At 35.8% G+C, this 144,179-nt stretch overlaps 2 protein-coding genes and 2 long non-coding RNA genes across 7 annotated transcripts; 2 read left to right on the top strand and 2 right to left on the bottom strand.

The window, feature by feature from the left end:
* Nucleotides 1-1,483: 1,483 nt before the first annotated feature.
* LOC126820612 (transposable element Tcb1 transposase) lies at nt 1,484-27,711 on the bottom strand. Of its 3 annotated transcripts, none has more exons than XM_050548692.2 (2): nt 27,588-27,673; nt 1,484-6,012 (listed from the first exon to the last, which is right to left on the bottom strand). In XM_050548692.2, the coding sequence occupies exon 2, from the start codon at nt 6,010-6,012 to the stop codon at nt 5,023-5,025; it is 990 nt and encodes a 329-aa protein (XP_050404649.2). In that variant the 5' UTR covers nt 27,588-27,673; the 3' UTR covers nt 1,484-5,022. The 3 variants fall into 3 exon arrangements, with proteins under 3 accessions (XP_050404649.2, XP_050404648.2, XP_050404647.2); XM_050548691.2 differs by lacking the exon at nt 27,588-27,673 and adding an exon at nt 8,487-8,645; XM_050548690.2 differs by lacking the exon at nt 1,484-6,012 and adding an exon at nt 15,774-19,959 and having other exon boundaries at nt 27,588-27,711.
* Nucleotides 27,712-29,570: 1,859 nt separating this feature from the next.
* Nucleotides 29,571-35,595, top strand: LOC130012810 (uncharacterized). Its single transcript, XR_008788037.1, has 4 exons — nt 29,571-30,742; nt 33,410-33,541; nt 34,059-34,134; nt 34,579-35,595. It is a non-coding gene; the product is annotated as an uncharacterized LOC130012810 (long non-coding RNA).
* Nucleotides 35,596-46,713: 11,118 nt separating this feature from the next.
* LOC130012827 (uncharacterized) lies at nt 46,714-49,071 on the top strand. The gene is made up of 3 exons (XR_008788061.1): nt 46,714-46,776; nt 47,476-47,551; nt 47,996-49,071. It is a non-coding gene; the product is annotated as an uncharacterized LOC130012827 (long non-coding RNA).
* Nucleotides 49,072-57,456: 8,385 nt separating this feature from the next.
* On the bottom strand, nt 57,457-143,608 carry LOC126820603 (TBC1 domain family member 5). Of its 2 annotated transcripts, none has more exons than XM_056100791.1 (21): nt 143,481-143,608; nt 115,071-115,151; nt 103,738-103,874; nt 100,667-100,772; nt 99,946-100,054; nt 99,176-99,265; nt 97,791-97,865; nt 97,391-97,458; nt 93,106-93,208; nt 91,014-91,102; nt 89,452-89,472; nt 85,635-85,685; nt 85,156-85,231; nt 83,321-83,490; nt 82,122-82,264; nt 79,587-79,693; nt 78,955-79,027; nt 71,656-71,918; nt 70,285-70,387; nt 68,644-68,723; nt 57,457-66,488 (listed from the first exon to the last, which is right to left on the bottom strand). In XM_056100791.1, exons 3-21 carry the CDS (start codon nt 103,865-103,867, stop codon nt 66,054-66,056), a joined length of 2,292 nt encoding a protein of 763 aa, XP_055956766.1. In that variant the 5' UTR covers nt 103,868-103,874; nt 115,071-115,151; nt 143,481-143,608; the 3' UTR covers nt 57,457-66,053. The 2 variants fall into 2 exon arrangements, with proteins under 2 accessions (XP_055956766.1, XP_055956765.1); XM_056100790.1 differs by lacking the exon at nt 89,452-89,472 and adding an exon at nt 74,774-74,941.
* Between the last annotated feature and the right edge of the window lie 571 nt (nt 143,609-144,179).

Below are 144,179 nucleotides of genomic sequence, written 5' to 3'. Positions count from 1 at the left end.
GGCCCCGTGTACATGTGCACATTGGCGTGCACGTAAAAGATCCCTTGGCAAGTGGAATTCGACAGTGCCGCTGGCCGGGCAAAATTTCTCTCATAGCGCACTGCATGGCGTATACCCGTCTCCATTGGCCCATTCGGAGCAGAACAGTAGGACGTTAAACCCCATTTCATTTCATTTCTTTCGTGAACTATATAAAATTATGTACATGTACTAAGTTTTCATCAAATGACGTTATTTCATAATGATTAATCTACCTCTTTCATGTGATTAACTGCCTTCAACAATCGGAGTACTAAGGATGTAAAATTAAAATTAAAAAAAAAACCATACAGGATTTACACCGTTTCCCCGACAGAGAGCTCATTCATTAACCGCAGAAGTCAAGGTCGTCGACATAATTATTTAAACGGGAAAACACACATTACATCCTTAGATAATGAGGTTAAAGGAGCTAAATCGCTAACATTTGGGACCTAGAAATTGACAAAAGTGGGTCGCAACGCATATAATACTGTAATATGAATGTATATAAACTGATTTACATTCAATGGTTCCCGTTTTTACTCCAATTTCAAATCAGTTATGTTCGGCGAAATAAGCCAGCAGTCTCAAGCGAGTGCAAATTTCTAGCGTCTTGTTATTCCAGTCTACATACGCCGTTTGATTTGGTGCAATGTGTCTAGCCTCGTCCCTCGAGTCTCTTGATACAACTGGTGCTGAAGCGCATTATGGTACACGATTCGTGTACCAATGGTAAAATGTTTATTTTGTCTTAAATATTGGATATCAAAAGCCCATCTTTTTCCGATAAGATCACAACATGAATGTTGATTTAATTTGACAAATAAATCGTGTTTTCAATGTTGAAGATTTTGGATGATATTGAGTTAGAGACTTAGCTACTTTAAATGTCGCATATCAACATCCCACTCACAGGGATTAAAATAAAACATTGTTTTGACTATATGAAGTATCTACACTAGAGGTTAATGTGTGGGTGTGTGAGAGAGAGAGAGAGAGAGAGAGAGAGAGAGATTGGGTTTAACGTCCACTCGACACAAACTAGGTCATTTCGGGACTAACATGTGGTTCAGTTTTATTTCAATAATCGCCTGCGCGTAGGGGTCTTTAGCAGTGAGAGGAAACCGGAGGACCCGGAGAAAACTTACGAGGTTAGGCAGGCGACACTACTCCTTGTCACGTACAACCGGGGATTCAAAACCACGCCAATTCACTTAATGACAGACCGTATGATACAGCGCGCACGTGCTAACCATTCGGCCATTCAAACCCCCAGAGAGAGAGAGAGAGATGGAACGATTTATGAGTTTGGTACAGGAGGGGGGGGGGGGCATTTAGGGACTAACATATGGTTCAATTTCATTTCAATACTTTTGAAAGCACTCTATTATTCAAATTCGACTAATCGTAATTAAACGCGCTATCCCGTCCTGGAAAATCTTGATAACCAAATTCTTCTCCGTTATCAATGGCTATCATTTATTTAGCATAACGTTCAATATTTACAAAGCATATATATAACATACATATACATAAATAACAAAAACATATATAAATAGCAGATATCGTATGGATATAAAATAATACTTTCTGGAAAATCTTCATAACCAAATTCTTCTCCGTTACCAATATAAATAAAATGGCTAATGTTTATTTAGCATAACGTTCAATATTTACAAAGCATATAACATACATATACATAAATAAAAAATATATATATATAGCAGATATCTTATACATATACGATAATAACATACATATATAAAAATAGATATAAATAGCAGATATCTTATACATATACGATAATCCGTTCGACTCTGTCTAGAAAATATCATGAACGGCTTAGATATAGCACTTGAATGCTGGGCCTTTTTTGGGGGCCCAGGACCCTAAATCAAAAATTTGCCCTTGTTAAAGATACATTATGGGAGATTAGATAAAGAGCTGGCAGTTCTCACTATAATAGTTAAAAATTAGATAATGTAAAGAGAATTTGCTGAAAATTTCTGTCAAATTGATCCACTATGAACCGATATGTTAGCGATTGAATTTTCGACCTAGCCTCGATCATCATTACTAAAATCGGTAGGAAAACAAATACTCTCCATTATCCATTTCATGATTTAATTATGATAATGGAAGTCGAACAGCAAATCGAAACCTAATACAATAAACATCACAGCCTGGCGATGCCCTCGGGAGTTGATTATGGTCTTGATAAGTTAATTAATGTCTAATTAATGATTAAGATAACATTTCAGGCCTAAAGAAAGACCTGCAATAGGCAGATTTAGCTCTTGCATAATGTATGTTTAATGCTTTGTAACAATTGGTTATTTAAAATCAAATAATATAAAACATAATAAAGTATATATTTTGTAAAATGCTAAAGAAATGCCTGTTGTCATTTGGTAGAACAGTTTTAGCGTTTTCAATCGTTCGATGATTTAGAAGTGTGCGCAAATGTGAGTCCGGATGACAAGGGCCAAGTTTAACGCAGCACATGAGATCAAAAAAGGGGCTATACTATATACCGGAAAACACAGGAAAAACACCATGTTATACTGAATACCGGAAAACACCGGAAAAACATTAAATACCAGAAAACACTCTTAATAGGTAACTCGGAGCCTGGTTCTCTAGAAAACACCGGAAAAACCTAACCCTAACCCTAACCCTAACTTCCCGCAAACAGAGAACCAGACTCTGGGTTACCTATTTATGATGTTTTCAGTATTTAGTGTGTTTCCGGTATTTAGTGTTTTCCGGTGTTTTCCGGTATTCGGTATAACATGGTGTTTTCCGGTAGTTTTCCGGTGTTTTCCGGTATATAGTTCTGCACACAGAGAACTATCTACTTTACTTTGAGAATAGATCTCGGCCCAAAACGGCCACCATATCCAACAATTAGTTTACTGTTTTGTATTACGGTTCTGTTATTACACAAAAAGCCTAATTAAACATTTTCAGTTTTATTAAATGAAATCAGAATATATACTTATCAAAATCCTCGAAATATACTTAGTGTTTTCAACTAAAATCGTTAATTTAGGACTTAAAATGTCATTCTACTATGACGGGCGGATGCGGTCACAATGGGCCATTTATATGACTTACTAATTCCATTTATATGACTTACTAATTCCATTTATAAAGCTTTATAATTAATTACTTACTTAGGCACGTGCGAACGCTGAAACCCCTCGAAGCGTGTGACTGAATTGAATATTATTTTCATAGCTTGATAAATGATTTATAAAGTCTTGTAAATAATATGGTAGCTATATAAATCTATTTTCTAAGTCTTATAAATGAATTATCTAACGAACTAAATATTCGGGAAAGTTCGTACATCTGCCCGGAAATTCCCGAGGATGCTTCGGCCAGCCAATCACAGGTCGTCTTACTGAATGGCAAGCCCCTCCCACTCCCGTCCGCGGTTTTCGAGTTGTGTGCGTCGGTGTCATAGGGCCTACATCATTTTATTCGTGCATTTTTTCCTTTAATGGAATTCGGACGCACTAATCTTCCTGCAGAAGATGACCATGGTCAGGATGAGGGTATGTTGTCTTCAAGGGCTTGGGCCCACGCGTGCCGCACAACATCCGACACGATATTTCGGCAAACTCGCAAGAAATTGTGAAAAGAACTACCCCGGTCGGTGGGTGGAGGGGGAGCGGTGACCTTAGCAAAGTAAATTGACGCTAGGATAACTAAAACATGCATAAAACTTATTCTCGTCATTTTATGTTTACAATAGCCGCCATGAAAGGTAAAACACCGCTATATGTAACGAGGGATTTGATTGGCCAATTGGCCGACTCAACGAAGGAGTACGGAGATTGCCGATTATTTGCTAAGTTATATAAATGGATTTATAAGACTTGATAAATAATTACGTAGTTTCATAATCATTTATCAAACTATGAAAATAATATTCAATTCAGTCACCCATTTCGATGGGTTTCAGCGTCCACACGTGCCTAAGTAAGTAATTAATTATAAAGCTTTATAAATGGAATTAGTAAGTCATATAAATGGAATTAGTAAGTCATATAAATGGAATTAGTAAGTCATATAAATGGCCCATTGTGACCGCATCCGCCCGTCATAGTATGTCTACTAGCTTAGTGTCTGTTCTCAAGCGGAGCTAGTTGTAAACAGATACCGTAAGTTTAGATTTTAATCGTAGCGCGAACCGTTATAGTGGGAACGTAGCATTATGAAATCAAACTGAAATGGGGATAAATGTTTTAGGTTTTACTCCGACTCGTCTAATGAAGACTGGCATACTCCATACGATGTGCTACAAGGGAAAGTCTGCGCTACCACCTACTCCTATATAGAATTCCAAATGCCAAGGGATCTTTTACGTGCACACCGATGTGTACACGGGATTTCGGTTTTTCGTCCATCCTAACGACCTATAGGCTGTAACGTGCCAGGCCCTATACTTTTCGTTGAAATATTTTCGTGCGCATCTTTTATCCGACTGAACACAAGCCGGGTGATTAAATATAGTTTGTTTTCTTATGTAAATGTTGAATTACCAATTTGTTTATTTTAGCGTAAATCAAGTCGTGAAAATTAGACATTGCCCGTTTATACAAATTCAAATGGCGATTGAGCCACGGTGGCTAAGTTAGTAAGACGCCGGCTCGCTAGCCTGGACGTCGCATGTTCGATCCCTGAATTAGCCGAGAAGGTTCATCAGGATTGTCCAGACGTGGTTTCCACTTGTCGGAGGGCCTGACAAGGACAGCTGTCTAGTGGTTCGAATGGTACGAAAAATCGAAGCCTCGTGTATAGATGGGCGTGCACGTAAAATATCCCTTGGCAGTTGGAATTTGATAAGAGTATGGCGTATACCCGTTTTCATTATCCCAGTATAGGAGTGGACAGTGCAGGAGTAGAACGTTAAACCTCATTTCATATCATTTCATTTCAACTGACGACCAGCAGCTGTAAGTATCGTTTATAATAAGTATTGTATAACTATAACTAGAGGAACGTAATAACAAGCAGAGATGTGATAAGAAAGGGTTGGAGGTTGAATAAACTATCAGCGCTTGATCCCCCGTTGTCACCTACATTCGCGCTATTGTCGGTATCTCTTTTCCCTTCCAGGTCGGTAACTGACGGGCATGCTTGTTTCTGACCCGGACAGCTTGAGATTTCTAGAGCAACAGATACCAGGCCTCTGTTTTTATATTTCTGTGGAGCATTGCAAACATTTCCATCATCGTTGCCATATCTCCTAGGGTTTTCAATGACGGCATGGACAAACCAGGATAATTTACAGTCACACGTTAGACGATTACTGTAATAATTAACGTCGCTTCCGTTTAATTTCTTTAAAATGTCGAGGCTATTACACTGAAGTTCGCCAACCGTATTATCGTAAAACGTTATCTTTTTTATATTTAGAAATTTATAAAATGTGTTATTTTGGATTAAGTCTAGACTTGAGGAATATATCGTAAACAAATTTAAACGATAGAAATTCGCGAAAGCTTGAGTTTTTATACTGTCGATTTTCACATCATAAATTGCAAATCTTCCTAAATCCCTGATGCGATTGAAAGCGTATGGTTCGATGGTTGTGATATTCGTGCTGTAAATCGAAAGCACCGACAGGTTTCGAATGTCCGTAAAGGCATTTGTCTCTATGGTGCCGATTGTGGAGGAATAGAGGTTGATTCCCTTGATGTTCTCGATATTCTTAAAGGCGCCGTATTTTATTTTCCTAATTTTCATATTGTATAAGTTTATTCTATTACGATTCTTCAGATCTGCGAATGTGTTCTCTGGGATTTCATCTGTTTCCACGTCGTGAATAGAGATATCTATTGTTTGTTGTTGAAATTGGGACATCCTTGGTAGCTTTCCATAACAATCCGCTGTGGCATCTCGACAAGTACAACCAGATGGACATGCTTGACACCAAACACTGGCCAACAATAAAACGCCTATGATGTGATACAGTATCATCTGAAATTAAAAACATGAATTAGAATTCAATACTGGTCAATTCCAATCAATATTGGTGTTATCGTGCTCTGAAGCTATAGAATCCTAATATCCGATATTTAAGACACGATCAACATTTTATAATCAGTACACGAGTCGTGTAGTGTACCAAAGTAATTAGTAATGGCTGATCCACATAAGACAAAATAATAATAAATAAAAACGAAATGAAATGAAATGAAATGGGGTTTAACGTCCTACTGTTCTGCTCCGAACTGGGCTAATGAAGACGGGCAATCAGCATACAGTGTGCTATGAGGGAAATTTTACCCGGACAGCGGCACTACGGCCTACTCTTATATCGAATTCCATCTGTCAAGGGATCTTTTACGTGCACGCCAATGTGTACACGGGACCTCGTTTTTTCTGCCCCATCCGAATGACTAGACAGCTGTCCTTGTCAGGCCCCCCGTCCTGCATCACTGACCGGGAGGGGGGGGGGGCGCATAAATAAAAACGTGTAGAATGAACTTAGACGGCGTAAAAGACTGTCGTTCAAATTTGACTGTTCACGTATTTCAGCGAACATAATTGATTAGTATTTGCAATACTTCTTTTAAAGGTAGGTTGCCAGGCAACAAAACATACGCCCACAGCAGCTAAATCGTCCGAGCGGTCGTCAAGGGTTGTCGCATATTTATTCCTTTGTAGGTAATCGGGGGCCTTTACAAGACAGTTACATACAGATCAGATTATAAATTTTGTCGTTTGAGGGTTTACAAGGTTCTACAAACTGAAACAAGGGTCTCAACTCTGGAAGTAATCTACAGAAATTGTTGAAATTTGACAGGCTTTTTCGTTTTACTAATTTAAATAATGCATATAAATTTCAAACAGATCACATGATCACTTTTGTCATTCAAACGTTCACAATCGCCATAACTCTAGAAATTATTGACGGAAATTGCTGAAATTCAATAGACAAATTTAAATGATGCATATAAATTTCATGCATATCGGATGATAGCTATCATCAATCGAGCATTAACAAGGTTCAACAAAGTGAAACAAGGGCCATAACTCTAGACGTAATAAACGGAAATTGCAGAAATTCAATGGACTTCTTTGTTCCAGTAAACTAAATAATGCATATAAATTTCAGAAAGATCGGATGATAACTTTTGACGTTAGAGCGTTCACAAGGATCAATAAAGTGAAACAAGGGCCATAACTCTAGACGTAATAAACGGGAATTGCTGAAATTCAATTGGCTTCTTCGCTTCAGCAATCTAAATAATGCATATACATTTCAGAAAGATCGGATGATAACTTTTGACGTGAGAGCGTTCACAAGGATCAATAAAGTGAAACAAGGGCCATAACTCTATACGTAATAAACGGAAATTGCCGAAATTCAATAGGCTTCTTCGTTTCAGTAATCTAAATAATGCATATAAATTTCAGAAAGATCGGATAACTTTTGACGTGAGAGCGTTCACAAGGATCAATAAAGTGAAACAATGGTCATAACTCTAGACGTAATAAATGGAAATTGCCGAAATTCAATAGGCTTCTTCGTTTCAGTAATCTAAATAATGCATATAAATTTCAGAAAGATCGGATGATAACTTTTGGCGTTAGAGCGTTCACAAGGTTCAATAAAGTGAAACAAGGGCCATAACTCTAGACGTAATAAACGGAAATTGCTGAAATTCAATAGACTTCTTCGTTTCACTAATTTAAATAATGCATGTAAATTTCAGAAAGATCAGATGATAACTTTTGGAATTAGAGCGTTCACAAGGTTCAATAAAGTGAAACAAGGGCCATAACTCTAGACATAATAAACAGAAATTGTTTAAATTCAATAGGCTTCTTCGATTCACTAACTTAAATATTGCATATAAATTTCACAAAGAGCATTAGAGCGTTCACGAGGTTCAACAAAGAGAACGCATATGTCAAGTAAAACGGTATGGTAAAAACAAGCGATTGATACGAGATTTGCGTTTTGGTAAAATGGATTCATTGTACTAAATACAGACTGGTTTTCAAAAGCTGACAAGGGATCAGCCGCGGGTGTAAGGGGTGGGGGTGATGGGGTGAGGTTGATCGGAGAACAGCTATATAGGCAATACGATTAATTGTGAGGTGGGATTGTTGATGCAGCTCTAGATTTGGACCCCCCCCCCCCCGCTATATCCACTAAGTGTAGGATAAAGCACGAGAGTGAGGTTATGCTGGGGAAAGAAAGACTGAAGAAAATAACCTACCCTGGAAGAATAACCCGGTATAGGTTTGAAGAAAAACTTTCAGAAGAATAACCCCAAATTTCCGTATATATCCAAAGCCGCCCCCGAATTTCAGACCGCAAGTTATTCCGGGCATAGAATATACCCCAAAGATCAAAGAGATTTACCGTTACAGGTTGATAATACAAGAGAGTGTAACCAATAATCATGTAACCATCGCCCTACTGTTCTAGAACAACTTACCGTGTGTGTTTGTTTCAGGATCATGAATTATATAGGATATATGCAGCTATGACTACGTAGTTACAATTACTCTGTGTTCACTGGTACACTTGAAGACAAGTCTCTCTGTTGAATAGTTTATACATAGAGACACATATATAACTAAATATTGTGCGCTTATCGCTGACTGTTCTATTTATAGATCACACGCAGACACGCATAAATTGCCTCCTTCTGACTATTGGCTAAGATATAAAAACCGGTAATGTGTCATGATCTTTCCGGTCATACTCATACATTTCTAAGGAGTGAGGACGCTGTCGGTAATATATCTTCTCTCAAAATCTGTGTATAGAAACCAGGATGTAATTTTGTTGACTAAATTCATAATAACCCAAGTAATTTAAAGATGCATTACTTAGTCCCGAAATGACCTAGTTTGTGTCGAGTGTAAGTTAATCTCTCTCTCTCCCTCTCTTCTATTTGTCTATTTTGAAGTGCCAAATATTAACATGAAAAGAATGAAATGAAATGGGGTTTAACGTCCTACTGTTCTGCTCCTATACTGGGCTAATGAAGACGGCCATACGCCATACAGTGTGCTATGAGGGAAATTTTGCCCGGGCAGCGGCATTATCGCCTACTCTTATTTCGAATTCCAACTGCCAAGGGATCTTTTACGTGCATTCCAATGTATACGCGGGACCTCGGTTTTTCGTATCATCCTAAGGACTAGACAGCTGTCCTTGCCAGGCCCTCCGTCCTGCATCACTGACAAGGGGGAACCACGCCGGAAAATCTGGATGAACTTTCTCGGCCAATGCAGGGATCGAACTCTCGACCTCCAGGCTAGCGAGCCAGCGTCTTACCCACTTAGCCATGTTATCCTCATAAAAAGAATGGAAAAGCATGTAATTTTGCTAACTTTATAATCACCCCAGGAATTTAAAGATACATTACTCAAGAGCCTAATTTACCTATTGCAGGTCTTTCTTTAGGCCTTAAATGTTATATTAATTAGACATTTACCAACATGATGATTATAGCCTAATGCGTCCCCATGGAGATCTGTCCTCGCTGCATCGCCGGATTATATATAAAGAGTGTAGGTTCCTATAGAATTTTGTGGGATTATAGAATACTCATTGCTAATTCATGATATTTTGTCCAAATTTTTTACAAATCGCATTACTTATTACACGAATACGTCACGATTCGAAAGGACCTTTTTTGTAAACCAAGGAAGATGATGAAAAAATACCGATTGTAACAAACTTAGCGTCAAATTGAAGCTTAAATCCCACAGAACATTTCTATGGAACAAATTGTGGTTATATGAAATAGATTTTATTTCAGACCAGTTCAAATAACGACCTATGAATTTTTTTTTTTTTTTTTTTTTTTTGATTTTCTGGAATTTTGGCATTATTATTGGCACCATGAAAAAATACTCCCGTAATTTTATCAAGGATTATCTTAGCTATGCATGCCAGAAATTATTTAATTCGGATCAGGCAAGACAGAGAACTATTTAGATTTATGACGAAAATTGATCATTTTTAAGCTGATTTCAAAATTTAATATCTTCAAAACCACAAAAGATATGTGTCCAAACTATGACTTGAATCGCAGCTTCCGATGTTTATCAAAGATCATACCAAATTTATGTGGAGCAGAGTTTGAAAAATAATATAGAATTAATTGCGAAGTTACCATAAGTTAGACATGACAACGCCCTTAATAATAACACTTATAACTTAAATAACTTAAATAAATTGAACAATTAAAACAAAGGCCTATTGTGCTTCTACGCAAACAATTACGCCCATGGCATTGTTTGTATTATTTATCGCTGGTTGTCAAGAATATTATACATGAGAGAGAGAGAGAAATGGGATTTAACGTCCACTCGACACAAACTAGGTCATTTCGGGACTAACATATGGTTTAATTTTATTTCATAATTCGCTTGCGCGTAGGGGTCTTTAGCAGTGGGAGGAAACCGGAGGACCCGGAGAAAACCCACGAGGTTGGACAGGCAACCCTACTCCTTGTCACGTACAACCGGGGATTCGAAATCACGCCAGTTGACTCAATGACAGGCCTTATGATAGGCCTACAGCGCGCGCACGTGCTAACCGTTCGGCCATCCAATATTATACAAAGGTAAACGACTATGTCATTTAGTCCCGTGTTTAACGCAGCATTTTAATAATTTTTATAATTTTCTTTTAATTCGACCGTAACGGATCGAGATAAATAGATTCGACCATTTTACAGAAGGACCGAGATGCAGCTAATGCAAACGGGGCCCCGGGGTTGGATAGCCGAATGGTTTGCACATGCGCGCTGTATGATAAGGCGTGGTTTCGATTCACCGGTTGTACGTGGCAAGGAATAGGATTACCTGTCAAACCTCGTGGGTTTTCTCCCGGACCCCGGTTTCCTCCCACTGCTAAAGACCCCTATACGTGAACCACGTGTTAGCCCCGAAATGACGTAGTTTGTGTCGAGTGGACGTTAAACCCTATTTCTCTCTATCGATATCAAACGAAATGAAATGGGCTTTAACGTACTACTGTTCTGCACCTATACTGGGCTAATGAACCGGTAGTGGCACTACAGCATACTCTTATATCGCATTCCAACTGTATAGACGGGGCCTCGATTTTTGGTCCCATCCGAACGACTAGACAGCTGTCCTTGTCAGCCCCCCCCCCCCACCGTCCTGCATATTCCTCAGCGGTAAATTCCGTAGGTCGCGAAGTCTCATGTCACTATTGGAGCCACGGTTGCTACGTTGGTATTTAAGGCGCTGGCTCGCTAGCCTGAAAGTCGCGTGTTCGAACCCTGCATTGGTCGAGAAAGTTCATAGGGATTTTCCGACGTGGTTTCCCCCTTGTAAGTAGTGCAGGACTGAGGGCCTGACAAGAACAGCTGTCTAGTCGTTCGGATGGGACGAAAAACCGAGGACCTGTGTATACCATGGCGTGCACGTAAAATAAGATCCCTTGGCAGTTGGAATTCGATATTAGAGTAGTCTATAGTGCCGCTGCCTGGGCAAAATTTCCCTCATAGCGCACTGAATGGTGTATGCCTGTCTTCTTTATAATATAATAATTATAATATTCAACTATTTCGTCTACTACTTTCGATTTGTTTACGTAGGTGCTTTAAATGTAGTTGTCTCCCTTGAATATATTCACGTCTCCGGGTCAACTTAGATTACTTATGGCAGGACCCCCACAAGGTACCACAGACAATGGACAATTAGAACAACCATTTATTAATTAACACTATTGTTTTTGATAGAAACTAAATGTAAATACATATCAAGATCTACAAACGATTCTCTAAATCTACTTACAACTAGGGCGGGTTGGATGGCCGAATGGTTAGCACGTGCGCGCTGTATCATAAGGTTTGTCATTGAATCAGCTGGTGTGGAATCGATTCCTCGGCTGTACGTGACAAGGAGTAGGGTCGCCTGTCCTCCGGTTGTCTCCCACTGCTGAAAGACCCATACCCGAGACCTAGTTTGTGTCAAGTGGACGTCAAACCCCATCTTTGTCTATTTCTCTCTCTCTCTCTCTCTCTCTCTCTCTCTATCTCACTCTAGAGAGTTTAACGTCCACTCGACACAAACTAGGTCATTTCGGGACTAACATATGGTTTAGTTTTATTTCAATAATTCGCTTGCGCGTATGGGTCTTTAGCAGTGGGAGAAAACCGGAGGACCCGGGAGGTTGGACAGGCGATTCGAAACCACGCCAGTTGACTCAATGACAGGCCTTACGATACAGCACACACGTGCTAATCGACCATCCAACCCCCCAAGAGGGAAAAGACTCATCCTTTCATTCAATATCTTTTGATTGTTAAGTTTCATCAGAATGGGACAATAATTATAGCCCTTCTGGGGGGCCTACGAAATTCATACACATTTCACATTTTGCGTAAAATAGCTGTAGATTGTAAGGTCTGATGCGTACCGAAGTCGAACAGTCCAAAAGCTTTTGACACATTTGGGACCTAGAAATTGACAAAAGTGGGTCGCAACGCATATAATACTGTAGTATGAATGTATATAAACTGATTTACATTCAATGGTTTCCGTTTTTACTCCAATTTCAAATCAGTTATATTCGGCGAAATAAGCCAGCAGTATCAAGCGAGTGCAAATTTCTAGCGTCTGGTTATTCCAGTCTACATACGCCGTTTGATTTGGTGTAATGTGTCTAGCCTCGTCCCTCGAGTCTCTTCATACAACTGGGGCTGAAGCGCATTATGGTACACGATTCGTGTAGCAATGGTAAAATATTTATTTTGTCTTAAATATTGGATATCAAAAGCCCATCTTTTCCGGTAAGATCACAACATGAATGTTGATTTAATTTGACAAATAATCCGTGTTTTCAATGTTGAAGATTTTGGATGATATTGAGTTAGAGACTCAGCTACTTTAACACACAGGACCGACAAAATTCATATATATTTCACATTTTGCGTAAAAAGCAGTGGCTATAGCTCTAGACTGGAGGATCTGATACATACCAAAGTCGAACTCATCCAAGAACTTTTGATCCTTAACATATACATTATGTAGTTTACGGTTCATGAATCGGACAAAAGTTGTCGCCTATGTATGGTCCACAAACTTCATTCATATTTCACATTTTGCGTAAAGGCACGGGACTAATGCGCACCAAAATTGGACTCACTCAAGAAGTGATATTCGTTTTAAGTTTCATCTTAATTGGATAAAAATTGTGACCTCTATGATGGTCCACAACCTGGGCATTACATGTTTTTATACTATTTACGTAAAGGGGAGCGGCCATTTGACTGAAAGTTTCGGTCGGATTTTCACGAATTTCGGACTCAATCATAGTTATTATGTAACGGCGATGTTCTTGAACGGTTTTGAAAATAAGATAAAATGGTGACCTCTAGAGGATCCACAAGCTAAACACGAGATATTTCGTCCTATCAGGGTTCATAATCCAGAAAGTTACGGTCCAATATTAAAAGGAACCCTGACCTTTGGAATATATCAAATTGTATGAAAATTCGAACCTCTGGGGGGTCCACAACCTGGGTATTACATGCTTTTAAGGGTAGTGGCCGTTTTGTCGGGGAAGTTCTGTCGGATTTTCACGACATTTGCACTCGACCGTAATTATGGTGTAACGGTGATATATTTGAACGTTTTTTACAATCAAATAAAAACTGGGAAATCTAGACCGTCCATAAACTAAAAATGTATATATAGGAAGTGACGGTCCAATATGCGCCAATACCGAAAAAACCCATGATTGTTCGGTTATAAACATACATTGTCAGATTCATCAAAATCGTATAACAACCTTGGTATTGTTATGCATATATATGTCAAGATCAGCATCGCAGGAATCCACCATCGACTGTGTTTTCTTGGTAAGGGCTTTAGAATAAAGAAACAAAATTTAACTTCATTGCTGAGTAATTTTATTAGCCGGAAATCGCTCGGAAAGCGTCTCTGACGATGTAGAACCCACGGAGCTTCCAGGGCCTAAGCGATGCTTAGTCCCTTACCTAAAGTTTTAGGATGGTAGCCCCCCCCCCTCCCCCAATCAAAAATTGCTTCCACCGGCCCCGCTTCTGTACTCTACGTAACATAATGGTTGATTTTGAGTGACATCCTACATAATCTACCAGCAGCCCCATTCTGTTTCGCGGTTTATAACATATTTTGTGTAACATAGGTGGGGAATCTTCCTTTGTTCTTTTCGTTGAAAAGCAGATTGTTTTCCCTCTAGTAGATTGGGTGGAGCTTAACCGTGCAATAACTAGACATGTTCAATGTTATTGCACACTTTTGCTGGTTTACACTGGTTTAAGTAGAAATCATATAGAGAAGTGGGGTGGGTTTTCTGTGCAATAACAACAAGCATGTTGAGCAGTTGTCAATTTATAGCACGCTTCATTCGTTAACAGGTTTAACTCCCCCCCCCCTCCGGCCTTCGGTCTCTGGTTAAACCTGTTAACTCATGAAAGCCGTGCTATAAATATAACTTAAATTGATAATCTGCTACCTCTGTAACCCATCTCAATTTTCCAGACGTCAAAATATATGTCAGTGGATTGTTGTCACTATACACCCATATTCCTGAAGCAATGGCCCAAGAAATCCCTCTCTGGCTATCGCTGGATTGGCTTCTGAGGGAGTGTGTATATTCTTCCCGTTCAATCAAATCTATCCCAAGTACAACAACATGACAGTCCTTCGTTTAATCTGGGATCTTCCCCAAAACTTTGGACAGTGATTTAAGGTATTAAAAACGGTGAAAGTATTGTTCGTCTCCAAACAGTATTGTTTACATTGTATCCGTGTTGATAGATTCGTTTGTCACGCAATTAGTTTTTCTGCAATATTCTGCTATGCACTGGTTAATTGGGTATAATAAAATCGTTAAGTGAACATATTTGGAGCTATGTTTAAATCGTAATAAAATTGTTACGTTAGCTATTGGTTGTTAATCGGACTATTGACCAGTCATAATTTGGAACAGAAATTTGTTTCCTTTACAGCAGTGTTAAGTGGGATTAGCTGTTAAGTGGGAAATACTGCGAGGAGTATGCTATACACCTTGAATTCTATTCGCGTAATATAAACAGTCTGGAAATCTATCAGGCCCCGAATTCACAAAGCATTCTCAGACTTAAGTTGAGAATTTACTCAACTTTCAATCACTGTTTATGAGAAATATCTTTGATGCAGAAACACAGTTTCTTATGGGTGTATCTGATACATTCAAACAACAAAATTATTATAAAGGGCTATATTTTAGTTAAAATAAGGTGAACAAGTTTTAGTAAATTCTCAACTTAAGTCTGAGAATGCTTGGTGAATTCGGGGCCAGTAATTGCCTACTTGGGCGCGAGTAATTCTAGTTTCTAGTTTCATATCGTTAATTGTCTGCGACTATCAGATTTAGAATTACTACCAGGATGTTAAATGAAAATAAACCAATACAGGATTTACACCCTACCCCAAATAGAGACATATTCATGAATTGCTGAACCCAAAGTCGTTAGATAACCCACTTACAGGGATTAAAGTAAAACATTGAGAGAGAAAGAAAGAGAGAGAGAGACCAAAATATGGAACAATTGACGAATTTGCTACATGAGAAAGTGGGAGAGAGCTTGCAGATATTTAGGGACTAACATATGGTTCAATTGCAATTCATTTGTACACAGGGGTCTTTAGCAGGGGCGGAGTACCCGGAGAAAACCCACGAGATCCTTCTCCGTTACCAATATAAATAAAGTGGCTAATGTTTATTTAGCATAACGTTTAATATTTACAAAGCCTATATATAACATACATATACATAAATAATAAAAAAAATATATATACTATTCAAAAAAAGTAGGGGATATTTGATTTTTAAGTGTTATTAAAGTCACCTAATGAAACTGACGAAGAAACAAATGACAAAATGAAATGAAGTTCACATTCATCGATTTATTCCAAATGATCGTTAGACTAAGTAAGGCACAGACTGACCATTATAAGGGTAAAATGATACCCGGGGTCAAACAGCAAAGTTACCACAGCATCACAACCAAGTCAGTAACGGGTAAATCCTCCTCTGTTTGCCAAACAAGCATTGATCCGACGTGGCATACTCCTAATGAGACATCTAAGGTCATTTTGGTCCAGATTGTCCCATTCCTGTTGCAACGCAGCAGCAAGTTCTTGGACATTGGCAGGACGTTGTTGACGTTGACGTAACCTCTGTCCAAGCATGTCCCAGACATGCGCGATGGGGGAGAGGTTGGGACTCAGTGCTGGCCAAGGTAATGTGGTGATGTTCTGTTGTTGGAGGTAACCTGTAACGATCCTGGCCCTGTGACATCTTGCGTTGTCATCCTGGAAGATGAAACGGCGGCCATGACGTCGTGCGAACGGCACAACATGGACTGCCAAGATGTTGTCCCGGTAGTACTGGCCTGTAACACGCCCTGCAACAACATGTAGAGCCGTTCTTCCAGCAACAGTGATGCCTCCCCACACCATAACAGAACCACCCCCAAATCGATCATGTCTGATGACGTTAACGTCTTGGAAGCGCTCGTTTCGACGACGCCACACCCTCCTACGTCTGTCCAAAAAATCAACAGTGAACCTTGACTCATCTGAAAACATCACATTGCTCCAGCGTCGATTATCCCAGTGTTGACGATCCCTACACCAACGACGTCTTGCCTGAATGTGATGATCTCTCAAACAAGGGATCACGCGAGGACGTCGGGCGCGAAGGTGACCCCTATGCAGTCGATTCCGAATCGTCTGGCCACTCACTCTCACACCAGTGTCTGTTTGAAGACGAGCGCTGATCTGATTTGCTGTGATGACACGATTTCTCAAGGCCAAGGTACGGATAAATCGATCCTGGGCTTGAGTTGTCGCCCTTGGTCGACCTGAGCGTGGTCTGTCCTGTACAGATTGTGTATCACGGTATCTGGACCATAGCCTGATTATGACAGACTGAGACACATTCATCGTCCGCGCCACAACCGCCTGTGTTGTGCCGATCTGGAGCATGCTAAGGGCACGTAACCTTTCATTTTGGGTAAGCCGACGCATATCAAAATTTGTTTTCTGGTCACTAAAACAATTAAACTGATGTTTCCACCCTGGAATTCAATGCCACAATGACTGTAACATTCAAAGTCAGAGTCGTGCAAATCTTGGGTTGGACCCCCATGATGATCCCAAGCATCACCTGCATTCCATGCGGTAGCTATTGGTGCGTTTGGGCGTCACATGTAACTGGAAATGTTTCTTCTGTTAGGTTCTATAGTGACTTTTTTCTTAGTCATTTGCATATTTTAGTATTATGCCCCCAAAATCAAATATCCCCTACTTTTTTTGAATAGTATATATAGCAGATATCTTAAACATATACGATAATAACATACATATATATAAATAGCAGATATAGATATACGACAATGCGTTCAACTCTGTCTAGACAAAAAACATGAACGGCTGAGATATAGCACCTGAAAGCTAGACTGTTTTGTGGGCCCAGGGCCTAAATCAACATTTTTTCCCCCTTTAATTTTTTTGGAATGTAAGGGGACGCAATGGCGCCCTTTGAATTATGGGTTTAGTCTATAATTATAATCAGAATGCTCAAGCGGTGTCAACCATTTACTAGGGTTCAGATTAGCTACGAGAACGTAGCTAAAAACATTGAGGTATACGTCTGATGTGCTTGTGGGTGCCTTTAGTTTTATCACCTGACAAACTTTGTTAAAAATAAGTTAATTTTATACTATTTGAACTTATGACACATACGCAGCCCAATCTACTGAAACAACTTTCATTTATCAGCAAATATTGACAATAAAGTAAATCAAGCGTTGTTTTTATCAAAATTGATACGGGCATAAATAATTACGGTGTATTACTCATGGGCAACTCGGATCAATCTCAGATATGCTATTAACCCCCCCCCCCACACACACACACACACACACCCCACCACCACACAAACACACACCACGAGATCATGTTCCGTACGCAAATTTAGTGATGGCCACGCCCATGCCTCTCAGAGCTGTTCGGGCCATTCTACTCGATGCGCTGCTACTCGATACGTTCCCTCATTGATGTCATGAAATATCCCAGCTGTACACAATAAACCATTTCCTTTATAAGAAGGATGTTCTTGCATATACCACTTCAGTTATTTAATTACGGAAGATTGCGTTTTTGTATCTGGTCATCATACGAGGGTGTGGGATGTAATCCGTTACAAACTACAATATTGTTAATATTAAATTGAATCTCTAATGCTAGGTTTCCACTATCACGATACGCGCTACGATTGAGATCGTGGTTTTAATCGTGGAGTAATCTTTGTGATCCTACCATATATTGCATTCGGAAAACCTCGACAGATTCTACGCATCTATGACGAATTCCGCAATATTGGAACAATTTAAAGGTCCCAGATGAAAAATGGCTGCGCCCATGGAGATTTCTGTGGAGAGTGTATTATATCAACAAACGTCAAGTTTGGCATTGGGTTTGGGGAATTACCAGGGAATTATATCAAACCAGCAGCCTTGAGACAATATCTCTGCTCGTTTAGTTATATACACTCGACAAAAGACGCCATTTTGGGACTTTTTTTGTAAAAGCGGCACGTTTTCCTGTTAAAGTAAACCGAACGTAGCAGATCGTGAACTCAATAGGGTGAACCTTATCGCAACGCGTCGCACGACAGGGGGAACCTGGCATAAATGAAATATTAGTCCAAAATGTTTCAATACCATTCAGTATTTACAAATATATTATTCTGAATTCAAAATTTGTCAACATTTGGGATCGATTGGAGACGATACACAGGATATAGTCAAAACTGACAATCTATGATATTCGCAGAATTACCAATTAAGAAAAAAAAAATATCGCCCATTTATACAAATTCAACTGGCGATCAGCGGCTGTAGGTATCCTTTATAATATGTATAACTAGAGGATCGTAATAACAAGCAGAGATATCATAAGATTATGTTGGAGCTTGAATAAACTATCAGCACTTGATTCCACATCTCTCTTCTCTACCAGGTCGGTAACTGACGGACATGTTTGTTTCTGCCCCGGACAGCTTAAGATTTCTGGAGCAATAGATAGTAGTTCTCTGTCTTTATATTTCTGTGGAGCATTGCAAACATTTCCAACATCTTCGAGGTAACTCGCGAAGTTTTTCGTGACGACTTTGGCAAACCAGGTTAATTTGCAGTCACAAGTTAGACGATTACTGTAATACTGAACGTGACTTTCTTTTAATTTCTTCAAAATGTCCAGGGTGTTGCATTGAATTTCGCCAACCGTATTATTGTAAAACGTTATCCTTTTTATATTTAGAAATTTATAAAATGTGTTATTTTGAATTATGTTTAGGGTTGATTCAAATATCGTAAACAAATTTAAACGAGAGAAATAAGCGAAAGCTTGAGTTTTTATACTGTCGATTTTCACATCTTAAATTGCAAATCTTCCTAAATCCCTGATGCGATTGAAAGCGTATGGTTCGATGGTTGTGATATTCGTGCTGTAAATCGAAAGCACCGACAGGTTTCGAATGTCCGTAAAGGCATTTGTCTCTATGGTGCCGATTGTGGAGGAATAGAGGTTGATTCCCTTGATGTTCTCGATATTCTTAAAGGCGCCGTATTTTATTTTCCTAATTTTCATATTGTATAAGTTTATTCTTTTACGATTCTTCAGATCTGCGAATGTGTTCTCTGGGATTTCATCTGTTTCCACGTCGTGAATAGAGATATCTATTGTTTGTTGTTGAAATTGGGACATCCTTGGTAGCTTTCCATAACAATCCGCTGTGGTATTTCGACAAGTACAACCAGATGGACATGTTTGACACCAAACACTGGCCAACAATAAAACGCCTATGATGTGATACAGTATCATCTGAAATTAAAAACATGAATTAGAATTCAATACTGGTCAATTCCAATCAATATTGATGGTGTTGTCTTGCCGTGAAGCTATAGAATCCTAATATCCGATATTTAAGACACGATCAACATTTTATAATCAGTACACGAGTCGTGTAGTGTACCAAAGTAATTAGTAATGGCTGATCCACATAAGACAAAATAATAATAAATAAAAACGAAATTAAATGAAATGGGGTTTAACGTCCCACTTTTCCGCTTCGAACTGGGCTAATGAAGACGGGCAAACGCCATGCAGTTTGCTATGGGGGAAATTTTGCCCGGACAGTAGCACTACGGGCTACTCTTATTATACTCTTATATCGAATTCCATTTGTCAATAAAGACAGATAGGTTGCCAGGCAACGAAACATATGTCCACAGCAGCTAAGTCGTCCGTGCTGTCAAAAAGAGCTGTCGCATATTTTTCTTTTGTTTCTAATGAAACATTTAGAATATAAATTTATTTATAATAAAGACAAAGGTGGGTTCCCAGGCAACGAAACATATGTCTACATCAGCTAAGTCGTCCGGACAGTCAACAAGAGTGGTCGCATATTTTTCTATTGTCGGTAATGAAACATTTATAATACACTAAAATCTGATTAAGAGTAACAACTCATTAAGTAATTGTCAGAAAATATATAGGCTTCTTCGTCTCATGGCCTTAAACACTGTGTATAAATTTAAAGTCCACAAATTATTTCAAAGTGATCAAGAGTCATAACTCTGGCATTAATTATCGGAAATCGTTGAAAACCAAGACTTCTCCGTCTCATGACCTTAAACGCTACATGTTTATAAATTTAAAGTCAATCGGATATTTACTTTAGCCACTAGAGCGTCCACAAGCAGTTGTGGATCCCGGACCGACGGACGGGGCGACGACAATATTATGACATTTCAATGTGGGTGTATAAAAACACGATATCGAACACAATTAATATTTTAATTAAAGTAGCTAAGTTTCGTTGAGGGATCTCGCCCTTTCGTTAAAATAGTACTTCTGTTCCATATTAAGTTTTTGTGTTTATTACGTGCGTCAATTGCTAAATGCCGATCAAAGACGAAATTTATTTATGATTTATTTAGGGTGGCGTAACTGACTAAATTAATGGCCTGGTACTTTTACCCCCATGCAGGATGTCACTAACATTACAGCTGCAGGTCATGAACACATAATGGAATAAGAAAGTTAAATATTTCTAAACTAATTAAAATAGTTCGACCCTTGTTGCGATTAATATTTTTATCAATTGCCTATAATGCAGGACATACACAGAATTCTCTATCACTTTATCTACGAACGGCAGCATTTCTCAGGACATTTAAAGGAGCCAAGCTTCTAACATTCGAAATTAAAAATTAAAAAACACGAATTGGTCTATTTTAATCAAGATTGATTGTGTTATCTTGTCGTGAAAATATACTAATATCCAATATTTAAGACAGAATGGCCATTTTTTAATCAGTGCGTAAGTCGTGTATTATGTAGTTTCAGGCGCCATTAGTAATGAACACAGAAAAACGTATCCGAAAAGAAGTTATTAGTAATGGCTGATTCACAAACGACAAAATAATAGTTTAAAAAAAAGAGTGTAGAATGTACTAAGCAGGCGTAACAGACTGTCGTTGAATTTGGACTGTTCATGTATTTCAGCGAACATAATTTATTAGTAAATAGAATAATTCTGTTAAAAATTGAATACAGATCACTTTATATACAGTCATATCATATATTTTCCTTTCCACCCATTTTCGTCAATTTTAAAGTGGCAAAGAATAGAGCCATACGCCCTTTTAACTCAAAACCTATGAAACATTCATATTTGGAAACTATTTACTGGAACCTTTGTCAGCGCCTTCAGCTTTATAAGAACAGAACCGGTACACTGAAAAAACCCTTGTGTTGGATCTCAACACAAGAACTTGTGTTAAAAATATTTAACACATGTTTGTGTTGTATTGCATTGCAATGACACAAGTTTGTGTTTTTTTTCAATGTCTTAACACAAACTTGTGTACATTTATAAAATCTTATGTGTTTTTTTTCCATATGATTAATTACGTCGACATTTAAGATAACATTTATTATGTTCCTTTATCACTAGCCTATATGTAAAGCCACTCTTCCTGAATTTGAATGTCGAGTAATTCACTTGATTTATTTTTTAATATTTCTAATTATCTAAAAGGATATATTAATTATTACAAACATTAAGTAGAAATCGCAATGTTTGTATCGTGCGATGCATTTAATATCTCTTTTAAAACAACGTATTTTATAACAGTATACTGATATAAGAGATCAAAGTTTTAGTCAATTATTATCTAAATATAAACTATTTATTTAATTAGATATAATAAAAGATTATTCTGATTCTACTCTTTGTTTATTTTCACATCTTGTCTCAGACAATATACAGAGACAGGTTATTACAATGTCTGCATTTGGAAGTGTCTGATTGATATCGCCCCAATAAACTTGACACATCAAAGACAATAACAATTGTGTTATATCTACGTTTTAAAAAAATGTTTGAATGGGCGTGGAAATAGTCGAGTTAATCTTTTTATTTAATTTAATTGGTTCATTAATCGAAATTGGAAATTTATTCTTACCTGTAAATGACCAATTAAAATGAATTACTCTTAAAACAAAGAAAGAAATATTTATTGAAGTAATTTTGCGGTATTAACCCTGTGGTACTGCAAATGTTAACTGTATTATTAAGCATTAGTATCGAAAAAAGTGATATTGTTGTGAAAAAAGTTTGTCAGAAAATAAGAATATCAGGTTTGTGATTTTGGTATTTTTTAATACAATGTATTTATAACGCAAATTTTTCGTTTCGGTTAAAACAAAATATACGTCCATTTTAATTGGCCGAAGGATGTGTGACTAATAGAAATATGGCGGGCGGACAAACTGACCAAACAGTATATTTCGAGGTATTTGAAGTAAGCTAATTTAATATTATATCATAACTGCATGTGCATAATTGTGTTTCTGTTTGATTAAATATTCAAAAAATCATTCTTAGGATACAACCTCGACACCAGTCCGCCCTGAATTGCAATGTTTGTTTTGTGTTCTGGGCGCCATTTTGAATATAATACAATCCAGCGATAGTGTAGTCTAATTCTTTTAAACGGGAATCCGAATTTGTTAATTTTCTGCAATATCACTTCGGTGGAAGTGGACGTTAAATAAAGCTATTTCACGTACAAAGACCTACAATAAAATCCAGGTGAATTGGGAAAAATATTCATGTATTTTCTTGATGAAGAGTAGCTATTTCAATTTGTAAATGCCCAGTCATCTTAGACAAATAATAATTCCAACTTCAAATCAGTTGTATTTATTCAAATCATACCATGAAGAATTGTATTTTTCCACTTGCATAATAATAAAAACTTGACTTTTATTATTTTATTTCTTCAGGCCAAGAGCACGGAAAATTGGTAATTGCCTTGTATCACTGCTAACTATAAATCACAGGGAGCCTTGGGCAGAAATGATAATATGGTTCTCAGATATGTTACTGTGTACAGACTGAACAGAAAATATTTATACACTTGCTATTACAGTACTGGCCAAATTAATAGCAATTTTTTCTAAAAACGTTGCAGAAGTAACTCACTAAAATTGAAGTATGAATAAAATCATACACCGTGAGTATATTGAACTGAATATTCTTACGCATAACCATAGGCGTACGGGGAAATTTTTGACTGGGGGGCGGTGGTGGTTGGTGCCCCAAAAATGTAGTTAGGTTCTTAATATGTTACATAATAATAATAAATTCGCTGTTAAATTGGACACATTCAAGAACTTTCAGCCGTAAAAAAGGGCACTGTTGAAAATTAGGGGGGGGGGCCCATCGCGCCCCCCATTGAATCCGCCTCTGATTAAACATATTTAACTTGCATTCGCTTTTAAAGGAGCTAAATCGCTAATATTTGGGAACTAGAAATTGTCACAAATGGGTCGCACTAACCTTGATGTTGACAAATACGTAAGACGATATGAACATCAAGGTGATATATGCATATATGCAGCATAGATAATTAAAACTTCTATTCAAGTTAAACCAACTGTATCTATTTATGTCTTACGTCGAGCTGAATACATTTTATGATTTATTGTCATTAAAACATCTATTGGTGGTTAACAGTGTGTGACTAAAAACTAAAATTGGATCTTATTATTGCCAATGATATAATGTACCTTGAATTTTTTATCACGAAGTCTATCGCATCCAGATATTTAAAGCGCGTTTACAATATATTCATTTTTTTGTATCGTAAAATTCATCTTCATTTGACGAACTACACCCAAACTATAGTCAGTGTAAACACGGTTTGGAGACTATATCTGAACTAAAGGGTACATCGAACTACAGTGTACATCATGCTTAAGAGACACTATCTAATATCCAACAGGAAAAATGACGATTAATTTAATATCCGCCAATTGGTGTTGCTGCTATTTTGTATTTTCAAAATTTATCTTCAAATTCAGAGACATCGAAAACCATATAAAGGACATTGCAAAAGTCATATCTTACGTATGTTAAGAGATGCCCTTTTAGTCTACCAAATTTATGTTTTTTTGTTAAATTGCCTTATACATGTATTACCAAATTCGGTAGCCCTTTTAAAAGAAATGCCCGGCACCACGTGGAAAATACATTTCTTTAATTGATGTTTGTCAAATTCGATTTCCGCACATTTCGCGTACATAACCACGATATAATGGTCGAACATTACGTACATCAGATAAACTATTTTTAAAGCCCAAAACTGTTCAACTAGTCTCTTTTAGTTATCAAGCACCTGTTTTATGGGATAATCTACCATTTAGTTTAAGATGTTGTACATCTCTTTATTCTTTTAAAAAACAACTTAAATCACATTTATTTAATGAGGCTTTTAACTGACTCTGTATACAATTGTTAACATGTCCATAATCTTGTTGTTTATTTATGATTACATTGTCACTTTGTAGAGTGCCCCTGAACATGTTTTATGAAAGGGCGCGCTATAAATATGCTGTAATAATAATAATAATAATAATATTACCAAATTTGGTGGCCATTATGAAAGAAACGCCCGGCACCATATAACAAATACTTCTTTTTTTTAATTTGACGTTTGTCAAATTCGATTTTTCGGCACATTTCACTTTCATAACCACTCTGTGTTTGAGGAATTTAAAAAGAAATCATTTATAATCCAACGAGTAAATAGTAAAACACACTGATTACGAGATATCATTCTCAGAAAATTCCCCGATTTTGGGTATGATTTTGTTTGATATATTTATCACTGAACCAAACTGCATTGGTTTCTTTTGCATTTTTTTTTAGGGTAAAACGTTATATTATCCCTCAACGTCTAATACTGCAAGAAAAAAACAAATTTTGGTATGTAAACCTGTATGAAGCCATGACGTCATAGCTTTTATGGCGTCATAATTGGGACCCAAAATGGCGCCTGGAAATGAGTTGTCGTAACTTTCCCACAGTCTACTCACTCATGTGCTCATCGTTGTATACCAACTAACGTTGAAAAAATCAATTTACGTCGATTTTGGAACATTTTAAAAGCCGTAGTTCGATTCGGCGCCCAAGAAAAGATATAAATATACACCAAAAACATGGCAATCAATCAAGTTGAAGCGTTTTGGCGTAAAACATCTGTTTAAGCGAGATGACGTGTTTTTGGCGTACATGAGTAAGCAATAATGCTACGTGACTAAAATACCCCCCCCCCCCGCCTTTTGCATTCGCATGTAGTCATACATATGAGTCTCAAAATAATATAATATATTGTTAAATTATGCTCTTTTCAACTCCCCCGCCCCCTAAATAACTCTATACCCATGACTGGTGTACCAAATTAAATCCACATCAAAACCCCATTTGTCGATAAGTGTATTTATAATAATCACTTGAACATCCTTGGAGAATTATATCTATTTAGTGAATATTAATACCAAAGAAAGAAAACAACTCTAAATTCTGAATATAAAGTCATCAAATTCTTTTACAGATCTTATTGTGGAAACCCAAAAGTTATATTGCCTTTTTAATCACATTTTTGTTTTTAATGTCAAATACCAAACCATCTCTAATATTGTTTCATTATATAGAATGCAGTGTAATCCTAAACACTAAAGATTTGGCCTGAAAACTTGAAATAATATAGAGGGATCATCAATAATTAATAGTAACATTCGATAATTATAAAAATGTATTATTGTAGGATGAAATCAACCTTTATTTTTAAACATTTAGTGAACATTTCGAATGTTAATGCCTCTTTTATATAAAATGGTTTTATTAATTAATCAATTTTTGTTTTACAAATTTTTAATTTTCTCCATTTTGTTTGATTTTTATGCTATATTTATTTTATCTATCTATAATTATTTGCCTGTGCTTTATCTATTAGTTCCCATTTATATACTGTAGAAAATTTTGAATTCCTAATCTGTTAAAGGGACTATTTTTTCTTAAAAGTATTTCAATTTAGTGCATTATTAATGTCTTTAGTGCTTGGTTTGGTTGATATTAATTTTAGATATATTTAAAATGTATGTTTTGGGACCATGGGGTAGGGATATTGTGAACATATATATTATATTCTCAGTTCTTTTTAAGGTTAATTGTAAAAAAAAAATAAATAGCTTTTTTTGAGGGGTGGGGGGATATTGTTACTATTGAACACAATTTTATTAGTATTGAAATTAACTTTGTTCATTAATATTCCAAATGTCTCGGTGCTTTATTTTTCAATTTAAATAGCTACTTTTTATTTAATAATTGGGAATGGGGGGTGGGGGTATTTTTTCATTGTATAACACAATTTTATTAGTATTGGAATTAACTTTGTTTATTAACCTTCGAGATGTCTGTATTGGTATTAATTAGGCATTAATTTATTTTTTCATATCATTTATTGAATAAATAATAATTTAACAAACAAAATTATTATGTCATTTATCAATAATTACAGTTTAAACAGAACGAATGGAAGGGGTTGCATTCGAAAGGTTGCTATACTGGATATAAATTGGTAAAATACAACACAAGTTTTTGTTATACACAAGTTTGTACGAAACCACACGAGTTTCAGAAATTTCAACACAAGTTTCAGAAATTTCAACACAAACAAGTTTCAGAAATTTCAACACAAATAATGTGTAGATTTTCACACAAGTTTTGTGTTGTTTCAACATTTAACACAAGTTTTGTGCTGTTTCAACATTTAACACAAGTTTTGTGTTGTTTCAACATTTAACACAAGTTTTGTGTTGTTTCAACATTTAACACAAGATTGTGTTGTTAAATAGAGACACCTAACTTGTGTTGAAAATAACACAAGTTTGTGTTGTTTCAACACAAGTTTTTTTTCAGTGTATTAATATATTATTAATATAAAGGAATTAAGTTCCTTCAAATAACGAACTGGATGAAACACTCGATAATTATGTTTTGGTCAAATATACTTATGGTATTTAATACAGAATAATTCACAAAAGCTTACAAGACTATAATCATATAAACATCAGCCTACTGTTCTAGAACAACTTACCGTGTATGTGTTTGTTTCAGGATCATGAAATGAATACGATATGTAGCTGTAACTATCGGCACACTTGAAGAGAGTCTCTGTGTTGAATAATTTATGCATATAGACCTAAATATTTATTGTGCGCTTATTTATAGATCTATTTATAGATCACGTGTTGATATGCATAAATTGCCTCCTGACTATTGGCTGAGATATAGAAACCGGTACTGTGTCATGATCTTTTCAGTAATTCTACGGTAGCACGATTTACCCAAATCTACGCAAATCCACCATTATTTCAATTCATATAATAATAAATTATATTTATATTTGATAATATACTGTTCTTTTTGCCAAATTGCATGGCAATTGACAATTTTGCCCCGTTTCCACACATTTTACGACCAAACAAAACAATCAGCACAAAAGATATGGTGGGGTGGGGTACGGTTGGCCGAATGGTTAGCGTGTGTGCGTTGTATCATAATGATGTCACTGAGTCAACTGTCGTGCTTTCGATTCTCCAATTGTATGTGACAAGGGATAAGGTTGCAGGTCCAACCTCATGGGGTTTCTCTGTGTCCTCTCGTTTCCCTCCACTGCCACTGCTAAAGATCCCTGTGCGCAAGCAAATTATTGAAATAAAGTTGAACCATGTGTTAGTCCCGAAATGGCCTAGTTTGTGTCGAGTGGACAAATATATTTATGAAAGTAAGTTGAAATTTATTAATTTTGTAATCGTTGAGCGTCATTTGGCGATCGAGTACAGTAACAGACAACAAAACCTTATAATATGGAAATAATCTGATTAAAACACAGACCCTATTTCGTTTCGTTTTTATAGTTTAAAATTTCATTTTACTCGTCTTTACTACTCTAGGATCTGGAAAAGTTGTTATCATTGACGTGGTCTGGATGATGTGAGCTATAAGCTCATGAAACGGCCTGTAACGGTGATCTTTAGGCGTGTTTTGCACGGAACTGTGGGTAATCCACTAGTAACATCAATGCTGATTGGTTAATCAAATGTCTGAGGAAATAGGGTCAAAAGCCGCTCGTATGACCTCTGACGCGACCTATCCCTACTGCCAGTCAGATCTTCATGTAGTGTAAGCCATCGAAAGTATAAAAAAAACGAAACGAAACGAAACGAAAACAAACGATTTTGTACGAAAAATCGCGTTTTTAGCTTGTGGTTCGAATATATCACCGTTACAGCATAATTATGGTTGATTTCGCATTTCCTGAAAAACGGACCGAATTGCCCGAACTCCTCTAAAAGCATGTAATACTCAGGTTAGATCTAAATTTTAAGGCCACTTGCAGATTTCGCCAAGGTCACGAGATGTAAGCAGGGCTAGCACCAACCCTTACCCAAGATCTAGTCCTTACCCTAACCCACAATCTTCGGCAACAATCACGTGCCCTAACCCTGCTTACATCTCGTGGCCTTGACGAAATCTGCCGGTGGCTTCAATATTTAGACTTGGCTGTAATACCCAGGTTGTAGACCATCCAGCGGTTCGAATTTTTTTTTATCCAATTTTGATGAAACTTAAAATATATATTTATATCCGAAAGATCTGGGTTCCGTTCGATATTGTGACCCCCTGATTGTACGAAATATCACTTTGTATCTTATTTTCAAAACTGATCAAATATACACTGAAAAAACACTTGTGTTGGATCTCAACACAAGTACTTGTGTTAAAACTAATCTACACAAGTTATGTGTTGTTTTGCATTGCATTAACACAAACTTGTGTCGATTTATAAAATCTTGTGTGTTTTTTCATATCATTAACACAAGTAATGTGTACCTTCCACGATTTGTTTTCTTTTTAAGAAAAAAACTCCATACAAAGTCTTAATTCGGGAGTCGTCAAGTTTTAAGAAAAGTAATAAAGGGCTTAATTCACATCTCGAAAATCACATACTGTTCTTCACTGGAAGGGAGTGAGTACCAATTAATCAGACAATTGCCAGACAGAATTGAATGTTAATTGGTGTTAAGTTGTCTGTATAGTTAAAATGTCTGTCTTTTTTTATTGACCCAATAAACTGATAGACCAAATGAATATATAGTGTACATGTGATTTTCAGCACCCTGGTGTTTTCGAAAATTGATTCAATGTGCAATGAACAAAAAAAATGAGTAAAACTCTTAATAATGTAATTGGTTGATGTAATCGAAATTGGACAGTATTGGTTAACTGAAAAGTAACCAATCAAATTTAATTGATCATCCACGTGTATCTCATAATCGACTTATTGATATAATGGTTCTCCAAGTTATCTATACTTTTTGTCTGCGCTATCACTTCGGTGGAAGCGGACGTAAAATACAACTAACTAAGAAGAAGTATCTATACTTTAGTCATTGCGACAAATTCTTTCTTTGATATTATATCAGCGACATTCAGTTAGATGTAGTGACGTTAGCATCAACAGAGTGCTTTAGCCGTGATATTTTTTTAAAAAAAAATTATAATGGTCACATAGAATACCAGACCGCAGGTTTGTAAATTTTTACAAAAAATAAAACCGTGTATTTAATTTAGCATGTATATATTGCTTCTATGTATATAATAATTCGTTTCGTTTAAAACAGTCAGATTTAGAACCACTGCCACTGACTGCACCGGAATTCTATTTATATAATGGCGCCACAAAGAAATTTTTTTTGATGTGTTCTAAAAGTGTTCCGCTAATTCAGCAATCTAATGAATCTGTCTTAATTTTTCTGAAATCGTGCTTAATTATTATTAGCTAATCGGCGCTACACCGTTGTTCAAATACTTATAATTGCAAGAAACCCCCGACTAGGACCAGCAGGTAAGAATCTGTCTTGATTTTATAGTAATGCCCGGTTGCAATTATTGGCCGCCATCTTTGATTTTTATAGACGTTCGGGCCAAAAAAAAGGAGAAATGTATATCCAGACATGGACTATAGCTAGATACTAACTTTTGTGTTAGTTGTTTATTTGAAATGTAATCTTAATATTTCTGTAAAAGAAAAAAACAACAACAAACAAATCAGCCTTTTTTTTTACATCAATGTCATCAATGTGTAGGCCTAATAATTAGACTTTCAATGATTCAGAAGTTTCTCTACAGTTTCGTTATTTTTTTTCCAGTCATTGATGTTAGCATGTACTACACAAAGAAAAACAGGTAACAGAATTTCATTTCCTTTTAATATATTTTTTAAATAATGGCCAATAATTGTTATTGTATGTAACAGGAAAAGTATTTATCTCTGTAGAGAGAGGGCGAGTAAATGGGGTTTAAAATTCACTAAATTCACTTGACACAAACTATGCCATTCATTTCCTTGTATTAAATTGGTCGAATCAAGTAGGCCCATGCTTTATGTCCTAGAATCAAGTAGGACGGGTAGTCTTCTTCCGTTTCCGCCCTTTTCCTGAACACTTTCTCATTCTATTGCCATCTGTGTATATGTGTTATATTAATTCTGCATAAACCTAGAGTTGTTGTTAGTGTTTGTCGGATAGATCCTTTATACTTACTGGCGCTAGGTAATTTTGAGGCTAATATTGTTCAATTTTATTTGAATGATTTGCTTGCGCGTACCGTAGGAGTGTATTAGAAACAGTGTTCGCGCAGGTTCGAGAACGGCTGAAGAACATGAAAACACTTTCATGAGTCTCGAACATGAGAGAACGGTATCCATGGTAACAAGATGAATTAAATTTATACAATCTGTTACGATAACTTGTTTGGTATTGACTTCGCTATTAAGCATACTTTTGATAAATTATGACTCCGTTTTACTCCTTTTCAATTCTTTGGATGACGATTACATCACCTTTTGATACGCCCACATGGAAATGTGGTCGCATATTGTCATCGCCCTCGTCCGTAGGTTTGTCCGTCATCTACAGACCTGATTATTTTGAAATTGATATGTTGTTTATTTTAATGAGATGAATCCTATTTAATTTCAATAATTTCCGTTAGTTTCTTCTGGTGTTATGGCCCGTGTTTCACTTTGTGAAATTCATTTGCATCTTTTAAACTAGTAAAACGAAGACGTCTATTAAATTTCTGCGATTTCCGTGAATTATGTCTAGAGTTGTGGCCCTTGTTTCACTTTTTCGAACCTTGTGAACGCGCGAACAACAAAATTATCATCCGATTTGTATGCATTATTTAAATTAGTAAAACACAAAACCAAAAAATCTGTCAAATTTCAACAATTAAGGCCCTTGTTTCAGTTTGTAGAACCTTTGTAAACCCACAAACGACAAAAATTATAATCTTTTCTTGTAAATGCCCACATTATCTACAAAAGAATGAATATGCGACAATCCCTGTTGACTGAGCAAACGATTAAACTGCTGTGGGCATATGTTTCGTTGCCTGGCAACCTAACTTATTTGATGTTATACTGGCCACATACTACATCCAATTTTCGAACGGTATTAAACTTTTAAATTAATAAATGCACCCATGATGCTGTTTTCTCAGCAGTTATCGATGCGTCGACCATGTTTGTTCTCCCTCACACCAGCTATGAGGTAGTGTGGGATTTGAGAACGGGAACGTGTTCGTGAACGCATTCCAGACTGCTCAAGTCCGACAAGAACCCATTCTCCGTCCGTTCTCTGCACCGGAACACTGTTTCGAATACACCCTAGGGGTATTTAGCAAAGGGAGGAAACCGGAGGACCCGGAGAAAACCCACAAGGCTGGACAGGCGACCCTATTCCTAGTCACATTCAAGTGGGGAATCACATAATAATGGCCTATTTCAAATAAGATATTTGCATATAAAGAAAGTAGGCCTACAGCCTCTTTCAAATGTGATATTTGCATATAAAGAAAGTACAAACTTAAATCATCAGTGCTGGATAAACTAGCCAAAGGATTCGGCTGAATCAATTGGCGCTAAACTTCACCTAGTTTATCCACTGATATACGCCCGAATCAAACATGTTTAATATATTTGGTCGAATTGTATTTGAGTGGTGTGTCCGGCTGTCCGCTTCGCCGAAGCATTCGTCTGATTTTAGAATTCATTAGCCAATCACCACTCATTTATATCGAGTGGGTATCACAAACTAGCAGTCGAACTGTGACACGGGTGCTACAGCCAACAAATTCCAACTACCATACTATCGGCTTAAATGCACGCCAATTGGACCTCAGGTTTTGTGTTCCATTTAAACGACTAGAAATGAAATGGGGTTTAACGTCCTACTATTTTGCTCCGAACTGGGCTAATGAAGACAGGCATACACCACACAGTGTGCTATGAGGGAAATTTTGCCCGGACAGCGGCACTGCGGTGTATCGAATTCCAACTGTCAAGGGATCTTTTACGTGGACGCCAACGTGTACACGGGACCTCGTTTTTTCGTATCATCCGAATGACTAGACAACTGTCCTTGTCAGGCCCTCCATCCTGCATCACTGACAAGGGGGAACCACGCCGGAAAATCTGGGTGAACTTTCTCGGCCAATGCAGGGATCGAACACCCGACCTCCAGGCTAGCGAGCCAGCGTCTTACCCACTTAGCCACCATGACGACTAGACAGGGAATCCATGCTGAAAAATCCAAATGAGCTTTCTCGGTCAACACTGGGAGCAAACCTGCAACCTCCCGGGTAGCAAGCCAGTGCCTTACACACTAAGCCACATGGCTCTCTTCTAATTACTGTGACAGTCCAGTCACATGACAAACAAGGGTTATTAAAACAGATTTTCACGGCTTCGGTAAGATCTTCGGGATTCAAATGGTTTTAGATATCACACAGTTTGTATATGGTAAGGTATCTTAAACAGTTAATTACATGTCACATATTTATATTTTTCAGTTTCCATATTAGATGCCATAGCAAATCAAAGATCATATAATAAAATAAGTCAAAAAACCCAAATATGGGAAAAAAAGAGCTGAAGAAATGGTGATTTGAGCACCTATGATTTCTCATAGTTGTTTTTTGAGGGTGAGTGTTCAATTCTAATAGAAAAGATTGTTGTTGTGGTATTTTAGAATCTCACCATAATGTGTTTGGCACAATATAGCCCGGTTGGAGCTGATGTGACATAAACCTTGATTTCATTTTAATATTTTGAAATTTAAAATTCAGTTTAGTATAGTAAAACTGTGAAGTACATGTATGTGCACAGACAGAATCTCACTTATGTCCAGATACATGTAGATATGACTATCTCATCTGTGGGGACCTACGGTGACCAAGTGGGTTAGACACTGGTTCGCATATTTTAAGGTCGCGGGTTTGCAGTAAGACAATGCAGAACGGAGGGCCTTACAAAGACAGCTGAACAGTAGGACGCCGAACCCCATTCCATTTCATTTTTTTCATTTTGTCTCATCTGTGACAAAGCAAACCAACACATTACAATACAATGTAATTAAATTAAAACTTTCATCTTTTAACTGTCGAGTCGATTTAAGTCAACTAATACATAGTATGTTTTTTTCTCCGTTAACTACATCAGAAAGATCAAGACAGTTGAAAATGGCTATTCATATTATGGAAACTTTTTCTCACAGAGCTTGATAATCAGGTAAAATGTAAGTAACATACATATTTGTATTTTTAATCATCAACTAGTTCTATACACTTGATTGGTAATCTAGTTATTCTTCTTGGGGAAATACCTAGGACTCTCCTATTCAAGTCTTGGCATTCTTGATTTTTGACAATCACATCCATTGATTTTCTTCAAGTTGTGATAGACCCTATGTGTATTTTTACAGTAAATAGCAGTATAAAATTGATGGACAATATTTTACTTTTCAAATAGATTTTAATAGGCAATATCCAATTTGTTGTCGATGGAAATAAAATATAATAATCTGCCTGGGTCTGTTACTGGACAAGACACAATAAGTGTTACCCAAAGATGAAACAAAATAGAGACTCAGTCTCGATGTGGCAAAATAAATTGTTTATTTAAACATTGTGAACCATAAATAGTAAGAAAGTATTCTTATTGCCTACTTTTTATTTTTTAGGCTGGAAGATTATTTGATGTATGATAACAACAAGAGATCCCAAGCATCAATTTATTTTAAAATTCTGGAAAAGAATGCATTTGACCCAATTTTTGAATATTTATTTTTTGTTTTTACTGTTAAATATTCTTCCCAAACACAATTAGATTTTAATTCTCTACAGAAATTTATGTATAATATAGAATGTAAAGTGACATATTAATCACTTAGAATTTGGTCGGAAATCATAAAGTATTTAATAGGCATAATCTAGAAACCAAATGTAGATCAAATATACCCAGAATTACAAAAAACCTTGACCTACATTAAGGTGACTTTCCCTTGCTTATGAAATGAAATAGGGTTTAAGATCCTACTTTTCTGTGTTAATATGGTGATTCTGCCCTACAACCTACTCTTATATCAAATATTTCAACTGTCAAGGGTTGTTTAAAGGGAACCCAGGAGGGCCGAATGGTTAACACACGCACATTGGATCAGAAGGTCTGTCATTGAGTCAGATAATTCAATTGTCAAGGGTTCTTTAAAGTAAACGCAGTGGGGATAGTTTCAATTCCGGGCTTATACCCAATTATCCCTTGCCATGTCCTACACTACTGACGTGTGGGAACTATGTCGGAAAATCCAATTGAAATTTCTCGGCCAATGCCTTATACTCACTGAACCACAGTGACTCCTCCTTGCTTTTGACTTGTGATTATTTATATATATTTTGTACATATTATTTAATGTTTGCGATTTTCTCTGATATTTTTTTATTTTTCAATCCTGTAATCTTGATGCTTTGCTCCTTTTATGTACAAAATATTCATTTTGTTTGTTGTTTTTTTTAATGAGGAAAAGGTTCTACATCATTTTATTACTCCTGCAAAATAGTGCATTTTTCTTTTGTTAGTTTTCTGTGTATGCTAGTTATTTCTAGATGCCTCACAAATCACTTGTAATATGACTTTGTAGCACTTTTCAGTTTCTGAAAGTATTTCAATTTAGTGCATAATTAATCTAATTAGGGCTTAGTTTGGATGTTATTAAATTTAGATTTTATTAGTATTAGAATTATATCTCTGTTTTTCTCTTAACATTTCAAATGATGTCTATTTAGTTTTGATTTGGTGGTGTTAATTTACTTTTTCCTATCATTTTATGACTAAATGATAATTTAACAAATAAAATTATTGTTACCTCATTTATCAAACTTTACAGGTTAAACAGAGCAAAAGGGGTGGGGGCTGCATGGGAAAGATTGCTAAATTAAGGGAAAATAAAACACAAATTTTGTTGGTGGTTATACACAAGTTTTTATGAAACCACACAAGTTTCAGAAATTTCAACACAAGTTTCAGAAATTTCAACACAAGTTTCAGAAATTTCAACACAAGTTTCAACACAAGTATTGTGTAGATTTTCACACAAGTTTCAACACAAGTTTGTGTTGTTTGGTAAATTTTAACACAAGTTTTGTGTTGTTTCAACATTTAACACAAGTGTGTGTTGTTTCAACACAAGTTTGTGTTGTTAAATAGAGACACCTAACTTGTCACAAGTTTGTGTTGATTCAACACAAGTTTTTTTTTCAGTGTACCACCGTTACACCATAATCATTTCTTCAAAATCGGACCGAAACTTCCCCGTCAAATAGCCACCCCCTTTACGAAAATAGTATAATAAAAGCATGTACTACCCAGGTTGTGGATCATCTAGAGGTCACAATTTTATCCGATTTAGATGAAACTTAAAACGAGTATCACTAGTTCTTGGGGGAGTTCAATTTTCTTACGCATCTGCCCCTGCCTGTTACACAAAATGTGGATTATGAATGAAGTTTGTGGACCTTTCACGATGAAACTTAAACTGTGTGTTAAGGGTCAAAAGTTCTTGGATGAGTTCGACTTTGGTAGCACCAGACTTTACATTCTAGAGCTATAGCCCCTGCTTTTCACGCAAAATTTGAAATATGTAAAAAAAAAACTCGAGCCCCCCCCCCCCCCCTCACTCCACCGGGCCTGAATAAAAGTAATATAACTTTTATTATGTGTGGATAATAAGTGTTTCTGGTTAGACTTTAGCCTGAAAAACCTTGCGCTCGTGGCAATTTCGGCAGTCATATCTGAATGGCTCAGTATTTTAAACTGACAATAAAAACTGGTTATATGTCTTTAACTTTTGATATACTTAAATCCAGATATTCTGTGAAATGTTTGGGCTATTATTTTTGGCATAGAGATATAAAAACAATGACTTAAACCTTTTAAAAACATTTATTCCCTAATTGACAAATTAATACACTTATATAACAAAAACATGTATAACTTGATACAGTCGAAGAACCAAATTAAATCTGAAGAAGCAAAAATAGAAATAAATAAAAATAGTTATAATGCATAATTTTATTGAAACTAGTTCAAGTGAACTGATTAATATTGTTAACTTTATATAAACAGTACGTTAGTCGACAGAAAATTTCTTAAAACATGGAACGTTTCTGGTAAATTACCCATATCTTGCCATCAGCAGGATTTAAAATGATCACGGCTAAAACATATCCGCGCGGATCAATCCTTTTCATTGAGTGTAAACCTTTGGCTATTGGTAAATTGGAACAAAAAATTAACAAGCGATTGTTATACTTTTAGTGATTTGTAGGGCGTCCAATCCCAGCATTATTGTACTGTTTTAAATTGTAGATTTAAATTGTATATGCAACTGATGTTATGGAAAATGCGATGGTTGATATATACTGATGTCCAAAAGAAAGTATACACACTAAAAGTATGACTAAGTTTTGTTTAGATTAAAAACATTTGATAAAGCATTACTGAGTTTGTCTCTTGCGTCCAAACTCAACATTTCTAAGCAAAATAAAAATGTGAAACAAATTGACATTCTACCCAAATACCGTATGTCATGGATAAACGACTTTGGTTGATGCAGCACAAAATGCACAGCGTATACTTTCTTTTGGACATTAGTATATGTATAGTTCACAAGCTGTATCATAATACCGATATATGATGATAAGCTAATATAAATAGGGCCTATGTGTTCCCTAATACCCTATAAAAGTTTATCATAGTGTAGCGTAATCGAATTTTTTACTGCGCATGTTACATGGATTCAAATCACAAATCCGCCCAAGCTAGAAACTACAAATCCGAAGATCTTTGTTCATTAAAGGTTCACTTTCCATTCGATAAATATTCCAGTCATCTATTTTGGGGATTTGGGAAAATTAATTCTCTTTTTCCTATAAAAGCAGATTGACGTATAATTTAACTATCGTTTTTCACCCTGTAAAGCCCGTCGTACACGAGCAAATTTTCTTTGACAAATGGAGATTTGTCAAAGAAATTTGCTCGTATACGCGAGGAAAATCGCCACATTTTCATTTGTCATATGAGATTTGACAAAAGCTGGCATGCTAGCTTTTCGTCAAATAAATGTGTCAAAGATTTGAAACTTATGCTCGTGTACGATAGACCGTCAAATAAATTTGCCACAAATCTGCGCACGCATCTAATGATTTCACTTTCATTTTTCGACGCAGGGGCGGATAAGTGCAAAGAAAAAGTAGTTGAACTTTCGATTATCGTTTCGTTGATTAAATTTAAAATATGCCTATTAATTGGACTGATCGAACGGTAGAAATCCTGCTAGACGGACTGCGAAGGCGCGAGTTCTTATGGAACACTTCAAGTAAGGAGTATAAGGACCGAAACAAGAACAACCGCATCAACAACAGAACACCTATTCCACAACCCATGGCCGCTTTTCTACGCGTCAAAGGCATCGTAATCATGCTGGGAAATCACTATTCTGAATTTTTTGTACACAAGTTGGCTTTCTTTTTGTTCTATGAATGCAGTTCCTTCACAGTTCCGACCAACCATGTGAAGTGGCGTTGTGATCGTCAAATTTATTTGCTGGCTTCGTACACGGTCAAAGAAAATTTGAAGAGACCGTCAAAGAAATTTGTCAAATTTTCTTTGCTCGTGTACGACGGGCTTAATGATACAGACGGGTTTTAATAATCAAAACAAACAACAAGTAATCAAAGAACGCCTTCATCTGCCATATGTAATATCGTCACATGCCATTGATATGTTTTGTTTCACTTGGGAAGCGAGATGGAGAGAGAGAGTGAGAGAGAGAGAGTGAGAGAGAGAGAGAGATGGGGTTTAACGTTCACTCGACACAAACTAGGTCATTTTTATTTCAATAATTCGCTTGTGCGTATGGGTCTTTAGTTAGCAGTGGGAGGAAACCTCAGGACCCTGAGAAAACCCACGGGGTTGGACAGGCGATCCTACTCCTTGTTACGTACAACCGGGGAATCGAAACCCCGCCAGTTGACTCAATGACAGACCGTATGATACAGCGAGCACGTGCTAACCATTCGGCCCCACCCACCCAGTACACGATAGAACCCCAGTATAGTAAACCATAATAATGAACCATATCATGTCGCAAATAAATAATCGAATTTGTGTGGCTCTATTTGTTGATAGCAAATACCGCTAATAATTATCTTGGAAAAACAAACCCACGTTTAGTAAACGAAGTGATCCTACCATGATATTGGGGTCAATCGTATCCTAACATAGCAGATCGTGGATTCAATCGGGACAATCTTATCGTAAAACTTCGCACGACAGTGGAGACTGGGCATAGATGAAATATTAGTCCAAAATGGTGCAATTCAATTCAGTATTTACAAATATATTCTGAATTCAAAATTTGTCAATATTTGGGATATCTTTTCGCGTGCCTCTTTTATCCGATTGAACGGAAGCCGGGTGATTAAAAATAGTTTTGTTTTCTTATTCAAATGTTAAATTACCATTTAGTTTATTTTAGCGTCAATCAATCCGCGAAATAAAACAAATATTGGCCGATTATACAAATTTAAATGCCGATCAGCAGCTGTAGGTATCGTTTATAACATGTGTAACTAAAGGAACGTTATAACAAGCACTGATGTCATAAAAAAAAGGTTGGAGCTTGAATAAACTCTCAGCGCTTGATCCCCCGTTGTCTCCCACATCTCTCTATACGTTTAGGTCGGTAACTGACGGACATGTCTCTTTCTCCCCCGAACAGCTTGAGATTGTTTGACCACTAGCTATCGCATCTTGGTTGATCAAGTTCTGTCGAGCGTTGCAAACATTTTTAAGGATTTCGCGAGCTCTCCCTGCAGGGTTTACATTGACGTCGTTGAAAAACCAGAACAATTTACAGTCGCACGTTACACGATTTTTCAGAAACTCGATGTCAAATAAATTCCATAAAATGTCCAGAGTGTTGCACTGAATTTCGCCAAATGTATTACGATGAATCGATATATTTGTTATATTTAGAAATTTATAAAATGTGTTATTTTGAATTATGTTTAGGAGAGAGAGAGAAATGGGGTTTAACGTCCACTCGACACAAACCAGGCCACTTCGGGACTAACATATGGTTTAATTTTATTTCAATAATTCGCTTGCGCGTATGGGTCTTTAGCAGTGGGAGGAAAGCGGAGGACCCGGGGAAAACCCACGAGGTTGGACAGGCGACCCTACTCCTTGCCACGTACAACCGGGGATTCGAAACCACGCCAGTTGACTCAATGACAGGCCTTATGATACAGCACGCACGTGCTAACCATTCGGCCATCCAACCCCCGAATTATGTTTAGGGTTGATTCAGATATCGTAAACATTTGTAAAAGAGAGAAGTGAGCGAAAGCTTGAGTTTTTACACTGTCGATTTCCACATCATAAATTGAAAATTCTATTAAATCCCTGATGTGATTGAAGGCGTATGGTTCGATGGTTGTGATATTCGTTTCGTAAATCGAAAGCGCCGTCAGGTTTCGAATGTCCGTAAAGGCATTTGTCTCTATGGTGCCAATTGAGGAGGAATAGAGGTTGATTTGGTTGATTTTCGCGATATTCTTAAAGGCGAAGTATTTTATTTTTCCAATTTTCGTATTGTATAAGTTTATTATATTACGATTGTTCAGATCTGCGAATGTGTTCTCTGGGATTTCATCTGTTTGCACGTCGTGAATAGAGATATCTATTGTTTGTTGTTGAAATTGGGACATCCTTGGTAGCTTTCCGTTACAATCCGCTTCGGTATTTCGACAAGTACAACCAGATGGACATGTTTGACACCAAACACTGGCCAACAATAAAACGCCTATGATGTGATACAGTATCATCTGAAATGATATATTTATTTATAAAAAAGACAAAGGTGGGTTGCCAGGCAATGCAACATAAGTCCACAGCAGCTAAGTCGTCCGAAAGTCAACAAGAGTTGTCGCATATTTTTTTCTTTTGTCCGTAATGAAACATTTATAATACACTAAAGTCTGATTAAGAGTAACAACTCATTAAATAATTGTCAGAAAATATATAGGCTTCTTCGTCTCATGACCTTGAACACTGTGTATAAATTTAAAGTCAATCGGATATTAACTTTAACACTAGAGTGTCCACAAGCAATTATGGAAGACGGACCGGCGGACGGGGTCGAACACAATATCGAACACAATTACTATTTTGATTAAAGTAGCTAAACTTCGTTGAGGGATCTCGCGCTTTCATTAAAATAGTAATTGTATTCCATATTAAAGATACATTATGGGAGAAAACTTAAAGAGCTGACAGTTCGCATTATAATAGTTTAAAATTAGATAATGTAAAGGGAATTTGCTGAAAATCTCAGTCAAATTGATCCACTTTGAACCGAGATTTTAGCGATTGATTATTGGGGCTAGGCTCGATCATCATTACTAAAGTCGGTAGGATAGTCTCGATTATCCATTTTTGGACTTAATTATGAATGGAAGTCGAACAGGTGTGCCCCGAGATTTTCCTAAGTGTGCAGCGAAATTTTGAACTACACACTAGCAACAGGTGAAAAACCAGGTGACCTCAACTGGGTATTCACTGGTGTCTACTGATAAGCTCATAGCTGTGAATGACTAGTCACTGTCAACAGTTACATTCCGTCTGACTTGCCATGTTTTTATCTTGCAAAATTCAAATATATTTCATATATATGTAGCCAGGTGTGCCGCTATTTTTTCATGGGTTCAAAAGTGTGCCGTGGTTGCGAACCACTGCCAAAAAGTATGCAATTTTGATATCGTCTTGAATTCTCTCCGTGGAATCACAGGTCACCTCTCTATTATGTACTCTAATGCTCTGTTTCCTGGTATTTTACAACCAAACAAGGGAGTCACGGTGGCTAAGTGGGTAAGACGCTGGCTGGCTGGGTTACAATCCAAAAGCAACTCTCAGCCCTACGAATTAGTCAATTTAATACTAAGCTGTGCCCGAATTTCTGTGTATAAACGGAGAATGAAATCCCTTGACAATACTACTACTATAGAAATTGATGTTGTAAATTTTTTTAAAAATGTATTAAAGAGCTCCTTTAATAATGTAAGAGAGTACTGTAAGAAAAAATAATATTAATTTTATTAAAAAGTTTATTTCGCCGTCATTATTTATTTCTTATGAAAGTAATGGATCTATATCTATCGATATATAATTATTATTTTAAATATTGAAACTAACTTTTAAACTCGAAATGGTTTCGCACTTTCGCCAAGTTTCGAGATTGAAAGCTATAGATAAATGAAGCCCACTGTGCTTATATTGTAAATATATTTATGTTGTTAATGGTACTATATACTTTTTATATATTTTAAATGTGTGTGTCTGGAGTGTGATTGTTAGCGTGCATCTGTATATTTAATATACTTGAATGAGTGAATGTTTTTTAACATGTAATCGGATGTACTGTATATTTATGCTGTATTAGTACCTGAATAAAATTTTCTCAAGAAAAAAAAAGACGCTGGCTGGCTAGTCTTGGCGTCGGGTGTTCGATCCCTTCATTGACCGAGAAAGTTTTCCGGCGTGGTTTCTCTTTGTCAGTGATGCAGGACGGAGGGGACGAAAAAACGTGTATACATTGGCATGCACACTGAAAAAACACTTGTGTTGGATCTCAACACAAGTACTTGTGTTAAAACTAATCTACACAAGTTATGTGTTGTTTTGCATTGCATTAACACAAACTTGTGTCGATTTATAAAATCTTGTGTGTTTTTTCATATCATTAACACAAGTAATGTGTACCTTCCACGATTTGTTTTCTTTTTAAGAAAAAAACTCCATACAAAGTCTGAATTCGGGAGTCGTCAAGTTTTAAGAAAAGTAATAAAGGGCTTAATTCACATCTCGAAAATCACATACTGTTCTTCACTGGAAGGGAGTGAGTACCAATTAATCAGACAATTGCCAGACAGACTTGAATGTTAATTGGTGTTAAGTTGTCTGTATAGTTAAAATGTCTGTCTTTTTTTATTGACCCAATAAACTGATAGACCAAATGAATATATAGTGTACATGTGATTTTCAGCACCCTGGTGTTTTCGAAAATTGATTCAATGTGCAATGAACAAAAAAAATGAGTAAAACTCTTAATAATGTAATTGGTTGATGTAATCGAAATTGGACAGTATTGGTTAACTGAAAAGTAACCAATCAAATTTAATTGATCATCCACGTGTATCTCATAATCGACTTATTGATATAATGGTTCTCCAAGTTATCTATACTTTTTGTCTGCGATATCACTTCGGTGGAAGCGGACGTAAAATACAACTAACTAAGAAGAAGTATCTATACTTTAGTCATTGCGACAAATTCTTTCTTTGATATTATATCAGCGACATTCAGTTAGATGTAGTGACGTTAACATCAACAGAGTGCTTTAGCCGTGATATTTTTTAAAAAAAAATTATAATGGTCACATAGAATACCAGACCGCAGGTTTGTAAATTTTTACAAAAAATAAAACCGTGTATTTAATTTAGCATGTATATATTGCTTCTATGTATATAATAATTCGTTTCGTTTAAAACAGTCAGATTTAGAACCACTGCCACTGACTGCACCGGAATTCTATTTATATAATGGCGCCACAAAGAATTTTTTTTTGATGTGTTCTAAAAGTGTTCCGCTAATTCAGCAATCTAATGATTCTGTCTTAATTTTTCTGAAATCGTGCTTAATTATTATTAGCTAATCGGCGCTACACCGTTGTTCAAATACTTATAATTGCAAGAAACCCCCGACTAGGACCAGCAGGTAAGAATCTGTCTTGATTTTATAGTAATGCCCGGTTGCAATTATTGGCCGCCATCTTTGATTTTTATAGACGTTCGGGCCAAAAAAAAGGAGAAATGTATATCCAGACATGGACTATAGCTAGATACTAACTTTTGTGTTAGTTGTTTATTTGAAATGTAATCTTAATATTTCTGTAAAAGAAAAAAACAACAACAAACAAATCAGCCTTTTTTTTATATCAATGTCATCAATGTGTAGGCCTAATAATTAGACTTTCAATGATTCAGAAGTTTCTCTACAGTTTCGTTATTTTTTTTCCAGTCATTGATGTTAGCATGTACTACACAAAGAAAAACAGGTAACAGAATTTCATTTCCTTTTAATATATTTTTTAAATAATGGCCAATAATTGTTATTGTATGTAACAGGAAAAGTATTTATCTCTGTAGAGAGGGGGCGAGTAAATGGGGTTTAAAATTCACTAAATTCACTTGACACAAACTATGCCATTCATTTCCTTGTATTAAATTGGTCGAATCAAGTAGGCCCATGCTTTATGTCCTAGAATCAAGTAGGACGGGTTTTTTTCTTCCGTTTCCGCCCTTTTCCTGAACACTGTCTCATTCTATTGCCATCTGTGTATGTTGTGTTATATTAGTTCTGCATAAACCTAGAGTTGTTGTTAGTGTTTGTCGGATAGATCCTTTATACTTACTGGCGCTAGGTAATTTTGAGGCTAATATTGTTCAATTTTATTTGAATGATTTGCTTGCGCGTACCGTAGGAGTGTATTAGAAACAGTGTTCGCGCAGGTTCGAGAACGGCTGAAGAACATGAAAACACTTTCATGAGTCTCGAACATGAGAGAACGGTATCCATGGTAACAAGATGAATTAAATTTATACAATCTGTTACGATAACTTGTTTAGTATTGACTTCGCTATTAAGCATACTTATGATAAATTATGACTCCGTTTTACTCCTTTTCAATTCTTTGGATGACGATTACATCACCTTTTGATACGCCCACATGGAAATGTGGTCGCATATTGTCATCGCCCTCGTCCGTAGGTTTGTCCGTCGTCTACAGACCTGATTATTTTGAAATTGATATGTTGTTTATTTTAATGAGATGAATCCTATTTAATTTCAATAATTTCCGTTAGTTTCTTCTGGAGTTATGGCCCTTGTTTCACTTTGTGAAATTCATTTGCATCTTTTAAATTAGTAAAACGAAGACGTCTATTAAATTTCTGCGATTTCCGTGAATTATGTCTAGAGTTGTGGCCCTTGTTTCAAATTTCAACAATTAAGGCCCTTCTTTCAGTTTGTAGAACCTTTGTAAACCCACAGACGACAAAAATTATAATCTTTTCTTGTAAATGCCCACATTACCTACCAAAGAATGAATATGCGACAATCCCTGTTGACTGAGCAAACGATTAAACTGCTGTGGGCATATGTTTCGTTGCCTGGCAACCTAACTTATTTGATGTTATACTGGCCACATACTACATCCAATTTTCGAACGGTATTAAACTTTTAAATTAATAAATGCACCCATGATGCTGTTTTCTCAGCAGTTATCGATGCGTCGACCATGTTTGTTCTCCCTCACACCAGCTATGAGGTAGTGTGGGATTTGAGAACGGGAACGTGTTCGTGAACGCATTCCAGACTGCTCAAGTCCGACAAGAACCCATTCTCCGTCCGTTCTCTGCACCGGAACACTGTTTCGAATACACCCTAGGGGTATTTAGCAAAGGGAGGAAACCGGAGGACCCGGAGAAAACCCACAAGGCTGGACAGGCGACCTTATTCCTAGTCACATTCAAGTGGGGAATCACATAATAATTGCCTATTTCAAATAAGATATTTGCATATAAAGAAAGTAGGCCTACAGCCTCTTTCAAATGTGATATTTGCATATAAAGAAAGTACAAACTTAAATCGTCAGTGCTGGATAAACTAGCCAAAGGATTCGGCTGAATCAATTGGCGCTAAACTTCACCTAGTTTATCCACTGACATACGCCCGAATCAAACATGTTTAATATATTTGGTCGAATTGTATTTGAGTGGTGTGTCCGGCTGTCCGCTTCGCCGAAGCATTCGTCTGATTTTAGAATTCATTAGCCAATCACCACTCATTTATATCGAGTGGGTATCACAAACTAGCAGTCGAACTGTGACACGGGTGCTACAGCCAACAAATTCCAACTACCATACTATCGGCTTATATGCACGCCAATTGGACCTCAGGTTTTGTGTTCCATTGAAACGACTAGAAATGAAATGGGGGTTTAACGTCCTACTATTTTGCTCCGAACTGGGCTAATGAAGACAGGCATACACCACACAGTGTGCTATGAGGGAAATTTTGCCCGGACAGCGGCACTGCGGTGTATCGAATTCCAACTGTCAAGGGATCTTTTACGTGGACGCCAACGTGTACACGGGACCTCGTTTTTTCGTATCATCCGAATGACTAGACAACTGTCCTTGTCAGGCCCTCCATCCTGCATCACTGACAAGGGGGAACCACGCCGGAAAATCTGGGTGAACTTTCTCGGCCAATGCAGGGATCGAACACCCGACCTCCAGGCTAGCGAGCCAACGTCTTACCCACTTAGCCACCATGACGACTAGACAGGGAATCCATGCTGAAAAATCCAAATGAGCTTTCTCGGTCAACACTGGGAGCAAACCCGCAACCTCCCGGGTAGCAAGCCAGTGCCTTACACACTAAGCCACATGGCTCTCTTCTAATTACTGTGACAGTCCAGTCACATGACAAACAAGGGTTATTAAAACAGATTTTCATGGCTTCGGTAAGATCTTCGGGATTCAAATGGTTTTAGATATCACACAGTTTGTATATGGTAAGGTATCTTAAACAGTTAATTACATGTCACATATTTATATTTTTCAGTTTCCATATTAGATGCCATAGCAAATCAAAGATCATATAATAAAATAAGTCACAAAAACCCAAATATGGGAAAAAAAGAGCTGAAGAAATGGTGATTTGAGCACCTATGATTTCTCATAGTTGTTTTTTGAGGGTGAGTGTTCAATTCTAATAGAAAAGATTGTTGTTGTGGTATTTTAGAATCTCACCATAATGTGTTTGGCACAATATAGCCCGGTTGGAGCTGATGTGACATAAACCTTAATTTCATTTTAATATTTTGAAATTTAAAATTCAGTTTAGTATAGTAAAACTGTGAAGTACATGTATGTGCACAGACAGAATCTTACTTATGTCCAGATACATGTAGATATGACTATCTCATCTGTGTGGACCTACGGTGACCAAGTGGGTTAGACACTGGTTCGCATATTTTAAGGTCGCGGGTTTGCAGTAAGACAATGCAGAACGGAGGGCCTTACAAGGACAGCTGTCTAGTCGTTCAGATTGAACAAAAAAACGTGGTCCCGTGTACACATTGGCGTGCATGTAAAATAGCCCCTGGCAGTTAGAATTTGATACAAGAGTAGGCCTTAGGGTCACGGTACCCGGCAAAATTTCTCTCATAGCACACTGTATGGCATATGCCCAACCTCATTAGCCCAGTCGGAGCTGAACAGTAGGACGCCGAACCCCATTCCATTTCATTTTTTTCATTTTGTCTCATCTGTGACAAAGCAAACCAACACATTACAATGCAATGTAATTAAATTACAACTTTCATCTTTTAACTGTCGAGTCGATTTAAGTCAACTAATACATAGTATGTTTTTTTCTCCGTTAACTACATCAGAAAGATCAAGACAGTTGAAAATGGCTATTCATATTATGGAAACTTTTTCTCACAGAGCTTGATAATCAGGTAAAATGTAAGTAACATACATATTTGTATTTTTAATCATCAACTAGTTCTATACACTTGATTGGTAATCTAGTTATTCTTCTTGGGGAAATACCTAGGACTCTCCTATTCAAGTCTTGGCATTCTTGATTTTTGACAATCACATCCATTGATTTTCGTCAAGTTGTGATAGACCCTATGTGTATTTTTACAGTAAATAGCAGTATAAAATTGATGGACAATATTTTACTTTTCAAATAGATTTTAATAGGTAATATCCAATTTGTTGTCGATGGAAATAAAATATAATAATCTGCCTGGGTCTGTTACTGGACAAGACACAATAAGTGTTACCCAAAGATGAAACAAAATAGAGACTCAGTCTCGATGTGGCAAAATAAATTGTTTATTTAAACATTGTGAACCATAAATAGTAAGAAAGTATTCTTATTGCCTACTTTTTATTTTTTAGGCTGGAAGATTATTTGATGTATGATAACAACAAGAGATCCCAAGCATCAATTTATTTTAAAATTCTGGAAAAGAATGCATTTGACCCAATTTTTGAATATTTATTTTTTGTTTTTACTGTTAAATATTCTTCCCAAACACAATTAGATTTTAATTCTCTACAGAAATTTATGTATAATATAGAATGTAAAGTGACATATTAATCACTTAGAATTTGGTCGGAAATCATAAAGTATTTAATAGGCATAATCTAGAAACCAAATGTAGATCAAATATACCCAGAATTACAAAAAACCTTGACCTACATTAAGGTGACTTTCCCTTGCTTATGAAATGAAATAGGGTTTAAGATCCTACTTTTCTGTGTTAATATGGTGATTCTGCCCTACAACCTACTCTTATATCAAATATTTCAACTGTCAAGGGTTGTTTAAAGGGAACCCAGGAGGGCCGAATGGTTAACACACGCACATTGGATCAGAAGGTCTGTCATTGAGTCAGATAATTCAATTGTCAAGGGTTCTTTAAAGTAAACGCAGTGGGGGTAGTTTCAATTCCGGGCTTATACCCAATTATCCCTTGCCATGTCCTACACTACTGACGTGTGGGAACTATGTCGGAAAATCCAATTGAAATTTCTCGGCCAATGCCTTATACTCACTGAACCACAGTGACTCCTCCTTGCTTTTGACTTGTGATTATTTATATATATTTTGTACATATTATTTAATGTTTGCGATTTTCTCTGATATTTTTTTATTTTTCAATCCTGTAATCTTGATGCTTTGCTCCTTTTATGTACAAAATATTCATTTTGTTTGTTGTTTTTTTTAATGAGGAAAAGGTTCTACATCATTTTATTACTCCTGCAAAATAGTGCATTTTTCTTTTGTTAGTTTTCTGTGTATGCTAGTTATTTCTAGATGCCTCACAAATCACTTGTAATATGACTTTGTAGCACTTTTCAGTTTCTGAAAGTATTTCAATTTAGTGCATAATTAATCTAATTAGGGCTTGGTTTGGATGTTATTAAATTTAGATATATTTGAATTATATATTTTTATATTTTTGGGGTATGGGGTAGGGATCTTTCTTTTCTCAGTTCTTGTTTTCGGGTAAAGAAAAAATTAAATAGCTACTTTGTATTTTGTGATGTGGGGGGGGGGGGGAGCAAAGTATAACAAAATTTTTATTAGTATTAGAATTATATCTCTGTTTTTCTGTTAACATTTCAAATGATGTCTATTTAGTTTTGATTTGGTGGTGTTAATTTACTTTTTCCTATCATTTTATGAATAAATGATAATTTAACAAATAAAATTATTGTTACCTCATTTATCAAACTTTACAGGTTAAACAGAGCAAAAGGGGTGGGGGCTGCATGGGAAAGATTGCTAAATTAAGGGAAAATAAAACACAAGTTTTGGTGGTGGTTATACACAAGTTTTTATGAAACCACACAAGTTTCAGAAATTTCAACACAAGTTTCAGAAATTTCAACACAAGTTTCAGAAATTTCAACACAAGTTTCAACACAAGTATTGTGTAGATTTTCACACAAGTTTCAACACAAGTTTGTGTTGTTTGGTAAATTTTAACACAAGTCTTGTGTTGTTTCAACATTTAACACAAGTTTGTGTTGTTTCAACACAAGTTTGTGTTGTTAGATAGAGACACACAAGTTTGTGTTGATTCAACACAAGTTTTTTTTCAGTGCACGTAAAAGATCCCTTGGCAGTCGGAAATAGATATAAGTGTAGGCCATAGTGCCGCTCCCCGGGCAAAATAATGTCTAAAATAATCTGTGTTTAGATCTAATCAGTAACTAGCTAAGTATTGATTCTCAAAAGCCAGATTAGCTAATCTTAGACTAGAATTTCTCTTCGTCAACGATTAAAATTAAGTTTTAAAATTTGATTGTAAATCAAACATTAAAATCACTGATTCATCTATGGCAAGCTTTGGGGGCATTTGTTTGGAAATTTTCAACACAAGAGTACCACAAGATATTGGGTTTCTGAAAATAAATAAATTCCAAAACATTTTCGACTTAAAATAATATTCATGGAGTGTTTTGGGTCTTTGGTGTTTTTCACCACAAGCGTTCCACAAGGAACTGGACATAGAAAAGATATCAATTTTTTCAAAAAATTCTTCTCAGACCTCCCTATATGTTGTACCACATTCCACAAGATTTTCGACTTAGAATAATTTTGATACAATTTCATAAAATTTCATGAGATATATTAAATATAATATCGTTTATTATATAAAAACATGAACAGTATATTTGTAATTATAAAGCTTCAAAGGCCTAAAATACAATCATTGAGTTAGCTCCGCTTTGAACTTGAGAGAGAGAGAGAAATGGGGTTTAACGTCCACTCAACACAAACTAGGTCATTTTGGGACTAACATATGGTTTAATTTTATTTCAATAATTCGCTTGCGCGTAGGGGTCTTTAGCAGTGGGAGGAAACCGGAGGACCCAGAGAAAACCCACGAGGTTGGACAGGCGACCCTACTCCTTGCCACGCACAGCCGGGGATTAGAAACCACGCCAGTTGACTCAATGACAGACTTTATGGTACAGCGCGCACGTGCTAACCATTCAGCCCCCCCCCCCTTTGAACTTGATTGTTTTTAATTTCTTACATCTCTTTGTTTGAAATATTGTGTGAAAATTGATACATCATGGCAGATGTTATCGTGTCATCGTGACACATGGAAGCAGAATTGATTAAAATATCTTTATGTAGGCTATTGCCATCCATGGTTGTCCATATTGCACTCATTAGTCATTACGATAATATAAACTTATAGCTGGCCCTATTATGTAATGTCCTTTGTCTTGTAAAGCAATCTGTACTGAACGTGAAATTAATGGTGGTATGTTCACACATTCAGAAAATTTCCAAGATGGCCGCCGTTTGTGGTAGGACGTTTTCCAAACACATTATTGAATTGGTTTCTGAATCCAATTCTGCTATGTATAATCTTGTACCATGTTCCTGCAAGCCAGTGTTGTGTTTTACCCATTAGATATATTAACTAACAATGAAATATCCTCACCCGAGTTGACCACTGAGCTAATATCTATTTTCCAGGAAAATAGCATATTTTACTTGGTCAATCGCGTTGTAGTAGTTTGACTCCAGTCTGATTTTAAGACTTGGTGGCGCCATCGAGACTTTCGGTTTATGTTGTCTGTCAGTTATAGATGCAAAATTAACGATGGTTAAAAATGTGAGACTTACAACTTTTGAAAAGGTAATAAATAATCAAAAAATAGAACAGAAATGTATGATTTAAAATATATAGCGGTATACAAAGACAGAAAAACAAGGACTGCAAATGAGTTAATATTACTTGCTATAAAAAACCTACGTGGCATAAATTATATTATCAACTGACCCCAAGCTGCGTGTGGAAGGAGTCGTTCAGAGAATGTTGTTGAGTTGGAAAGACAAACTATATCGCCACTTAAACGACGATGCGACTCGTCATTTATGACATCTCTGCCAACACCATTGAAAGAACTGGTGGCGGGTGATGTCAAAGTAGCCGGTCACGTTGTTGTGTAAGTGGTAACATACTTTATGCTTCAAACGCAACAGCATTTCACATATTCGTTCCACATTCAGCTTGGAAGTCAGTTGATAACATACTCTATGCCACGAAGGCTTCTTAGCACGTACATGTATTTCATTTACAACCACGTCTCCACCCAACCACGTTGCCGCCAGGCTGAAACGAAGCTCGTAGCCAGAGCTTGGCCATGATTGCCATAATGGTCGTAGTAAGCGCTTGGTGTGATTGTGGCAAGAGCATGATGGGCGCGTGTAAATTTCTTGTCACACTTATTAGCGCAAGCTTCTTAGCCCTTATGCCAGGAGACAGAGTGGATAGGCTTTTCAGTCCCGGGAAAATCAGTATCAGCTCAGTGATCAACTCGGATGAGGAATTTTCATCATTGGATAATATAACAAAAGGGTACGACGCGGTACCGGTGTGACAGTTTGAATTGACTCCCGGTGTATGTTTGCTCCTGAGCACTTGCGCATGTCCGAAACTGTTGTTGGCGTTAACAACGAAACTAGATCTACTTCCGGTGTTGTGAGATGGTTCCTGATCACTGATCAGTTCAGAAAAAAAGTATTACGTACTTGGTTAGAGTTTTGTCACGAATAAAAGTGCTTGTTATCGTGATTAGCTGTTGTTTTAGTGATTAGTAGTTACACGATCAACGGATCTAAGTTGATTGGCTTGAAACTAATACTTCTGTCTTTCGTGATTTGTTGCCGTTGTGTTTTTTTCTTTTAGTGATTACGTTACACTTTTTGAGGTTTTAACTATGTTTTAATAATTAACTATTTTGCAGATTAGCCTTTATATGATTGGGATTTCTCTGTATCATTGTTATTTTAATTTTGTACTTCTTATTAAATTTTTTACAACCAAACAATGTAGCCTATCTGTTTTATTACTCATATTAGGGGTTTCAGGTCACTTGACTTTAGCGTGAAATCTGACAGTCAGCGGCTGAAATATATTCCACTTCAAAATACGATTCTGAATTACTATTTTATTTAAATGTATTACTCGCAATTGTATTGTAATAGTTTAATATCAATCTCAATATCTGCAATGATTCAGGCTCAAAAATTATCGAAATATAAGCGAAATTACAGTTTTTGTACGGGAGACGCTTGCGGGAAAATATCGTTCTGACGTCACTCTCTGACGGATTTTCATTCAACACGAATTGAATAAGATAAGATAACAGTAAAGACACAAGCTTTTAGACCGACATAAATATGTCAATTGAAATATAAATTCTAAATTTACATTTAAATATATTACAGTTACCAGTCCTTAGTCAATTTATTGTATTTCTACTTTTTATCGAAATAAACAAACAATAGAAACTCGAAACCCTCTCCTATAGTAATACTGTAAATATTGGTAGATTATGGTGTAGAAACCGGTTTGACCGTAAGAAAACCTTAGGGGAAATCCTTTCACGGGAAGTCAATGCACACCGTGTCCATAACGATGTGAGTTGACTCCTACAACTGCGCATGCGCTAAACGGTTATCGCATACCAGGAACCGTCTCACACCGGCTTTCAGGAATGCGCTACAAACTAATAGCCTATGTAGCAGAAATGGAAATAAAATTGAAATAGAGTCAAGACCCCTGCCAGTATTAATACATTGCCAAATCACAGTTAAAATGGGGATAACAATATAAATAAGGTGAAAATGAAAAAATAAGTTGCAATATTATCACAAAATCGCTACCCTCAAGCAACGGCCTCCCATACTATAAAGACAATCTCAGAAACAATAAATAAAGCTTATTCCACGATTTCTACCCGCAAATTAGACGGCTGGGAATTATGTACAGACCGAATCGTACTATTTCACTTTGTAATGGTAGGCCCTACAGTCGAGTTTTACTAATCAAACCAAACAACATGTAATCAAATAACGCCTTTATCCGTCATATGTAATATTGTCACGTGACATTGTTATGTTTTGTTTCGCTTAGAGAGAGAGAGAGAGAGAGTGAGGGGGGGGGGGGGGGGGGTAACGTCAACACGAGACAAACTAGGTCATTTCGGGACTAACATATGGTTCAATTTTATTTCAATAATTTGCTAGCGCGTAGAGGTTTTTAGCAGTGAGAGGAAACCGGAGGACCAGGAGAAAACCCACGTATACACGATAGAACTCCAATATAGTAAAACATAATAATGAACCATATCATGTCCCAATAATAATCTAATTTGTAGATCTGCAATTTGGGGGGTTGGATGGCTGAATGGTTAGCGTGCGCGCGCTGTATCATAAAGTCTGTCATTGAGTCGACTGGCTTGGTTTCGAATCCCCGGTTGTACGTGACAAGAAGTAGGGTCGCCTGTCCAACCTCGTGGGTTTTCTCCGGGTCCTCCGGTTTCCTCCCACTGCTAAAGACCCCTACGCGCAAGCGAATTATTGAAATAAAATTAAAACCATATGTTAGTCCCGAAATGACCTAGTTTGTGTCGAGTGGACGTTAAACCCCATCTCTCTCTCTCTCTCTCTCTCTCAGATCTGCAATTTGTAACGTGATGGTCTGAACATTATTTGTGTGGCTCTATTTGTTGATAGCAAATACCGCTAATAATTATCTTGGAAAAAAAAACTACCTCTATTAAACGAGGCATTTTACCCAGCCTCATTCTGGACAAATTACCTCGTTCAAAGAACATATATAAGGCAATTTTAAAAAAAACTACTTTTAGTTTTGGAACGCCAGACAAACGTGGCATTTTTTTTTACCACGTTACAACGTGGCAAAATTGTACCAAAATTTTAACACGTCTTTGCCACGTTTGAACAAAAATGCTGATCGAAGCATAGTGTGGCGGGGTTCTCCCTTGTCAGATGTGCAGTTGTTTGGATGAGACACAAAAAAAAAACAATTTCCTGTGTACACATTGGCGTGTAAAATTTCCCTCGTAGCACACTGTATGGCGTAGGGATTTAACATCCACTTGACACACAATTAAAATTGTATTTCAATAATTTGCTGGCGCGTAAGAGTCTTTAGCAGTGGGCGGAAACAGGATTTAAAGGAAACATCCCGGGGTCTCAGAAACAAAAGTGTACGTATGAAATTTAAGCGTCAAAATATAGACGAATGGTATATTTACCTTGTCTCAAAATTTTAAGTGGTAGATTCAATTTTTTTTTCGTTGGGTGACCCGATGATCTATTGTCTGGAGATTTATACAGTGCATGACCCCCATTCTGTACTTGATAACGTAAGGTAAATTTCACCTACATGTTATTCTTATAAAATAAGTCTGGATACAAATCTGAATAAAAATATTCCTTATAAAAAAAGACACCGTATAATACTGCTTGGGACTCCGGTCTCCGTTTCCTGATGAAGACTGACGGGTTTAAGTTGTTTGAAAACGTATCACGTATGTTGAGTTAGTTGCTCGGCCCAAAGGTAGAGGATTTTAATGGCCTTTAACACAAAATAAGCAGTTTTATTCTCCAAAATATAGTCGAGATTGGCGCTTTAAGACTCTAGACGTAGGCCGGTCATCTGGGAGATGAAATGTAATTATCATTTTTAATAAAGTTGTTCGCATCGCCCCACTTGGCATATCATTATATAAACATAAATTGTCTCCATTTCATGTTTTGATAGAATTTTATTGGCCGTTTAGATACTGTTTTTGCAATTTTTATACATACAACTGAGTGCCAATTACATAAAATTTCATGAGATATATTAAATATAATATTGTTTATTATGTAAAAACATGAACAGTATATGTGTAATTACAAAGCTTCAAAGACCTAATATACTATTATTTAGTTCGCTCCGCTTTGAACTTGGCTGTTTTTCATTTCTTACATCTCTTTGTTGGAAATATTGTGTGAACATATGAAACTGCAACAAAGAATGTTATAAACTCTTTTAATGCAACGAATTGCATGTCTAATCGACTTTGCCATGTGTTTTTTTTCTACATAATCGCTTGAAAGTGTCACCTGAATATGCTGCCCTTGATACGCTCGACAAGACTTTGGTTTGGCTGAACCCCACCTCTTTTGAAAAATCATGTATCCACCCTTGTGAACAGGTCCGTACCCAGCGTTGGTGGGGTGGGGTGGCGTCGGTCACAAACAAGGTAGGCCACGGACGTTTTTCCGTACATCATATTAAAGTTGTAAACTCTCGGTTGTTGCTTCAGGAACATGCATCCTTTACGACTAGAAATTTTCTTGCACTTTGTTTTGCGATGGGGGCTAAATCTAAAATATATAATATATATGATTATAGGCAGACAGCGTAAGTTGAGTATGGGAAGAGTGCGTGTGAATTATGGAAAAAGGGGAATATATGGTGTTAAAAATAAATAGTGGGAGCTTAGTGGGTAAGATGCTTCCTCTCTAACCAGTAGGAGAGAGATGGGATTAACATCCACTCGACACAAGCTAGGTTATTTCGGCACTAACATATGGTTTAATTTTATTCAATAATTCGCTTGCACATTGGGGTCTTTAGCAGTGGGATGAATCCAAAGGACCTGGAGAAATCCCAATGGGTTGGACAGGGGATCCTACTCCTTGTCACGTACAAGCAGGGACTAACACGTGGTTCAATTTTATTTCAATAATTTTCTTGCCCATAGGGGTCTTTAGCAGTGAGAGGAAACTGGAGGACCCCGAGAAAACCCACAGGGTTGGACAGGGAATCAAAACCACGCAAGTTGACTCAATGACAGACCTTATGATTCAGCACGCAGACGCCATACAAAACTTACTGATGACCACCCCGCTGGGAAGCGTTTGTTATACACTATAGAGAGAGAAATGGGGTTTAACGTCAACTCGACACAGACTAGGTCATTTCAGGACTAACATATGGTTCAATTTTATTTCAATAATTCGCTTGCGCGTAGGGGTCTTTAGCAGTGAGAGGAAACCGGAGGACCCAGAGAAAACACATGGGATTGAACAGGGAATCGAAACCCTGCCAGTTTACTCAATGACAGACCTTATGATACAGCATGCCACCCAACTCAGTGTTGACCTTACCCAACTGGGTAGCGTTTGTTATACAAAATAGAACTCCAGTAGGCTATAGTAATCCATAATAAGGAACCATATAAGGTCCCAATAAATAATCTAATTTGTAGATCTGCAATTTGTGACGAGATAGTTGGAACATTACTTGTGTGGCTCTATTTGTTGATAGCAAATAACGCTAATACCCAGCCTCGCTCTGAACAAAATGCCTTGTTCCAAAAACATGGCAATTTTAAAAAAAACCTACGTTTTGGAGCCCCAGGTTGAGAAGGTGCCCCTATCTCCAAGCCACATGTCCTCTCACTAGTGATCTAAACCTTGACCAAAAGCCAAGAAATGAAATGAAATTGGGTTTAACAACCTACTGTTCTGCTCCGAACTGGGCTAATGAAGACGGGCATACGCCATACAGTGTACTATGAGGGAAATTTTGCCCTGACAGCGGCACTACAGTCTACTCTTATATCGAATTCCAACTGTCAAGGGATCTTTTACGTGCATGCCAATGTGTACAAGGGACCTTGGTTTTTTTTCGTCCCATCTGAAAGATCCGAACGACTAGAAAGCTTTCTTTATCAGGTCCTCCATCCTACATCGCTGACAAGGGGGAACCACGCAAGAAAATCTGAATGAACTTTCTCAGTCATTGCAGCGATCGAACATTCGACCTCCAGGCTAGCGAGCCAGCATCTTACCCACTTAGCCACCGTGACCCTTCAAAATCCAAGAGGTGGCTGACACTAGGCCATCCTAATCCTAATCTCTTAGAACTAAACAGTCCTTAAATAGCTAGTTGACACGAAGATACAAGATCCACAAATGGTTACAATAATTTTTGATTTGAAAACCAGCTGGCACAGACACAGTACTTAGAAGAACTTTAATCAATTTAATATTATGAAAGACAATTAATGATTTCTTATTTACAAAGCAGCACAATTTAATACAGAAAACAGCATGAAAAAGACATTTTAAACTTGATATCACAATAAATATATTACAGATAAAAGCTAAGTTGATCATTTACACCAATAAAAGTTAATTAGAACACCACAAGGTCAAGAATTCATCTGTTGAGGATTCAATTACACAAATTAGCATAATTTATCTGATGAGAATTCCACTGATTAGCATAATTTATATCTTAAATTTCACTAATTACCAAAATCTATATAATAAATTTAACTAATTAGCATAATTTATACGTTGAGAATTTCCCTGATTAGCATAATCTATATTTTAAATTTCACTAATTAGCATAATTTATATGTTGAGAATTCCCCTGATTAGCATAATCTATATTTTAAATTTCACTAATTAGAATAATTTATATATTGAATTCAACTAATTAGTATAATCTGTATTTTAAATTTCACTAATTAACATAAATTATATGTTGAGAATTCCACCACTTTTATGTTGTATTCTATTAATTAGCATAATTTACACGTTGAATTTCATTAATTAGCAGAATTTATATGCATACGATTACAGACAATTTTATTAGTTGTATGTCAAAAATATATGGAAATATACACGGACATCTCACTGGGGTGCAATGTGTTGAATTTAAGACGACTTAAGGTATTTTATAAAATTCCATTTCATAAGATATTTTAGTCAACATAAGGTATTATGTTAATATGGTTGACTGGTAAGGTATTATGTTAAAACATTATTTTACATAAGGTATTTTAGTGAACGTAAGGTATTATGTTAATATGGTAGACTTGTAAGGTATTATTTTAAAACTTTATTTTACATAAGGTATTTTAGTCAACGTAAAGTATTATGTTAATATGGTTGACTTGTAAGGTATTATGTAAAACTTTATTTTACATAAGGTATTTTGTTGAATTTATTTTACACATATAGAAATCACTTGTAATATTCTACTGGACATATGTTAAAGATACATTAGCCCCTTAACTGCTAATATGGTTGACTTGTAAGGTATTATGTAAAACTTTATTTTACATAAGGTATTTTAGTCAACGTAAAGTATTATGTTAATATGGTAGACTTGTAAAGCATTATGTAAAACTTTATTTTACATAAGGTATTTTGTTGAATTTATTTTACACTTATAGAAATTACTTGTAATATTCTACTGGACATATGTTAAAGATACATTAGCCCCTTAACTGCGTAGGACGTTAGGACAACTGCGTAGGACAACTGCCACTCACCGTGTGTAGGACGTAATATAACGCCCTGGAGGTATTTTCCCCAACCTATTCTTCGAACACGATCTCAGCATGCGAAAGACGTATGCGAAAGACGTTATATTACGCCTGGTCGAGGAAATCTAATTGAAGGGAGACAATTTTATTTACTGTTAGTTTTAATATGGTTTAAGACCATTAAAATTTGTATTCAGGAAAAAATAGGCCCAAAAATGACGTTTTTCGTCAAATTAATTACGCAATAGGGGGTAGTTAACGTCATGGGAGATAAGATAAAGAGCTGACAGTTCTCACTATAACAGTTAAAAACTAGATAATGTAAAGGCAATTTGCTGAAAATTTCTGTCAAATTGATACACTATGAACCGAGAATGAAGCGATTGAAATTTTGGCCTAGCCTCGATCATCATTACTACAATAAAAAACATAGTCTTGATCATCCATTTCATGATTAAATTATGAATAGAAGTCAAGAAGCAAATGGGATCATAATCCAGAAAATATCGCACGCTAGTGATGCCATCGAGAGTTGATAATTGAATTTTAGTAGACATTATTATGTTAAATTTTATTTTACATAATATAGGGTATTGTGTTAAAATTCATTTTGCATACAAGGCATTATGTTTTAATCTAGTTAACATACAAGATATTGTAGTCGACATATATAAGGTATAATGTTGAATTTAGTTTAAAAATAAGGTATTATGTTGAATTTCAGTTGACATATATGGTATTATGTAGAATTTCAATTGGACAGGCGACCCTACTCCTTGTCATTATTTTACATAAGGTATTGTTGAGATATAAAATATTTTGTTGATCTTAACAATGTTCATGTTTAAAGATACATTATTGGAGATTAGATAACGAGCTGGCAGTTCTAACTACAATAGTTAAAAACTAGATAATGTAAAGGCAATTTGCTGAAAATTTCAGTCAAATTGATCCACTATGAACCGAGAAATAAGCGATCAAAAGTTCCGCATAGCCTCGGTCATCATTACTAAAGTGGGTACGACAAAAATCATAGTCTCGATTATCCATTTAATCGTTAAATCGAGAAAGAAAGTTATGCAGCAAATCGGATCACAATCCAACAAATATCGCAGGGTAGCGTTGACCTACAATAGGCAGATTTAGCTCTGTATTTAGCATAATGTATGTTTAATACAGTCGGAATGAATCTTGTTTTGTAACTTTGTACATAGGCCTACAAATGAATATGTTACAAACAATCAAAATGACTATACTATATGAAATATTAGTTTATGGTTTCATTCTGACTAAATACAAACAAACAAAGAACCACACAGAATACTTCTGACTAAAAACAAACACAACAAACAAACACTCAACATTTCTGACTAAAGACAACACAACAAACAAAGAACCATACGGAATGTTTCAAGTCAGAGTATAAAATGTAGATCAAAACAACACATTCAATATTTAAAAATCTTAAAAAGAAAGGCAGATTATATTTACATCAAGTTTAAATGAGGTTTATATAATATACACTTTGTTATTTGGCTGGGTCCATTATCAAGAAAACTTATTTCTCTTTTGGCAAATTTATGCGAAGGAAACTAGTTTTGTTTTTAAAAAAGAACTGTCCTAATTATTTTTTTGGATTAAACAAGTTTCAAAAAGGTTTTATTCAACACAAGGTATAATTTTATGGATACACAATTACCGAGTTTAATACTAAGCGACTCCACGAAGATACTCTTGTCTTTATCAAGCAAATAATACCTTGTCCCTTGTGTTAATATGTTCAATTACTAAATGCCAATCAAAGAAGGGTTTTATTTATTCAATGTTTGTGGGAAGTTTCAAAGATAGGTTGCCGGGCAACGAAACATACGCCCACAGCAGCTATATCATCCGGGCAGTCAACAAGAGTTGTCGCATATTTTTACTTTTTTCGGTAATGAAACATTTATAATACATTAAAATCTGATTAAGAGTAACAACTCATTAAGTAATTATCAGAAAATCATTAGACTCAATGGTAGACCTTATGATGCAACGCACACACGTTAACCTTCGGCCATCCTCCCCCCCCCCCCTTCCATCAATTCAAACGGCAAAATTAAAATTAAGTTTTTTTCAATTTGAAATTATCGCTGTTAACATTGGTGTACATATTTCCCAACTTAATTTTGTTTACACATTTCTGATTACTAGGACCTATACTTGAGTTTTCATGTGTTGTCCCCAGGCATCACAAAACCTCTGCATGCCATTGTCTTGAAGCAATAAATATTATAATTAAGCCTATGGATTTCTTATTATCATACATATATAAATAATGGACATTGAAGGCCTGTGGAGCATATTAACAGGTAAAATACATATCAAACAAATATTTTACAATTAGTTTCACAGATCCACCGTGTGGACATAATGTCCGTCTTGTACTCAGGCCCCGAATTCACAAAGCATTCTAAGACTTTAAGTTAAGAATTTACTCAAAATTGTTTGCCTTATTTTAACTAAAATATAGCTCTTTATAAAACTTTTGTTGTTTTAATGTATCAAATACATCAATAAGAAACTATGTGAAAAGTTTTGTGTTTCTAGATCAAAGATATTTCTCATAAACAGTGATTGAAAGTAGAGTAAATTCTCAACTTAAGTCTGAGAATGCTTTGTGAACTTGGGGTCTGGTCTGCATCGAACAGAGTTAACTATCACTTATAGACAATATGGTTTTGTGTTTCTGAATCAAATATATTTCTCATAAACAGTGATTGAAAGTTGAATAAATGCTTAACTTAAGTCTCAGAATGCTTTGTGAACTTGGGGCCTGGTCTGCATCGAACAGAGTTAACTGTCACTTATAAACCCTGTCTACATTACAAATTTAAAGCGTACCAGGCAGGGTACCAGGTACGGCACGCTTCGCTTTTTTGAAGTGTACACGGGTCAAACGTAAGCGTGCCGCACCTGGTACAGTGCCAATCTGGCCCACTGAAGTGAGGTGGTCTCGGAACGGTACCAGGACCGGCTCGCTTTAAATTTTCGTAGTGTAAACGCTAACCGGTCTGAGCACAGATTACTACGCATGCGACAAATGAACCTTGACCTTCCCCCCCCCCCCACAAACTTTGACAGCTCTGTCATCAGTTCTGTCAAAATGGCTGCTCAAACTAAATCAACAATCATAATTGTTTTCATCTGGGTAATTTGTATAGGGACTGAAATTAACTTTTCTGTGAAGAGTTCCACATTTAGCGTGCTTGGAACGGTTCTGAGACCAGTTATTTTAGAGTAATGTAAACGGGTCAATTTCTTGAAATTTATCGCGGCCTGGTACCGTGCCCAGAACGGCACGCTTATCGCGGCCAAGTGTAAACGGGGCAAAAGACAATATGGTCACCAAGAGCACCAATTAATTAATCTATAAATTACTCAAATACCACTTGAGAAAGTAAACAGTTGTAAACCAAATACATGTTATCACAATCTGATTAAAACACAGATCCTATTTCGTTTTGTTTTTTTATAGTTTAAAATTTCGCTTTACTTGTCTTTACTATACTAGGATCTGGAAGAGTTGTTATCATTATTGTCTTCTGAATGATGTGAGCTATTAGCCAATGAAACGGTCTGTTACGGCGAGCTTTAGGCGTGTTTTGAACGGAACTGTGGGTAATCCACTAGTAACATCAATGCTGATTGGTTAATCAAATGTCTGACGTCATAGGGTCAAAAGCCGCTCATATGACCTCTGACGCGACCTATAGTTACAACCGGTCAGATCTTCATGTAGTGTAGGCCAACGAGAGTATAAAAAAAAACGAAACGAAATATAGATCTGTATTTAGTCAGATTGATGTTATCAGGGTTCACACTGTTGGTCGCCAAAGTCGCAATTTGCGATAAAAATATCAAAGTTGTTATCTAATCTTGACAGACCATTTTAAACCACACGACAGTACGAACCACTTATTGTTTGATGATTCTCAACAAATTTTACAATTTGTCAACAATGGTTTAAAACGAAACATTAAATACGGAAACACTAATTGTTTGATGATTCTCATGGTTTCAAACCAAACATCAAATACAGAAACACCTGCTAAAACACCACAACTACGTGATACTTGAGTTGTTGTGCCAGAGCATTACTCATGAACCCAATAGCTGAGACACATTAATTTCATGTCATTAATCTTTACTTTTCCTAGTCCGAGTAATACCCCCGTCAGACCGGGGTGGCATCCTTACTTCGCTGCTATGGCGACGGAAAATGGTCTCAGAGCGCATCAAGATCGCCATAAGTGAGGTGGAAATGTCAGATGTCGTGCTGTGGTGTCCATGGTCGCAAATGGTTGCCGAGTAACGGCATTCGTTTTGGGCATGTTCAAAACAACCGCCAAGCTTCTGTGATCTGACCTGGAAAGCTGTGTTTGTAATTTTTATGGACATTTTCTCGCGTTGCGTTCATGTTTGCCGGCGACCTTGTGCATATTCTGGTCGATACTACTGTCGCAGCAGCGCATTAAAAACACCATTCCGGTCTGACGGGGGCATGAATTGACAATGGAAACAATATTTTACTTTCTAGCCTTATTTTTATCACATTTTATATTTAAAATAAAATAATTCTGTAAATAAACAACAAATTAACAAGTTGATTAACATAATCTTAACAAAACAATAACTAAACAAAATCAATTCTTAGTTAATAAAACAATAATTAGACTAATTTAATATTTAATTCCATGAGGTCCTAATCACTAAATAACTACTGGTATTCAAGTCTCATGGACGATATATTTTGTTTAAAATTTGAAAACTTAAACAATTTTAAACAAAAAAGTCAATAAGAACTTTTCGTTTTTTAAATGAAGAAGCAAAATTTTAATGATGTTCCCGAAGAAATAACGTCCAGATTTGATATGGACATAGTATGACAGCACATGCAGATTGATATTTTTGTAAGAAAGATGGAAATTCATATCTGTAGTTAGTATTCCTGACATAAATATCACTGTAAAGTTGATATCGTTGACTAAGCAACAAATTACTGTTATAAATGAAAATATACGACACTAATAGATCAAAGTTGTCAGTTTATATACGTAATGAGTATTAGTTAATTAAATTGTTAGTAATCATGGAGTTGTCATTAAGTAGGTGGTTTGTCACTGAGATGTTAAAACTATGACTATTGAATGATATAGATCACTATTGTCCAGGTTTGTGTATTCAATAGTGATGGGTTTTATAAATAGTCACACTTTTACACAAGTAGTGATATCTTTTACGGCTAGTTACACACCTGCTAATTAATGACAACTGTATATTTTCTAACCACTATCTTTACATACTTAACATTAGTTTAGAATACTGATCACTTATATGATTTAATGACAAAAATTGTCATTACTAAAAGGCCTAGCTTCAGTAGTCAATGGTATCAGCTTACCGTTGAAGTAATACAGAATAAAAGTATTTTACAACATCGTTTTCAAAAATGTTGACCAATGTTGAAGAACAAACTTCATGTCTGTTTACTGCCTAAGAATAGGGATCATATACGGCCGACATGGAACCCATGGAGCAACACTACTTGATTATAGTGAAGCCCAAGTATATAGGTTGCTTTCATTAATGTCAAGATGAAAAAAACTCCAAGCCTATTTACATTACTAGCATAGGGAGCAACACTGCTTCAAACATCAGCATTACAGTGAAGTGTAAAGGCTACACTTTGCAAATCTGCAGTGTGAATTACATCATGATTAACACATCCCCCACATCAACGAATTTAATTAGACCATGTCATTGTTGTCACATTTTATTCTGACAATTCAAAAAATTAAATGAATTATCATATTTGAAGTTTGTGTTTTCTAATCAAAATGTAAGTTTTCTTTAGAAAGAAAAAGATAGCAGTAATGTTAAAACATTTAGTCTGAACTTTCTGCAAAAACTGTTATTTTTAATGACGTGGTAGAAATTTTCACAAATCTTATAAAATGTGTGCTGTTGTCAAATGGGTGTGGTTATCTTTACTTTGCAGATAAGTTCATTGATATAGCTGTTGCTTGGATTCACTGACGATGAAAGCCCAAAGCACATTATGTTGAAGAAAAGATATTTTTGGTGACAGAATGTTGAAGGGAGATTATGTTAGAAAAATGTCAGTTATGTGTAGGATTCAGGGGCCCTGTCTCCATTAGCCCAGTCAGAGCAGAACAGAAGGACTTTAAACCCCATTTCATTTTATTTCGATTCAGGGACCTTACTCACAAAAACTTAAACTAAAATATTTTAAGAATGGACCCATTTCATTGGCCAAGAGATAAAACTTATACCAATAAAAATATTTAAACTTAAGTTTTTGCTAATAAGCTCCCTGGTTTATTACTTTGAAGCGTATCACTCGGCAAATTCCGGTTCACTTCATCTAACCTCGGCTGTATGACAGTAAGTGATATGTTCCTACATCTATACAATTGCGATGAGGCTACCGGTTTACTTATTAGGAAAACTTGCTGCTTCTAGAAAGAAGTTCAAAAAGTGTGGAGAATTTTCATTACAAAGTTGTCCTTGTTTAATGAAAATCGGATAAATTTGAAAGACAAACAGCTTAGAAAGCAATGTATGATAAAACATTCTTTATGGACACTGCCATAATCCAGGGAACTTGAAAGTAGTTCCAATGGCAGACTTCATCAGACAGCCGAGGCTAGATGTAGGGTACTGGAGTCTGCTGAGGTTTGCCGAGTTTCAGCGTACCTCTACATTTAACAGTTGGAGCTATGTGTTGAAAGTAGTTCCAATGGCAAACTTTGTCATAAAGCTGAGACTAGATATAGGGTACTGGAGTCTACTGAGGTTTGCCAAGTTTCAGTGTATCTCTACATTTAACAGTTGGAGCTATGTGTTGAAAGTAGTTCCAATGGCAAACTTTGTCATAAAGCCAAGACTCGATGTAGGTTACTGGAGTCTGCTGAGGTTTGACGAGTGTCAGTGTATCTCTACATTTAACAGTTGGAGCTATGTGTTGAAGAGAGTTTAAAACCACTGGTTTCTGCCTCGTGTATGTCATGTCTTTTCCCTGTATTTCTGTCATGATTTTTGTTCTTTTGTCGTTATATAATTAATATAATACATTTATGATATACGCAGTGTCAAATGAGTGTCACATGACTATCACATGACTATCACAAGCTTGCTGTTTATTGCACAGTTTAACATCACATTTCACAGGAAAATATTGGCAACAAATCAAAACTAACTGAAATCAAAAACTCGGCTAGCCATTAACTTCTTCCCATGATTCTATGCGATACAAAGGGTTGGGACTCTCCACCATGTTGTCTGACGATAAGCTAGTTTGTGATTCCGATATCGTCGATTCAGACATATTATTTCTAGTAGCATTACCTCCCCTTAATTTAGAATGTTTCTCATAATCATCCAGTTCAAATTCAGTTCTCGGTCGTAAAACTCCATTAAATGATTCAGGTGATTCAGCATTTTCTGAATTTTCTTCGCTACTCTGATAAAACATTTTCTGTCGTTTTCTCAGTAATTCTCGACGATTGTCGTGCTCTGCTGTCATAGCGATGTCGGAGTCTGGAGTCATAATGACGACGTCATCCTTATAATGGTTGTCATTAATGTTTATTTCGTCTTCATCCAGCAGATTCTGGGAGAATTTTAAAGTTCCGTTGAGGACATCTCTCACCTGCAAAATTAAATGTAAGTTCCAGTTTTAAGCAAGAAAAATTATTCCAGCAAATATCAAGAAATGAAATGCAAAATGAAATGAAATGAAATGGGGTTTAACGTCCTACTGTTCTGCTCGAAACTGGGCTAATGAAGACGGGCATACGCCATACAGTGTGCTAGGAGGGACTGCGGACCTCCTTTTATATCGCATTCCAACTGTCAAGGGATCTTTTACGTGCACTCCAATGTGTACACGGGACCTCGGTTTTTTGTCCCACCCAAATGACTAGACAGCTGTCCTTGTAAGGCCCTCCTTCCTGCATCAATGACATAGGGGGAACCACGCCAGAAAATTTGGGTGAACTTTCTCGGCCTATGCAGGGATCAAACACCCGACCTCCAGGCTAGCGAACAGTGTCTTAGCCACCATGATCCCCCGAAATGAAATGCAATGTGTAATGAGGTTAAATGAGAGAGAGAGAGAGAGAAATGGGGTTTAACGTCCACTCGACACAAACTAGGTCATTTCGGGACTAACATATGGTTTGATTTTATTTCAATAATTCACTTGCGCATAGGGGTCTTTAGCAGTGGGAGGAAACCGGAGGACCCGGAGAAAACCCACGAGGTTGGACAGGCGACTCTACTCCTTGTCACGTACAACCGGGGATTCAAAACCACGCCAGTCGACTCAATGACAGACTTTATGATACAGAGCGCGCACGCTAACCATTCAGCCATCCAACCCCCCTACTCAGTAAATATTAAACATACATTATGCAAGAGCAATATCTGTATATTGCAGGTCTTTCTTTAGGCCTGAAATCTTATCTAAATTATTAATTAGACATTAATTAACTTATCCAGGCCATAATCAACTTCGATATCATCGGATTTCTACGATATATAAATAGATTAGAACAGTTCAGCCATATTTTGTTTTAAGCTGAAAATGGAGGAGCGAGACTTAGATTCGAAAAATAAGTACGGTGGTTGAAATTATTGCACACGTCTTGTGAAACATTCAAAGGCTAATATCTTTGCTTACAATAGAGTAATTTGAATGAAAATTTCAAATTATTCATTTTACATTATCTATTTTCGAACTATTATAGCAAGAATGGCTAGCTCTTTATCTAAATCTTACATAACATATCTTTAAGAATTAAAATGGAGTTAAGCATCCTACATTTCTGGTCCAACTTGCCTAATGGAAATACTACACACAATGTGCTATGAGGAAAACTTTTCCTGGACAGGTAGCACTATGGCCTACTTTTCTGCTCCATCTTGCCTAATGGAAATACCACATGCACTGTGCTATGAGGGAAATTTTGCTTGGACAGGTAGCACTATGGCCTACCTTTATTTCCATTTCCAAATGTCAAGCGGTTTTAAATATGAGAGAGAGAGAGAAATGGGGTTTAAAGTCCACTCGACACAAACTAGGTCATTTCGGGACTAACATATGGTTCAATTTTATTTCCATAATTCGCTTGTGCGTAGGGGTCTTTAGCAGTGGGAGGAAACCAGAGGAGGTTTTAAATGTACTGCCAGGCCTTATGTTCGAAAGTGCACATTGCACATCTTAAACCATTCTATCACCCAACCCCCTACAACATTTTGAAACAATGCGTATTAAAAAATAACCAATCTTTTTATTGGCTTAGAAATACAACAAGTAAATGATAGGATTGTGACAAGAAGATGAAAGGATACACAACACAAACGAGTCAATTTCATAAAATATGTTTGATAGACGTCGTTCGGATGGGACATTGCACATCATAAACCATTCGATCACCCAACCCCCTACAACATTTTGAAACAATGTGTATTAAAAAATAACCAACCTTTTTATTGGCTTAGAAATACGACAAGTAAATGATAGGATTGTGACAAGAAGATGAAAGGATACACAACACAAACGAGTCAATCTCATAAAATATGTTGATAGACGTCGTTCGGATGGGACGAAAAAACCAGGTCCCATGTACAAATTGGCGTGCATGTAAAAGATCCCTTGGCAGTTGAAATTCGATATAAGAGTAGGCTGTATGTGCCGCTGTCCGGGCAAAATTTCCATCATAGCTGTATGACATCAGTCGGAGCACAACAGCAGGATGTTAAACCCCATTTCATTCTGATTCAATAATGTAGATATAACAAACCTGTTTGATTCCAGCTAAAGCCAGGAATATTTCCTCATTTTGTTCCATGTCTATTTGTTGTAATTCACTCTGTAAACGATCTGAAAAATATAAATCAATCTTTCTGTAGGCACACCCATAAACAGTTAATATAAAGAAGAGTAAGTCAAGAATATTATTGACATGAACTTGAAGTCGGAATTTGAATTAAATATGGAAAATATTGAGCAGGTGTACCTATTTTTTCATTTATAGTTCATGGTGGTAATGCACGTAAAAGATCCCTTGGCAGTTGGAATTCGATATAAGAGTAGGCTATAGTGCCGCTGCCCGGGCAAAATTTCCCTCATAGCACACTGTATGGCGTATGCCCGTCTTCATTAGCCCAGTATAGGAGCAGAATAGTAGGACGTTAAACCCCATTTCATTTCATTTCACTTTATGGTGGTATTCATAAATATTAGCCTATTCACAATACAATAGGCTACCAGAACTATTTTTGTTGAACTTAGTTGAAGGCTGGTTACATAAAAGAGAATGGGAGCTTACTGACCCTACGTCCTAAAGGTGACAAACTGATTGATTCTACTAGGCCTCTGGCTAGTTCGTTTCAGAAAAAATTAAAGAGAGAGAGAGAGAGAAATGGGGTTTAACGTCAACTTGACACAAACTAGGTTATTTCGGGACTAACATATGGTTCAATTTTATTTCTATAATTCGCTTGCGTGTAGGGGTCTTTAGCAGTTGGAGGAAACCGGAGGATCCGGAGAAAACCGACGAAGTTGGACAGGCGACCCTACTCCTTGTCACGTACAACCAGGGAATCGAAACCATGCCAGTTGACTCAAAGACAGACTTTATGATACAGCACGCATGTGCTAACCATTCAGCCATCCCCCACTCCCCCTCAGAAAGGATTAAAAACCCTGGAGGATTGAAAAGAACGAGAGAATACCCTAATCTGAACCTATGGTCTGCAGAAAAAGCCCCTCACAAAAAAGTGTACTACTTTTCATTATAGTTAATCTTATACTTTTTCTACAAAATGAAATGGGGTTTAACACTGTTCTACTCAGAACGGGCTAATGAAGCCGGAACTGTTCTGCAAGGGCTTCCAAATTTTGCCTACTGGTCAATTTATGATGTATTTAAAATATCAAGATATTTTTCCAAACAGAATGTCACACTTCATCCCTGCATTAAAATCTACCCTGCTTTAAATGGTAAAAAGGTGTATGCAATTACACATAAAGCTGTTTTAGCTCTTTCTAAGATTTAAAGAGATCACAGAAAAGGGAGGTAATCAGGATTTGTATCCAAGAGACCAGGGGTTATACTTATTGGGGATGCTCAATTGTCAGTCTTGACAGAATTGCAATTGAATGGCCTGAAATTCAGTCCTGCCAAAGTCCTGACAACTGGGTGGTGTGAGTAGAATCGTGACATGACTAAACACAACGAATATGTTTCTGCTGCCATAGTTGCTTGATCTATTTTCTTATGCAGTCGACGCATGCGTTGTAGCCCGAGATTCCCTTTTTCGCTCAATTGTCACTATCTTTGGGATTTAGAGAATTGAATTTTACAACATTCAATGGAGCATCCACATTGTGTTGCACTTTGACTATAACCCTTATTTGAAATATAATATTATAAACATACCAATATGTACATCCAGTTTACTTGAACAATACCGGGACATGGTCTCCTTTTCATTTAATCTACCTTGTAGATATGATATATGATGTTGGATATCATTCTCCTGCTAAAAATAAACATTTAGCGATAGAGTTAAATCTTAACAGAACACAATTTTTATGGGAAACAATCACTGGTTTGATTCTAAAAGCTTGACATTTCGACAAGTATTCTCTTATCGTTACCAAGCACTTCTTATTGTTATCTTATTTCTGTAAATGGTTTCACCATGAATATCTTATATCAGTGATTCTCAACCAGTGAAAAACCACATGATCCCAATTGAGTATTCACTGGTGTCTACTGATAAGTTTATAGCTGTGTTTTTCTTTACTTAGTTCGAGTCATTCTATATGTCCATGACTAGTCTCTGTCTACGTTTGAATGTCGTCTGACTTATCATGTTTTTATTTGGCAAAATTCAAATATATATTCATATATATTTAGCCAGGTGTGCCGCTGTGTTTTCATGTGTTCCAAGGTGTGCTGTTGGCAAAAAAAAGTGAGAACCACTGTCATAGACACATGCATGTATAGACCTCAAATTTACTAAATGTCAATGTTCTTGATAATGATTCCGGCGTGGTTTCCCCTTGTCAGTGATGCAGGACGGAGGGCCTGACAAGGACAGCTGTCTAGTCGTTCGGATGGTAGGAAAAACCGAGGTCCCGTGTACACATTGGCGTGCACGTAAAAGATCCCTTGGCAGTTGGAATTCGATATAAGAGTAGGCCGTAGCGCCGCTGCCCGGGCAAAATTTCCCTCATAGCACACTGTATGGCATATGCCCGTCTTCATTAGCCCGGGTTAGGAGCAGAACAGTAGGACGTTAAACCCCATTTCATTTCATTTCATTTTTGTTGATAATGATGATAGGTTGAAACCTGGTCAATTTAAATTCAAACCTGTGATTGTTTCCCTGTGATATCGGTAGATCATGGCCAACGAAAAATCCTTGAAATGAAATAGGGTTTACATTCTGCATACCATTTCCCTCTAAGAGTCTCACTTTGATATTCATTCTGCCAATAGCTAAATATTTATGCTTATTTGGTGATTCACATATGAATGCTGAATTCTCTTCAGTGAATATACCTATTGAGAGTCAGAGGGAGAGAGCGAGAGAGAGAGAGAGAGAGAGAGAGAGAGAGAGAGATGGGTTTACCCTCCACTAGACACAAACTAGGTCATTTTGGGACTAACATATGGTTCAATTTTATTTCAATATTTTGCTTGCGCGTAGGGGTCTATAGCAGTGGGGTTGGACCCACACGCTAACCATTCGATTCGGCCATCCAACCCCGCTATCTTGAAGAAAATAATTATCAACCATACCATCTTGGTGAGCTTTTTGCCACCTCTATTTCTGCCACCTCTGTTAGGGAGAGTAGAATATTTGGTAGGAGAACTGTGAAGCGATTCATTCTCACTGATAGCACCAGGACTATAGCCAGCAGGACTAGAATGGTATGATCGTAAACTGGATGTTTCTAATCTGGCGAGACTGGAAGCCGATGGTGTCTGACGTAGCGTGGTGTTCTCTAGTACTGGGAGACTGGCCGTAGATCCTCGCTTTCCTTCCGGGGGATTGGGGCTTGCTGAAACGATAAATACACTTATTTATATTTATTTGGCTAATTTTTATTATTTTTTCGTTGAGATTGTTATCTGTATAGACTTTGAAACATACAGTAAACTTCGCATAAGTTGGATCTCAGTGGACTGACCAATTTTATCCAAGTTAAGCGAAAATCTAAGTTAGCTGAAGACCAAAATTCTAATCTTAGCTCGATTAGAAAAAAACTGCAAGAGCCGGAAATTTTTTTGATTCAAAGGCACATTTCAAGCTTCTGTTTGTATGTGCGAGTAGATAACTTCCGTTTTGGTGTGAGAAGATAACTTCCGTTTTGTCGCCATCTTTGAAAAATGTCCTAAATTTTCACAGAAAGTGTCTCGTACAGCAGACAGCGAGTTTCGAATTTTGAGTCAAAATGATAGGGGAAATTATTTTGGGGCTCTGTGCATGGAATACCTAACCACGTTTTAGACCATCGGGACAAAACTGACTTCGTCAAATTCTGACCATACTACCAATCCCACAAAGGAAAAGGAAAAAAAGCCGAAATTATATCAAATGGACCAAACATTTTGAGCTGAGTTGAGCTAAGATGCGACTCAGGAAATCTGACTTACGCACAGAAATTTAATAAGAAAAACGTGCAGGATCAAAGGGTCCAAACGATTTTATCCAAGTTGAGCGAAGATCCGACTTACACGAATTCGACTTATGCAAAGTTTACTGCATATGTAATAAATCTACTTTTACATTATTTTTGTTACTTTTATTTGCTTAAATAACTAGTAAATTTCAACTTTCATTCGAATTTTTGTGAAATTTGTTAAATATGTCATAAAGTGTATAATGACGTTACATTATGTGAGCAGATATGCTTTTCTGCCCGACTTACATATTAAAACAACTAACTTTATACAAAAATACCTTAAAATCTCTACAAAAAGCCACATTACAAAACATTGGATTTCTATTGGTTAAATAAATAATCAGGGTCAGATTGAAGAGGGGGAGGGGCTGACTGAATGGGCTACAACTAAAGGCCCCAAAAGTGGTTCTAATAAAATTTCTGCACCATAAATAAATATGTCATTTAATCTACCATACTGACATACAAATTGCATTTGTTTGAGTTTGGAGTGGGTAAGACGCTAGCTCGCTAGCCTGGAGGTCGGGTGTTCGATCCCTGCATTGGCCGAGAAAGTTCATCCAGATTTTCCGGCGTGGTTCTCCCTTGTCAGTGATGCAGGATGGAGGGGCTGACAAGGAAAGCTGTCTAGTCGTTCGGATGGGACGAAAAACCGAGGTCCCGTGTACAAATTGGCGTGCACGTAAAAGATCCCTTGGCAGTTGGAATTCGATATAAGAGTAGGCTGTAGTGCCGCTGTCCGGGCAAAATTTCCCTCATAGCACACTGTATGGCGTATGCCCGTCTTCATTAGCCCAGGTTAGGAGCAGAACAGTAGGACGTTAAACTCCATTTCATTTCATTTCATTTCATTTCTGTTTGAGTTTGGGGAACAATGACCAGATTATGCCCCTTTTCACTGTTGATGGCCCGACTCTGTAGATAATAAAATAATTCAGATAAACTAGACTAATAAAGTATTTAGACGAAAACACATTTATTACAGAACTTTTGAATAGTGGATAAATTCTAGCTAGCTATTATTAAAATCAAAATAACTCTCAACACAGAAATGGATAAAATTCTACATCCATGGACAATGCCAATTGACATCCACAGTCATGTCCCAACGACCCTTTGGTGAAGGCCAATAAATATAAAGTAAAGGACAATGAACAGATAGAAATGAAATGGGATTTGCTTCAACCTGACTAATACAGAAAGGACTACGATATGCCAGGCAGTCAGGGGTGTGGTGATCAAGATAACCTCCGAGCCCCCAAGAAACAATTGTGCAGGGGAGGGGAAGCGCCCCTCCTAGTGCCGCAGAGTAATATTTGGCTGTGTGGAATATTCTAGAGTCGATTTGTAGCATATCTAACCCACGGTATATGTTTGATACTGCTTAAGCATTATGATTATGATAATAATGTTGAAAACTGCATTGAAACTGCATGATTTTTGCCATTTGTGAGGGGTGCAAAGACTCAAGGAGGTGCAAAAACCATGAGTGTGGCATTGCATCCCTCTCACTTAGCCCCTGCATGGAGTGCGCCATGAGGGAAATTGTGCTCGAATGGCAACGCTAAGGCCTCTGCTCATATCTCAAATTTCAATTTCAGTCTGATATACTGTATGCCTTCAACATGATAGGAACCTTCAATTGACTATAAATTAATAATAATTATTAATATTTGCTGTCTATCTGGTCATGTTCCTTGACAAAGATAAAGATGAAAGGGATGGGGACAATAACCATGGCTGCTAGAACAAAAACAATACAAATAAAGAACAACCAAAATTAAAAATATCAAGAAAACACCTATACATGAATTAAGTAAAAAAAAACCCAAAAAAACTAAAGCAGGAATAATCTTTAACCAAGAACAAAATATCTAGCAAAACATGGACATGCAACAACTGCACAATGGATGCTTTCAATAAGGCAAAACAAGTCTGTAACAATTATTGTCATAAACTATAAACATACTTATGGAAAACAGCTACTGATTTATTTAGGCGACGTTTCGAAGATTATTAGCTTGAAAACGTTGAGAGAATACTCTTTGAAACGTCGCCTAAATAAATCAGTAGCTGTTTTCCATAAGTATGTTTATAGTTTATTTATCTGCCCAGTTACTAAATGCCACATAAAGAAGAAAATTATTGTCAGATGATACAAATGCTACATGAAGATTACTTTACTGAAAGTGACACGACACGACACTAACACCATGTGACATCAAAACTACCTGGTGACATCTCCGTTTGTAAATTCATCGGTTCACTCGAAGATTTTGGCAGTTTTTTAGATGATGAAACAGCGAGTGTTTTGGGTCTGTTGAATCTACGAGAAAATGTTGAGAAGCCTCCCACAACTCCTCCTGCTCCGTGTTTAGATCGGCTGTTAGAAAGGGCAGCTAAATAAAGGGAAAATTATCGTTAAATGCTATATATAAAAACCTCCATGCCGTTTTTTTTTGTTTTTTTTAAATGTGCGAGGTCTTCACGATAAATGAATCCTTCAAATTTACACCAACAGTGATACATGTCATTAATAACATTTTATTGAGAAATAAATAAATTCTGCATGCCATTTTATGAACCACTCTACCATTTTACAATGCAATTGATTGATGGCAGGATTTCCCAGTCATAACCATCATGATTTCCCAGCAAGAGCTCTCTTGTAGCTGTAACCATCATGATTCCATGCCAGGAGCTCTTACGTAGCCGTAAACATAATGATTTCCTAGCAGGAACTCTCACGTAGCTGTAACCATCATGATTCCAAGCCAGGAGCTCTTACATAGCCATAACCATAATGATTTCGCAGCAAGACCTCTCACGTAGCCTTAACCATCATGATTTCGCAACAAGAGCTCTTACAAAGCCGTAACCATTGTATATTCAACCATTTTTAACACCCGGTGTTTTATGAAATTTTGAACTATAAACTTTACATTTCTAGTCGATTAGAAATATTATACTTTGAGATATAGTAAGTGTTGCTTGTTGAATAGATGACCTAATTATTTTCAAGGGAATACATCTTTAAAATAAAAATCTTTAAAATATGACTTGTAAATTGATTGACAGCAACGTTTTTCAGTGTTTCAATTTCAGTGTTTTATTCAGTCTGGAAGGCTAAATATAACCAATAGATGATTGGTGGTTTCCATGAAATGTGTGATGTTTTACACCAGGGATCTTAATCGGCTGTTTTTTGTCGGCTTTAGCCGATTGATCTTTAATCTAGCCGATTGGTAAACAATGAACCGGCCACTAAGGTATCACAAATCAATCTACTTTCGGACGATTTACAAAGAATTAATTATCGGGCCGATTGTATAATACGGGTAACAGTAAAAATAAACTAATCGGAATCACGACAATTGACCGCGTGACCTTTCGCACGTACAGCATATTATTCTGAGTTCCGACTATACACGGAAACTGATTTGTGCTACGTTATTATTTATATACTTATGTACTTTGTTGTTTTTATATATATTAACATGTGCTTACAAATAAAATAATTTAAAACCCATTTGTATGTACTTGTAGTTTTTACTAATTTATAACTTCCGTTTAGTTGGATGAAAGCAAAAGTAGGAATATGCAATGCAAGTTTCTGAAATAATAATGTCGATATTATAGCGATGTATGAATACAAGTATGCAATTACAAAGGTCTTGTTTATTCGGAGTTTCAGCTATTATTATCCCGAATACATTATGCAATTAGTGAATTATACAATTACTGTCGTGAATAGAGTATGCATAAACTAACATGTTTGTTGTTGAAAAGACGACTAATCCGTTAGGCCTAACCGTGGCCGGTTCATTTCAAAATGGATTAAGAACCCTGTTTTACACCCTACCAAGATGAAGTCCATGAACCATAACCATCATGTTTTCAAGCATTTTGTGCACTCAGTGTTTTAATGTGAGAGTAGCTGCCATAACCATCATGACAACCCAGAATGCCTGTGCATGTTATCATACGAGTGTTGGAATATTTTACCATGTCTTCTTATCCTATACGGTTTTATGTTCATGTACAGCTCTAATCCTATAAATATAATCCTATATGGTTTTATAACTATAATCCTATAAATATAATCCTATATGGTTTTATAACTCTAATCCTATAAATATAATTCTATATGGTTTTATAACTCTAATCCTATAAATATAATCCTATATGGTTTTATAACTCTAATCCTATAAATATAATCCTATATTGTTTTATAACTCTAATCCTATAAATATAATCCTATATGGGTTTATAACTATAATCCTATAAATATAATCCTATATGGTTTTATAACTCTAATCCTATAAATATAATCCCATATGGTTTTATAACTGTAATCCTATAAATATAATCCTATATTGTTTTATAACTCTAATCCTATAAATATAATTCTATATGGTTTTATAACTCTAATCCTATAAATATAATCCTATATGGTTTAATAACTGTAATTCTATAAATATAATCCTATATGGTTTTATAACTGTAATTCTATAAATATAATCCCATATGGTTTTATAACTGTAATCCTATAAATATAATCCTATATTGTTTTATAACTCTAATCCTATAAATATAATCCTATATGGTTTTATAACTGTAATCCTATAAATATAATCCTATATTGTTTTATAACTATAATCCTATAAATATAATCCTATACGGGTTTATAACTGTAATCCTATAAATATTAATCCTATATGGTTTTATAACTGTAAACCTATAAATATAATCCTATATGGTTTTATAACTGTAAACCTATAAATATAATCCTATATGGTTTTATAACTGTAATCCTATAAATATAGTCCTACATGGTTTTATAACTATAATCGTATAAATACAAATCTGCATGGTATTATAACTGTAATCCTATAAATATAATCCCATAGGGTTTTATAACTGTAACCCTATAAATATAATCCTATAGGGTTTTATAACTATAATCCTATAAATATAATCCTATATGGTTTAATAACTGTAATTCTATAAATATAATCCTATATGGTTTTATAACTGTAATCCTATAAATATAATCCTATATGGTTTTATAACTATAATCCTATAAATATAATCCTATGTTGTTTTATAACTCTAATCCTATAACTATAATCCTATATGGTTTTATAACTATAATCCTATAAATATAATCCTATGTTGTTTTATAACTCTAATCCTATAACTATAATCCTATATGGTTTTATAACTGTAATCCTATAAATATAATCATATATGGTTTTATATCTGTACGGTTTTATAACTGTAATTCTATAAATATAATCATATACAGTTTTATAACTGCAGAATGTTGCAAAATATTTTCATTTCATCCTATCTTTGTAAATACTGAATGGAATTGAACCTGAATTATAGTTTGCGAGATTTCAAAATCTCTTAAATCATAATCAGGGACTTAAAATGTTATGAAAACTTGTAGTTTGCCTTGTTGTAAACACTCTATATAAAATATCTATATAGCTTTTCATCACAGATTCAATTTTGATTTTCCAAAGTTTAAATTTTTATTTCAATTTTTCAAAGATACGATTTGTTTAAATAGTTTTTTCACAACAATATATAAGATCTAGCATGATTTTCAAGTCATATGTATTCTATTTTACCCCCCAAATTCTGTTTGGTTCATCTCGGGATGATTGTAAAAAAAAGGTATATATACTGTTTGATACTCATCCTTTGATGAGGACTAGTAAGTTTGTTTAACTGTGGGAGAACCCAGAGTGAACCCATTAGATTAGAAGTAAACCCATCAGGGTTAGGACTAGTAATTCCAGAATAAACCCACCAGGGTTAGGACTAGTAATTCAAGAATAAATCCACCTGGGTTAGGACTATTAATTCGAGAACAGACCCACCAGGATTAGGACTAGTAACTTCCTTATAAAACCATCGTGTTAGCACTAGTAATTCCAGAATCAACCAATCTTGTTATGACTAGTAATTCGAGAACAAACCCGCCGGGATTAGGACAAGTAACTTGCTTATAAAACCATCGTATTAGGACTAGTAATTCCAGATGGTGTTAGCACTAGTAATTCCAGAATAAACCCATCAGGTTAGCAGCAGTAACTCCTATACATAGAATTAATATCATTCTTTCCATACAAAATATGGATAATGTCCTATAATTCTGATATGAATTAACATTAAAACTCTTTCTATACATAAATATGAATAATTTCCTATAATTCTGATACTAATTTTAAAGCTGATTCTTTCTATACAATAATGTGAATAATGTATCGTAATTCTGATATGAAATTAATTTTAAAACTGATTCTTTCTATACAATAATGTGAATAATGTCTTATAATTCCGATATGATATTAATTTCAACACTGATTCTTTCTATACAATAATATCCTGTAATTCCTACCTTTATGATTCCTGGTTTTTCCTGGTATTTTATTAACAGTCTGGTATGTGTAATTTGGTGGCCGTGGATATTGCTAGAATATAGAATTAACATTTTTACAGTTCATTACAACGCTGCTTTTTCAAGTTGAACAAAAACGCTGATACATAAAATAACTTCTTGTTTGACACTAACATCACTTTGAAGATACTTCCCTGACTACAAACTGTGTGATTTGATGATATATTTGGACTAAAAACATATTCAAACTAATTAATCTATCAAATGTTGTGATTGGAAAAAGTATGGAAATGAAATGAAATGAAATGGGGTTTAATGTCCTACTGTTCTGCTCTGATTGGGCTAATAAAGACGGGCATACGCCTACTCTTATATCGAATTCCAACTGCCAAGGGATCTTTTACGTGCATGCCAATGTATTCACGGGACCTTGTTTTTTCGTCCCATCATAACGACTAGACAGCTGTCCTTGTCAGGCCCTCCATCCTGCACCACTGACAAGGGGAAACCATGTTTTAAAATCCTGATGAACTTTCTCAGCCAATGCAAGGATCAAACACTAGCGAGCCAGCATCTTACCCACTTAGCCACAGTGGCTCCCGGAAGAAAAAATATGGATATTAATTACTTACGTTAGGTTCTCTAAGATAGAGAGATTTAACTATAAAATAATGAACATCAGGTACAGGTGGAAACTTCATTAATGTACTCAAACATGTCGCATAATCACTGGATAACACTGTAATAATAATAATATTGTCATTTATAAAGCGTGTTAATACTGAAGAAAATAATTTCTAAGGTACTGTTGGTTTTTATATTCACTGATTATTTACAGATCAGGGCTTTGAGATTTTAAATGGCCCACAGAGGGTAATTGTTTCATTGATTGTGGTAGTCTATTCCATGAGAGTGAGAGAGAGAGAGAGAGAGAGAGAGAGAGAAATGGGGTTTAACTCGACACAAACTAGTTAATTTCGGGACTAACATATGGCTCAACTTTATTTCAATAATTAGCACAGGGAGAAACCTGAATGCCCCGGAGAAAACCCACGAGCTTGAACAGACGACCCTACTCTTACTCAAGTACAAGTGGGGAATCGAAAACATGCCACTTGACTCAATGACAGACCTTATGATCCAAAGCTCACGCATCAAACCATTCGGCTACCCACCACCCCGCAAAATACAACCATATATAAAGGACATGTAAAAAACGGCTTATATAATTTTCGGGCGGAGGCAAGGTGGTTTACACAGTGACTTTGGGAAATAAGACAGTGAAAATGTTGCATTTTGCTACTCTCTATATGTATTTTGTAACATCTAAAACCAATCCAAACCAAAGTATGATTGGTTGAAGGAAAAAAACAGTTGCACCAAAAATGGTAGGTTTAGATCTCCTCTCTGACATCAGAGAAATTTGATGACTGACTATAACAAAAATTATTAAGTAAGGCATTAGGTAAGATTAGATAAAGAACTGACAGTTCTCGCTATAAGGCAACACAAATAAAATAACTTGTTTCTCGGGCACCGCCCGCACGCAAAATTGGTTGCGCGTGCAGTTTATTTATTAGTCTTGATGAAAAAAAATAAATATGTAACGCCCGCCCGCACATCGACAAGCAAGTCGTAAAAAAAATATCCCGCATGTACCTACATCCGCCATACATGTATATCTATTCAAATGTATTAAAAATGATTCAGATGAACATGCTGTCTTTTTTATCCGAACAATGGCGAAGTTTGGCAGATTTGCCTTTTTTATTGATATCGAAAGAACCTCCATTTTGTATCACGTGATATTAATTACCTCCCCTGATAAACTAGAATTTGATTCCTGTTAAAAGTCATTGGCGACAATATTTCAATCATTCGATCGTAATCGGCTCATTATTGCCGGCTTCAGTCGGTCCTTGTTTGGAAAATCCTATTGATAAAATAATGAACCGTAGAACAGGTTAATTAATTATAGCTAAGAATACGATACGATGACGATAGCCGTCATAATGCATACCGGTACCTTAGAATCTGGGTCATTATTAGCACATTTACGGTAGTTTCGATAATCCGGAAAATAATAATTGGATTACCGATTTGATGGTTTTACTGACCAGTTGTTAGTTAGATTTAAATAGTCATTCAATATAAACACCGGATAGAACACCGAATATCCTGAGAAACACACCGAATATCCCAAGAAACAGTATTTCCGGCAATCTCCAATACCGATGACACGGTGTGACATGCATTGGTTGGAATTCGGTAAATAATTATAAATAAACCGGCGATACTAGATTTAGTTTTAAATACTGTTTACCATGATTATTATTTTTGATACACCTGGTGAAAGAGGCTTAGTTTTTAAAAATATTGTTGTCTTTATGGAGGGCTATTACATAGTCGTATGGAATTTTATTTTAAACCAATTTCAATTATGTGAATTAAATATGGAAAATTATTTTCCTTTCAGTCAGTGTTCAGTCTCAGTGTTTTAGTAGACTTGATTTTGGGTTTATGTTTAAAGTATGTACAATAAAGTTGAATATAACGGAAAGCAAAAACGTAAACAAGTAATGACTTTCTCATTTAAAAAAAAAAAAAAAGAAAGACCGCCCTCCCGCCCCAACAATTTTCAGCAATAGCCAAATTTTATTTTGCACCATCAATGAGTAAAAAAAAAAAAGAAACCGCCCTCCCTCCCTACAGTTTCAGCTGTCAGTTGCCCGAGAAACAAGACATTTATTTTGTGTGGCCTAATAGTTAAAAAATAGATAATGAAAACAGAATATGCTGAAAATTTCAGTCAAATTGATTCACTCCGAACCAAGATATTAACGATTCAATGTAAGACTAGCTTCGATAATCATTACTACCATTTGTACGATAATAAGTAACAGTCTCGATTATCTATTTTTAGTTAGATCATTGATCACAAACCATATTTAAATCTACTAAATATCGCAGGCTAACAATGGCATCAAGATTTGATTATGGTCTTGAGAAGTTAATTAATGTCTAATTAATAATTTATATAACATTTAAGGCCTATAGAAAGACCTGCAACTGGCAAATTTAGCTTTTGCATAATGCATGTTTAATGGTACTAAATTATTCAAAATATTTTCTATCTAATTTCTAGAGAAGAAGTTGTTCTAACTTACATAGATCTCTGATGTAGAGTAACATTGAAACAAATAAATAATCCACTAGATCAAATCCGATTCCATCGGCAAATATGGCGTCCCATAACATCAATAAATCCTGCATAGGAAACTCTCTACCAAACAATAACCGAATCCAACGACTGAAATAAATGTAAACAACACATATGTGGTGAAATGAGATTTAACGTACTACTTTTCCACACCAACTGGTACCATACAGTGTTCTATGGGGGGAATTTTGCCCAAAGAGTGGCACTATATATATATATATATATAGCAACCCTTATTATTTATTTCTGACGAAAGGCAATATTTTACGTGTGTTCAAAGATATACACAATACAGTACCCTTTTTTTTCGAATTGAACAACTCAACTCAATTTTTATTACCCAGGTCCTTCATCCTGCTTCACTGTCAATAGAAGGAGAGAGAGAGAGAAATGGGGTTTAAAGTCCACTCGACACAGACTAGGTCATTTCGGGACTAACATATGATTTAATTTAATTCAATAATTCGCTTGCGCATAGGGGTCTTTAGCAGTGGGAGGGACCCAGAGAAAACCCACAAGGTTGGACAGGCAACACTACTCCTTGTCACGTACAACCGGGGATCACTGTCAATAGGAAACAGGGTTGTAAAATCCTTAGGAACTTTAGCGGTCAATATTTTCTTTGCAAATATTATATTTATTAATTGCAGTGGATGCAGAAAGTTGATACATTTTCACTTCATCATATCTTTGTAAATACTGAACCGATTTACACTTCGTTTAGAGAGAGAGAGAGATCTTTAGCAGTGGGAAGAAACCGGAGGACCCAGAGAAAACCCACGAGGTTGGACATGCGACCCTACTCCTTGTCACGTACAGTTGACTCAATAACAGACCTTATGATACAGCGCGCATGTGCTAACCATTCTACCATCCACCCCCCTTACTCCATTCAGAGATTAAACTTTCACTATTATTTCAATAATTCACGTACACGTAGGGGTCTTTAGAAAGTGAGAGGAAACCGGGGTACCTGCAGGAACCCATGAAGCGATCCTGCTCCTATTTATGTCACTGACAGACCTTATGATACAATGCACACCTATTCCCCAAATACTGAATCAGATATGAACCATTTTCGGACTGATATTCCAATTAGAATAAACTTTTAAAATTTATTGTAGTTATCAAGGGATTGATACTTACATGCCATAAATCTGTGGAGCTATTTCTAATCTCTCCAGATGAAGATGTAATTCTGAGTCATGTTTTTTTAAGATATAATCTTGTATCCTAGTTAATTTGGTAACAATTCTATTAGATGGGTTTAAATCCTGACATTTAGCAAAAGGTTGAGCATTGATAAAATCTTTACCCTGAAATATCCAATGTTTTATCAATAGATTACACATAGATCCAGCTAGTCACAAAGAGATTTATGGTGAACTGAACTGAAGAGAGACAGAAAGAAATGGGGTTTAACGTCCACTCGACACAAACTAGGTCATTTCGAGACTAACACAAGGTTTAATTTTATTTCAATAATTTGCTTGCGCGTAGGGGTCTTTAGCAGTGGGAGGAAACCAGAGGACCCGGAGAAAACCCACAAAGTTTGACAGGCGAAACCACCCCTTGTCACGTAGAACCGGGGAATCAACACCACGTCAGTTGACTCAATGACAGACCTTATGATACAGTGTGCACATGCTAACCATTCGGCCATCCAACTCCCGTTTGAACTGAAGATCTATTGAAATCAAATGAAACATAGTTTAACATCCTCATTTTCTGCTCCATCAAAGAAGACAATCATATACCATACATGCAGGGTGAAATGAAATGAAATGAAATGGGGTTTAACGTCCTACTGTTCTGCTTCTAAACTGGGCTAATGAAGACGGGCATACGCCATACAGTGTGCTATGAGGGAAATTTTGCCCGGGCAGCGGCGCTACGGCCTACTCTTATATCGAATTCCAACTGCCAAGGGATCTTTTACATGTACGCCAATATGTACACAAGACCTCGGTTTTTTGTCCCATCCGAATGACTAGACAACTGTCCTTGTCAGGCCCTCCGTCCTGCATCACTGACAAGGGGAAACCACCCCAGAAAATCTGGATGAACTTTCTCGGCCAATGCAGGGATCGAACCTCCAGGCTAGCGAGCCAGCGTCTTACCCACTTAGCCACGTGATCCCCCTACATGCAGGGTGCTATGAAGGAAATTTTGCCTGCACAGTGGCGCTACGGCCTACACTTATTTCAAATTCCAACTGTCTAGGTTTCGGATTCTTTTATGTGTTTGTCAATGTGTACACAGGACTTGATTTCTCATCCAAATGACTAGACGCTGTTCTCTGCCAGATGCTCTGTACTGCACCACTGACAAGGAGAAACCAGACTGTAAATTCAGTGGTACTTTCTCAGTGAACACTGGGATTGAATTTCAACTGTCAAGGATTCTTTTATATGCATGCCCAATTCAACTGACTAGACACTATTCTCAATCTGATTAAAACATGGATCCTATTTCGTTTAGTTTTTTTGTAGTTCAAAATTTCGTTTTACTTGTCTTCACAACAATAGAATCTAAAAGAATAACCCACGTTCTGGTTGAAGAGAGGGATAAGCCAATGAAACGGTCTGTTATGGCGAGTTCTTGGGTAAACCACTAGAAACGTCAGAGCTGACTGATTAATCAATGTCTGATGTCATAGGGTCAAAAGCTGCTCGTGCGCCCCTGATGCGACCTTCCACTACAACCGGTCAGATCTTCAAGAGAGAGAAAGAGAAATGGGGTTTAACGTCCACTTGACACAGACTAGGTCATTTCGGGACTAGGTCAGATCTTCACGTAGTGTAGACCATCGAAAGTTTAAATAAATGAAACGAAATATAGATTTGTATTTTAATCAGATTGAACTATTCTTTGTCTAGAAACTCACCCAGCCACAGCCATACCCTGGCTCCCCTCCAGTTACATGCATTAAGTCTCATATGAGAGTTCAGTTATACTAAAACGGTGAAATTAAAACTTACCCGATATTGAGAAATAACAAAGTCTTTCGACATATACCAAGGTTCAACTGTTTCTAACACTTGACAAAACATGGCACTGAAATAAAATCATTTTGTATTTAAAACAGGATCATTTGGTTCCATTACTGATCTCAATTTTGACAGTGAAGGATCTTCTACATGCTGTCAACTGTATACGAGACCTCAGTATTTCGTCCTATCTGAATGTTATTTATTTTTACCAAGCCTAATGCCCTGAACCACTGGAAAAGGGAAACGAGGCTGGAAAATACTGAGAAACTTGCTCGGCCATCACTGTGAATGAACGGGATATACAGGACCTCAATTTTTCAACCCATCCAAACAACTAGACGCATTTCGTGACCAAGTCTGTCATCTGGCAGACTGAGAAATCCCATGGAATTTACTTGGCCAATGATGTGGTTAGCGAGCCAGCACCTTACTCTGGGGTGACAAGAAATAAAATCATCAATACTTACTATGCATCATGTTCCAGGTAACTTGGATTCATAATATCTTTAATCAATTCTCTAAAAAAAATACACAAAGTTATCAACTGTTTGAAGATTTCAATAATGTGTGTTTGTTTCCTATGATCTGAAAGGAAGTCTTCATTTAAAATGAAATGAAATGAAATAAAATGGGGTTAAACGTCCTACTGTTCTGCTCCGACTGAGCTAATGAAGACGGGCATATGCCATACAGTGTGCCATGAGGGAAATTTTGTTTGGACAGCGGCGCTACGGCCTACTCTGATATGGTATTCCAATTGGCAAGGGATCTTTTACGTGCACACCAATGTGTACACGAACCTTGGTTTTCTGTCCCATCCAAACGACTAGACAGCTGTCCATGTCAGACCCTCTGTCCTGCTAAATTGAAATGAACTGGGGTTTAATCTTTTGCTTTTCTCCACTAACCAGGTTAATGTCATGCTGCATGCTATAAGAGGAATTTCAAACTGTCAGGGGATCATTATTGTGCTGTCAATGTTTTTTTGCCCATCGTAATGACTTGATGGTTTCGCTGCCAGAAGATATATCCTGCACCATCAATAAGAGGAAACCAGGCTAAAAAATTCTGAGCTAGAGGAACTTTCGTGGCCAGGTTTATGAACCAGTGCCATACAGTTTCATTTGAAAGTTTAAAAATATATGGTAATCCATTTGGATAAGTTGTATTTCACTCTAAATGAATTTTACACAGCATTTCTTTTTAAACATACATGAATATGATTTAAGCTTTCAAAACATTTTAATCAACAGAAGCAATAGTCAACATAAGGATTAGAACATAAGAAAAACAGAAATAAAACATAATTAAGGTCCAAGGGAATTGATCACTAGTGGGCCACAGCACTACCGATATATGCATGTTCCTGAAGCAACGACTGCGAGTTTTACAACATCTGGCCGTTGCTTGTTTACTTCACAATTCCCGAACTTATAGCCATGTTATCTACAGACACGTGAGCAGTAGCGTCCAATCGGACGTTGTGACATCGCAACCTCCAAGGAAACCTTGACATTGAATGAACCTTGAACTTTGCAACTTGATTATAACAGGTAGACATTTTAGCTTGAAGGCGCGAGACTTGGTATTCGCGACGATCAAGGAATCTGATAGGCTCACAAGCTGGACTTGTACCCAATTGAAATTAGTGCGAAAATATGCAGGGTATTACGTGAAGGCCTTGATAAGATGTACGTAGTTAAAGCGAGATCAAGCCTTCTATTGAAGATGCCATATAGGATACATATTGCGATTCGGGTGCTTCAATACAATTTGTATCATGTTTCATAACTAGATCAATATTCAACAAGAAAACAACAGGATAAATGAATAATTGATATTTTTAGTCCTGCCCCGATGTCGAAGAAATAAAACTGTTTTATATCACAGTATTGATGAGGATCAAAATAAGGACCAGAACAATTTACAAGTGTTTGTGTACTTATTGATAATGTGTGACGTGGATAAATTATGAAATACGGGTTACATACTGGAGCGGCAAAAAAGACATAAAAGGAATCGTGATAATTCGATTCACTGCCTCGCGATTCAATAAGCAAATCATGAGAAGGTGAATCGCAATACATCGATTCAACAATATATATCGTGCCAGCACTATTAATCACAGTCCAGTTAAAGGTGCAAGTGCATTGAATATTGCATAAAGAGAATATAAATGACAAGTTGATACTTTTTATATATATATATAAAAAAAAAAAAAAATTTAAAAATTACCCCAAAGAAATAATTCCCAGAAAAATATACAGAAATAAATCTCCATATACGAACAAACCTAAATCCGCACCACCTACAAAATCTATATAGAAATTTTTTCTTTAATTTTTAAGAACTTAGCAAATAACCTTTTAACCAGTTTGATAACTAAACCTGGACATTAGACACCTGTCACAGACTTTATCAAGTACAAATTAACACACTAAGTATGTTTTTTATGTTGTGTGATAATTTGTACCTGTCAAAGTCTATGAATGGTGCCTTATCTCAAGATTTGGCAGTAACATAAGCGATAACATAAACATCAATGATAACATAAGCGATAACATAACGCTGGACTGACAATGGACAGAAGTGATAACATAAGCAATAACATTATGCTGGATTGACAACGAAAACACAAGTGATAACATAAGCGATAACAATATGCTGGATTGACAATGGACAGAAGCGAAAACATAACGCTGGATTGACAATGGACAAAAGCGATAACATAAGCGATAACATTACACTGGATTAACAATGAACAGAAGCAGTAACATTATGCTGGATTGACAATGAACATAAGCAATAACATTACATTGGTTTGACAATGGACAGAAGCGATAACATAAGCGATAACATTACTCTGGACTGACAATGGACACAAGTGATAACATTAGGGTGGATTGACAATGGACGCAAGTGATAACATAAGCGATAACATCATGCTGGATGGCAATGGACAGAAGCGATCACATAAGCAATAACATTGCGCTGGATTGACAATGAACATAAGCGATAACATTACGCTGGTTTGACAATTGACAAAAGCAATATAATATTAGATCATTGATCAAAATCAAATAACATCCCAACATTCACCATGCAGCAGTAATAAACAATCTCAAGCACAAGGCTGTAATAGTTGCTAATTTCCGTAGAAATAAGTTTATGCCAGTATTTACATGTAGTTATTCAAAATTCAAGCTGTCAGAACTGTTTTAAGAGGCTTTTAATAATCTGAATATCTTGAAGGTTTGGAAATAATTTCTGTTGAGTAAGTCTCTATTATACATTTTATTGTTAAATTTTTAAATCTCGTTGGTGTTCTAATCCATTTAAATCTCTGTTATCCAATTGGCTAGAGAGTTCATGTGTGCATTGAATGTTCAAAGCTTAGCCTCACTTCACCATTTTTAGATTAAATCATTAAATGGCTGTACTGTTCTGATCTACTTAAAATCAGACCTATCCAATGGCATCAAAACTTGATTATGGGCTTGTCATGTGAATAGATGTCTAAATTACAGTTTATATAACATTTGAAGCCAAATTAAGACAGGCAATAGGAAGCTTCAGCTCTTGCAAAATGTGTGCTTAATGAATGTATGTTGAATTAAGGCTAAGCTTTGAACAGCCAGTACGGTGGTTACATTCAGTGCACACATCTTGTCAAACCTTCAAAGACTATTATCTTTGCTCAGAATAAAGTAATTTTAATATATTCATTTTGCATTATTAATTTTTGAACTATTATAATTATAGCAAGAATGGCCAGCTCTTTATCTAATGTTCAATATACATCTGAGAGTGGAGTGAACCAAGAAAAATTTGATACTGTCTGTAAAATCAAAGTGACGATCTGGGACTTTTATGATTAAAATGGGGATTGGTTATAAAAAGTTCCTTTTCAAAAACTAATTTTCATTTAATATTCATTATCAATATTACTAATGAACCACAAGGTTTGATGATAAAGTGTATTTATCGAATATATATGTTATTTTGACTGATCATCTTCAATTTCTAATTCATTTTAAAAAATAAATTTGAAAAAAAAAAGAAAGCGATCTTTAAATAAATAAGGGCGGTTTCTCCTCAACAGATTTTCACCAACAGAAGAATAATAAACCCAGAAATGCAGAAGTCACCATGGCATCTATAAATTTATAATGGCATATTTTGCTCAAGAGATTTGGAAATTGGAACCCCAGAAATAACCATGAAATACAGAAGAAAGTGAGTATTAAATAGAAACTGAAATTAAATGGATTTATTTTGTCTAACCTGAAGGATTCAGGTACATAGCTGAAAATATATTGACACGGAACAAATAACTATAAAAAACTATACTGACACAAGGAGACAAATAATAACGTATATTGACACAGGAGACAAATTAATATAACAAAAAATATTCATACACACAAAAAAAAACAATACAAGGTGAACTACTACATGGATGAGTTGCACAACATACAGGGAAATTTAATGTCGCCAGATCAGATGAGCAACACAATACTTAAAGATGGGTTCCCAGAAAAGTATTTATCGGGTGGTTATTTCCAATAAAAGTATGTCAATTTTGGTATATATGGAAAGTAGAGATATCCAATCTCACTAGAAAAATACTGGATTCCCCGAAAAACACTCATGGAGCGTATACAGGACAAAAATGTAAGGGTTCCCCTAATCAACAGCCCGATGATTAAGAATTTCTGCACGCGTAATGTCAAAGGTCACACGCGAACATTGAGCGCTTGATGTACAAGTTGATAAACTTTATGAAGAGTTAGACGTGCAATACTTTCTGAGATAAAAATGACAGAAAAAGACGCGGGTAGTGGATTATCCGAGAATTTAATTAGGATTTGATATTTGTAATAAATAGTAAGGGATTAAAGACAACATCGTCTTATGTATGCAATGAATTCTCCTCTGATTTCCAAGACGTGACGTAAACATGACCTGGTTTGATCGAATTTTAATAGCAGGGCATTCCTTCGCAATTACAATGTTTGAGAAGGATTTGAAGCATAATTATGACAAATTAATTAGTTTGAATATGTTTTTAGTCCATATATATATACCATTAAATCACCCAGTATGTACGCGGGAACCCATCTTTAACATGAGTAAATTGCACATTCATTCATCTAGGTCATAATTACAACTTATGAGAATGAAATAAGAGTGGAAACTAATTGTAATCAATTTTCTAGTTCTTTTTTTTTTTACTAGTCATAAGTTTTGGAAATCGATGAGTATTTGTCCAAGGAAGGAGCATACAAAGTTTCATGGCGATTGTACTGAAATTAGCAGAGCCTTCGTCAATTTTTAAAGAATGAGACCCCAAGAAGAAGAACATGGGGATCTGTTCTTGTTAGGCCTACAATGTTTAGTACTTAGCCTAGCCCAAACAACAGGTTAATAAACAAATCCAATCTGATTAAAACACAGATCCTATTTCGTTTCGTTTTTATAGTTCAAAATTTCATTTTACTTGTCTTTACAACTATACTAGGATCTGGAACAGTTGTTATCATTGACGTATTCTAGGTGATGTGAGGGATTAGCCAATGAAACAGTCTGTTATGGCGAGCTTTTGGCATGAGCGGCACAGAACTGTGGGTAATCCATCAGAAACATCAATGCTGATTGGTTTATCAAATATCTGATGTCATAGGTCAAAAACCACTTGTATGACCCTCTGACGCGACCCCACAAAAAAACTGGTCAGATCTTCATGTAATGTTGGCCATTGAAAGTATAAAAAACGAAACGACATATAGATCTGTAGTTTAATCAGACTGGAATTAAAAAATATCATATATATATATTATACTTACTGGATACTCTCTATCTCACAAGCATGTTGAAACGCCTGATGATCACAGTGTAACACAAATATCAACGGTGCCAATAACTCATGCATACCCTAAAATATAACCAATATTCAAATATGAGCAAACAGCCTTTATATACACAGGGGCGTAATTCATCAAAAATTAAACTAAAATATTTAAGGAGGCAGCTATTTCATTGGTTGAGAGAGTTTAAATCCTAATACAAATTTTAGATATTGGCCAATGAAATCGCTGAATTCCTAAAATATTTAAGGAGGTAGCTATTTTATTGGTTCAGAGAGTTTAAATCCTAGTACAAATTTTACATATTGGTCAATGAAATAGCTAAATTCCTAAATTATTCTAGTTTAAGTTTTTGTGAATACAGCCCCACCGTTATATAAAATATCCTACTTTAATACAATATTACATCAATTTTTAAGTTTACGTTATTTACAATAGAGTTCTCAAAGGTAAAAAAATTTTTTTTTTAAATTTTGTATGATTGAAACTATTTCAAAATGTAACATACTGGTAGACTAAATTTTTCAGCTGAATGCAATAATGGAGAAATCAAAACGTTTTATCAAACACTAGTATCATTCATGCATTTAAGATTTTAAAAAATAAGACAGAATGAAAGAATGACAATCAATGTAACAAATGTACCAAACCAAAACATGAAATGATTGGATACAAAATGAAAGTAGAAATTGTGAATACCCAAGCATGCATTAATTTCATGATGCACTAAAGGATTCAAACTAATTTCAAAATACTTAAAACTAAAATATATAAAGAATACAGCCATTTCATTGGTCAAGAACTCAAATTTGTGCTATGATTTTAGTGCTCAGCCAATGAATCATCAGTATTTTTAAAATGTTTTAGTTTAAATTTTCATGAACAGAGTCTGCAGTACCATTATTGAGCTAAAATTTATTGTTCTGAACTTGACGTGCGCTATTTGAAACTTTGAGTTCATATGCTTCAGTGTGCACAAAATATATTTATGTTCTACAGGATGACTAACGCATAAACTCAGATTTCTATACCTCTATTGTTCTGCCGATGGCCCAAAGGATAAACCGAGTTTATTTTTTATCTGCATTGAAAGCTCTATATTTTCATGACATCTAACAATGAACCCCATATCGAAGAGTCATGATCATGCGATGTCATAAAAATAACAAGTGCTTGTGGAATATTATCATAACATCTATGGTGAGCTCCTCATCAGGAGAACCTTGATCATATGATATCATAATAATAACAAGTGCTTGTGGGATATTATTATAACATCTAATGTTGAGCTCCAACATCAGGAGAACCTTGATCATGCTACGTCATAATAATAATAATAATAGCAGGGGCGGATCCAGGAATTTTTGCAGGAGGGGGTTTGCCAGGTTCCTGTTAAGGAAATCTGTCATCATCGTCTCTAAATTACATAGGCATACATACAAATTGAGCTTTTTAAAGAGAGAAATCATTTCTGTAATGATGTAGGATCACATTGTGATTTAATGTCATTGATGCAAGGCATTCATTTTATTTTATGTAACTGAGCAGGGTGGGGTTTGGACCCCCCAAACCCCCCTCTGGATCCGCCCCTGAATAGCACTAATAATAATAATAAGTGCTTGTGGAATATTATTATAACATATGGTGACCTCCACTTCAGGAGAACCTTGATTATGCAATGTCACAATAATAATAACAATAGCAATGATAGACGTCTCAGTGTAATAAAATTACATTGTAATATTATTATGACATATAGTGACCTCCCATATGCCAGGAGAATCATGCCATGTCATACTACCGTTAATAATAATAATAACGACAAAAATAGCAATGAGAGACGTCTCAGTGTAATATTATTACTATAACATCAGGACAACCTTGATCATGTGATGTCATAATGACAATGAGTTCCACTGTGTAATATCATTATGACATATAGTGACCTCCATATGCCAGGAGAATCATGAAATGTAATAATAACAATAAAAATAACGACAATAATAGCAATGACAGCAGTTTCAGTTTAACATTAATATAATAACATAAAACAAATAAAAAGATGGAGTACCTGTTTATAAGATAAATTATAATGTTCACGACTAAAACAAAACAGAATATCGATCATCATCTCACGTAAAACTTCAGATTTAAAAAACTCTAACTCAGGAAAACTACACAAAAATAGAAAATAAAAAACAAAATCAAAAATCAAACTAAAACACGGATGTTAAAACAGAACAAAACCTTTTTGATTTGGATGGCAAATCAAATGTGGAATTGTTCTGCGAAACGGAAATCTCTCGTTCAATGTGAAATTAATTTGCAAGATGCAGATCTCTGTACATTAAAGTGATTTGGTAATGTATACAATCATGTATACAATGTCAGTAATGTACACAAGGCAAGTCATGTATACAGTGTCAGTCATGTACACAGTAAAAAGTGAAAGAACAAGACACTAATTTACATAAAACTGAACGAACTTTGACACAATAAACATAAATAATATCAAATTGAAATTTATATAGGGTACCACTATATTCAGTTGCACAAAACCCTAAAATCAACTTCGGTCAATGTTAACAGTCTCTATTTTTCCATTTACACGTTTTTCTCTTAATTTATTTGATTTTGAAAATTAATTTCGGCATAAATTAATGTTATTAAAATCGAGAAGAAGTTTGAAAGCTGTTCGTCTTTGATAGACTTGTATTATGATTAAAGAATGATATGTCGATAGACGGAGGAAAGACAGTATTCATAGAATAAATTTTTATGTCAAAATTCACATGTCAATTGATGGAGAAGATCTATGTCAAAATTCACTTGTCAATTGATGGAGAAAAGACAGTATTCGTAGAAAAACTTAAGATTTATGTCGAAATTCACATGTCATTTGATGGAGAAAAGACAGTATCCACAAAACAATTTATATGATCTATGTCAAAAGAAAATTTAAATTATAATCAAAAACATCAATCATGACTATCTGAAAATAAATCAAAACAAAAGTAAAAGAATTAAAGTATGGCTAGTGTGATTTCTACTTGATAAATCTGGTAGGTACAATTAAACATGCCATGCACTATTACAACATCCTTGGTATCCCCAGTGGTATCAATCTGATCCACTCCACTAACCCCTGGTTCCATTCCATTCTGTCATTTTTATCGACCATTCAAAAAATTTCATAAATAGAAATTGAGTGAGGAAAGGGAAGTAACTCACACTTTCTTGAAACTAAGATTGCCAAATAGTTGTTGTAAACTTTGTCAAAATATTATAGTGCATCTGTTTGTGTGCATGTCACTTCTTAGACATCAAATTTCTTGAAAATTGAGAGTACATGCTGCTGTACAATCTGTTTCACAGAGGATTACGAAAGTCTTCTAATATCTCTGTAAAAGATGACTGCCTTCAATACGTGATGTCACATTGGCTCAATGGCATGTGCATTGTTTACATAAGACGTTACTGAATTGGACAGAATGCTGCCTTTTACTCATTTTAATACCCATTTACACTAAATAGGAAATAATTTTTACCTACATATACTTAAAACGTCTTTATTTATTTTTATAATACATCAAAAAATGTTTTAGAATTTAATTTGTAGGAGGAAAAAAGTTAACACTTGGGGCATCGATGTCATCCTTATCAGTGATTGTAGAGGCCTAGCTTATATTCACTGCTGATCAGTGTGACTGCTGTATTGTTGTGAACATAAACAGTCACGCAATGACCAGATGACCAGTGTATGAACTGTTTGGTTCATGGAATCAACTACGTGGCCAATGATATCAACAAGGGCAGATAATTTGAATTTTTGCTCCCCCATGAATGGACTCAAGGGTTAGTGGAGTAGAACGGAACTATGCCACTGGGGATACTGCGGATGCTATTACACATACACATCTAAATATATATATATACAAGCTGCATACATGCTGATATTTACAAGATTCATTTCATTATATTTTATGTTCCTGAAGCTGACAATGACTTCAGATGACCTAATTCTGTAACTGTTAACACCAAATAAAATTAGAGGTAACCGGTACGCCAATCGAGTATGCCATGTATGATAGATTAATTTAGACTTTGCCAATCAATGAAATCACACACATTAAGTAAGACTTAAGCCAATTGAGGAAATCACGTAGATTAATTTAGACTTTGGAGAATTCTGAATTTGATTCACCATATCTTGATGTCCGATTGGGCCTATCTGCAGTCAGACCCTTGCCAATCCAGATGGATATTTTCGGTATTCATGGACAAAACAGAATCTGTATATTCAACCCAGGCAGGGGAGAAGTCATAAAGACATGACTTTTTGAAGCAATGGTTATGAATATCATTAACTCATTAACCACTGCTACATATGCAAGAAATAATGGTGAAACATCTTCATTGGCCTCACCCAATTAAAATTAAGAGACAAGAAATTTCAGAAAAATTATTTTGATTGTCAAGTTTTGATATCCACGAATCTTGTAAAATTCAAATGACAATGCATGATGATGACACTGGCAACTATGACAACAACTAGAGTTATCTTCCTCTAACCTGACGATAAGAGATGTCAGGATTCTCTTTAGCGAAGATAAATAAAATATCAACCATTAAATTTCTCATCTGATTCGACTGAAAAAACTCAATTTTTGGATACCTGTAAATGACAGAATTCATTAGTTTGATTTTATAACTCCACCACAGGTAAATATTCTTCCAAAATGTACCTTTTCTCAAATTCTCCTGGATGGTTTTTTAACTGTACCTATTGCCAATGGCATTTCCTTCATATATACACATTATTTTCTTTTTAGAAATATATAGGTGTACATGGAGATAGGAAAGAAATAAAGATCATTTTTTATACTTTTCAATTTTTAAGGTGGGTACATCCCAGTGATGGGATTTTGCCTGTATATTCCGGACACGTCCGACGCTATTTCCCAAAGCTGGCGAGACACGTGAAATTAAGAGTACAATAACTGAAATGAAAGTAGAAATCTTGTGAGACACGCGAAATTAAGAGATGTAAACGTGACGAATCTCACACGTCTAAAGATTCTATTTTGATGGCATATTTTCGGATTTATGATCATATTTTGCATGGGGTTATATAAATTTGAATATTTTGTTGACACATGATTTTTAATTGTGGTCTGAAAATGCCTGCTTAAATAACAATAAGAGTTATGCCCCTTTATTTTCGGGAAAAAAAGTCTGACAAGAAAAATTTGAAATCCCATCACTGGTACAGTCTCTTCCTAAATGGCTTCAGCGTTTAATCAATCATGTACATTTTTATTATCCTGGATAAATATCCATGCAGAATGAAGAATATGTATCACAACAACATGATAAGAAAGCATATGCTTGATTATAACATTACTCCATTATAGAGAGAGACAAATGGGGTTTAACATCCACTCAACACAAACTAGGTCATTTCGGGACTAACACATGGTTCAATTGTAATACAATAATTCTCTTGTACATAGGGGTCTTTAGCAGTGAGAAGAAAATGGAGGACCAGGGGAAAACCCACGAGATTGGACAGACGACCCTACTCCTTGTCACGTACAACCGGGGAATCAAAACCACACCAGTTGACTCAATGACAGACCGGCCTTCCAACACCCTTACTCCATTATAACCAACATGTTCGAATGATGCTTGTTACACTGGTTTACCATCATCTGAATACTGACCAAAATATGTGAATAATTGTCTGGAAACATTAAAAACCACGTTATAGGCTAATGGTAATCCATGATTAGGAGAACATTTTTTGTGTAGACCTAGACAGTATTATCATTTTATTATAATTTTTCAAGAAACAGTACGATTTTTAACAGTCAAAATGTCAAACAGGAAGTAACCAAATGAGTTAAAGTCGTCTGTTTATAAGGGAAGTAACTCTAATAATGCTAGGAATTTTGCATTCGGCTAGTCGTTTTTGTCGATAACAGTCGCCATGGGTGGTGACACCAAAAGTCGACTTGGGTCAGCTAAGAGTTAAAGTATATGCAGATTAAAGTCTGTAATCGTTATTGGTTGAGGGATTTTTAATAATAAAATAAAATAGTAAACATTTTTTCTAGTTCTCAGGAGAGGGGTATAATATAGGCTATGTCTGTTCCCCAGTCCCTATTCAGATACAAATCTGAATAAAAATATTGTTTATAAAAAAAAAAAGATTTAAAATCCCTCGAAATAAGGATCAGCAGCATTAATTTGGTTATAAAGATACGTAATTAAGATAACATATATAACAATGTCAATAACATTAACAGCAAACATTTTGTTAAAATTGTGTAAAATAAGCTGATGAAAAGACTTACGTTCTGATGACATCTTGTTTTATAGTCAGTCGTAACTCATTATCCTGAAAAAACTTATTCCATGGACTCTGTAAATAAAATAATTTTTTCCTTTAAAGATACATTATGTATGATTTAGATAAAGAGATAGCCATTCTTGCTATAATAGTTCGAAAACAGATAATGTAAAATGAATAATTTGAAAATTTCATTCAAATTACTTTATTGCGATCGAAGATATTAGCCTTTGAAGGTTTGACAAGACATATGCAATAATTTCAACCACCGCACTGGTTGTTCGAAGCTAAGTCTCGCTCCTCCATTTTAAAATTAAATCAAAATATGGCTGAACCTTTCTAAACTTTTTAATATCAAGGAGAAATCAGATGCCATCGAGAGTTGATTATGGCTCCAGTCTCACCTCGTTATTCTGTGACAGGGGATTATTAAGAGAGAGATCGATCCCTTCAACTTCTTTTCTCGGGTTTACAATTAACTGCAATAAAAAAACAAATGAAATAGGGTTTAACATCCTACTTTTATGCACCAACCAGTACAGTGGCGGCGCCAAGGGGGAGGCGCAATTGCCCCCCCCCCCATAAATCTGGTTTGCCCTCTGTTTGTCCCCCCCCCCCCCCCAATAATTTTAGAAAATAAAGAAAGTATTTGGTCGGATAGACTGGTGATCAGGCGAGAGACGGCATCTGATCAGCACTATTTATCTCTAGAATCGGTGCCTGAATACTGTCAGACAGCATTTCTGACAGTCTATTTTTCAAAATGTTGGGGGGAAGGTCCCCCATACCCTATGTAAGGACTCCCTACTTCGGCGCTCGTGTGTGGGCTTCATCGAGGTTCGCAAGTCTGTTCGTTTGACACTGTACCTCAATATCTCAATGAAGATTCAATGATCTTCATAAACAAGCCTGAACATAAGGCAGCGGTCACAGACTTTGTCAAGCGCAATATATATGTTGTGGGATAATTTGTACTTGACAAGTCTGTGACAGGTGCCTTATGTGAGAGAGAAATGGGGCTTAGCGTCCACTAGGTCATTTCGGGACTCACATATGGTTCAATTTTATTTCAATAATTCGCTTGCGCATAGGGGTTTTAGCAGTGGGAGGAAACCGGAGGACCCAGAGAAATCCACGAGGTTGGACAGACGACCCTACTCCTTGTCACGTACAACCGGGGAATCGATGTTCATAAAGTAAATAGAATTAGGTTTCATCATCAAACCATGCTAATGACGAAGGGCATACACGATGCGATGTGCCAGGAGGGAAATTTTGCCAGGATAGAGGGGCTTGAGACTCGATTACAACTTTTAGGTAATCTTCAATACAAATGATTTCCAGGATCTGCATCAATAACAATTTGAAGCCAGATTTAAAAATCCTGAGGAATGAAACAAATACTCACTACTTGAAAAACTTACATGTACTGGGAATAAAACAAATGAATTGAAATGAGGTTTAACATTCTCCCATTCTGCCCCAATTAGGCTGAAGATGGGCATATGCCATGCTGTATGCTATAATTTGTGCTATAAGGGAAATTTTGCCTGCATAGCAGCACTACCGCCATCCATCCAGCAATGTGGTTCCCAATAAAACAAATAGTCACTACCAAAAAAATGTTATCTTAAAATAAGCTTGAAGAGTTTGAATTAGAACGAAGTTAGTTGATTTGAGAGAGGAATCTGGGAAGGCTGTGTTAGAACGAAGCTAGTTGATTTGAGAGAGGAATCTGGGAAGGCTGTTCACCACTAAACAGATATTTAATTTGTTATCTTAAACTTACTTTATTTTTGAGATCTTCATACTTGTTTCTCCACAGCAGTGAATGTTCTGACCAATTCTCTTTTTCTTCTGGTAGAACTTTTAGATATAACTAGCAATACAAACCAAATTACAGAATATGTGGTATCATTGCAGAAATGAAATGAAATGGGGTTTAATGTCCTACTGTTCTGCTCCGAACGGGCTAATGAAGAAGGGACAGAAATTAAAGGCATGGTGCGTGACACCTTGTCGAGAGTCCAGTCCAACGAAATACAGATTACAATATGTGGTATTGTTGCAGAAATCAAAGAAATGGTGTTTAACACCTGGTCACAAGTCCAGTGCTTGCATTGTTTAAAATGAAATGGGGTTTAACATCCTACTTTTCTGCACCGACTGGGCTAATGAATATTCATAACAAATCACAACACAAGGTATATATGCATAGAACTACTACTTCTCTGTTATTTAATAACGACATTTCATAACACATACCCAGGTCACATTTTCACACATGTGTTACGAAACGTTATTAAATAAACTGAGAAGTAGTTATATTCACACATACCTTGCACTTTGTTTTGTTGTGAATAGTTACAGTAACGTTAACCGTACATCTAAATGTCAATTAAATTGGGCTAATGAAGACGGATACTGCTTTAAAAACCATGGCCCCCAAGCAATGTGCAGCAACCAGGAAGATACTGTTTTAAACACAACTTTCAACAGATAAATCGTATAGAATTATTTATGAACCTTACTATCATTAAAATAGAATTATTTACGAACCTTCCAACAGACACTGCGGAACCGACTCGATCGTAAATTTCCGTCCATCCCCTGTTCTTGTAGTTTCTTAAAATAATTCTGTCTCATAAAAAGTCTTTCCCATTCAGAGCTGAATCAAGAACAATTACAACTTTCATATACAACATCAGCACTAGCCATTATACATTTTATGGCCATGTCCATGTCCATGTTTAGGCTATCAAATAATTGTTCAAAATGGTGGTACTCTAATTCTTCCGTATTAATCCCCTCATAATATGGAATCAAACACTGTAACCCATGTACATGAAAAATTTATTATCACCCAATAATACATTCTACAGTAGATATCGCTTGTGTGATAAATTTCACAATCTACTTTTGATATCAAAAAAGTCTCGTAGGAGATTCTCTATATCTTGTGTATCTAGCACTAATTTATTTCACATTCGTTTAATATCAAATGTTTATTTAAAAATTTGTAAAAAAATTTTCTGCACCAGTGCTATTGCTCACTGAGCCACTGTGGTTGCCCTCAAGTTGCAGCTTAGATTATCACATACAGACTGTAGGAGATGGAAGGGACTATTTTGTAAAGGATTAGTCTTTCATAGTGAACAGTCTGAAGCTGCTTCACAATTGTTTACCTGTCCAAGAAATGACCGAGTGTGACGCCCAAGGCACTATCTCTTTCTATGTCTCCTTTTACATTTTGTTGATTATGGTTTAATATAGAATTTACCTGTATGAATGAGCATGGCTGGCAGACGATGATTCTGAACCTGGACTACCATTGTCATGACTACCAGCCTTTTTCAGATTATTGTTATCTGACTCTGGAGTTACAGCTGAAAGATGATAATTTCCAACTCAGTACTTAGTAATATAAATGTATAATAGCTTAAAGATAGTATTATGGGAGATAAGATAAAGAGCTGGTAGTTCTCACTATAATAGTTAAAAACTAGATAATGTACAGGGAATAAGCTGAAAATTTTAGTCAATTTGATCCACCCTGAACCGAGTATTTAACGATTGAATTTTGAGGATAACCTCGATCCTCATTACTAAAGTCGGTGAGATAAAAAACATAGTCTCGATTATCCATATTTTGATTTAATCAGAAGCAGCAAATCGGAACCTAATCCAATAAACATGGCAGGCTAGCGATGCCATCGAGAGTTGATTAGGATCTGGATAAGTTAATTGATGTCTAATTAATAATTTCTGTAACATTTCAGGCCTAAAATAAGACCAGCAATTGGCAGATTAAGCTCTTGCATAATGTATGTTGTTTAAAGATCCTATATTTTCCTTAAAGAGAGAGAGAGAGAGAAAGAGAGAGAGAAAGAGAGAGAGAGAGATGCCAATGGGGTTTAATGTACATTCAACACAAGTTGACTAGTTGAGAGAGAGAGAAATGATGTGTAACCTCCACTCGAAACAAACTTGGTCATTTTAGGATTAACATATGGTTCAATTTTATTTCAATAATTCGCTTGCACGTATGGGTCTTTAGCAGTGGGAGGAAACCGGAGGATACAGAGAAAACCCATGATTTTGGACAGACAACCCTACTCCTTGCCACGTACAAGCAGGGAATCGAAACCATGACACTTGACTCAATGACAGACCTGATGATACAATCATACAATGCGCACGCATTAACCCTTCAGCCACCCAAGCCCGCTACTTTCCTTATAAAATTGCAATATGATATTCACTATTCACGAATAATTCACGAATGTAATAACAATTACCATTGCCTTGTTTAAAATTAATGATGATTTAAATGGCTAAAATGATTTTAAAATAAGTGAGTTAGTTTGCAAGTACCAAGTATGCCATCTATAATAGCTGTAATATCTCTCCATTGTTACAGCTTCAGCCGCCCAACAATCAAAAGTCAACCATAACCTTTCATTAAATTCTACTCCCTCTGAAGTTCCTTTGATCCCATTAATAAATTATAAACTAGCAGTAGTCTAGAACTCCACTGTTTATCATGTTTTATGTTTATTTAATAATCAGTCCTGTCACATGAAAGGCTGTTTTTCTTATATTGATAGACCATACTCATTAGTGACTTCATGAGTTACTTTGGAATTAGCTACAAGAACGTAGCTAAAAACGTTGAGATATACTGATGTGTTTGTTTTTAGCTACGATTGGATGCCTTTAGTTCCAAGTGGCAAACTCAATTTCTTTATTAATGCATGTAACATATTTAAAATAAGATAAGTTTATGCTATTATGATTAATTAAACTTAGAGTGGCCAATGTAGTGGCACAACTGTCGCCTAACTCCAAATATTCGCATTTAAATTAATGAAGCGTTGTTTTTGTCTGACATTCACCGCCATCGAAATCCATTCATAGTTACAGAGCTTTAGATTGCCCTATTGATTGGCTGTTATAAAAGCCTTATATTTAGCCCCGCCTTCATGATGACAGCGTATCGTTTAAAAAGATGGCGGTCTTAGTAACGGCTTAATGCCTCGATTTTAAAAACGACGATTTGTACCCGTTTCAGGTAGGATTATATGCTTAATTGTAGTTGGGTCTGGCAGAAATATTATAAATAACAATAATCAATCGTTGTTTTTATTAAAAATATTGTCAATTTTGTTTACAAATGCCAGGTGCGAATCGCTCCAGCATGTGCTACATTGAAGGTGATGGCCTCATGTCTTATCTCGAAACACGGAGGGTTGAAAGATTAAGGTTTGTTATCTACTTTGGAATATGGTCAAAATGGCAGCGATCACAGTGTTGCTTTGACCTGAGTCTATGAATTCCATATTTTTAAATCTAAGTTTCTGATTCAAAGAATTTTTGAATATGAAGCATTCAGTTCTATGATCTACCGGTATTAGGTGAGCATTTTATTTGACTGTCAAATGAACCTCAGATCCTGCATGAAGTTAAGACATATTATGGCCATCTACACACTTATTGTATCTTATAAATCTCCATGCTTAAATACAGCATTTGAAAACTTGAATTTTTAAATTAGTTGGCTATAAAATAATGCTTGATTACAGTAATGAAGAAGTGACATTATTAAGAGATAAGAGAGAGAGAGAAATGGGGTTTAACGTCCACTCGACACAAACTAGGTCATTTCGAGACTAACACATAATTTTTTAAAATTTTATTTCATTACTTCGCATGCGCGTAGGGGTCTTTAGCAGTGGGAGGAAACCCCGGAGGACCCGGAGAAAACCCACGAGATTGGACAGGCGACCCTACTCCATGTCACGTACAACCGAGGATTCGAAACCATCAAGAGATAAACAATGGGCCTTATTTATTGTGTTTGAGAGAGAGAGAGAGAGAGAGAGAGAGAGTTTAATGTCCACTTGACACAAACTTGGTCATTTCGGGACTAACGCATGGTTCTATTTTATTTCAATAATTCGCTTGCATGTATGGGTCTTTAGCAGTGGAACGAAACAGGACGACCCAAAGAAAACCAACGAGATGGACAGGAGACCCTATCCTTGTCACGACTACAAGCAGGGAATTGAAACAATGCCACTTGGCTCAATGACAGAGCCTGTGATTTCATGTGCATGCGTTAAACCACAAGACCATTTAACCCCCTTTGTTATTCAGACACTATCTAGGTATATTTTTGTCCCCAGTTCATTAAAATAAAAATATTTTCACACTTTAAGACTGGAACAGATGACCTATATTATAAGTGAAATAGATAACCAAATATGATGAGTAGAGGTGACCTAATTTTATGAGTGGAACAGATGCCATAATCTTAGGATTCTCAAAAAGACATAAATATTCAATTCTTACGTGGTATAAATTTATCAATGGTTTCAATAATCTCATCTTTAGTAACTGATGGGGCACCATTCCCTGTCAGCGATGCTCTACGAGCAATTCTACTGGTTGATTGCCGTAACTTCCCTAAAACAGTCTCCATAGCTCATCTACAAAAAAGGTTGAAATATTACTATGATAATTATCAACATTATTAATAAATACACAAGCTAAACTTGGCTAAACATAGGTTGCCAGGCAACAAAACATAACATAATGTCACAGCAGCTGAGTCATCCACTCTGACCATAAAATGTTATTGGAAAAACTTACGTATACTGGGAATAAAATGAAATGAAATGAAATGGGGTTTAACGTCCTACTGTTCTGCTCTAACTGGGCTAACAAAGATAGGTATACGCCATACAGTGTGCTATGAGGGAAATTTTGCTCGGACAGCAGCACTCTGGCCTACTCTTATTTCAAACTCAAACTGTCAAGGGTTCTTTTATGTGCACTCCAAATGACTATAGACTGCACCACTGACAAAGGGGAACCGAGCCGGAAAATCCCCATGAACTTATCTGTCGATAAAGGTTTTTCTTTAGGTAAACCCAATATCCCCATGAAGTCAAAACAGATTGGATGATAACAATGATGCTAATAGATGGTTTACGAGATTTTGCAAAGGAAGTGCAGCAAGGGTAATAAATCTTGTAGTAATTAATAGAAATGATTGAAATTGGATGGTCTTCTTTGTTTCCATCTAAATAATACATACAAATTTCAAGCAGATCAGATGATACTTTTTGTTGCTAGACTGTAGATTCTGCAAAATGTAACTAGAGAGGATTGGGTTTAACTTCCACTCAACACAAATAATTTATCTAGGTCATTTCTGGACTAACACATGGTTCAATTTTATTTCAATAATTTGCTTGCGCGTAGGGGTCTTTAGCAGCAGGAGAAAACCAGAGGACATGGTTCAATTTTATTTTAATAATTCGCTTGCACGTACAAGTCTTTAGCAGTGGGAGGAAACCGGAGGACACTACATGAAGATCTGACATGTGGTACTGGAAGGTCGCGTAAGGTCCGTCGTACACGTTTCTAGTGGTTTACTAGTCGCTGTAACAGATGGTTCCATTGGTTAATCCCTCACACCAGGGGCGGATTGGGCCACCGGGCGATAGCCCGAAGGGCCGGTCGGACAAAAAATGAAAAAAATAATTTTGTCCAATTCGTCTAAAAAACCTTTTTTCTGCTGAACATTAGATGGGGGGGTGGGGGTATTGGATCGGCCATGGAGCGATGATGATCATGTTGTATGTGGCCGGTGGCTTTAACGGGCCGCCACGCCATCACTGGAGTCTGGAATGGGCTGGTATAATAGACTTTCTGGGCCGGGTGTGCTGGGTGTGGGCCGGAATTTCATCTGAAAATTTTATCGGATTCACCCGACATTGTCGCCCGGTGGGGATACGCCAGAAACGTCTGCCATTGGTTCGTATATCCAAAAAAAATTCAATTTTAAGACCTCATCAAAATTTGGTGATAGCTGGTCTGCTGGCTGAATTTGACAGAGATTATAATCAGATATGCCACCAAATCGCATATTTGGGGTTCATTTTTCAAAATTTTCACGGGGAGAGCACCCGGACCCCCCGTCCGGGCTCCGCGGTCAGTAAAAGGGGCCGCTCCGACATGGGAGCCAGGGCCAGTTCCGCCCCTGCCTCACACCATCCAGAACACCTGTTATATAACAACTCTTCAAGATCCTAGTGAAGTACAGACAAATAAAAGGAAATTTTGAAATACAAAAAAATAATGAGATTGTCCCAGTAATCTCATGTTCCTGAAGCAACGATCGCGAGTTTTACAACATCTAACCGTTGCTTCAGTACTGGGCAATTCCCGAAATTTTGCGCTCGTTGTGTTTACACGTGATCAATTAGCATTGTCCAATCAGGGGTCGTCGCACATAACACACTGTAAACAAATATGGCGGCCTCCATAGAAACTCTTTGTTGATCAGGTATGATTTCCAGCAACCTTGACATTGATCGAACCTTGAACTTTGCAACTCGATTGTCACATGTAGACATTTTAGCTATAAGCGCGAGACTTGATAATCGTAACAATATTTTTAACGAAGGAATCTGATAGGATCACAAGCTGGGCTTATACCCAATCAAAAATAGTGCCAAAATATGCGGGGTATTACGTGAAGGGCTTAATAAGATGTACGTAGTTAAGGCGAGATTAAGCCTTCTATTGAAGATGCAGTAATCTGAACAACGCAGATCAGACAATAACTCTTGGTGGCTATTATCGGAGATCACTGAAAATATATGACATTTTTCATATAGCTAATGTTCTTGAATAGATCGGATGATAAATTTTTTCTGTAGAGTGTTCAGAAGAAATCACAATATTGTAGACAAGGTTTGATCATGTGTCTATCTCACTTTACTGGCTCCATTATTGTCAACATGATTGTCCAGACACCTGATACTATAGCTCTAGGTGTGATATGATTGTCCAGACACCTGATACTATTTGCTCTAGGTGTGATATGATTGTCAGCATGATTGTACTGACACCTTGATACCAGTAATGGGATTTCAAAAAATTTCTTGTCGGACATTTTTACCGAAAATAAAGGGGCATAATTATCATTATTTACGCAAGCGATTTCAGACCACAATTAAAAATCATGTGTCATCAAAATATTCAAATTCGTACGTAATAAAAAAATAGGTGCGCCTCATTATTTTTCATATTTAATTCCTGTACGGCATTCAAATTTGTGTCAGTAATATTCCTACAAAATTATGTGTTCTCGTAATACGATAGAATGAAAGTGTGCCAGCTACTCTCGACCCGTACTTTTGTTCAAAATCACCTCCAAAATTACCGTATTTTTCGGGGTATACGTCAATACTTTTTTCAGAAGAAGCCCGGTATTCGTCCTATACTACGTTTGACTTCTATACGGATGGAGGTAAAAAAAAAAAAAACATCCCAAAATATTTTTGGCAGTGATCGTCGCTCCACGATACCGAGCCATTGACATCATCTGCTAAATAATAATTAACTACTTACATGTACACTATTTCAATCGAAATATTTGTCGACATTTCTCAGCTTGTTTATTTCTTTTTTTTAAAAACATAAACCCTATTCAAAATATTATCATAAACCCGAGAATATGCCATCAAAATAGAATCTTTCCTCCGACGTGATAATTTTCGCGTCTCGTGAGATTTCTACTTTAGTTTTTGATTATTGTATTATAACCACGTGTGGGTGTTTGTGTAAAATAGCTTTATTTAACATCTGCTTCCACCGAAGTCATATCGCCGACAAATTAACGGATATATTGATTTATAAGTTTATGTGATAATTGTCACGTTTACATCTCTTGTAATTTTACGCATCTCGCGAGATTTCTACTTTAGTTTTCGATTATTGTATTATAACCACGTGTGTGTGTGTGTGTGAAATAGCTTTATTTAGCGTCCGCTTCCACCGAAGTGATATCGCAGACAAATTAACAGATATTTTTTTGATTTACATGTTAATGGATAATATATTGATTTGGGGTGTTATATACTCTTAAAATATGTGACATTTATGATTAGTTTATACATATTGTCGGCTCACATCAATGGGATTAAAATGTTCGACAATGGAGAAACTACGAGATAAACACGTAGATTAAAATGATAATAACTCTTATTCAAGTTATTGGATTGATGAATAGTTCGACTTCTGTTTAAGATTAGATTGATGAATTGTCCGACAAAGGATTAAGTCAGTCAATCAAAGCAGATTAAGTAGTTAATCAAGGTAGGTGTATAGACGGTATAAGACAATAAATACGTTGATCACTTAATTACCTAATCAATCCAGCCTATTATCAACGATAATCGGGTTGAGTGGTAGTTATACACTCAGTACACTATATTAATATTGGAATTTTGAATATCATTCACCATGTCTTGATGTACGATTGGGTATATTCCTGGTCGAACAATTTAGGATGTCTGGAAAATAGAATCGGACATGTTCGAAATCCCATCTCTGCCTGATACTATAGCTGTAGGTGTGATATGATTGTCAGCATGATTGTCCAGACATCTGATACTATAGCTGTAGGTATGATATGATTGTCAGCATGATTGTCCAGACATCTGATACTATAGCTGTAGGTATGCTAATGATTCTCAATACAATGTAAGATAATATCAATCTAACAACAGCTTTGATGCAGATTAGAATAAAATGATGAATTGTGTTGATCTGTTATTATGATAAGTGATTGGACAAGTTCTGTATTATTCAAATTTAGTTCCATAGTCATAAAAACAAAAGGAACTACACCGTCTTGATGTTGTGAAATGAAATGAAATGGAGTTTAACGTCCTACTGTTCTGCTCCGAACTGGGCTAATGCTCATACAGTGTGCTATGAGGGAAATTTTCCCCGGACAGCAGCACTATGGCCTACTCTTATATCGAATTCCAACATCCAAACGACTAGGCAGCTGTCCTTGTCAGGCTCTCCGTCCTGCATCAATGCAGAGATCGAACACCCGAACTCCAGGCTAGCTAGAGAGCCAGTGTCTTACTCACTTAGTCACCTCGACCCCACGTTTTGATGTAGGAAATAATGACATGTTGAATTAGGGTGAGCTGATCTCATCATGTGTTATTGTCAATTAGTGATAAAACAAGACCTGTTAGACATCTGAAAAAAAATTGTATTTAGTGATTTTTTTTTTTTTTTGGGGGGGGGGATTTTCATTTCTGAAAAGCAACCTTGGTTCTATAAAGATTGGCTCTATCCGTGGACATAAAGTTTTAAATACTGAAAGATACCTCAATCAATTGGACTAAATAAACAACTTTAATCGGTACTCAAATTAAGAAGATTTAGTTATTTTAATATGAAGTCAGTATTTTCTAGTATGGTACTTTAACTCTAGGTGTTCTCCCTCTCCTTTTTATAGAGGTTATTTACCTTTAGGAGTTCTCTGGTTCAAACTTATAGAGGTTATTTATAACTAGGAGTTACACTACTCTACCTAATAGAGGTCATTTACATCTAGGAGTTCTCCAATTCCATCTTATAGAGGTTATTTACATTTAGGAGCTCTCAGACTGTAAATGAAGGGGTATTCCAACCAATTGAAGTTATATGAGTTCTCCAAATCCAGCCTATAGGGGTTAATCATTATTTACTAGAAGCTCTCCATCTGAGGACTATAGAGGTTATTTACATTTAAAAGTTCTCCAACTCTAGATTATAAAAGTTATTGATATGTAGGAGCCCTACACTACTCTGGCTGATAGAGGTTATTTACATCTAGGAATTCCCCAACTCTAGTCTTTAGATATTTTTAGGAGCTTTCCAACTCTGGATTATAAAGGTTAATTACTTCTAGGAGCTCCACTACTTTAGCTGAGGTCATTTACATTTAGCAGCTCTCCATCTGTTATACGAAAGTGAAATCTACATTTGGGAACTCTCCTGCTTTAGGTGGATATTTACATTTAGGTGCTCTACTACTCTGGATGGTTTATTTAAACTATTACTACAACTCAAATGATTTTACATGCTTTTTTTCTCCAGCTTGTAACTACAATAAATGTTGAAAAAATATCAAGCAATAACGCTTTGTTTGATTCATGGCAGTGATTTCCTGATAAAATAAAAACAATCAAATTCTTATTATACAGTCTGTAAGCTGTTTATTGATTGGCTCTCGTGTTTCCGTAGAGATTAAAAGATAAATAATTTACACATGCTTTCTATTGATTTGTGCCCGACTCAGCAGCTAATTCGAAGCGCAAGCAAAATATCAGTAAAATAATAATTACAAATCTCTCTTTTATAGTTTATTTAACCATAAATACTTGAATACACATGGGTTATTTTATATGCATGCATATCATCAACAAGTAAATTATTTTTCTAATACAATTATTGCCAGACTCATCTTACATCCTTAGATGACATTTAAATAACATTATGATTGATAGACTTTTATTCCTAAATGACATTTAGAAGGGGAGGTATAACATTAATAAAATAAACACACAACACTATGGATTTTCTATTACTTTGTTTATTTTATGCAACCAAAATATGGAACCTGTCAGTAGACATTATCAGGCACAAATTCAGGCTCTGTCAGGCAAAATTTCTCTGGCCCTGGTTTCACAAAGCATTCTCAGACTTAATTAAACATACATTATGCAAGAGCTAAATCTGCCAATTGCAGGTCTTTCTATAGGCCTGAAATGTTATCTAAATTATTAAATAGACATTAATTAACTTATCCAGACCATAATCAACACACGATGGCATCGCTAGCCTGCGATATTTACTGGATTAGAACCTGGTCTGCTGCTTCTGATTAAATCAAAAAATGGATAATCGAGACTATGTTTTTTAACGTACCAAATTTAGTAATGATGATAGAGGCTATGCCCAAAATTCAATCGCTAAATACTCGGTTCAGGGTGGATCAATTTGACTGAAATTTTCAGCAAATTCCCTTTATATTATCTAGTTTTTAACTATTATAGTGAGAACTGCCAGCTCTTTATCTAATTTCCCATAATGTATCTTTAAGTTAAGAATTTACTCAACTTTTAATCACTGTTTATGAGAAATATCTTTGATCCAGAAACACATTAAAACAACAAAAGTTTTATAAGGGGCTATATTTTAGTTAAAATGAGGCAAACAATTTTGAGAAGTATCTTTGATTTGATCCAGAAACACATTAACACAACAAAAGTTTAGGTAAATTCTTAACTTAAGTCTGAGAATGTTTTGTGAAACATGGCATCTGTCATTTTGTCTCACACAGATGTGTTTATTTTCTGTAATTTTATTGATATTTATTAATACATGTCCGACACAAGGTTCAAAATGTTAGGTACACGTTCAATAGTGTCTGATAATTTTATTGATTTCATTAACACACTGTACATGACAATCACAACATATTCGTCACGAATTTCAAAATGTCTGTATTGTCAGATATTAATGTCAGGTACAACTACGATACCCACGGAAAGCGTGGACATACAATGTACACCCCCACAGCAGCTATGTCTAGATATTTATTTGATTACTAGGATGATCCTTCATGAAAACTAATCTCTATCTTGCGTGGGTTGTTTTTTTTCTGATACTATTTATTCAATAAATATTTATAAAAGTAGGCTACACTATATAATTGTGAGATCTGAAAACAAGCCAGAGCTTATACTTATATAAGTTCATCTATCCTGTTCACAAGCTGTTGTAGTTCTTGGTGTTTAATGTTCGCTTCCAACGAAGGTGATATCGCAGACAAGTCCTATTTTTCATTTTCATTACCTCAGCGCACGCGCAGGGGTCTTTCCTGTGTGAGGAAATCGGAGTACCTGGAGTAAACCCACGAGCTTGAGAAGGCGGCTCTATCTCCAAGCCATATACGCTCACACCAGGGATCGAAACCACAACCGTAAGCCAGAGGTGACCGGCCAGCTAGAGGTCGAAGCATGGCACTCTAGACCACTAGGCCATCCCTACCCCCCTGTTCACAAGCTTGAAAAAAAATACTGTTGCCTCTAGAGAACTTCATCTGTGAGAGACTGTTCAAAAGGAACTACCTATAAAGTGTGCTATTACTTGGGAAATTTTGTCTGGACAGCAACTACTCTTCATGGTTCGGTTTCAATGTTGAACCGGTTCAAAAAATTACTAACCGATATTCGGTTTCGTGTCATACCTGACCTTCAAACCAAGGAATGGTAGCCACAACATTGTTTTCTTTCATGAAAGACCACATCAATAATTCATATAGCACTTGCCATTTGTAATATATCACGAGAAGTTAACATCTTTAATTTCCCGCTTGAAGTTTAATATATGTTATTAGCACTCGCTGCCAAGCATCAGACTTAATAGCTATAATAATTCAAAAATATATCACCAAGTCTTCCTGTGGTCTAACAAATATTTTCATAGAATATTTTTATTAAATGTGAAAACATCGGTTAACCGGTGGCAGTTGGGTTTTTAACGACTAATTAACCAGTTCAAAAAGTTTTTATCACCCAAAAACACATTCTGCAATAGATATCGCTTGAGTGATAAATGTCATAGTCTACTGAGCGATATCTACAGTGTAGATGTCGCTTTACATGAATTTGATTTATACCCAAAGAATTATATTTATTTATTTGTGCGTGAAAGAAAGGGTTGGGTGATAAATAAAATCTCCTACTTGTCTTTTTTGATATCAAAAAATATCAACATTCATCCATAAACTAAAAAAAACCTTGACAAAGCCTCATTCTTTTTTACATTATCAACTTGTGTTGATATTTCTTGATATAAAAAAAGACTCATAGGAGATTCTCTATTTAAAGTAGACCTCATTTTTCTATGCCATTCAAACGACTAGATGCTTTTGACTGCCAGACCTTGATATGATACAAACGAAAGCTTCAATTCTCTTCATTCTTTTTAAAACCACTGCTTCTTAATTCCCTGTACATTTCCATTTGTTTCAGGATAGTTAGCCAAGACAGATTGTCCTTTTATTCATTTGCAATATTCCTATGACAGACTTGCCAGACTGAAACCTCTTTCAGTCAAGAGCGAATATTTTCTTAATCATGTTTTAAATGACCAAGACTGGCTCTAGACTGAGGTCAAAATAAACTGTTGTCACATTAACAGAGCTGATCTGATGTGACATTTGAATTGGTCATGAACAAACTCTACACAATTAAATTTGCATTTCCGCAGACACAAGTAGTTGTATGTGTGATTTTCTCTAATACTTTTAGCTACATTAAAAATGGCCTTGTAAAGGTTAACCATGATTTATTATCAATCATTTGAGAATAAACAGGAAGAGAAAAAATATGTAAAAACATCTATCGGTTTCCACAGGCAAGAAAATTATATTTCTTTTGATCAATTTTCTTGCCTTATAAAAACAATTACCGGTTACAAAGACAATCATCACAGTATTGATTACAGTCTACAGAACTGTTTGCTCCGGAACTGTCACAGTGTGTATCAAGGGAAGGTTTCAGGAAGCATATATATAAAGTTACATACACATAATTTCAGAAGAGTTCTGTCTTATCTAATCAGTGAATGAATCTGAGCGGACTGACTGTTGATATTCATTTTTTCATAAATAGAGAGAGGGAGAAATGGGGTTTTAAATTAACATCCACTCAACACAAACTGGGTCATTTAGGGACTAACATATGGTTTAATTTTATTTCAATAATTCGTTTGCCCGTGGCGGTCTTTAGCAGTGGAAACTGGATGAACCAGAGAAAACTCAAGAGGTTGGACAGGTGACTCTACTCCCTGTCACGTACAACCGGGGAATCGAAACCACACCAGTTGACTCAATGACAGACGTCATGATACACCGCGCACATGCTAACCATTCGGCCATCCAACCCCCCTTTTTCACCAATAAAATGGAACACCATGTGGTTTCAAATCAAATAAATTAGGTTAACGTCTTGCGCCTTACTCTCTGCACTAACCTGCTGATGAAAATGGTCATTCACTGTGTAGTGCTTTATGAGGGAAATTTTGCCAAGGAAGCAAAAATTTGTTCAGTTTTTTATTTCACTGCCAAAAATATCATGGGTTATGCCTTTCAACCTGGGACCATTCTCAAAGCTGTCATATGGTCTATATTCCATTGTCAATTTTAAATTCTTTCACTGGTTCACTGTAGAGACTGTCAATAGGTATAACCATACATGAACTACTAGGCCCCATTAAAAAAATGTAGACACCAAACCAGGGATCTTAATTGGCTGTTTTTTGTCGGCTTTAGCCGCTTGAAGTTCAATCAAGCCGATTGGTAAAACAATGGCACGGCCACTATGGTATCATAAATCAATCTACTTTCAGCTAAATTACTGAGTTAATTATTACTTGTTAATTAAGAAGTCAATCAACTTGCTTGTCGGCTACAATATCAGTCATATATCTTAGTGAGAATCAGCCATGTCTTCATAATCCGAGAAATTAGCACAAGTAACGGTAATTTTGATAACCCGGTAAAAAAAAAAAACTTTCTCATTATTCATAACAGTTCCAGTAATTTCGTTTGAGGAAATAAGCCACGTGGCCATCGAAGGAAGACGATCTGGACATGGATTGTGCATCTATTGCGCGTCTTCGACACTCCATATACGCCGTATAAATTCCAGGTGTACCGGTAAATATTAAAATAATAATTTGATCATAATTTAATGGTTTCACTGACCAGTTATATATATATAGTTAAATATAAATCTCAGTTGAATATAATCCTCGGATAGAACACCAAATACACTGAAAAACAGTCATTAAATATTATGAATCTCCAGTTCCGATAACACGTGACATTGGTTTGAATTAGGTCAATAAAGCAGCAATGCTAGTTATAAATAGCGTTTACCGCTATGATTATTTATTCTATACATATGCTGACAAGAGACCTAATTTTTAAAATATTGTCGTTATTATTATTATTGAAAGCTGCATAGTCGTATGGAATTTAATTTTAAAACTACTTCAATTATGGTTGTCACATGATCACTTTGCTAAGTGTCTATCATGGACTATGAATAAAAACATTTGCAAGTTACAAAACCCTACAAATTGTGTTATGAAGTAATACCATGGTGCCGTATCAGCTTATATCCATCGAAAAAAAATGAATACAGTAATTTATTCAGGAATATTACTGACATGAATTTCAAGCCGGTACGTGAATTAAATATGGAAATTTTCCCAAATGGTGTACCTACATGTATTTGTCGTTATTTTTGTGGTAATTACATACAGTAGAATACGATATTTCTCTAATAACAAATTACCTAGAATTATTTTTGTTGAAGTCTGGTTGTATTAAAGGGAATGGAAGCTTAAAATTTTAAAATCCAGTTCCTACCTTCACTTCATCATTTCAAAATGGATTAAGAACCCTGCACCAAACTCATTAAATGCAACCATGTATTATTGTGGCATAAAACCTTGCATGATGTGCAATTTGTCTCAATCTGATTAAAATACCGATCTATATTTCGTTTCGGTTTTTTATACGTTCGATGGCCTACACTACATGAAGATCTGACAAGTTGTACTCGAAGATCGTTTCAGGGGTTGTACAAGGGGCTTTTGACCCTATGACGTCAGACATTGACTAAACAATCAGCGTTGACGTTTCTAATGGTAATTACCTACAGTTTCGTGCATGGCATGCCAAGAAGTCGCCGTTCAGATTGCAATTTGTCTGTAATAATATTGTATATAATATATAAATTTATACTCACACAACATTTACTATTATCCCTGGACAAATTCTTCCTAACAAAAACTTGATGAAGTCAATCTGCCAATCATACCTACATCATCTAAAATAGACACAAAAAAATCATCAGATATTGGAAATGTCTTTATGTATTAAGCATGACACGAGGAGTTTTATTTCCAGCAGCTTAAAATTAATCTCTCGAGTCCATATATGGATCCTGATTAAAAGTGTTGTGTTTCAGACATTTAGGGGTGGTTGGGTGGCCGAATGGTTAGTGTGTGTGCATTGTATCATTAGGTCTGTCATTGAGTCACCTGGCATGGTTTCGATTCCCGTTTGTACGTGACAAGGAGTAGGGTCGCCTGTCAAACCTAATGGGTTTTCTCCAGGTCCTCCCACTGCTAAAGACCCCTATGTGCAAGTGAATTGCTGAAATAAAATTGAACCATATGTTAGTGCCGAAATAAGCTGGTTTGTGTTGAGCGGATGTTAAACCCCATTTCTCTCTCTCTCTGTGTTGAAAAGTGTTGTGTTTCAGACATTTAGGGGGAGGAGGGGGGTTAACAGAGACCATACACATATCTTGTTCATTTCTACACTCCGGCTACTCATATGGAGGTTAACAGAGGCCACACACATATCTTGTTCGTTTCTACACTCCGGCTACTCATGGAGGTTAACAGAGGCCACACACATATCTTGTTAATTTCTACACTCCAGCTATACTCATGGAGGTTAACAGAGGCCATACACATATCTTAATTTCTACACTCCAGCTTTTTAAGGAGGTTAACAGAGGTCATACACATATCTTGTTAATTTCTACACTCCAGCTACTCATGGAGGTTAACAGAGACCATACACATATCTTGTTCATTTCTACACTCCAGGTACTCATGGAGGTTAACAGAGGCCATACACATATCTTGTTAATTTCTACACTCCAGCTACTCATGGAGGTTAACAGAGACCATACACATATCTTGTTAATTTCTACACTCCAGCTATACTCATAGATTCATACCTAGTTAATAGTTAATTTCTATGCTCCATATTCATCAGTTAATATCTGGTATATTCTAACTATAAAGTGTATCCTTTAAATACTTGACTTTCTCTTTCGAGTGCAGTAAAAGAATCAATATAAATATCAATAGTCTACTACATACATATACCACATAGTAAGACTAACCTACATTTATACTTACTGGTCATGGTAGCTAAGTGGGTAAGACGCCTGCTCGCTAGCCTGGATGTCGGGTTTTTGATCATTGCATTGGAAATGAAAATGAAACGAAATGGGGTTTAACGCCATACTGTTCTGCTCCAAACTGAGCTAATGAAGACGGGCACATGCCATACAGTGTGCTATGATGAGGGAAATTATGCCTGGACAGCGGCACTACGGCCTACTCTTATATTGAATTCAACTGTCAAGGGATCTTTTATGTGCATGTCAATGTGTACACAGGACCTTGTTTTTTTCGTACCATCGAAACAACTAGACAGATGTCCTTGTCAGGCCCTCCATCTAAATCAGAACTTAATCCAATAAACATCGCAAGCTGACGATGCCATCGAGAGTTGATTATGGTCTGGATAAGTTAATTAATGTCTAATTAATAATTAAGATAACATTTCAGACCTAAAGAAAGACCTGCAATAAGCAGATTTAGCTCTTGCATAATGTATGTTTAATTAAATAAACAACTTTTTCACATTGTTAAGATGACATTATACGTTTTAGTACGGTAGTTATTGGGTTGGGGAACCAAAATATACACTTGGTGATGTTTCAACGCGATTCCTATAGTAAGTACAGGGGGACTGCACAACACACAAACAATTACACAAGACAAATTTACAGACAAGACACGATAGGCCTACACAGCATTCACAAACAAATGTACAGATTTAGTGAATTGATCCAGGGGCTAGCCGTTTTGCTATGTACAGTCTCGGGCATATAGTGATATAGACATCACTCAAAAATGAAAACTAAAAATGTTGTTATCAAAATATAATAAATATTTTCTAAATGCATTTCCCCCCCCCCCCCCCAAAGCATTGTAATAATTAATTACGTACATGTTGAATATTTTATCCAATAAACTGAATGTGGAATTCTACTACACCAGTACAATTATACACTGAACGTATACAGCAACAGATTAACATCAACAGGATTGACGCTGGACGTTGGCAGCTATAACCATGTGTTATAGTATGTAGAGCATTTGACACTGGACGTCCATAGCTATAACCATATGGTATGATATGCATAAATTGATATTGATATTCAATCAACCACATGTTACCATCTCAAGATCATACTGGTACAGTAACACTTAAACTATATGGTCTGCCGAGAAATGGGGAACAGGGCCGTAACTAGCTCAGGGCAACGAGTGGGGGGCTGGAAGTGGTCTCGGGGGATGCTGTAAAATTGATGGACAATGTATATCTATGGACGACAATTTTTTCACAGGGGGGAGGGGGGCTCGAAACTTTTTTGGGGGGATGGGGGCGAAACCTTTTGCAGGGGGGCTTTCGGCGGCAATCCCTAGTTTTGGGCCTGATGGGGAATATGGGATAAAACAATGTGGACCACTGATTACATAAAGAGGGCCATCAGAATAAAATCTATAACGGACGGGCTCATCCTGGTCAATTTTTACACTAGATATTGACAAATTATTGAAAGGGAGAGGGAGGGAAGGGGCAGTTTCGATGGCCCTCTATTCATGTAGCCCTTGATGGAAATTCTGCAGTATCAAAAAAAAGAGAAAGAGAAACTGGATTTAATTAAAATCCACTCGATACAAACTAGGTCATTTTGGGACTAACATATGGTTCATTTTTATTTCAATAATTCGCTTGCAGATCCTAGTACTTAACTAACGACAAGTGAAACGAAATTTAAAAAACGAAAAGAAACAGGATCTGTGTTTTAATCAGAATGTTTTAGTCTCAACACGACCATTAAACTGACCATAATAATAATTATTTATATAGCACGATAATCTAGCTGGCTCAACCCCTCTATGATACAACAATACAATATAAGAGTGGGAATAGATTTTAAAAACAAAATTCAAAGTAAAAAAACCCAACAGAATATAACATATCAGAGAAATACATGTATTAAACATACATCGCAAGTCTTTCTTTAGGCCTGAAGTGTTATCTAAATTATCAATTAGACATTAATTAAATTATCCAGACCATAATCAACTCTCGATGTCAACGCTAGCCTGCGATATTTACTGGATTAGGATCCCATTTGCTGCTCAATTTTCATTCATGATTTAATCATGAAATGGATAATCGTGACTATGTTTTTTATCGTACCGACTATAGTAATGACGATCAAGGCCATTCCCAAATCGTTAAAATCTCGGTTCAGAGTGGATCAATTTGACTGAAATTTTTAGCAAATTCCTTTTACATTATGTAGTTTTGAACTATTATAGAGAGAACTGCCAGCTCGTTATCTTATCTCCCATAATGCATCTTTAAAAAGGCTAAAACATGAGAGTCAGAGAAATGATCTCTGAAGGGAGACCACACACATGCAAACTTAATCTTCTTATTGTCATTCTTCAAGATATCTAATTCTGACATTGCCACACATTATCTGAAGAGCGCTTTAAGAAACCAAATAAATGTCATGCAATTTAGGAAGCAAGAAATGATTAGCTCTCCCTAAAAGAAATACCGATAACAAAATGATGAAAATAAATATCAACGATTCTAAAAACAGTTTTTCAATTGCTCCTGTTACAGAATTCTTTAACAAATAAATAGCTAGATATGCAAGATGAGTTTCAGGAATTTAATAATGGTTCTGAAAAAAGGCAGGTTTAGATTAGATGTAATCTTCATCTATATTGTCAAGGGGCACATTGACGGCATAAATAGCTTAAGTAGGCTCTAATGCAAGTCGCATGAAAAACCAATTTAACAATGAATATTCAAATGTGTACAATAATTCCTGTTTAACTCTTCCTCAGTTATCATGTAGGACATTGATCTTAAAACATAATCTTATTACAGGTCAGTATGCTCTTGGTGAGGGTTAAAGGAGGCAAGTCGCTAACTCATTATCATCCACAGTCTTCGACATTGCAAACACAATTTATTGGTCAATTTAAATCAACATTGATGTTGTTATGATGGGCTTAATTCTGATCTGATATTTAAGACAAAATTAAAATTTTAAAATTGAAGCACGAATCGTATGCCAGAATGCTTTCGAGCGCTATTTAACAAGGTTAAACACATCCCTCAGGAGAATACTCCTGGTGCAGTCTTTGCGTATTTTGCTAAACATATAACTGATTAGAAATTACAGTAAAACAGAAACGCTTGAATGTAAATCAGTTTATATACATTCATATTACATTATATTATTTTATGTGTATCTACTCATTCATATCCATTTTTAGGTGTCAAATGGTGTTTATCACAGGGCACTGTATACCATACCACAGTGTAAAATGGGAGTTTAATGTCCTATTTTCTGCACCAACAACTGGGCTTATAAAGATGGGAATATTCCAAGCAGTCAGTGTCCTAATAGGGAAATTCTGCCCGGACAGCAGCGTTATGCCCTATTCTCCATCAAATTCCACATTGAAGAACGTAGAGTTATAATTTATAAGTATTAATATGATTAATATGATCAACAAATAAGGAGATATCTTACAACCTTTTGTGAACTGGACAGTATGAGACAGACAATGCCCTCATGACCTTAAGAATTCCTTTTATGATATTTGGCAACTAATTACAGACAACAAAAGTCGATATCTGTTGTCGACTTAATGATGTACACTTTTGCTAGCAATTAATTGGCAATTAAATAAAGCTTAAAACTTTTTAAAATATATCTGTTGCTTTAATTACGATAGCATTAGCCTATAAATTGATTCAATATCTGTTGATCTTATGGTGAACAAAAACAACACCTGTTACCATGTAAATATAAAACTCCTATCGCCCACTTCATTATTTTTATTGTCCTTTTTTTATTTATAAATGTGGCAAAGTATCTAATAATCAACAACATTGTATCTGGGTGGCCTTCTATAGATTTTATCAACTATAGATTTTTTTAAAAATAATAAACTGGATTATTTTATATAATTAACTATGGATAGTTCTATATAAGCTATGGATTATTTTATATCAATAACTATGGGTTGTTTTATATGATATATAAACTATGGATTATGATATTTATGAGTTATTTTATAGGAATAACTATTCAATATGATAAGCTATGGATTATTTTATATAATTAACTATGGATTATTTTACATGATATATAAACTATGAATTATGATATTTATGGATTATTTCATAGTATTAACTATGGATTATGATATTTATGAGTTATTTTATAGGAATAACTATGGAATATGATAAGCTATGGATTATTTTATAGAATTAACTATGGATTATTTTACATGATATATAAACTATGAATTATGATATTTATGGATTATTTTATAGTATTAACTATGGATTATGATATTTATGAGTTATTTTATAGGAATAACTATGGAATATGATAAGCTATGGATTATTTTATATAATTAATTATGGATTATTTTACATGATATATAAACTATGATATTTATGGATAATTTTATAGTATTAACTATGGATTATGATATTTAGGGATTATTTTATATGATGTATAAACTATGGATTATGATATCTATGGATTATTTTATAGTATTAACTATGGATTATGATAAACTATGGATTATTTTATAGTATTAACTATGGATGATTTTACCTAATAAACAATGGATTATTCTATAAACTATGGATGATTGTACCTAATAATCTATAGATCATTGATACATAGGATAATTTTATGGATTTATACAGGATGATTCTATGGACTATTTTATATGACAAACTATGGATTATGATAAACTATGGATTATTTATAGGATAATTCTGTGCACTACTTTATATGACAAACTATGGACTATTTTATATAATAAACTATGAATTATGTTGTATGAGGAACTTATATGGATCTATGGATTATTCTACATGATAATCTATGGATTATATGACAAACTATGGATTTTACATAATAAACTATAGATTTAACATGAATTATTCTACATTATAAACTATATGGATTATTTATTTTATAAACTATGGATTTAGAATTACAAACAACATGTGCTAAACATTTGTATACATACATATGATAGCGTATAATACTTTTTGCAATTAATTAACCATTCAATTATTAAGCTATAGTGTTCAATGTTTCATGGTACTGTTAGCAATAACCATAAGCTTACAGATCAAACTGACAGCTGGAGCTGCTGGAACTGAAATAGATCTGATAATCCTACATGTATGTCTAACCTTGTATACTATATGTTAGTCCCGAAATGACATAATCTGTTTCAAATGGACATGAAACCCCATAATTCTCTATCTCTCAGTCAAAATTCTCCACCAACCTTCCCTTCTAACTTGACTATCTCTTTAACAGCCCATAAAACGATCAGACAAAATTTAATCCTTATAAGTGATATAGAAATAGATTTCACTAAAATTAACACAATTGATAACACAAAATTCAGAAGTAATATATATCCATATAAGTGTGTTAATTTCAGACAAAATTTGTAAATATACATTATATATCCATAATAAGGCTGCCTCCAGACTTGATAACAGTTTAATTCACACTTAGCAGGATTAGTTGTCTAAGAGCGCATAAAACGATCAGATAAAAATGATGTGCATGAAGCCAGTTTGATTATAAAATACGCTATATATATATACACCAATTCCTCACAAATCTAAATAAAATTTCCATATTCATATAAAATATGTAAATTAAAAGTTAATATAGAGTGAATCAAATATGTCATGGGAATTCAATACACTGAGCTCGTGTTAAATATCTTGGGTTTCTGTTTGCTACATTAACCAGCCTTTCATTTAAATCTTATTTTAAGTTAATCATGGGATGAAGATTACATATTAAGACACGTACATGCTCTTTGATGATCTACAATTAACTGAAATGAAATGAAATGGGAGTTTAACATCTTACTGCTCTGATCCAGAGAGAGAGAGAGAGAGAGAGAGCGAGAGAGAAATGCGTTTTAATTTTAATGTCCAATTGACACAAACTAGGTCATTTCGGGACTAACACAAGGTTCAATTTTATTTCAATAATTCGCTTCTGCATAGGGGTCATTAGCAGTGGGAGGAAACCAGAGGAGCCGGAGAAAACCCATGAGGTTGGACAGACGACCCTACTCATTCTCACGTACAACTGCGGAATCGAAACCATGCTAGTTGACTCAATGACAGACCTTATGATACAGCGCACACATGCTACACATTCAACCAACCTGCCCTGAACCGATTAGCTGATAAAGACAGACATACACACTACAGTGACCTAAGAGGGAAATTTTGTTCGAACAGCGGCACTACGGCTTACTCTTAAAACGAATTCCAACTGTCAAGGGTAAATTCGTCGATGTGTACACAGGTTCTTGGTTTTTCATACCATCCAAACAACTATAAGCTGTCTGTTGCCAAGCATTCTGTCCCGTAGCACTGACAAGGGGGAACCATGCCGGAGAATCCCAATGAACTTCATCGGTCAAAACAGTGATTGAACACAAAGAATTCCAGGTTAGCGAGCAAACGCCTTACTCACTCAGCCACTGTGATAAAACTTGATTACTCAATCAACAAACTTCATTCTTTGATCAGTCCGGAAGGTGCTTATTAATTCATTACGAAATGTTAAAATTAACAGTTATTATCAACCATTTTAAGAGAAAGAGAGAAATGGGGTTTAACGTCCAGTCAACACAAACTTGGTCATTTTTGGACTAACATATGGTTAGGGGTATTTAGCAGTGGGAGAAAACCGGAGGACTTAGAGAAAACCCACAAGGTTGGACAGGCGGCCCTATTCCTTGTCATGTGCAACCGGGGAATCGAAACCACGTCAAATTAAAGGCATTTATAAAACAAATTTAGATACCTGTACATCACTATCAGCATACGCCCCACTCAAATTTCCCAGGCCCCCACCTTGGGAATCACTGGTCTACTCCATGTCATAACTTTATTTAGTTTTTGGACTTATCAAATAGAAAATGGAAACTTTTTCCAGAGTTCCAGACCCACAATACAATGTAATTGAATCAAATGTTCAACCATTAATAACCATTATAAAAGATAGTGAATTAGATCTCAATTAGCTTGCCAATCTCTAAAAGCCTATATAAAGATGTATAATGTGTCATAAGGCGTGTGTGACTTGTTCAATATCTGTTGGTAGTATCTGCATATGTATTTCAAACTTTGTATAATTTAGTTAATCAACAAATAAAAATTTTGTAGCCAAAAAGTCATAATTTTTTAAATTATACGATTTTGAAATAAAATGTTAATATGCATATTGTGTAATTATAACTTGAGGAAATTTTTTTGTAGATATTTTAACTTGTAAAATAAAGTAGAATTAGCAATTTGCTTAGTTAAGGATAGCAAAACAATATTACTGGCGTCATTTATATCAGAATTTCCATATTTCCAATAATTATACCGGAAGGTGTATTAAGTACTCCAGACATGAATTTATTTTTTAGCAGCAACTAGGACATGGGAATGATTCTAGTTCAAATTCAAAGTCCATACATTTATTAAAAATCCCAAAGAAGTGTAAGGAAAGGTGCCAATTTGATTAAAACACAGATCCTATTTCCTTTCATTTTTTAAAGTTCAAAATTTTGTTTTACCTGTCTTTAAAACACTAGGATCTGGAAGAGTACAAGTAACTGTGGGTAAACCACTAGAAACATCAACGCTGATTGATTAATCAATGTAGTCTGACGTCATAGTGTCAAAAGCCTCTCACATGACCCCTGACATGACCTACTACTCAGATTATCATTGTAGGCCATGAAAGTATAAAAATCGAAACGAAATATAGATCTGTATTTTCATCAGATTGTTCTAAATAGAATCTAAAACAAAATCAGCCTTTTAATATAGGCTATACTAATTGTCTTGTTTACTTTACATTGAACAAATAATAGCGTAGCCTGCAATTAATTGTTATTACCGGTACGCATGATGGATCAGTCAGACAGTAAAGAGGACATATTATCATCGACTACATGTAACTGGTATAAATGAAATGAAATAGGGTTTAAAAACCTACTGTTCTGCTCCGACTGAGCTAATAAAGACAAGCATACCCCATACAGTGTGCAATGAGGGAAATTTTGCCCTGATAGTGGCACTACGGCCTACTCTTATATTGAATTCCAACAGCCAATGGATCTATTACGTGCACACCAATGTGTACACAGGACCTTGATTTTTCATTCCATCCAAACGACTATACATTGTGCCCTCTATCCTGCACCACTGACAAGGGAGGACCAAACCAGAAAAGCCTGATGAACTTTCTCAGCCAATGCACTGATCGAACATGTGATCTCCAGGTTAGCGATCCAACGTCTTACCCGCTGAACTACCGTGGCTCCCAGTACATGTATATGGAATGTAATATAGGTGAAGTGAATTACATACTGGTAACAGAACACAGTTTTTATGGGAAAATATCGCCGGTTTTATAGCACAACGTCTTGTTATAATTATCGTTATCAAGCACATACTTCTAATACAATAAATAGTTTGTGTCTATCCCTATGAGGAAATTTGGAGTGTTTCAGTTAATCAGAGAAATTAGTTTTTCTTGGGTAGAGCTATAATTGGCTACCGGTACTTGGAGTGAATATAATTAATTATGAATGTAATTAGGAGAAATTTGTTTTTGGTGTATCTAAACTCAATCGATTAAATGAAAGGAATGCAAAAATCTGCCTACCTCCGCCTTTGCTATGTGCTCACTCCTTATATATGCAAACTATCTTTTCAAAGAGCAAGCCCCCACCCCCCACCCTTACCCTCTTTTCATACAGCCCCCTTTTCCCAATGTTTACACTTTAAACTATCTTTTCCAATATTCTTTTTTCATATTGTACAATTGTACACTCTGTTTTCATACAGCACCCTGATTTCCCCCATGTGTACACCCACATCATGTGCACACCCAGTCATATTTTACTCTTTTCTTTTTCCAAGGTACATACACTCTTTCCATATTGTGCACTCTCTCTTCATAGCCCACTATCTGTTAGCCCCATGTGCACCACTGCACACCGACCCTCTTATCATAGTGCACTGTCAGACTTTATCTATACCCCCCCACCCACCTCCATTTTCCCCATATGCTCATGCTCATCTACCCTCTTATCAAAGTGCACTGTCAGACTTTTTCTATACCCCCCCCCCCCTGTTGTTTTCCCCATATGCACATCCCCCCTCTTATCATGGAGCACTGTGTCACAATTTTTTTATACACCCCCACCCACCCTTTTTCCTTCCCCATATGCTCATCCAACCTCTTATCATAGTGCACAGTCTCACTTTATTTATACCCCCCCACCCTCCGTTTGTTTTCCCCATATGCACATCCACCCTTTCCCATGTGCACTAATAATATATCTATATGTTAAACTCTGTTCTCAAAGCGCCCCATATTTTTACCCATGGACACATCCTTTTTTCATAGAGACCCTTATTTTTTCCTCACCATATGCACACTCATCCTTTCCCCATGTGCACCTTCTCTTTTCCTATTTTCCGCCCATATGTATGCACAGTGTGCACACCCACCTTTCCAATGTGCCCTACCCTTTTTCATAGAGCCCCTTACTTTTTCCTCCCTACATGCACACCCACCCTTTCCCTATCTGCACACAATCTTTTCCCTGTATCCAATACCGAAAGAATAATAAACCATTTACTTTACCTATCCTTTTGTATAATCCAGTTTATAAATCCTTCCTGTGTATTGATCAACTAACACAGTGACTGACTCAATCTTATAATACCTAACGGTACTACAACCCTGTCTAATCTGAACATATTGACATCAATGATGACTCATACTATACTATTACTTGGTGTGGAAGAATCTCGCTCTAACACTGACGAAGGAAGACAATCAAGTGAGCTATAGTCTATTTAGTAGAACAGCATAATTACCGTACATAATCAAATATTTTTTAAATTGCAAGTTAACGCAGAAAATTGTTAATTTATAAAGGAACACAATCCAGTGAGCTACAGCCTATCTTAATAGACCTTGCTTAAACATACATTATGCAAGAGCTAAATCTGTCTATTGCAGGTCTTTCTTTGGGCCTGAAACGTTATCTAAATTATTAATTAGACATTAATTAACCTATCCAGGCCATAATCAACTCTAGATGGCAGTGCTAACCTGCGATCTTTAGTGGATTGTGAGCTGATTTACTGCATAACTTTCCTTCATGATTTAAAGATTAAATGGATAATCGAGACTATGCTGTTTATCGTACTGACTTTAGTAATGATGATCAAGGCTAGGTGGAAATTCAATAGCTTAGTTCATAGTGGATCAATTTGAATGAAATTTTCAGCAAATTGCCTTTACATTATCTAGTTTTTAACTATTATAGTGAGAACTGCCAACTCGTTATCAAATCTCCCATAATGTGTCTTTAAAGATACATTATGTAAGATTTAGACAAAGAGCTGACCATTCCTGCAATAATACATGTAGCTCAAAAATAGATAATGTAAAGTGAAAATATTGAAAATTTCATTCAAATTACTTTATTCTGAGTCAAGTTATCACTCCTTGTAGTTTCAACAAGATGTGTGCATTGTAGTAACCTGGGAACTGTTATATTCGAGACTTAGCCTCGCTTTCCCATTTTTAAATGAAATTTTTAAATGGTGAACCGTTCTAATCCAGTTAAAATCTTGAGTATCTGATGCCATCAAGATTTGGTTATGATCTTGTTTTGTTAATAAATGACCTTTAATAGTTTATATAACATTGTAGGCCTAAAGAAAGACCTGCAGTAAGAAGATTTAGCCCTTGCATACATGTAATGTATGTTTAAACAGAATAATTATCAATGAACACAAATACATTGGTTTGGTTTGGTTTGGTTTGGTCGAGAGCGAGACATAAAGTAATATATTGATATTGCACAAGGTGTTAGCACGAGGGCTATATCTATATATTATGCGATGTTTTTCTCGAGACCATTAAACAACTTAAAATACAGACACTATCCCGCACGTGTTTTTCAATGAAATACGTCACGAGAGTCCAATATTTCATCTAGTATAAATAATGTAAGATTGGCAAGATGCCCGTACATTATTGGAAATAATGGTACGCCAACACCAAAGGATGACGTCCCATCTGTATTTTATGTATGCATATATTGTTTAAAGAGGAAAACCCAATTACATACATTTTGGGTTTTTCCTTAATCTTGATACGTTATCAGTGGAATAGTCAAATGTACAACAAACAAATCAAGAGGGGGGATTTAAAAAAATTGCACCTTTTCACTTGTCAATAACATTAATCCAGATACATGTACTATACATACTAAACTTAGGCTGCCTGTCTACAGTTAGCTCCGCCTGAGAACAGACACTAAGCTAGTTGATCAACATTTTAAGTACAAAATCAACGATTTTAGTCGTAAACAATAAGTATACTTTCGAGAATTTTGTTCAGTATTTATTCTGATCCCATTTAATAAAATTGAAAGAAGTTTATTTAGTCCTTGTGTATATGATAGATTTGAAGTGGAGTAGAAACGCTTTACAAAACAGTATACTAATTTTTCGATATGGCGGTCGTTTAGGGCAGAGATCTATTCTCGAGGAATGAAGTAGATGGAACTGTGTGTGCAGAATGATGTACTATATCAGTGGAATAGCCAAATGTACAACAAATAAATTAAGAGAACATGACATGGTGAGCTAAAAACTTCAAAATGCATCATCATTAATTATGTTTCGAAAAAACCTGAAAATCGTCCTTTTGCCAAGTGCCTTCAAGTGTTGATTTATATATTGAGTGTTTTAAATGTGCTACAGTCGCTTGTCTCTGTGTGTAAGATGTATTATGTTTGTGTATTTTATTATTTTTATTATTGTGTTTCTAAAGCACCACTGAGCAACACATGTGTTAGATATTCGGCGCTATATAAAAGATAAATTATTATCATTAAAGTCGTAAACTGATCATAAGCCATTAAGTGAAGTGATGTCAAACTTTTAAATGACAGCTATAAATGATTTTGGAAAACTTGGAATATAAATACACTTCATTTCAATTAATCTGTGACATTGAGAATAAGCAGAATCGGATTGTCTTGAAGATACATGTATGCCATTTCACCTTTAGTTATTTTTTTTATTGCTGATTCAGCAGACTCTCACAGGCCTGTACATTGAGTGAACACCAATTCTTACCGCATATTTGATAGCCCTTGACATCAGGTACGGTAAGTAACTTCTGCGGCCACCTTGACAGTTACAGAATACAACCACATATACATGTACATGTATATTTATAAAAGTCTTGAGAAAAAAAAAATTAACTAAATTATATTATTTAGTTTACAACTGTTCTTTTTATTTTATTTATATTACATTTTCATTGGAATATTGTTATATCATTTGAAATGAAATTAAATCAACTCTGCCGTTCAACTATGACACAGGAGTGACTGAACAATTTGTTATTGTTGAACATCAAAGGCAACTTGAGGAAGTGAAATGTTTGGATATCATTGATTCCTCTAGGGCAAGATGACGTAACAAATTTGATTGAACAACAATTTGATATTTCACTTTTATGTAACTTACCATTGATCGAATATTCCATTATAAAAAAATAGTCAGTTTAGTCAAGTACATCATGTACACCAGAGCCCTGATGTAACAAAGGGTGAAGTCTCTGCTGTCCTTTTGACCCAACCGCTGTTTCTAACATCGATATGATTATTGTTAAGATAAGCTACTGCCATATTGAAATGGCCATGTCGGAGAACCCGCCGACCTTTAATTTATTTATTTATTAGTATTCAGCTGTCATCATAATTCTTTTTATTCAATATCAGTAATATGTAACTTCATACCTCACCTATAAATTGGTTTAGGTTTCTGATGAAGTCAGTTCAGTTAGTTGAGTGGAGTAGCTCAACACAGAACCATGGAGGCAGACGTGAATTAAGACGATAGCCGTAAAGATTACAATATTATAATATGTATTGGTTGTTATACATGTAGTGTAGTTTAATGTTTGTTACCGTCTTGCTGAATTAAAGAAGTCCAATCCACAGTTATTAGATGATCTGATTATGTTACACTGATGCGTCTTTGTAACTACTGAATGGAATTGAACCATTTTTGTACTGATTAGAAATTAAACTTTCACAAAATTGTAATTTAGCTATAATACCCTCGTCAGACCGGCGACGGAAAATGGTTTCGGAGCGCGTCAAGATCACCATAAGCGTGGTAAAAGCATGGTGGAAACGCCAGAAATCGTGCTGTGGTCTCCATGGTCGCCAATGATGGCCGAGTCACAGCATTTGTTTTGAGCATGTTCAAAACAAACGCCAAGGATCTGCAATCTGACCTGGAAAGCTGTGAGAAAGCGACTTTTTTCAAGTTTGTAATTTTTGGGAATATTTTCTCGCGTTGTGTTCACATTTACCGGCGACCTTGTGCATTTTCTGGTCGCCGTACGATCGCAGCAGCGCAGTAAGGACGGCAACCCGGTCTGACGGGGGCATTAAGGAATGGTCATTACTCCATTATAGTATGGAAGCATACAATACCGAGCAATTCCAAGGTAACATATGTATATTTTGAACTCGTCATATTTTATTACTTCCAGTATTATTTAACCATGAATAATTAACTATTTAGGTCTTATTATATAGCATTAAAGACATATGTTTTAAGTATCAATTGACATATGATTTTATTTGTTCATAAACACCGGAAATAAATATTGACTCCTCCACTTATCACCTAATTAAATTTTTCACCTAAATGTATGCTTCAGTGTGGAATTGCCCTACAGTACAATTTACATGTACGGTAGTAGACTAGACAACGACAATTTGGTTCCGGCTAGGGTCTAATTCAGACAATGTCTTCGGAAATGCTGAATCAAATCGATCCATTTTTGGACTGTTATGATTAAACATTCAAGATATTGTAATTTAGCAAAGAGGTTCGAAATTCTTGATATGACAATCAGGGGATTTAAGTAAAGGAATGTTCATTACTCCATGATGGTATAGTGGAAGCGTATACAATACGCACAGTACAATATATAGTAGACTATAGACATCGACAATTGGGTTCTAGCTAATTCACTTGTAACTTGAATCTTAAAAATCAATAATTGCAAAACATACACTGAATGGAATATCTCATATTCAGGTTTTAAATCAAACTGTCAACTCTACAAGGTCATTCTGAAGGTTGAAGCATTTCAAGGACGAATCGGTACAATATGCCTTGTAAATCAAAACTATTTAAGGGTGCATTATATCAGATTTAGATAAAGAACTGGTCGTTCTTGCCGCGATAGTCTTGATTTTCCTTTTACCGATTAAATGATGCAGATGATTGAATCTAATTAATATTCAAGTTATTCGATGGTCTAGAGAGTTGATTATGGGCTTGTTATGTAAATTAAAGGTCTAAATAATTATTAAAAAAAATAACATTTGAAGCTAGGTAAAAGACTTGCAATAACTTAATGCATCTTTAACAGGAAACTGGTTAATTATAATCAATACTATTTAGAACTGTATTTATTACAGGGAGCGACGGTGGCTAACATATAAGTTCATCAGGATTTTCCAACATGGTTTCCCCATGTCAGTGGTGCAGGACAGGGGGCCTGACACGGACAAGTGTCTAGTTGTTCGGATGGAATAAACCAGCGGCTGCCAGGCAGGATACGCCCACATTTTCGAGAGATGGATAGAAAACAAGCTAAAACGAAAGTGATTTTTCCTACAATCAAGGGCCATAATTCAGGAAATTACAATTCGATATGCGCAAATATCGAAAGGAACCAAGATCTTTGAGTTATAAACTTACATTTCAAGTTTCAACAATATCGGATAAAAATTGTGACCTCTATAGGGTCCACAACCTTGATATACCATATTTTTACGCAATTTGAGCCGATTTTCACAAAATTCGAACTCAATCGTCCTTAGGGTTTAACGGTGATATAATAATACGGTTTTTTAAATTGGATAAAAATTATGACCTCTATAGGGTCCACAAGCAAAAAAACCATGTTTTTACGTACAATCAGGGGCCATAATTCAGGAAGTTACGGTCCGATATGTGCGAATATCGAAAGGAACCGAGATCTTTGGGTTATAAACTTACATTTCAAGTTTCGGATAAAAATTGTGACCTCTACCGTGTTCACAAGCCAAAAACGTGATTTTTCGTACAATCAGGGGCCATAATCCATGAAGTTTTAGTTACGGTCCAATAGATGCCAATATCGAAAGGAACCGAGATCTTAGGGTGATAAACCTATATTTCAAGTTTCATTGAAATCGGATAAAAATTGTGACCTGTAGACTGTTCACAAACAATTGTGGACGGACGGACGGACGGACAGGGGCGACGACAATATACGTCCACATGAAAATGTGGGCGTATAAAAACAAGGTCCTGTGTGTGTGTGTACACATTGACGTGCATGTAAAAGATCCCTTGACAGTTTGAATTCGATGTAAGAGTATGCTTGCCTGTAGCCTCGCTGTCTGGGCAATATTTTCCTCATAGCACACTGTATGGCATATGCCCGTCTTCATTAGCCCAGTCAGAGCAGAGCAGTAGCATATTAAACTCCATTTCATTTAACCCATTAGCTGCCACAAGTTTAATTAATGATTCCATAATATCAAACGCTTAAAATATACATTTGACCTAATAAATGACCTGTTTTGTTCATTCAACTATCATGAAAAAGCTATTGAAAATCATACATTACAACCAAGTGTTATTTTATAGCTAATAAATTTATCTTTCCAATGGTATGTAGTTTTTAGATCACAGAGGTATAAATCGTGACCATAAACCATTTTGAAAGTAATGGATATATAAATAAAAAAAAAAAATTTTTTTGAATTTTTCAAAAAAATTTTTTTTTTATATACGCCCAGTCAAGATCACTATCAGTGTCTTCATCATCAATCTAAAAATATAAAAATATATTTGTTCTGTAAGTCAAGTTTTTATAACCACACACTATCAAGCTTTATAACATTTTTTGTAATCTTGTTTATGGTAAGCCTGAATAAATATTCTACTTGTAATGAGCATGGATAGTTGCAAACTGCAGTTTCAACAGTAGCCAATGTCTATTTTATTTTTTTAGGCTTACATCTATAATAAAACAAAATAGGAAAAAGTGGCAAGATCGAGGCGTCTAAAAACAATAGCCTATTGAAATAATTATTGTATTAGCCTCGGGGGAATATTGTCACGTGACACGAAAATAGCAATTTACCGTTAGTAGGTCTAGCCATTTGTAAACAAATGAAACAAAGTATATCTATGTCACTCACTTCATGACGTCTCTCACAACTTCAACAAATAAATTCTCAACATACGCACATTATTCCCCCAAAAATGATTAGTTTGAATAAAACAGTGGAATGCAGGTCACAAGTAATACAGGTCAGAGGAAAAAACCAGTTAGTCACATGACTACCGTTATCTTCCGGTATCAAAGTTCAAAGTTCACGCTTTGTTTACTCGGAAAAGTCAAATACAATGACCCGGTTTTCACACCTCGAGCGTGTCGGCACATATGTTAGCTATCAAAGGAGCCGTGAATCAATGATCTCAGTGCAGTATTTTTGATACAGCGGACAATATAAACACCCGGGCGTTGACGGACGTTCTGAGGAAATATAGTACGGACGTTGGCGGACGTTCTGCGTGCTATTGGGTTTATAAACACAAAAACATAGTATGGAACACAATTGCTATTCTAATAAAAGCCATGTTTCGTTGAAGGTTTATTTTGTATTTATTCATACATGTATTATAACGCCATTAACTCCAAACTTTCAACGCGCGCTTATTATTGATATCATAATTACGAATAGAAACAATGCAAATTTAATTCATTTTACATGTTTTAATAATTTATAGTACAATATAGTGAATTCATGTGTCTACACCACTATGTCGTAACAGTCGTACATGTACATAAAATTTTCTGTGTTGAAAGCACTGTATAATTATTATCTATTAATGAAATATTTCTATATAGTTATTCAAATAGCTATCGGCTATTATCACAAATAACAGTAAAGACAAATTTTGAAAAGTAATTTTTAATGAAATTTTCACTGTATTCTATAATTTATTTATAACTTAAAAGGAAGTATCTGCAATAGTCATGCAGTACTCTTAAAAATAACAAAGATAGGCTGCCAGGCAACGAAACATACGCCCACAGCAGCTAAATCGTCCGAGCAGTCGACAAGGGTTGTCGCATATTTATTCCTTTGTAGGTAATTGGGGGGCCTTTACAAGACAGTTCCATCCAAGGTTCTGCAAACTGAAATTTGACATGCTTTTTCGTTTTACTAATTTAAATAATGCATATAAATTTCATACAGATCAGATGATCACTTTTGTCATTCAAATGTTCACAAGGTTCACAACCGCCATAACTCTAGAAATTATTGACGGAAATTGCTGAAATTCAATAGACCTGTTTCACAAATTTAAATGATGCATATAAATTTCATATTATGTGTGATTTTCCTGCTTGACCATAGCTGACTTTGATTTAATAGTAATGGAAAAGACAAATTGTTCTCAAAATTTTGCCGGAAACAATAGTTGATTTCTATTTAAATAGCTAATAGGGCATTTTATTCAGCTCTTGGATGTATAACTTAAAAGCAATGTAATTTTTACTGGCCTTTCAATTTTAAAAGGAGATTTTCAAGTTTAAATTTGAGAATGAGCTAGCTGTTTTACCATATATAGACCGCATTCTCGGGGTGAAAATCTTGTCACCTTCGCTCCCGCTAAACCGGTCTACAAATCGGACTATCAATAATCGTGCAATCAATATGTCAACAAAGTTCTCCAATAAAATTTGCCAATTTAATAGTTCAAGCTCGAAAGAGGCTAGAAATCGATGACTTACTTCTTTATAGTGCGGAGCCATATTTGCGTAGATGTGAGTTGGATCCTGCGCAGCTATTTAAAATTTGGACAATCAGCGGTCGTGCTTGCGGGTTTGCGGTCAAAAATTCTGGGGTCAAGTGCCAGGTCATAGCCTTTGTAAACAAAGCCATGTGCACGATTTACCTTGCAAATTGCTCGCGGTCGGGACGAACAGAGATCAAATGAACCCAAAAAACGTCCCACCCGTGTAGAGAAGTGGTGTATGAGAGCCACAAAAGGTATTTTGATCACACTGACATAAAATGTGGCAGTCAGTCAGGTTTTTTCGACACTGATTAAGGATATTGGACCGTCTATTTCACTAGAAAAATGCCTTAATATCAAGGGAGATTACAAGGTCACTGCTTCTATAAGTGTAATTCTAATGAAATCATTCATTTTACATAACAACATACTTAAAACCTGTCTAGCCTGCTGTCTTAATAACGATCATGGATAGGATAGTGTATAGCTAAGATTAAGAATGAAAAAAACATATTTTGAAATAAAGGTTGAGAACTTAAAAAGTTGCAGAAATATTAAGAATAATGCTTAAATAATTTGAACTAGCTCAGAATTGTCAGGGAAAAGCCCATATGGGCGAAATAAAATTTAGCATCTAAAATGTATAAGCTTACAATAGATATATGAATTCAAATAACACTTGACTGTAATTAAAAGCTGTCAAATTTCATTCTCATATAGAAAAATGTGTTTTGTCTGCAACTGCCAATGAACCAGATGGCACCCCTTCCCCCCCCCCCCCTATCAATATGGGGCTCACCTACGACAGTGTACATGTAATCATCGATAAAAATGCCACACACACTTTCAATGTTCAAATCTTGCTTCTGATTAATAAATATTCTGATTTCTTTAAACAATTATAACAGATACTGTACGTGTAGTCGATCAAATCCAATATTAGGAGCAGAAAAATATTTTTGATCACCTAAGTAAGATAAATAAAATACAATTTAATGGAGGATTTACACTAAGAGTAAGACACTAACTCATTTAGTAGTTAGAATAAGGCTACCGGTATTTGTTTCACTGGACTTATCAAAACAACAAAAGTGTTATTGGGGCTTTAAATAAAATAATAAAAATGCTATTTTTATTTCGCATGGGACTAAATTGTCCCTCTTTTGTGTGGCCCCCGCTCGAACATACTTGGATTTTTTCTTGCAAATTATACAGATCTCTGATAAAAGTAGTAACAAGAACTGCACCATGATGTGATTCCTTTGGTGAGATTAATGAAGGAGTGGGGGTGAATGAGACACACTTTTAATTTTTAAAGTTGTTGAAGTACTAGGCCTAGTAGTAGGGGTTATGGACATAATGGCCCTAAACCAAAATGACTCAAGATTTTGGTCATAACTACATAACGGTCAAAACATTAGGTCATAATGGCCAAAAAGAACATTTGAATTTTGATATATTATGTATCAAATGATATTTATTAATATAAATATTGCATAATATAAATACCAATATTTCTTAATAGATAATATTTTCATATACATTTATTTAATACATAAATTTAAATTCACTGTAGACATTTATACTTAATACACTGTATAACTATAACATACATAATTTACAAAGACATCTATTTAATATGGAGGGTGGGTGGCAAATGGTTTAACATGTACACATGAAATCATAAGGTCCTTCATTGCGTCAAGTGACGTAGTTTCAATTCTCTGCTTGTACGTGACAAGGACTAGGGTCATTTGTTCAACCTTGTGGGTTTTCTCCGAGTCCCCCAGTTTCCTCCCTCTGCTACAGACACTTACACGCAAGCGAATTATTTAAATAAAAAGGAACCATATGTTGGACCCCAAAATGACCTTCTTTGTGTCGACTGGACATTAATGTTCAGCTCATGTTACTTTATCAGTGGGGTGTGAAGGACTTAATTAGGGATTATCAAAAACTTTGATTAATTGGTATGAACCCCTCTTTCCTTTGAATCACAGCATGCAATGTTCTGGGTTGACTTGGATGGTTATATTCAAAATTCTTTCATTCACAAATTTTTCTGGACTTATGGTCTGTAGCCTACATGTATATATGATGCACCTTTATTTCATTTATTTATTACTTCTACTAGTTGGAATAGAAGTGGTCATATCTTGTTGAAAGTTTGGTGAAACCGTTTTTAAAAATATTATGTTATGAGTGAATTGTTATTTTTGTCGAATGATTAATATACTAATAGTAATAGTCAGTTGTTAAATAATGTTTGGTAAAATTCTGAATGTTGTGACAGTTTTAGTCGGTTGGACTGAACGTAGACGCTGCCTTCTAACTCTCTTTCTTTCTCGCATCTTTTAACTGTTTTGTTCTTAAAACATCTATAAAACGTTGGGTGAAATCCAAAACCACTCACTTTCACTGCTGACTGTATCTTCAATATAATATCCTTCGTAATAAATCCATTTGTATCGAAAAATGCTGCAATAGATTGGTCATTTCCATCCAATTGAAACCAGTCTATAGCTACCTCACGACATTTGTCACCCCTTGGGTTTGTAAAGGGTTCTGAAACCTCCCTTATTAACACTGTCTAAGTGAACAATACAAGTTAATTGAGCCTTTGTCGCCATTTCGTATAGCTTCTACATGTATAACTGCAATGTGTTCCTCTGAAAGCACGCCATTTTGTGTTTACCAACAACACACGCGAATGTAGACAATAACGTGATTGGTCGATTGTGGAAAATATGATCACGTGACGCGGCGAACAACGCTGAATTCTGTCCAGTGACCTCGTGCACTATGAATTTTACTATCAATAAATAGTCCGGATTTCAAAGAAGAATATCACCGAAGAGCTATGAAATTTTTTGGAGAACATTACAACAAACGAATATCTCTATATGAACTATACACTGACAAAATTTCTTCTAGACCGGATTTGTAGGAACGAAAATATTTTTGCAACGACAATTTGTGCCCATGGAATGCGGCCTAATAAGGGAATGTAGCCTACATTTTGACAACATAATTTGATATACTGATTTCATTTTGATTAATAGCTTTGTCAAAATATTTTCCCAGAGTATTAGGTACATTGTACTTGCATGCTGATGAACAATATAAAAGTTTTTTTGATAATACTTTTTTTTCTTATCAAAATTTTTTCTTTGATTTACGAATAACAAAGAGATCATTAAAGTCACGAATCCTAATCATGAAATGAAATGGGGTTTAACGTCCTACTGTTCTGCTCCTAGTCCTATGCTGGGCTAATGAAGACGGGCATACGCCATACAGTGTGCTATGAGGGAAATTTTGCCCGGGCAGCGGCACTATCGCCTACTCTTATATCAAATTCCAACTGCCAAGGGATCTTTTACGTGCATTCTAATGTATACACGGGGCCTCGTTTTTTTGTCTCATCCGAAGGACTAGACAGCTGTCCTTGTCAGGCCCTCCGTCCTGCATCACTGACAAGGGGGATCCTAATCAAGAAGGATTGTTCATTCAGTCATGTCTCATGAGAGTGTCTTAACAAAATTCAGAACTTTTGGATTTAAAAACTTTAAATAACTGTCCCATCTTTATTTTTAATCTTCCAAGTCGATGATTTCTGTCATGCATTTTTCGGAAAATATATAATTTTTTTTTCACAGCCCTAACCACACCAAATATACAAACTCAAATTAATAATTTAAGGGATAATCTCACAACTTGGAATGAATCGGGTTAAAATGAGACTCTTCCCTTACATGTGGTGTTTGCTTGATCTGCAGAAGATGCTGATATCCTTTAAGAGTTTCAACATTGCAACATTACAGTTTCACAACAGCTTTAACAATTTTGTAATCTTTAGAATCTTAATGTCATGACATGAAATGAATTCAAAATGCAATGGGGTTTAACGTCCTACTTTTCTGCTCTGAATATTAATGTCATGACATGAAATGAAATGGGGTTTAACATCCTACTGTTCTGCTCCGAATCTTAATCATTATGTCATGACAAGAAATGAAATGAAATGGGGTTTAACATCCTACTGTTCTGCTCTGCCTGGGCTACCGAAGACAGGTCATGACCGGGAGATTAGCAACTATATAAATACATGGTGCATAGTTTAATCTTTCAAGTTCATGATCTATTTTACAAACATAAGTAATTGATGTGGAAAATAGAAATATCATGTTAGTTATAAACATGTACGTAGAGTATTATTATCACATTTTTCATTTTAATCAACAATGCTTAAACTTTAGATACATTATGGGAGATTAGATATAGAACTGCCCGTTCTCACAATAATAGTTAAAAACTAGATAATGTAAAGGGGATTTGCTGAAAATTTCAGTCAAATTGATCTACCCTGAACTGAGAATTTAGCGATTGAATTTTTGGCCTAGCCTTGATCATCATTACTAAAGTCGGTACGATATAATGAACATAGTCTTGATTATCCATTTCTTTCATTATTTAATCATGAATGAAAGTTGAGCAGCAAATCGTATTCTAATTCAGTAAATATCGCAGGCTAGTGATGACATTGAGAGTTGATTATGGTCTGGATAAGTTAATTAATGTCTAATTAATAATTCAGATAACATTTCAGACCTGCAATTGGCAGATTTAGCTCTTACATAATGCATGTTTAAATATAGGCCTAACTTCCCGTATACAACTTGTGTGATTTGATCATATAGTTGGACTAAAATCATTTCAAAAGTTTGCTTAAACTTCAAACCCAACCCCACAGAATTAATCACAATTAAATACTTTAAAGTCACAGGGAAATACTCCAAGCTGTAAAAAGTTTATTTTAGGCGGTCGTCTTGCCATACACTATTATGCATCTTTAAATTAACTTTAGAGTAGTATTATAGGTGTCTAGATTTAATTGTAACATTGGCAGCTCGTCCATTTGTGAGTTTCTTGTCGCCACTCTACAACCAAGAGTTCTTTAGACAAAATTTGTTCAAATTTGCATAGATTGTTCAAGCTTAGTCACAAGAAAAGACCTGGGGAAAATCTACTCATTGAAGTTCACAACAGGCATTATGTACACTTAATGCTAAAGTTCTGAATATTTTTAAAGACATTTTAACAGACTTGGTGGAATGATTCATTGGGTCATTATGATAACCACCTTTGCCAAAAGTCATTAATCACTAAGCCTAACTCAGTGGTTCTCAACAATTTTTTGTCAACGGCACACCTTGGAACACACAAAAAAATAGCAGTGCACTTAGCTAAATATCTGAATTTTACAAAATAAAAACATGATAAGTATGGTAAGTCAGACGGCATACAACCATAGACAGATGACTAGTCATAGACACATACAATGACTCAAATTAAATGAAGAAACACACAGCTATGAACTTATTAGTAGACACTAGTGAATACTCAATTGCCACAACTTCCTAAGTATGCACACTGGTTGAGAATCACTGGCCTAACTAAACTACCTCTCTGTTAATAAATTTCTACTTTTAACAATCATACAAGTCAGTGTTATTATCAAATACTAGTGGATGACACGGTGCTGCACGGGTTGAAAGTAGCATAATTCTGAAACTATAAGCGGTAGTCCAACGCCACCAGGCCTATGTTACTACCCGGTCCAAGCTAGCCCTAGTGTAGCCGCTAACCCTGAACAGACACACAAACGGCAGTCACAAATATTAGTATAGATTAATTGCAATAATAAAATCGTTTCTAATAATTATGTCCCGGCATGCCGCTAAACGCCCTGCAAAGCATACAGACAATTGGATTATGTCAAAGATACACATAGCCGTACACTGTACAGGCTCGATGAATGTTTGGGAAGCAGAACCTGAAATGCCCGAAAAAATTCCGGTTTACAGGCAGTCGCCTGCTAGAGGCGAAGGTGCAGAGCTTACCATATAGGACCCCCTTACCCCCCCCCCCCAAAAAAAGACAATTTGACGCGAATCGTGGTAGTGGGAACCTAGCCTTAAGACAGTTGTATTAACATCTTCTATTTCTATGTAACTATTGTAACACCTCACTGGTTTGCACAAGTAAAATAAACAGTCAGATCTTTTATTTTATGCTCCTTAACGCCGTCACAGGTGTAAAAATAAAATAGATATTTGAGTAACTTCCTTGTTGAATAAGTATGCCAATAATATAATATAAAGAAGACGATGTGAAATTGTATACATGTATGTAAAACATCAACGATAAAAAAAAATCATTATTTATACATTTGGATTATGACGTGACTTTTAAATTTTTTAAAAATCAGATTCAGAAGCCTTTTACAAAGGGTGTTTCACCTTTCACAGGTGTCCTCTTACCAAAATAAATCTACAAATATCAGATAAATTTATACATAAAATGGTCCCGTGATAATGCATAGTAATAATAAAAAGAACAATAATAACAATACAAAATGGAAAGTATCTTTGATGTCCATTTTGTATTCCTATTATTGTTCTTTTTATTATTCCTTTGATGGTTTCAGGGGATGCCAAATTTTTAATTTATCATATCTTTGTATCTATCTTTTAAATTATGCAATTAATTTTAGAGAGAGAGAGAAATGGGGTTTAACATCCACTCAACACAAACTAAGTCATTTCGGGACTAACATATGGTTTAATTTTTTATTTCAATAATTCGCTTGCGTATAGGGGTCTTTACCAGTGGGAGGAAACCGGAAATTAATTTTAGAAATGAAATGAAATGGGGTTTAACTTCCTACTGTTCTGCACCGACTGGGCTAATGAATAAGGGCATATATGCCATATATAGTGTGTTATGAGGGAAATTTTACCCAGACAGCACAACTGCATGGCCTACTCATTACTCTTATTTAAAATTCCAACTGTCAAGATTTCGTTTACGTGCACGTCAATAGTTACACGGGACCTGTTTTTTCGTCACATCTTGCATCAATAACAAGGGCTGAACTTTCTTGGCCAAAACCAGGCTCGAATATGTGACCTACAGGTTAGCGAGCCAATGTCTAAATGTCTTACTCACTGAGCTCCCAATTTAATTTTAGACAAATCCAATACATAATGCCAAGACTATGTATTAAACATTTCCATTAACGAGGGAAGTCCTGCAAAGTCTTCAATTAGTTTAACCAACATTCACTCAAAATCTTTACTCGGACTAGCTCATCCAGCATGTTCATTTTTGAGTACCGTACGTGACAAGGAGTAGGGTCGCCTGTCCAACCTCGTGGGTTTTCTCCGGGTCCCTCCCACTGCTAAAGACCACTTCGCGCAAGCGAATTATTGAAATAAAATTAAACCATATTATGTTAGTCCCAAAATGACCTAGTTTGTGTCGAGTGGACGTTAAACCCCATTTCTGTCTCTCTCGCTATCATTTTTGAGTAAATAGTATATTCTAAGATCAGTTTGCAAGAATATAATGATATTTTTCAAAATCAATTTCAATAATTTTGGGGTTGAAAGTGAAAGTATTATTGCCTCCTTAAAAGTTATTAAATAAAGGAACACTACCCAGAAAGTGGGTTTATTAGAAGAATGCGATGAATACTAAAAGTAGTAGTGTTGAAAAATCTGATTAAAACACAGATCCTACATGTATTTCGTTTCTTTTCTTTTTTAATGCCCCTATTCTTGTCAGTTTTCTGAGATGAAATCTGATTAAAACACAGATCCTATTTCATTTTGTTTTTTATAGTTTAAAATTTCGTTTTACTTGTCTTTATTACACTAGGATCTGGAAGAGTTGCTATATATAACCTGCGATCTGTGAGGGTCTAGCCAATGAAATGGTCTGTTGCAGTGAGTTCTTGGCGTGCGATGCATAATACAGAGCTGTGGGTATCCTACTAGAAACATCATCAAATGTCTGCTCAAGGTTATACGGTCAAAAGCTGCTCGTATGAACCATGATGCGATCTCCCACTACAACTGCTCAGATCGTCATGTAGTTAGGCCATCGAAAGTATAAAAAACGAATCGAAATATAGATCTGTATTTTAATCAGATTGTCCGAGATCAACATGCGACATGTGTCACATAACATGCATGTAATAACCTTTCTGGTTCGTAGTAAAATGTCTCAATGTTATTTACATTACATTGACTTGTTCGTGCCATTCTTAGAAAAACTGTAATTGAACCGACGGTGATTATATTATTACATCAAATAAAAGTACAATTTTTGAATTTATTTTAAAATTTCACTGTCAATATTTTCTGTCATAGAAAAATGGCTAGGCACCTAGGCTAGGGTAGTTCCTTTAGGAAAGGTCTCTGATCGGAAGCTGTCCTATGACTGTTCCTGTTGGTCATGTATCGAGAGAGAGAGAAATGGGGTTTAACGTCCACTGACACAAACTAGGTCATTTCAGCACTAACATATGGTTTTTAATTTTATTTCAATAATTCACTTGCTCGTAGGGGTCTTTAGCAGTGGGAGGAAAATGGAGGACCCGGAGAAAACCCACAAGGTTGGACAGGCGACCCTACTCCTTGTCACATACAACCAGGGATTCGAAACCACGCCAGTTGACTCAATGACAGGCTTTATGATAGCCTACAGCGCGCACGTGCTAACCATTCGGCCATCCACCCCCCTGGTCATGTATCAAGCTGGAATATGAAAAAACTGCCCCACCTCTGTTCTAATGCTATTTTGGAATCTTACCTACTATTTGTCATTGTGGGGGTGGAGTGGTATTTTCATATATAGCAGTTTAATACTAATTTAATAGGGACGAACAGGAACGGTCAGAGTCCGATCAGAGACTGTTGCTAACTAAATTTAAAGGAACTAACTTTAATAATTAAGGCTAGCTATTGTTAAATTTCCACAATCTCAGATGAATATAGACCGTACAGGCTTTTCATAATTAAATGGCATAATTCTGTTGACAGTCTAATAATATTGATGTATGGTGATCAAAATGACATTCAATATCATCACCATGCCATGCATGATTGCAGGGCCTTAATAATAATAATACGGACGAACAGGAACGGTCTGAGTACGATCAGAGACTGTATCTAAAGTAAAGGAATGGAATAATTCTGTTGACAGCCTAATGTTGATATATATAATCAAAATGACATTCAATATCATCACCATGCCATGCATGGCCTTCATGGCTTCTCTAACTCTTTTAAGTTATAATTATATTGAGTGAGTTCCTTGGCAATGACTTGACCGTTGACTTGCATTGCAATATTTCAGCCCAAATTTCAATTTAAACCTACAAAATTCTAAAACCAGTTTTTAAGAAAATATTTACCTGAAAGAATGGACAAATTTTAACATGTAGATTAGTGCCAATATGTCCTGAAACTGGAATTTACATGACAACCTGTTCCATCAGCAGACGTCTTTCAGAGATGTAAATATGGAAGAAAGTCACATGATATTGGTCACGTGATCTGATGGAATACCAGTTATTTCGGCCGTACGTCAACTCGGTACAGAAAAACAAAAAAATTAATAGTCAACAAATTAAAGTTAATTCGCCCAAAAAAGAAGTTGACTCGTCCACAACAGAAAAGTTAACTCGTCCATACAAAAGTCAACGCGTCCACACAGTATTACAGAGATATGCTTGTCGATTCTGCACATGGAGAACTAGTATAGGCCTAATTAGGGGCGTAAATGTGGTCTCAAAATAAGTGCAGTCACAGCAGGAGGTAAACAAACAATGCCGAAATAGAAGAGTAAAATCACAAAAAGTTATTATATGTATAAATATATCTGTGTGTATACGTTTGACAATCTGATTGATACGTTTGATTGCTTTGATTGGATATTATTATTATTATTATTATTATTATTGTTCGATTTATATAGCGCTTCATTGCACGTGAAGTGTTTCTAAGCGCATATCACAAACATATACTTCAAACACACAGAAACAATCAAAATCAGGAGAACATAATTAAACACAATTAAACACAGCTGCCTGTTAGGCGCTATTATTCAAAGG

Source organism: Patella vulgata, chromosome 5 (genome assembly GCF_932274485.2).
Source record: "Patella vulgata chromosome 5, xgPatVulg1.2, whole genome shotgun sequence".
In the NCBI taxonomy this organism is placed as follows: Eukaryota; Metazoa; Mollusca; class Gastropoda; family Patellidae; genus Patella; species Patella vulgata.
Note: the sequence above shows the minus strand (reverse complement) of the source record. Positions and strands in the feature narration are given on the sequence as shown.

Bases quoted from the DNA above. Each gene is read 5' to 3' on its own strand.
- LOC126820612 (XM_050548690.2), bottom strand. From the start codon at position 17,100: ATGCGTCGGCTTACCCAAAATGAAAGGTTACGTGCCCTTAGCATGCTC.
- LOC126820603 (XM_056100790.1), bottom strand. From the start codon at position 103,867: ATGGAGACTGTTTTAGGGAAGTTACGGCAATCAACCAGTAGAATTGCT. The intron at 91,103-93,105 runs GTACTCCATCTT...GTTATATTTTAG, and splicing joins ATAATTTATCTTATAAACAG to GGTATGCATGAGTTATTGGC. The intron at 74,942-78,954 runs GTAGGAATTACA...CCCTTTATTTAG, and splicing joins AAAAACCAGGAATCATAAAG to CTGCCCTTTCTAACAGCCGA.